The following is a 143,136-nucleotide window of genomic DNA, read 5'->3' as shown; positions in this document are numbered from 1 at the left end:
ATACTGAGTTTCTTTGAAAGAGTTACTTTAATTGTAAGAAATCTGTAGCACATAGCACACACAATGCTGTTACATGCTTAGCATCAACTTGCTGAAGAAATACAAGCAAGGATTTTTGGATAAACAAATGAAAAAAATAAGTTAACAGAGCAGGTTCAAATTTCTGAAGTTGAAAAAGAAAATGCAAAGTCACTGCAACATCTGATCTGCTCTTTATGTGCAGGCTGAAGAAATTAATATCTGCCTTTCAGTAAAAGTCTCAAATACTTGCAAATATATGCAGTCCCTCCCTGTGTATAATCTAACATAACAATACTTTTTCCGTTATATCAACAGTCATTAGCTTAACATGAAGAAAAAAAATGTAAACAATGTTACATTAAAGGTGTAGATATTTTAAGATATCTGCTTAGAGTTTCACAACCTGTGAGAGGAGTTTTTGATTTCAAAGTTCAAATGTCATAACACTTTTTCTGGCTGTTACCACAAAGAAATTAGCATATACTCTCTCTATAATCAAATATGAAAGTGCTTGTAGGGTTAAAATATTAACAAAAAATGTAAACTGTTATTGACAAAAATAAAGTACAAAGCCCTGCAACATCCACTTTTTCAGTGTAATCTCAATAAAGGAATTTACCCATCTGCCTAAATAAAAGCTTGCAGGACTCAACAAAATTAAATATGGTAAACAGTCTCAGATACTGGATTGTATGCAGTCCCTGTATAATCTCTCATAACTATACTTTTTCTGCTATATCAACAGTCATTAGCTTAACATGAAGAAAAAATATGTAAACAATTTTACATTAAAGCTGTAGATATTAAGATATCTGCATGGAGGTTCACAACCAGGAGTTTTTGATTTCAAAGTAGCTATCAAAAGAAAATATGGTCTCTATACCTTCAAACGTCATAACACTTTTTCTGGCTGTTACCACAAATAAATTAGCATATACTTTCTCTGTAATCAAAAATGAAAGTGCTTGTAGGGTTCTTAAAATATTAACAAAAAATGTAAACTGTCATTGACAAAAATAAAGTACAAAGCCCTGCAACGTCCACTTTTTCAGTGTAATCTCAATAAAAGGAATTTACCCATCTGCCTAAATAAATATAAGCTTGCAGGACTCAACAAAATTAAATATGGTAAACAGTCTCAGATACTGGGTTTTACATGTTGTTCCAGTTTGTATGTCAGTGCTTATTTTTTAATCTCAAGGTTTTTGTGGAGGAATACAAGCTGGTCCACATGCCCAGCTTTCAGGACGCTTCTCTGTGCATTCACAATATCTCCTGCGGAAGAGAAAACTCTCTCCGCAGAGACGCTTGTTCCAGGAATACACAGGAAACATTTTGCTACTCTGAATAGCTGAGGGTACTCCTGTTCGTGGTCCCTCCACCAACTCAGAGGATTTCCTGTGAGAGGCAAAGGGGTCTCATCTTTAAACCTCTTTATCTCAGCTGCAGCAGCATCAGCTGCTGATTTTGGTGCTGTATTACCACCAGCAGTGGCATATGTTGCACCAAGCAAGTCTGCCAATGCACATGAGGTCCTTGGTCTCTTTTGGGGTGGCTGAGGGGTGGAAGCAGGGCTGTCCTCAAATGGTGGGTGATCAACTTCCTCTGGGACATTCTCCCCTTGTTTGTCAGTGTCCTCTTGCAGCTGAAAAACATCAAATCCAACTAGTATTAATGTCACCGAAAGCCAAAATTCAAATCCTAGATTCATCCTATTCCATACTTATATTTAATACATAATTATCAAAGTGCAACTTAACCATATGTCATTAGTTCATTTACTCAGATTTGCACTTAGTTATAACTGCTGTGTATTTTTTCCAACTGTAATATATTAATTTATTTACTTACATTCTGTTGCTTCTTCATCACAGCGTTGGTCAGTCTGGAGTAGATCTCACTGGCCTCTGCTTCAGACAGGAAGGGAAGATCCTTAAACCTGGGATCAACAGCTGATGCCATGTGCAGCACCTCCCTCTCATTGTATCTCTTTCCCAGATCTTGTGCTATAGCAGCCTTGATGTCCTTTACAGTCTGTGTGTCATCAGGGTTTTCTTCTGCACCCATCACAAGCTTGGCATGAAGAGGAGCGATGAGGGACAGTGTTGGCATGCTCTCCTCAGACATAACCAGGGTGGCATCCTTCATGGCTTGAGTGCACTGAGCACTTCTTCTGCACACGTGATATCAGACTCGCTTAATGTGAAGATATCTTTTTCACTCCTCCTGACCTCTGCTGAAAGCAGAGCTGCGCAGATGGCTGGTTGCTGTTCTAAGAATCGTTCTATCATTTCATAAGAGCTGTTCCATCTTGTAATAACGTCTGTTATCAGCCTATGACTTGGCAGCTGGAGTAGGCGCTGTTTTTGCTTTAACTGTTCACTGGCTAGTGTGCTGCGCCTAAAAAAGGTTGTTACACGTCTGATCCTGCCGAGAAGTCGCGACACTGACTGTATTTTCAGTGCTCTCTGTGACGCCAGATTGAGGCTGTGTGCAAAGCACTGTATGTGCGTCAAGCCTGCGAGTCTCGCCGCGACAGTCATATTCGAGGCATTATCTGTAACAACAACGGGATCTTTTCCATCCAATCCCCATTCGGTCACAGCCTCATTCAGTAACGCTGCTATGTGTTCCCCCGTGTGACTGTCACTCATGGCTCGGGTTTGCAGTACATGTGACTTGAGGTTCCACTGGTCATCTATGTGATGTGCTGTAAGAGTTACATACGATTCAGTGGCCCTCGAAGTCCAAGCGTCGCATGTCATAGCGACTCTCTCCGCTGAGCTGAGCGAGTCCAGCACCGTCGCTTTGACTTCTCTGTACAACTTCGGGAGAGCGATGTCCGTGATGTGTTGTCGGGAAGGGATGGTGTAACGGGGCTCCAGTGTTGTCATCATATTACGGAATCCCTCATTCTCCACAACACTCAGAGGTCGCATGTCTTTACAAATAAAAGAAAGTACTGACTGTGTTATCTTGGTTGCGCGAGTTGAGGTCGCTGGTAGTTTCGAAAAGTTAACATCTTCAATGGTTCGTTGAGCAGGATCCACTCGTTTCACGTTAGCCTGTAATGCTACATTGTCATGGTGTCTCGCCACATGTGCTCGCAAATTTGTAGTATTGCCCGAGTACTTGACTTTGGCGTTGCAGAGTTTACAGACCGCATGGCTCTTGTCGTAGTCGTAACTGCCGTCCTTTGTTTTGAAACCAAAATATGCCCAAACATCAGCTTTAAAAGCTGCTGGAGCTGACCGTAGCCTCTCGTCCTCAGCCATCGCCGGTGAACTGTGCTAAGTTAGCGGTTAGCATGCAGTTTGCCACAGACTAGCACTCTCGCGGGATCTCGGGATCTCGCGGGATTTCATTGTTCCTTTGGCGCGGAGGACATACTGACTGCTGCCAACTAGTGGCCGGAGGTTTAATTGCAACACAAAAATTAACAAACGCCGTGAATATTTGCATGTTAATTGTTAATTAAAAAATCGATACAGTGCCGTTGAGTATCGATACGGTATCGTCAAATAAAATATCGCGATATTTGAGTGTATCGATATTTTCTTACACCCCTAACACAGACACATACACACACAGACACGCACACACGAGCGAGCTGCGAGGATGCATACAGGACAACAGGCACAGACACAAGCCAAATAGGGCATGAGTGATACACTGAACTATCTGCCAAACAGCATTAGATACAGTACGGGGCCGGGGAGGCTGCGGCTGCTGCTGTGGTCCGCTCAGACTCCACTTCACGTCCGACCGACCGGGGGAATCCACAGCAAAATGTTAAATATTGCCTTCATGACCTCAACCACTGAGCCGTGTCTGATCGTCGGCATCTGTGTAAACACACACACACACACACACACACACACACACACACACACATACACACATTTTGGTGATTTGGTGCCAGACGACCATGCATGACGCTGCTGGAGTGACAAAACAAACCAGAAAACCTTTTTGCAAGTGAAATCAAATAACTTGTTGCATCTTGGAACAAAAGATTCATGTTGTAATTTGTTAAACGTTGTGTTTCTAAAAGAGCAACACACACACGAACACACACACACACAGAGTCGTCTCCTTGTGCAGCAGCAGCTCTACCAAAAAAAAAAAAAAGCCTCATTGAAGTGACCCAGTAAGCAAGAGTGAGGTGAATTATAGATGGCGGTGCCTAATGGACTCTTAGCTTCTCTTCACCTTCCCCAACAAGCTCAGAGTGTCTTTATATAAGCAGCTAGTGGGAAACAGGCTGGTAAAATCATATTTTCTGTCAAAGTTAATCTTCTTTTTTGTCAGAGTTTAATGCCAGGTGTCTGAATTAGCTGAAAGCCAAATGATTAAAAAAAACACAGAGACTCTTTCCAATCCACGTGTCTGTAAATAGAGATAATAAACCTCCAACTGCAGACGGAGCGACTGTCGCCGCGCAGCAAAGGGAACAAATCAACTAGATTGACTTCATTCACTCATTCATTCATTCATTCATTCATCCATCCGGGTCATCCACCGACACTCTGGAGGGCCGTACAGGATGGAAATGAGGCTGATTGTATCACACCCCCACCTTCTCCTCCCTCTCCCATCTGACCACGGTGAACCCCCCCCCTCCTCCCCCTCCCCATCCATCCATGCTCCAGCAAAGCAGAGTAAAAAAACCCATTCCTGCAGCCCGAGGGGGTCCGTCGCTATGGTAACGTCCCGAGGCAGTGACCACATGTCAGAGGGAGTCTGGGGGCCATAAGTGGACCGGAGCGCTGGCATGAGGAGGAGGAGGAGGAGGAGGAGACGATTGTAGATGAGTGTCCTGCTGCTGGATACAAGTGACCTGAAACAACATGTTTCCTTTTGTTTGTCTCTGCTGCTCCGACATCCGACCTCTGCACAACCTGTTGCTCCCTCACTGACTCTGACTTGAAAAGGCTCACATGTGATCAAAGAGCGGAGCTTTAATTAATTTACTGATTATGTTATTGTGAAGCAAGGAAAAAAAAAAAACACAATATTTAAACTGTGACTGAGAGGTTACAGGTGACTTCCTTATTTAAAGAGGAACTATGCAGGATTTCTATCTTAACTACCGTATACTTTCCGGACTATAAGCCGCTACTTTTTTCGCCCACCCCGGTGTCCCAGCTCTGGTCTCTGCACACCACGACACAAACATGCTCCGTAACCCGTAATCTTAAGACTACACAAACACCGCCGTAACATCGTGTATGTTAGGTAACGTTATCCACCGCTCCATTATTTTATTGATGCACAAATGCACAAGGCCGAGAGGAGTGTAACCAAAACAGCGGAAAAGCGACTGGACTTGCACAGTTCCCTACTGTCTTTATCTCTTGTTACAACATGAAAACCAGCGGCTTATATTCAAGTGCCGCCTATATATGTATTTTCTTTTACAATTTAGCTGGTGCGTGACGTAGCAAGCCTACTAGCTAACAGTTAGCTACGTTAGCTAAACAGAGACACAAACGCGCCCTGTAACCAGTAATCTCTTGTTTATGATTAAACTTAACAAATATAGACATTGTAACATCATATATGATATCTAATGTTATGTACCGCTCTATTGATTGATTTATCGCCGGCTTCGTTGTAAACAAATGCACATGGCCGAAAGGAAGGTTAGCAATACAGCGGAAAAGCGACCAGACTTCCTGAGATGCATTTGTATCAGCTAAGGCTTAGCTGAACAAAACTGTGCTTCCCTATAGTTATACACATACACACACATACAATATTTTTCAATATGAAAAATGAAAATCAACTTAGAATGATTCAGAAAAATATAAATCTTAATGACTTGCGTTGTTATTTTCTAGTAAGAATTTGGCTCCACAGAAAAACAACAACTTGTGTGATTGTCACAATATAAGTGTCCAGAAACACAAACTTAATGAAATTGTAAAAGTGCCGAGAAATAAAAACAACAAAAGTCACAAAAACATTTTTTTCTTTTCTTTTTTTTTTTAAAGAATGCTTAAAAACCTTAACAATGATTAAAACATGAAACAGATCGGCTAAAACAGGAACATCTGGCACTAAAGTGCGATGTAATTAAAGATTCAAAGAGGCCCGAGGATAAACATGGAGAAAGTTTTGCTGATTAATTAATTGATCAGCTGAAGGATAATAATAAGCTAACTACAGTCTGATAAGTGATTAATCATTTCTGTTTCAATTTCTGGCTTTTTTCCTGGTTCTGGTTTCTCAAAATCAGCGAATTTGTTTCTCCTTTGTGTGATATATTATTCTAATAACATAATCTCTGGCTCTTGATACATATTTTTTTATTCTATAGACTAAAAACAATCAATCGGTTAATTTATAAAATACTTGTTTAGTACAGATTCTATCTCTACTCCACCAAACTCGGTGCACTCGTCATATCGATGTGTATCATGTGTGATGTGTTTATACTACTTTATAGAAGGAAACAGCTGCGAACAGAAAGGGGCAGAATAATGAGAGCGTCTGTCAGAGGTGAAGAGCAACTCGCACAGAAACAGACTGAAGGATGCCGAGAGAAGACGCCGAGAGAGTTCGATATCGAGTCGAGACAGGTTCATTGTTCACTTTAACCTCCCTGCTCCCAGAAATCAAGTCAGAAGAATAATTTAGCAGAAAGAGAGAGAGAGAGAGATGTTTTATTTCTTATTCTTCCTCTCATGATCCCAGACATATCAACAGGAGACAGTGAAGGTGACGGGATCTTTTAAAGAAACAGGTGGTGGATGATTTAAAAAAAAGAAAAGAAAAAAAAAAGAAGATTTATTATGCTACAACAACAATAAGAACCAGAGCTGACCTTCCTCGTCCTTGCCTCGTCTGCTGCTCTATAAGCTCGTCTTACAGCGGCTGCAGTGTGGACTGTTCCTGTAATGTACAATCACATATAAATCCTGACCACACTGATTTAACAACCGTCCCCCCCGACCACCACCACCCCCTCCCCCTTCCCCTTCCTCTTGAAAACCTGTCGCGTCCCAGATGCAGGGTCACTGCGAGTGGAAAAAGGAGATGATTTAGAGCGACCCGGGTGATGAGGGCACCCCTAAACGTCTGAGTCAAGATTTAAACGCCTGATCAACATGAAAAGAGCAAAAATGAAATGAGTCTAGTCTTTTCTTCCTCAGGTTTTATTTTGTTTTGTATTTATACTTTAAGGAAAAAGAGAAATTCATTATTGTTTGGTGTTTATTTATGTTTAAATCATATGTTTATTGATGTGTGTACTTTCTGATTCTAAAACACTGAAATGAACTCACTAAACTAAGGTTTGAAGGATGTTGTTGAGTTTTCCAGGAGATTCTACAAGTGGTGTTATATAAATATGCAACATGTTGTTTTTTAGGTTGGATGTGACTTGAAATCCACATCTAACTGATATTTATTGTGTGTGTAATAGAATAGAATAGAATAGAAGTAGTATATAAGTTACTAATGCAGCCAGTGTGCAATTAGTATTAGTGCTGTTGTTTTTGTTGTTACTGAGGCTGGTTAGCATGCAAACGTGATGGAAGTTTGTTGGTGAATAAATGAGTTAAGTTTGAACCTGAATCTGCAACATTTCTCTGAGCTGGACGCACAAACACCTACATAAAACTTCTTTAAGATGATTATCAGGTACTAAAATGTTTAGATTTGTCATTTTTATTCCTTATATTTGACTGGTAATTCAATATATTTAGGTTTTTTACTGTATGATGCACAAAATGAGCAATCACTTCACATTTCTGTGACATTGTAATGACTATTTTTGGACTCAAACATGATTATAAATTCTTATTAAACAATAATTATCAAAGAAAAAACAATATACTCAACATATACAAAGAGGATTATTGGGTGAAAAAGATCCCTGACATGCAAACATGACATTCCCTCTTCCGGTCATGATGACTTCACCGGCTCCAGTGTTACACAACAACAGCTGCACAACAGCACAGGACAGAGGACACACACACACACACACACACAGATCTGCACCATTTCCACTGATACAGTATCACGTGTGATGCGACAGAAACAGACGCGGTCGTCATTAATCTCATAGTTTTAATGTTGCAACGTGTTAATTAATCAAACAAGTGGCGCACGACACAAGTGGTTTCCTGTTTGTTGATGAATCAAACAGGTGAATCATCTCGGTGTCACACCAGTGCCGACACTAGGTCTTCATTTAACTCTATTATTATCAATAATAACTGTTGAAAGACACAATAATATATATAATGTAGCATAAAACTCATATAGACCGAACTAATGGATCAACACAAATGCAAAAAAACAAAACAACCCAGAGATATGTGGCCAATTTAGCCGGCACGGATCTAATTCTAGATTTCACCCTAATCAAAAAAGATGTAATTAATTAATCAGATAATTCACTGCCACGCATGGCAGGACACACATCTGTGCGGTGATAATGGGGAGAGAGAGAGAGAGCTGAGCCGAGCGGTGCAGTAGCACTAGTACATCCCTCCATCCCTCCCTCCTCTGGTAGCCGGCTCGTCAACACTGCTGGTATCCTCCTGTGCAGCTTTAAATATAAATATATATATATTAAAAAAAAAAAGGTCCAGCAGTGGCAGACGCTCAGCTTAAAGCTCCACATCCACTTCCACGGTGCAGTGTGAGTGTTGAGTGAGTGTGAGTGTCGAAGGGTAACAACATCAACAACAAAAAAGGCAGAAGATGTGAGGCTGTTTGAGGTAACGGAGCCGCCGACATGAGGGAGGCAGCGCCTGAACACGGCAAACATAAACTGTGCCACTTCATCTGAAAACAATGGGGGACAGGACACTGAGTGTGCTCTCATCCACATCTCCATTGTCTGCCCTCCTCTTTTACTCCTCCTCCGAGCATGGAGCATAAGCGGGGTGAAAGAGGGGAGGGAGGATGGAGGGAGAGAGAGAGAGAGAGAGAGAGAGGGAGGAGGAGGAGGTGGATGGAGGGAGAGAGAGGGTGGGGGGCAACAGTGGGGGCAGTGGGGGTCTGGCTGTGTTCTTTCTCCTCTGTCTGTGTGCGAATGCACAGACGGTTCAGTAGTAATTTGATGTGTGTCCCCGGGGACATTTGATGGATTAAAGCTAAGCAGCTCCATTTCGCAGCACCACCTGATCTTCCACTGCCTGTGCCCCATATAAAGGCCGGCGTGATTGCTGATCTCAGCTAGTCTGACAGTCTCTCTCTCTCTCTCTCTCTCTCTCTCCCTCCTCTCTCTCTGTCTGTCTCCATCTCTTCTCTTCCTCACTGGTCCCTTAAGCCTGCTGCATCACAGGAGCTATCCAGTGCTGAACAGGATCGCTTTTATTTTTTATTTTTTTATTTTTCCTCTCTCTGTGTGTGTGTGTGCTTGTGTGTGTGTGTGGAGGGGGGGGAAAGCTGGGGGGAGCCAGAGAGTATCACACAGCATTGCCGCCGTCAGCCTTGTTCTCCCACCGATTTCCATTTTCTTTCTTCTTATCTTATGTTTTTTTGGCCGTCGTCGTCTTCTTCTCCACATTAACCGCAAGGATTTATACCGCCACAGCCGAGGCTCTGCTGCGTGTCGCTGCTTCCTCAGAGGAGACTCTTTTCTTTTTTTCTTTTTTTTTTTAAACAAAAAAATCATTTTTTCCCCCCTCTCTCTCTCTCTCATGCGTTTTTCTCAGCGCTGTGTTTTTTTTATCCATTGAAACATGCCCCGCTCATTTTTGGTGAAGAAGATCAAGCTTGATGATTTCTCTTCGTCCAATGTGGCCACCTCCAACCACCACCACCACCACCACCACCACCTGGACGACTCCTTCACTTTTGCACGCTCCATCACAGACTCGGTGACCAGCCTTGGTGTTCGTCTCAGTGAGAATGGTGAGTTAACACAACACAACACAACATGCCTCCACTCGTCTCGTCCCGCTGAGATGTGCAGCTGTAGCTCTAGCGGCAGCAGCGGCGGCGGATCCTGAGCCTGGATGCTGCTGATTTCAGCATCCTCGGTACAGGACGGCAGCAGCAGCAGCAGCAGCAGCAGCATCGTCCTCTTTTGTTTTTGTGTCGGCTCACGGCTCAGATCCCCCCCCCCCCCCCTCTTCTCCTATAGTTAACATGCTGAGTGTAAATTAAATGTGTGATGCTACAAGCAGCCAGCTGATTTCATTTTTTTTTTTTTTTTTTTTGTATCAGTATCCTGAATAATCCTCTCCTCCTCCTCCTCCTCCCCCTCCCCCACCGCTGCTGTGCTCCCAGACTTTTGTTTTTTGACTCCAGTGAAGGACAGACACAATTCAGGTCACAGCCGCGGATTAGCTTATGTAAATAGGGAAACGCAACGTGTGTCTAATCGGGGAGGAGAAGAGCTCCAGTTGCATCCCTCTCTCTCTCTCTGTGTGTCTATGTGATGATTTCAACATGCACAGACCGACTGTATCTGTATCTGGTCGTCATGTGTGCTAAAAAATTCATGAATATGAGAGAGATGAGTATCAGATGATACGTTTGTCCTTAGCTGTTATTGTCCTTGAGTTCCCATCACGGTCCGATCCTCCCTCGCCCCCCTCTTCCCATCCAAATGGAGCATGCATGCACAGCGTCTCTCTCTCTCTCTCTCTCTCTCCCTCCCCCCATCCATCCATCGCTAACATCCACCACATCTTTCTCTTCCTTCCGGGCATTTGAAAACTAGCAGGGGTTAGAGTTTCAGCCATGCAGGCCCATCGTCGCCACTAGAGACATCTACACACTGACTGTACAGTATACGGCCACGGGGGGAGAGGAAGGGGGGAGGGAGGTAGGGAGGTGGGGGGGAGCTGGAGGGGAGGAGGAGGAGGAGGAGGAGGTGGAGGGGAAGGAGAAAGAAGGAGACAAAAATGCTTGGGGCAGCAACGAGGCCAATCACGTGACGAGAGGTTGTACAGTAAACATGGAGAGAACGGCACATAGCTGCACCGTGGTCAACAAATGGTGGTCAACAACACACACACACACACACACACACACACGGCGGGGGGGCGAGGGAACCGGCCACGCTAAGCTCCAGTCAGCAACCGACCGACTGAGCAAACCAGCGAGCGAGTGGCGGCGACCTTCACTTTCACGGTCTGCTTTAAAGCTCGCCGCTTCCATTTTGTGGCCACGTTTAGAGGCCGCGTGTGCGTCTTTGTTGTGATTTGTTGGGGAGATTTTGTCCCAGAGCGACGACGACGACGGTGGCGGAGCAGGAGGAGGAGGAGGAGGAGGAGGAGGAGGAGGAGGAGGAGGAGGAGGAGGAGGCTGCACCGTCCACAGCTAAACGTTGTTGTTGTGATGATGATGAGGATGAGGATGATGATGAAGCCCACCTGTTATTCAGCTGTGACAATAACAAGGTTGAGTTAAATTCAGGAGTTTAGCTGGATTTGTTTTGTGTGGTAAAAGAGAATCGCTAGTTTGTTTGTTTGTTTAAATCAAAACAAGCTGCTGGATAAAAGATTGAAATATGAAAATATATATGGAAAAAATAAATAAAACCATATATTTACCAGCCATGCATTGTAGCTTGTAATGAGATTTCCTGCTGCATGATTTTTATATTATTATCATCATCAAAAAAAATAGAAAAAATCCATTTTGTATTTTATTGTCACTCTCTATTGTTCATGGATCTATTGTTCAACACCATGAAAAATAAGCAGTATATTAAAAAGCAGAGTGGAACGATAAGAGAACACTACACTGATGTTAACAAAAAGAAAAAGAAAAAAAAAAAGCGTTTAATTTGAACAAAAGAATTGTCTTTTTCATGCCGAGTTGAATTAAGAAGAAGAAGAAGAGGAAAAACGTCAAAAAGGCAAAATAAAAGGCTCCTGAGCTGCAGGGCTTAAAATACCTCACATCAGCACTTCTGCCGAGCCAGCCAGGAGATTTTTTTTTTTTTTTTCTTTTCCCTCCTCCATTGTGGAGACATTTGACTTGAGTGTCTGTTGAACAACAAAGAGGGGTGGCTGAGAGGGTCCATTAATTACATGCTTGCTTTGCATTAGAGAAATGAGTCTATGAGCTGTAAAGGGCTGATACAGAGCGAGCGAGCGAGTCCTGAACGATGAGCTCCACGTCTGACCTTGTGGTAATTGAAACGTAGTAAACAACAACTCTTGCTTTACGTTAAATGCAATGCAATGGTCGGCGGAAGGAAAATTAAATAAATAAATAAATAAACGAATGGATCAGCAGAAATAAAAGGCTGCATGTGTGTTGCTGCTCTGTATAAAACAGGTGGATGTGGCTGCAGCCGCATGCAGATTTTAACTGTAAATATGAGACTAATGAGTCATATTTGTGCTTTTTTTTATTTTTTTTTATTCAGTGTTGCTCCTCTCTCTATCAGACAAACACCATCTGTGTGGCTGAAAACAGTGAACCCATGCAGCGCAGCATGATAATGTGTGCACAGGCCTGGTGTTTCCCTGTCCCCGGGTGTCACGGTCATGTCTTTGACAGAGTGGGTGTGTGAACAGGAACCCTTAGGGAGGATGGAGACGCTGTAGTAGGAGAGCACTTCAGCTGATTTCTTAATGGCCTGGTTCCTTGAAGCCACTTGAGCGCTTGTTGTGTGTAGCCGCCGCCGACTCGCCGCCGCTGTGGGCAGGTGACCCCCTCTTCACAAACACAACGTGCCATGTCTCATATTATCATCATCATCATCGTCGTCGTCATCGGCGATGCTCAATACACTATGATTATTGTGTGTCGTTGAGTCGCAGATACTTGATCTCCCTCCACTGTTTCTGGCTGCTGCACTATTTTACAGATGATAGACTATTGATCAGTTCAAAACTTTGAATTTCATTAAAAAGCAGTCAATACCTAATTTCCACTGCTTTGCTGCACACAGTGCTTAGGAATGGCCTTTTTTTCTGCTGTTATGCACTATTTCTCTCAGGGAAAAAAGGATTTTTTTCCCACCACATTTTATATTATTTGCTCTAATATGTTCAACCTGTGCAATATAATATCAACCCTGAAGATAAAATACATTTAGTATTTATTTGACTCCTGAGATTCACACACAGACATATATATATATAAATATATATATATATTGAGTAGTGTTTGGATGTGTTTAGCTGCCAGCAAGCCTTTTAGCTCCTCTGGCACCGAGCAGCTTCATAGCGAAAAGGAAAGACATGACTGATGCCAACGAAAATATATCTCTCTGAAATCATGTTCTGTACAGTTTGTGGTGAAAGGAGGAGGAAGGGAGGGGTGAGTTGGATTTAAACAGCTGTGTTGCCTCCTGCTTGAACCTGCTTGCATGAAATCATGAAATCCTGCAGGATGTAACAAGTTGATCCAGTCCAGACTCCAGCTCTGCATGGAGAAAGCTCTCGATTCAGCAACCTGTTTGATGGCTTTGGTTTGGAAAAAGTGCAAAAGTTTAAAAATAAAAGTGGAGAAATAATGTGTCTGTTCAGGTTTTTTTAGTGTTGAGTCCTAAGCGTTCATTAAGCAGATCCCCAGTGATGCAGCATAGATGAAGAAAAGCAGGTCTGATCAATGAGACTACTTTATTTAAGAGGGCCTTTAACATGCAACATCTCCTCACAGGGGAGACTTCTGTGATGAGCTATTATCCTGCACTCATCATCATCATCATCATCCTCCTCATCATCCTCATCCTCACTGTAAAATTGCAACCTTCCTGAACGCAGCTGAGCGCATCCTGTTTCCCTGCATCACTGCACTATTGTGTGCAAAAAAAAAAAAGAAAATTGCAATTAGCTCTGTGCTGCCACTCGCTCGCTTTCCCTTTCACCGTTTTTACGAAGGGCAATCATCCAACGTGATAATCATGTAATCAGCAGCAGCAGCAGCAGCGTGTCACTGTGTCCTTCTCCGTCACAACCCCTCGCCAACTGTGTGTCTCTCTTACCCAGGCTACATCCAGGATTACATCACGCCATCTGTATACCAGGGCGAGAAGAAGATGGAGCACAAGCTGGCCTCGCCGGTGTCGGACCCCCTGTACACGCAGCAGGTGAGCAGCGGCGGCGAGTACTGCGACCCCGACCTGAAGCACCCGGACAGCCCGCAGTCAGGCATGACGGCCAGCGGCTTCTACAGCGGCGAGTCGGAGGCGCTGGCCGAGGGTTACACCATGGATGCCTTCTTCATCTCTGACGGGCGATCGAGGCGGAAGGGAGGCGACGCCGAGAGTCGCGGAGGGGGCTCGAGGAGCAGCAGCGCCAACGCCGGCGGAGGTGCGGAGAAGGCGTCCGGCGGCGGCGGCGGTGGCGGCGGCGTGGCCCGTCACACCTGCAACGAGTGCGGCAAGACGTACGCCACCTCGTCCAACCTCAGCAGACACAAGCAGACGCACCGCAGCCTGGACAGCAAGATGGCGCGCAAGTGTCCCACCTGCAACAAAGTGTACGTGTCCATGCCGGCGCTGGCGATGCACATCCTCACCCACGACCTCAAGCACAAGTGCGACGTGTGCAGCAAGGCGTTCAGTCGGCCGTGGCTCCTTCAAGGTCACATGCGCTCGCACACGGGGGAGAAGCCCTTTGCCTGCGCCCACTGTGGCAAAGCCTTCGCTGACCGTTCAAACCTCCGCGCCCACATGCAAACACACTCTGCCTTCAAGCACTACAGATGCAAGCGCTGCAATAAGACCTTCGCTCTCAAGTCCTACCTGAACAAGCACTACGAGTCGGCTTGCTTCAAGGGATCTGGAGACGACGAAGACGACTCTGGATCAGAAAACTAACCCGCGAGGAAGAAGCAAAATAAACCCAAACCTCTCCCTCCTCCTCCTCTTCCTTCTCCCCCAATTAACGAACCCCTTGTTGTAGGTTCGCCACCAATAACCCTGCTCACTCTCTTCTTGCCCTCCATGCCTTTTTTCTTCCCTTTTTTTAGAAAGCAATATTTTCACTGAGATTACGTGAAGAAACTCTAATGATTATGGCAAAGACAATTTCAAAAAGATGCTGGATTTTTTCCCTGCACAGTAGCTAATCGTCCACAGAAACATACAATCAAACAACCTTCCCCCAAATAGAGACTGTAGATGATAGTTGTACACAATTAAGCAACATGTTGCTCGCATGGACGTGGGCACATGTGAACACAAACATTCACACTGACATGTATGCACACACAAACACACATGCAGAAACACTCACACACACAGATCCATGTACGTGCACGTACACATACACTTACACAATTATATATGAGGCCTGGCATGTGAATTTTTATCAATGACTATAATGATATTGATATCAATAGTAATAATATTTAGATTCCTGATATTTTATAGCAAATAGTAAAGGAAAATGAAAAAAAAAAACAAACATAAAAAAGGACTAACAGTGTTCTTTTGTTTTTTAGAGACAAAATGACCTCTTGTATTTTTATGCTGCTTTTTATTTGCTAAGAATTGAATTCTTTTGCAACTGCCAACATGAACTTTTTATGAAAATGTGAACTATGACAGTATTTGCAAAAAAAAAAAAGGGAGATCATTTTAAAAAGGTTAAAAAAAAAGACAAAAACCCCCTTTTTTCCACACCAATGTTTCAATTCAACGGATGTTATTTTTGTATTTGATTTTTCTAAATTTATTTTTTTGTGCTTATTATCCCTTTGTCGATCAAAAAAGCATCTTTGTAACTGTGGGTATTCAAAAAACAAAACAAACAAAAAAAAAAGGTAAAAAAAAACAACAAAAAAAACTAAACTGAAGCTAAAAATAAGCTATACAGAAATCAGAGGCCATAGGTCGTTCAGTTCAATCCTCCAAGAGCAGTGATTTTAATGAGGCCTGTTGAACAGGTTTATTATTGTTATTATCATTATTATTATTATTATTATAATAACACACACGACGTCTGATTCATGTAATTCTCGCCCTGAAGTTCAGACTGGGACAAAAACACTAAGAGCCAGACCAAATGATCTGTTTGTTGTTTAAGTGCCATGTGCAGTCGACTCGTCTCTATAGCAATGAAAACTCTCGTTGTTCTTCCTCCACCATGGTGGCTTTGCATAAACTCTGCTGCCTTTAATGGTGCATCGTCCAGTCTTAACAAGCAATCCCCCCCGCCCCACTTGCCCCGACCCAACTCCCAAGTGTTTGAGGTGCTCCCCCCACCCTCGCCATCCGACCCACCGCCAGTGTTACCTCAGAGTGACGGTATGGACACACCCTCAGTTACAAAGTGACAGTCAAATTATTCTGTTTGTCTGTTTTATATGTCGCTCAAAGCTCCGCCCACGGTTTTAAGATGCATACCATCTATTTATCATGTAAATACTTTATTTATCTTCCTATTTATTTATTTAATTATTTATTTATCAACCTTTTTATTTTATTTTTTTGTGTATTTATTGAACACTTGCTTATTTGATCATGTATTTATTTATTTATTGTTTATAATTTAAAAAATGAACATCCATTGACCTTGTAAGATGCTGCTGATCTTCAAAGAAAAATGTTTATATGCATGAAAACTGTAGAGAGTCCACGGGACTTAGTTTTTTAAAGAGGAACAATGTACAGTACCAGTGCTAGAAGAAGAAGAAGGAGAAGACGTCAAACTAATGAATGCAGAATAACCTTCTTTTTTTTTTTTTTGGTTTTGTTTCATTTTGGTTTTGTTTTTCGTGGCAATAACGTAACTGACACAGCAACTGACATGTATAACAATCACAGCTGTCCTGTTTTCAGTCAATTTAGGGCAATAAAAAGAAACAATGGAAAAATGAAACGCGAAAAATATTCTCCATTTTGCTGCCTCCTCAGCCTCCTGACGAAGAGTCGGGAGGCGTTCGACCCCCCCACGTCTCCCTTTTTTTTGTTTTTTTTTCTTCTTTTTTTTGTCTTAAAAGTCTCAGGCAATAAATAATAATAATTTCCCACAAATGGGTTGACGTAGAAGTCGCCATGAAAATGTAACAGGATTCACGTGTTAAAATTAGAAAAGCAGGATAATGTAGGTGTTAATGCAGCTACACCGAGGTAGAAAAAAAAAAGTGTAAAAGCAATAATGATAGTGATGCAGTAACTACGAGTTACAAGTGTTAATTTGACTGGGGAGGAGAAAAGAAAAAAAAAGCTCCTGATCTGTAATATTTTTTATCATCTGAGCTCCTTTTTTTGTTTTAAATAACAACCAGGTATTAAAATAAAATCTCTCCTGGCAGCTGACAGGCTGGACTGAACTGTCGGAAGGTCACATGTTATACAACAGGAAGGATTACGATACGATACTTCTCATTTAGGTCACTGACATAACGAAGTGTTTAAAACAGAGTCGAATTAAAAACAGAAACCTGCAGAGACGACACACACAGTACACGGACGTCTGTAGACATTTCTAACCAGCACTAATGGAAATGATCTTGACGCGAGAAAACGACTCTGCAGAGAAAGAGAAAGTTTTTCTGAGATAAAAACTAGCAAGCAAAAAAAAAAAACTGCAAAAAGCTGTCGTGAGCTTCCAAACAACTACCCCCCATCATTTGTCCCTGCCTTGCCTGCCTGCCCCTCCTCCATCCATCCGCCCCTCCCTCCCTCCCACCACCACCAGCCGTCCCCAACTGCCTCTAAACAGACGCACCGAGGATGAGATGTGCTGAAGTGGGATTGGCGGAGGGTGGCGGAGTGTGGGAGGATAACAGGTGTTTGCAGACAGACTGCAGATAGGGAGCGTAATTGAGTCGGCGAGCGACCTCCAAGGGGAAGGTCAAGCACCAGCAGGCAAATGCACTGTCAGCTATTTGCATATTCCAAATGGATGACACGATCGCAGTAATGCTGAGCTCGCCGACGCCGCCCCTTAAAAAAAAAAAAGAAAAAAGAAAAGACACAAAAAAACATAGAAAAGTGAGGAGAAAAGACAGGAAAGAGGCGTCTCTGCTGTGATTCTCTCTTCTTTTTTCCCCCCCTCTTTCCGCCACCATCATCCTGTCAATGGTCGTCTAAGTGCTACAGCTGAATCACTGCATGAGAGCATCCAAACCACCTGTCTCCTGATTAACTTGCAGAACACAGCGTTTGGCACGGCGCTGTATTATTGAACTAATGCAGAAATCATCACTTCCAATACAGTAGATCCTTTTTTAAATATACTATACGTTTTATATTTTACCGTTGGACGGAGATATAATGTATCTTACAGAACCCGTGGGGACTGGGCTTTAATAATAAGGCGGATATAAAAAAAAAAAAAAGGAGCGAGATCATTAAAAACAATTTGGAAATGGAAATGTGCTGCAGGCTTGTTGTCTATAAAACTGGCAGCGTTACAGATACAGATCGTCCTCGGAGAAAATCCTCGTTGCAAAAAAAAGGAAAAAACAAAAAAACAACGACAAGACAAAAAAAAAAAAAAAAAGGAAAAAAGGGAGAAAGGAGGCACAATTTGACTTTAAAACTTCTTGGACTTTAGATGTAGGGAAACATTGTTCCTCTTTGATAATTTTGTAAATATATTTGTAAATATATCACAGCAATAATATGACAATGCATGTAGACATTTAATTGCTCTCTTTTTTCTATTCATGTTAAATACAGGTACAAATTGCAGTCGTCTGGGTGGCCATTTGAATCAGGGAGTGTCTTGATTAAAAAAGCTATCTGTTGTAAGTTGCAAACAAACAAAAAAAAACTTCAAACTCTGTGTACTCTCAAAGATTTGATCATGTTCTGTATGATTTCTCTCTCTCTGTTCTTGGTTTCTTTTTTATTTTCTTTTTCCTTTCTTCTTTTTTTTTTCTTATTTATGTGCCCGGCTTGGCTGCGCAATGAAAAAGTGCCAAAAAGTATGATTTCCATGACAAAAGCCTTCAACATATGGTTGGCTGCTTGAAACCTTCCATATGGTCCTCAAAGAAAAAAAAAACTGATTAAGATTTTCCACTTTCTTTCTCACACTCTCTCTCTCTCTTTCTTACTCTCTCTCAGTCTTTCTCTCTCTCTCTTTCTCTCTATCTCTCTGTTCCAGCTGAGTATGAAGAAACTTAAGCCATGATTGCTGAGGGGTGTTTTGATTTATCTTGTTCTGCTACAATTAATAACGATGACAACAATAGCAATGATAACGTTAATAAAAACAATAGCACAAGGAAACCTACAAGTCCCACTCTGATTTCTTTATCATTAGTAAAAAAAATGTTGTTGTTGCTGTTATTTTTTTTGAGGGATGCACGATAACTCTTTTTTTCCACCGATATTAACAACCGATAACTTCCTGCTCCTCATAACCGATGCTGATGACATTTTTAATAGTTTATATCCACACATGAGGTTAGGAAAAGGCTATACATTTAACATAACTCTGCATCTGACATAACAAATAACAGTTGTGACAAAAATCTATATTTATTATTGTTTAAAATCAACTTTTGGAGGCAAACGGACTGAAAAATTAGCAAAATCAAGGCAACATTGGCCAGTTACAACATACTATATAATCAGATTAATCTGCATTTTGACCGATAAGCATCAGCCAATAGCGGGCCGATAATTACGACAGAGTAATAGGGCCACATTGACAAATAAAAAACCCACAAACTTCGAGAATAAAGTCGTAAATTTACGGCGTTATTCTTGTAATGTTATATGACCTTTTTCTCGTATGTATGACTTTATTCTTGTAAATTTACAACTTTATTCTCTTAAATTTATGACTTTATTCTCAAAGTGGCCCTAGTACTCAGTCGTATATAACAACACAGTTATGACAAAAATCTGTATTTATTATCGTTTAAAATGAACTTTTGGAGGCAAATGGACTCAAAATGAGCAAAATCAAGGCAACACTGGCAAATTATAACAGATTAATCTGCATTTTGACCGATAAGCATCAGCCAATAGTGGGCCGATAATAGTTATCATGCATCCCTAGTTTTTTTTCTTTTTAATCACACACTATACACAAACACACACACACTCACACGCTGCACATGTTTACGGACAAGCCAACCTGTTCATTCACTCTCTCTGTTTACAGCTTCTCTTCAGAATATGTATCTGATGAAATGAAATGCTGGGAGAGCTGGTGGTGTGTCTGCTGTGTGTGTATGTGTATATGTAAGTGTGTATATGTGTGTGTGTGTGTGTGTGTGGAGTATAGCCCTTAGTCAACATTAACACAGTGCGTAATTATAGTTATGAGTGTAATGTGCCGTCAGCTGTAGCCCTCCTCTGTCAATGTTTGAGGGATTTTATGAGTTTCACTGTCAGTTTACTAACTTTTAATTTCAGGAGGCACAAGAACGAACAAAAAACAACAACAAAACAAACAAAAATTCCAATATCCTTCTTTGTTTTCCACGGCGGCGGTGGCGGCGGCGGTGGGAACAGTCAGAGAGAACCTGACAACACCAATATCGCTCTGAATGAGAGTTCCTGAGACGGCGGCGGCGGCGTTATCAAAAGCAGAGGCATCTGTTCCACCACTATTAAGCTCCTTCCTGGTCATTAAATTTTAATGGAACATTGATTTCATGCTGGAACTACTCTTTCTGAGTGACTCAAAAAGCCAGAGAAAAATATGGAACAAAATAAAAATGAATCATGACAGCGGACAGGGATTATTATTCCGGGGCTTTTCTTGATTGGTTTCCAGGGAATATACAACACTTGAATTCAATCGCTTGTGTCCTTCAGTGTCCTCCAGCAGCAGCAGCAGCACGGCGGTATAATGAGACAGCAGAGCAGAGCAGAGCAGAGAAACAAGACACTGCTGCTGCTGCTGCTGCTGCTGCTGCTCGCTCCTCTCCTGATCTCCACTCATGATGCCAGTTACCGCGCTTAAGAGAAGCTAAACCAACAACTAAAATAAAAAAGTGTCATGTCTAGTTTTTCACACGCAGAGTCAAACGACAAGTCGACATCTCAAGTGTTGATTCTTGTTAGAGATCATGCACCGATCCAGTTTTTTCCGATCCAAGATCCGATACCGATACCTGCGGGCTGAGCGTATCGGCCGATACCCGATACCGATCCGATACTATAATGTTGAATGAATGAACCGTCGTATACCTTGCCATGTGAGTGAAGGCATCAGGCTTGACATAAACATTTAGCCTTGTTTAAAACAAGGTAATTAACACAGATATTTATGTACTTAAAGGGATAGTTCAACATTTTGGTAAAATGGCCCATTGCAATAATCCCTATAGTCATAGCAGTAGGTTTGTTACCTTTAATTGTCGGTGCAAGCTATTTTTAGAACGGCGGAGCAGAGCCGCGAGCTGCTCAGAGCTACGCTATGGAGGCTCATGGGATTTCTTGGTTTCCCTCATCAAACTCATCAAATACACAATCCAACAACTCCAAAACGCTCTGGTGGACAAGTTGTGACCTGCACATTCACCACGCTATGAGATAATAACAGAACGTTACCAGACAGAGTTGTTTTAGAGGGAAATACAGAGACTGCTTGATGAAAAACTGCCCCCGACATGTGTAGCAGCAAAAATAAATAACACTAGATCGCTGTAACTGTATTGCTGTGTACGTGATATTAATAAAAAAGAAATGGCTGGATTGGAAAGCTGGATCGGCCTCATTCCTCCGATATCCAATCCAGCTAATTAGTCAATATCGGAGCCGATATCCGATCTGAGTATCGGACCGGTGCATCTCTAATTCTTGTAGCAGAGCGGCAGCAGATCAGGAGTTTGCAGACGATGGCGGCAGCAGCAGCAGCAGCGCATCAACATTCATGTGCAGCACTCGCTCAAACTTTACCCGGGCAGATGTTGTCCCTTATCAGATTTTATGATGAAAGTAAATAACTGATTTCATTACATGCCAATGGACTGTAAAATGGGGACCCATGGAATCCAATTACATGACCCGTGGGTGTGCTGCTGCTGCTGCTGCTGCTGTGTGTGTGCATGTGTGTGTGTGTGTGTGTGTGTGTGTGTGTGTTTGTGTGTGTGTGCGTAACAGCAGTTGTGAGTGATCAGCACCAGGAGGCAGGTATAGGGAGATCATGGCCTTACATACATACAGACACATCCCTGCAACACTCGACAGCGTGACTCACAGCCATCCACCACACACACACACAGACACACACACACTGGGAGCGTATCAGGCACATTATTGAAAACAACCTTTAAAATTGAGCGAGCTACACTCACACTTCACAAGATATTGACCTGAGGATGCCGTCATCTTCAGAGGGGACCGTCTGAGAGGAAATATTGCTGCCTTGTGATGGGGGTGAGGGGTTATCACAGGGTTACTACAGATATCTGCCGCCGCAACAGCAGACGCCACCGAGCTATCAAACAACACAGGAAACCAAGAACAAACACTTGCAGCAAGTCCAGCTGCCTCCATACAGACACATCTCATCATTATCACGTTGTTTAGACAGAAAACTGTCATTACTCACATCCGGACAAATGATCTTCAGCCAAAAAAATAAGGAAAAAGTTATATTTCTAATATATTGTGCTGTCTGTTTTCCGCAACATCATCGTTTTGGGGCCGAAACAACAACAATTAGCAACAATTCTGACAAAAGCAATTAATTGTTTAATTAACACCTCAAAAAAAAGCTGCTTCTCTCCTTTGCACATTGTCTTTTTTTGTGTGTATTTTGCAACCGACAAATTAATTCATCACAAATGCACTCAACTGATGAGCTGATGATGAGGAAAACAGGGAAGTTGCAGCGTTTAAAAACAGTTAGACTTCCTGCTGTCACCATTTAACGAAATTTTTAGTTGCAACCGGTGTTTCTCTCAGTTTGTGTTTAAAAAAAAAAAAACAGGACATGTTGATTTCTTTATCACCTATGAGCAGCTATGAGTTACTGGTCCAGTGCTTCCTCATCCTCAGCTCAGCTCTGACCCTGCTCATACATCTGGCGCCATCTGTTGGCTGAACACCAGCCGTCAGCACGGGGACAGAACAACAACAATAAACGGGTCTTTGTTTGTTCGTTTGTTTGTTTGTTGATGTTGGACTGAAGGAAGAAGGGAGTTATTTTACTTTCCAAATGTGAAACATGGATCTCTATTCAAACAGTCAGAGAGAGAGAGAGAAGAGGTTGGTAAAACCCAAGTGGTTCAACCAGTCGAGGCCAAATAAATAAAAAAAGAAAGAAAAAACCATAACTGCCCCTTTAAGAGGTAACAGTTTGTCTTTTCACATTCTGCATCACAGGAGAGATGCTCATTAAAAGCGCCTCCATTCCTCACTGTTTCATCAAGTGAGACTGCCAAGCTCTTTAACTCAGTGTTCTTGATGTTTGTGCTGTTTGTGTAAAAACCCATCTGTTTCCTCGTCTCTCTGTTGGCAGAGGGTCCACCTCATCCGTATGCTTCTCTTTTTGAAGTCATGTCAAAATCGCATTTTTATACATCTAAGATATCCAACTTGTCATCAGCACTCAGGGAGAAGTCAAAGAGGGCGCTCCTTAAATAGCTGCTTCTTTTTTTTCTCCCCCCCCCACACTTCATATGCAATGCATGCAGAAAAACAAGGAATTATAGATATTTTATAATTTGTTTCAGAGATAAAATAAATAAAATCATTTTTTAAAGCCCCAGTGTGCAACTTATTTGGCTTTTTATTAGCAAAAATCAAATATTGCTTTCATAAATACGTATTTCACTGAAGTCGAATCACACCCGCATACAAATGAAAGCTTTCTCGTACCTTAGAATGAGTTGTTACAAGTCGTTACAAATACATAAGTGGGCGACATAGATATATATACGTAGATGCCGCATTCGGGCTTGTTTGGAATGTCTCATGGCCGCCATCTTGAGGAGGAGTTCCTCCTGACAAGCAGTCAACAGTCAGAGGGTTTGACAGCTGTGAATCTGGCAAAATGCCAAACTTTTGTGCCGCGTACGGATGTTCCCATGAAAGAAACGCCAAAACGAAGAGACATGGAAGAACTTTTCTCAAGTAATAAGTTGTTTTTATATTATATAACTGTTATGAACTTGTTGAATTTGATGTAGGTGAGTTATCTGACATAAATTAAACTAACGTAACGTATCATAGGGTGGATATGTGTTACATTTAGTGCATATACCGGTAGTTAATATATTAATAGTTTGTTATTTTGTTGCCTGTATGTGTAGGCTAGGCTTATCAGCTGTTTCCCCCGGCTGTGAGTTTGTGGTTGCCATGGTGATGAGGCCGGTGAGTGAGTGTAAACCACTGTAGGCTACCTATATAATTTGTGCTAGGCCATATTAAATCAGTTTTATGGCACTTACATTAACCCTAACTGCTAACGTGAGTTATGTACCAGAATTGTAGTATTTATATTAAAACAAACGGCTTGAAAATCGGTTGAAAATTCAGTAATAGACCTCTGCCTCTGTAGACTACAGTAAGTAAAAGTTAGACACCTCCTGCTCAAGATGGCGGCGGCGGCGACAATCCGTTCCAATGGGCAGCAGCGTCAGATGCGGCATCTACGTTTATATATCTATGAGTGGGCGACGCACCGAACCGAGGCGGCCATGTTGCATCGCCATTTTTTACGTTCAGTGGCAGCGTGACCGTAGGTAACCACGGAAACTCAGCGGAGCTGTCGGCTCGGGGAGAAAGTTTTCCAGGTAGCGCCTGTTAAAACTGTCACCACTGTGTAGTGTGAGGAAGGACGGAGGCACTGGTGTTGCATTCAGGTGCAGTCAGGCAGACGGCCGTCGGCAAACCAACCGGATGTCATTTTACTCCATGAGAGAAAAGACGGTAAAACATGGGTCAGGTAAACAATACGGCATCGATGCTTGTCATTAGACGCTTGTTTATCCTGTTACATGCAGCGTCTGTTCTCTGTCTGACGTCTGCCCGATTTCACGTGAATGCAACATCAAGAATACGTTCCGATATGCAACCGCACTGCTAGATGGGGGGAATTCCTACATATTATACCTTTAACACGTTGTTTAAACTTTGTATGCTGCCTCTGTTTCTGGGTTAAAGCTAATGAACTGAACTAAATGCAAATGGAAAAGAAGAGACCACCATTTAATCCACATCTACTCCAGAGCACCACTTGTTCCCTCTCAGGACGAGCAAATTCATTTCAAGGCAAAGGAAGATCATTAAACACAAATCTCGCTTTGGGCAGATGTACTAGAAGGAGATAGTGCAGAGCAGAAAATAATTTCATCAGTTTAAGCAGCCAGCGACCGACCGGCACCGGTGTTGAATAATCAACAACATCGTCACCCACCCAACCCCCCCATCGCCAACAAATCAGTCACACAACATCCACTGTTGCTAAACCGTGTCACACTTTCAGACACATTCATCGATCACAAAGCTACAGTTTGAAGACTGAAAACCGCTGTCAGAATAATTATCACTTTAAAAGCATGTCAACGTGTAAAAAGAAAAAAAAAAGAAGAAGAAGGAGAAGAAGAAGGTATAAATAAATATAGCTCACTTCCCCGTCGGAAAAAAAAAAAAGCTGGCAGGTAATTTTCTCCAGCTGCTCTAAGTGTGACAATCCCACGGGGACTGAAATCTAATATTAACAGCAAATCATTATGTGGGAACTGTTCTTCCGTGACCTGCCGCTGTACCTGTGTGACTAATTCAATCTAAGTAATTGAGATACGTTAGCAGGCAGCAATGCAGTCCTGCTGTGACAGCAGAGGAGGGTCACCCAGAGTGTAGTGGGACTCCAAACACACCGCACAATGATTTACACGTCTATATGCTTTTGACTGACAGCGGCGGCTCTGCTCCTTCTTCATGTGACGCCCGTTTCGTCGTTCGGTGCGTGATGATGAGGTAGCGTTTGATTGACAGCAAAGAAAAAGCGCCTCGACTTTGACATCGTATAAAAGCAGCGAATGCCCAGGGGGGGATATGTCACCATACATATTTACTATACTGTAGTTATTCATATAGAAACACCCAAGTCATGCAGCCAGCTGCGCTTTCCATGTCAGCGTATTACAGTCTAATTGGAGATTTTCAGTTGTTTTTTTTATATATATACACTCTGGTGTCAGCTAAATTGCTCTTGAATAAAAAAGAAGAAAAAAAAGAAAGAGGGGGTGGCGTTCAAAGCTATAAGCTGCTTTTAGAGGAACTGTAAACAGATTGTTGCTGTTACTGTGAAGCTATCACCTGACAGTCATAGGCAGAAGAAAAAAAGTTGATGATGTTCACTGTAGTGTTTAAATTACACAATGTATGTTGTTCAGTTTTTATCCTATAATGTGTTGATACCGCTGTAAATGATTACATTACTATATATAGATCTCCTTCATGTTGTAACTGATCCCTGTGTGACCAATTAATCAACATAAAAGACGGCGCCACACTAGTTCAAAGTATTTGTAATAATTCAATACAATGGCCTGCCGCTGCTGTCCAAGAAATCATTTTTAATTGTCTCATTAGAAGATGCTTTAGCGGCGGCTTGGAGAAAACAACAATGGTTCTGTTTCAGCTCTGCCGCCACAACATCTTTGAAGCTTTCCACTTACCTGTGCAAAGCTGTGAGCCCAGACGTCCCTTTTTTGTAACCACAGCAACCTGGCTGGCTCTTTGAAATCCCTGCAAAAATAGAATAAGTAGTCACACTTTGAAGGAGGAAGCCTGTATCACGCAACAGTCAACTGTACAAAAAAAAAAAAGCTGACTTTATTAAAATAAATAAAATTCTCACCAAAGGGCTCTGTGTGCTCGTATACCGACTCTTTTCAACTGCATGACTAATTGCTGGAGTGAATTTTAATGAGAAACAGTTTGGCCATGAAATGAATAAGTTATCTTTCAAAAAAAAGAGGGGGGGTAAAGTTTGTGTTTATTGCGAATACATGACACAAAATACTCAACGTGTTACCCCCTGGATGAAGAAGGCCTGTTTACACACGACCATGTTCTCTTTGACATAAAACTCGTAATGTTGTTTCATCAACCTGATACCTCATGGTTTTAAACAAGACTAGAGACCGTACATGGTTGGAGCAAGCTGCAGACTATTATCTGTTTGCTTCTCTAATACGCTCACATGCAGTACAGTAACCTACTTTAATACAGCTGAATTCCCAATGCAGATTTCCATATTATTTACATGTTTTTTTTGTTTCTGGTGTCAAACAGTGGAACAAGTAGGCTAAATAAAGTCATAGTAAATGAAACATGGACCATTTAGTCTACATGTTAACCACTAGACACTCCACAGTCATGACTTTAGGACCATAAACATCATCAGACCCAACATATAACTTAAAGACAAATACTTTAGACTCCATCCTTTCTGGCTTTTGTGTCATATTTTCAAACTCACTGTTTGTGTCTCTGGAGGTTTTTGGACCAGTAACAACTGTAGCTATATTTTCCAGTTGATAGCCTATTTGGCATAATGATATTTTTTTTCTTCTCTTGTTGTAGTTTGTTTATGCTTAAATTGCCAGTCCTCTATAATTCCCCTGCGACATGTTGTCTGCGCTTGTTGTCTTTATCTCATAACTTCTGATTTAAGCCAACCATTATTCCAGGTCTCAGGGGGTAGCTAGTTTTAAACGTGTTTTGGGAGGATGATTTTTTTTTTTAAAAAGGGGGAAAAAAGGATATTACACTAAGGCATACGTCGAGTTTGTGTCAATAAAAATGTAATAACCTACCTGAATATTCTCCTGTCCTGTTCCCCGGCCGATCCTCTTCAAAACAACAACATCCACCCTTTTACAGTCTATGCATCCACCTGATGAACTCTTTGCCCGCCATTTTTGGAGAGTTACGTACGGAAACACCGGTTGGACAAATAACTTAACCCGATTTGCGTCCTTTGCGTCGCCAAAGACCGCGCACAAAAACTGATTTAGTTTCGCCAGATTGTGCGACTTAAACTTCGAAGTTCTTGTCCACATGTAGTAGTTTTTTTAAGTATTATTTTTGTTTAACGTGAAAAGCGGAAGAAAGGGGATCTGGGAGGAAGAGGAATCCTAGGTCAAGGCCTCAACCATCACCATGGCTACGGCACCACAGGTGTTCATCACTTCACTCAGCAGGTGAAACATCGGACAGATTCAGCCACATAACACACACTGGAGCTGGAGCCGGGTAACACAGACCGACTGGGGAGATGCTGAGGATCGCTGAGCTTCAACCGACCGACCTGAACGGTAAGCAGCATCTTGTTTAGCTCGTCTGTTAACTCGTAGCCTAACGGTTGGTAGCTAACGGCGTTAGCAGCTATGCTTCGTTTAGCGCGCGAGTGACGTCACGTATGACGTCAGAAGCCTCGCTGGTTCAGGAAGTGGATCGGGGGAAAAGAGTGTCGCCAGTTTCTAAGCACAGTGGAAAGATAATTATCCATTTTTATGAATCATCCCAGTATTCATAAGCACAACTCTTATCTTTTGAGAACACCTTAACAGTTTTACATCTCATGTCCTATTCAGATTATTTAAAGCAGAAGTAAGCAATATTTTTGTGTTAATATAAGTTTTTTGTTAAACATTGACTGAAATCATACTGACTTAGACCTCTATTACCATTACCCACACATTAATCAAAAAAAAATTGATAGGCCTACATGAATGACTGATCCACACAAAATCAAAGTAAGGTATTTTCATTTACAGTATATTCTTGGCAGTTATAATTCTCATCTTGACAAGAGGCCATCACAAAGTTGAAATGACAGTGAAGGTTTTGACCAGCAGGGGGTTTGTGTGCACATGAAGCCTTGAGAAATGAACCTTTCTCTGAACCATTTGGATAAAAAGCTTCAAGGCTTCATGAGGCTTCATCTGGGCATCACTGACTATTTGAATCGTTTACATCGTTATCTTATATTTGCTTATGATGTTTGTTGTTGTTGATTCTGCCACCTCTGTTTCCACAAGTTGTTGGGATTGGTTCCTTGTTCCCTGTTGTGATGAACGTTTTTGATTGGTCCGCTGCAGTTGTGGCATTTACCGCTCATTCCCCTCATAATAGTATGTATATAGCCTACAAAACACCATATGGAGACCTTAACAAGGTTAAAAACTTGACTTCCATCGTCACACCTCATTAACATATATTATGCAAATTCTGCAAATGCAAATTTCTCAATTATCTCAGATAGTTTGTTGTTGTCTTCTGAACTGAGTTGGAGAGCTGTTGTCAAAACAAAAGGATATGAGGTGTGAAGCATTGTATTTCATAGGGATGTGACATTTGCTGACAATATCCGTGTTTAGGTACTGTAACTATTGTATATAAACTTGCCACCGCATGAAGAGTGTTTTCCTTTAATTGTGAAATGAAACTTGAGTGTTAAATAGCACTACATGGCTGCTTCAGGGCTTCAATTCCTTATCTGCAGTGACTAGTGAATGGGAGCAGATTGGAGGTTTGGACTTGGCTCAGGTAGCCGACGTGTAGAGTGATGACTCTCATTTAGCAGCTGGTGACTGCAGAGTAAAGGACTTACCAGCAGGGGGAAACATAACGCTTTAGTGAACAGGTGGTATTCAAATGCAATTTAAAGGGGCTTTAGTGTGTATGTGTGAGTGTGAGTGAATGTGTGTTATATATCCACAGCTTTGCCTTTAGAATATAATTTAGAGATAATTTTCTACAGTTACTTTCTTATGAATGAGAAAATGTGAATGTGAGGCAAATGTAAAATGTGGTTTGATGCCATTTACTTGTATAAATTAATGTTCAGTGGCAAATTTCAAAGCTTTTTTCCACAGCAGATTTTCATTACAAAGTAAAAAAAAAAATGCACAGATGTTGCGTTCAGAAAACAATGATTACAATCTATTTATAATAACAATAAATAGATGCATGAGTTCCTTGCTGAAGATGACGCAGAACACAAAACTTAACATGCAATAAATGGTCTAGGCCTACAGCTTTTAATATGGTAATTCATGCTACTAATTGAAACTTTAAGAACGTAAAGGCGCCCATTATTATTATTAATACTGACAGTTAACTGCAAATGCAGCAGGCTGACTCTTGTACTTTTTGTAAATACAGTATGCACATCGTCTATCATGAAGTGTGAGCATGTGGCAAACAACATACACATCAGCCCAGGAAACTGAATCTAAATCAGGTAAAATAAATAAATAAAGGGAATTCAGTCATCATTTTGTCATTAACACCTGTGCTTTCTGACAGCGAGACGTCAGAGCATCTGCCATGAATAAATAATTAAAATGCAACTTGTTTCATATTCAAGTTTATTTTAGCCTGAAATTAAATCAAAACATCCCTGTCGTCAGTTTTTTCTTTCTGTGTTAATATTAGAAATCAAATGATGCAGAGCTGATTTATGTGCAGCGTTAGAAGGAAGTGAATGTGCACTGTGCGATAAATCATTTCCTAAACGTGCTAATAATTGAATGGGACTGCACCAAATGTTGCAACCAAGTACAGTACAGTGTTTTTATTTTATACCTAAACTTTGTGAGGTGTCAGTGCTTCCTGTTGTCACACAGTCACCAGCATCTCTGAAGCATCTATACCACTTTTCTGTTCACGCTCAGCCGACTCTGCCTGTGATATTTCAGACAAGGGAACAGAGAGGAGCCTGTGTGGACCAGATGGTTTGCAGAAGGAGTCAGGTGTTATGGGAAGATGTTGTTCAGTCTTGCTGAGTTTGCACCTACTTCCTGTCATCAGTCTTTCTTCCTCGTCATCTAAAAAAGAGATGGAGAGAAGAAGAAGGAAAAAAACCTTCCAGATTTTGTTTTGCCAAAGAAAGAGGAGAAATTTGGAGCACGTTCAAACTTCTGTCGTGTGAAAACTTCCCTTGAAGTGCCGCTAGATAAAGAAACCCCTGATTAATGGCTTAACTCCTGATGCATTTAAGGGAACAAACACAGGAAGTAACGTAGAAAGGCGCCGTTTGCTTTCCTTAAAATACAAAATAATGGTTCTGTTGTGACATTAATGTTCGGTAAATGCGTAAGTCGTATTACACAACGCCCTGTTTGTTGTTGGTAGCGACCTTGAGACTCACCCCGGCTTCCCAAATCAAGTCGGACAACAGTTCCCCTGCCTCTGTTTTCAAAAGGAAGGAACTGTAGGTTTGCAGAATGATATAGGTAAACTATACACATCGCAGGTCATTGCACACACAGACGGGGAGGCCTTTTCCGACGTCAGAGCCTGCACAAAGCTGCTTGATGGTCTCCCTTTGTGGCCATCGAGGAAATGAAGGGGAGACCTGGGGGGGCAGCTTTTACCGACCGGCCCTAAAGGACTCTAAATTTCTCCCCTGAATCGTCGCGTGTGAGAAGATTTCCTGTAGCTCGCTCACTGTCTGGAAGTAACCATATCCTCAAAGGGTTTCTGACACGCAACACCGGTATGAAAAAATATATTGCACCTGTTGCTTCGGGGAGCCGTTTCCATGGGTGGTTCAGTTCAGCTTTATCTTTGAGGATTTAAACAGATCAGGGGGGGATTTAAGGGGCTAAGAAGAGGAAGTGTTTGTGGTCATTTTCACAAAACCGACGGGGGTCATGTGAATGCTGATTTTCTTTTTTCTTTCTTTCTTTCTTTCTTTTTTGCCGTCTGCCATTTGGTTGCTCAGAGATGACCTCACAAATTAACCAATGACTAATCCATGTTTCATAGGGTTTTGTGGTTTTGGTCGTCTAACGTCTGCATAGTTTCTCTCCTGCAGCATCATAGATAGATAGATAGATAGATAGATAGATAGATAGATAGATAGATAGATAGATACTTTATTGATCCCATTGCTGGAAAATTACAGTTTGAAAGAAATACAGAATAACATGAAGAGTGGGAAGGAGAAAAAGCAAATCCCGGACTATGCTCCAATAAAAAGACTGCAACACAACATCAAACTAAGAAAAACCACTTCTTTTGAAAATGCAGAACAACACACAATCACAATGTTTAATGACTGAAGAATAAAGTAAAATATTAACCTGATTGATATTGAAATTGTTTTTCATGTGCAGAGAGTCACCGGGGTTCAGACGACTTAGAAAGTTTTTACTTTTTATTGTTATTTTAAGGGCTCCCATGAGGCTTTTGGGGCTCTAAGCAGCATCAGTAGGTGCAGGATGTGTAAAGGCTGTGATCAATAGATTTGTAAAAATTAAGAGGCATGGCTGGCTAACTCTCAAAGCACAAGGGCATGAATTTTAAAGCACTGATTAAAGACTATCTAACTTTTTATTAGTTGTGTCTTTTGTAGGACTTTTAAGTCATTATCAAATTTATTTTAAAATCCCTATGATGACGGATTATGCTATTTTAACATCCCAATCAGTTTTTAAATAGGTATTTCCTACAAATGTGTCACATGGTCCTGAAACATGTCTGTATTGTATAGTACTGTGCAAACTAAGAAGATTAGATTACTAGACTCTGGAGGATATTAAAAAAAATGTTTAATTTTCTACAAGCTTGCCGAGATAAGAGATAAACATTGATAGACAGAGCTTTTTTCCCCCTCCTCTCTGTCTTCTTATAGCTGCTGCTGCATTGGTCTGTAAAAGGATCCAATGCCAGAAAATAAAGCTACCAAAACATAAGCTGATTCTGGCTCTCCTGTAGAGTCTGTCTACATTTTAAAATAACGTTGAAAAATGATCTCTGGTTAGCCAGCTCACCCCATTTGTTCCACTTGGGGAGGCATTACAAACCAAATCCTCTTGAAAGACTTTAGTTTTAGCTGTTCGAGCCGATCAGGACTTCTCACAGCTTCCTATCCGGAATTCCCTCAGACCGCTGGTGGCTGCAGGCGTGTAATTTGTGCCAGATTTGCAACGCCGTATCCACCCTCTGACCTCACCGCACAGGCACATTGTGCATAAACCCCGCGTGTCTATGTGGCTTTGTCAGAGTTTATACATGAGGCATAGTAGCAATAGGTTGTATTTCACACAGCCTTCAAGCTCAGAGCGGCTCTATTTGCCTAAACACTCGTCTAGTTTCCCCGGCACAGTGACATTTGTGTGGTTATGCCCTGTCAATCAGAGCCAACATGTGCAGCTTGACGGATATAAAAAAGGAGCAGTTGGCATTTTTATTTTTTTACATTTTTTTCTAAAGGCATTGTTGTCTGTGCTGTGCTGGCTGGTGTAACTTATTATCTTGTCCTTCGCATCAGCCTTGTCCTCCAACAGCAACTGCATGCGCCGACTTCAGAGGGAGATTCATGTTGGCAGTATTTATTCAGAAATGTGAAGTATGTGTATCTTTTAAAAAGTCTACCTCGTAGTATGTGAAGTACAGGTTGGAAAAAATACAAAAAAAAAAAAAACCTTTGGCACAGGAAGAAAAGAAAGACTGACGATGAATAAAAAATCTTCTTGGCTTCCCAGAGGGAGACAAATGTTTTGTAGGCAGTGAACAGGACGTGTCTGTCCTGTATAAGTGAGCTGATTGATTCCCCTTCAAGTTAACATGTGTGTCTACCAGCGCTGCTTCTGTAGTCTTGGAAAGGGACCCAGCATGGAAAATAAGTCACTGCCAGGTGCTGTGTGTCCCTGTGTAACAACAAAGATCTGGTTAAAACACACACAAAGACAGGCAGATATGCATTCAGTATGTTAACTGTACATGACACTTGCAAAAAATATAACAAATTATGGTTTTAATCCATCTATAACTGGACAACTTAGTGCATGTAAACGAAAACTGGACTTCTTAGCATCTGACTAAAATGCCCAGATAATGCAATTAGAAACAGATTTTCTTGCATATTCGCCTCAATCTGACTGAAACTGGACAATGCATGTGCGCATCGCTCCAGGTCCAGGTCAGTAGTAGCGAGGGATAGCATGCATCTCATTTGTACTATAGGTAAAGTGGACAGTTTGAATAAATGAATAAAACTGTCAGATTCTCCATGTTCTCGCTGTTAGAAATCCCGGTCTGACCCATTCATCCAGTTTACTAGGTGATGTGATTGTTCAACTGGAAAAGGGTCCATATTAAAGAGGAACTATAGGATTTAAGCTACTTTTTTTTTTTACCTTAATTAACCAGTTTAAGAGTACTATTGCTGGTTTAATCAATGACTTGTAACTTGTTCCAGGGAGAATGGAGGCTCTCTGCCTTCCACCCCAACGTCTCTCGGCTGAAAACCAACCTTGTAAGATCAGAGGCTCCGACCCGGTGTCCCAGCTCCGTGATTGAAACGTGCCCCGTAACCCGTAATCTCTTGTTTATGACAGATAAGACTACACAAATATACACATTGTAACACGTATATGATATATACGTTATCCACCGCTCCATGGATTGATTTCTCACCAGTATCGTTGAAAACAAATGCAAATGGGCGGACCGCTGAAACGATGCATATAGCCACTTATGCTGCGTTCAAAACAACTCGGAAGTCAGAAAAAAACGAGCTCCGAGTTGTAAAAAATTAATTGAACAGTGTTGAACTCGGAAATTACAGGTCGGAAACTCGGGTATCATTTCAGAGCTCCGACTTTCCGACTTGATGTCGCGACAACATCAAAACATGGCAGCCCTCGTCTTAAACGGTTACAATTTAAAATATTCTAAGTTATTTGTTGAGGTTTTAATGCATATTTTTTGTGTATTATTCAGTATATGAAATACATTTATATTAAGCTGTGATTGTTGTATTGTGTGAAATTGAGTTCCTTGTATGTAACAGAAATAACATTTAACGGTTAGGCGGACATGTTTCCGTCAACTGTTTGATTTTCCCCATTGCATGTAAACTGGGACAAAACAGAATTAAGATGAGACGACCAATTAACTTCTTAGTGATGATGAATATGTAAATGAGTGATTGTCCTGGAGTCCGTGTCAACTTCTGTTTCCCTTTTACCTTAATCCCAACCGCCTATCAGTGTAACACCGACCATAAGCTACATAAATACTGAAGAAACAGCATTCAGAGAGGACACAGACCTCACAAAGCCCATAGTAAGACTAAAACCAACAGTGACTTAGTCCGCTCTCTGATTTTGCCAGCCTCGTTGTGGCTCTCAGCTCTGAGCCGGTTTGTTGTGGATTGAGGATAAAAATCTATAAAACAGGGTCGCAAATTAGTGTTTTTTTACTTTTAAAAGCTTTGAACAATTTCCCTAAAACACCTGAACGTTGTTGATTTCAGTGAACATTACTCCGCAGACACCGTGTAGTGTAAATGATAGGGGCTGTTTTTCAGCTGCATATTTAGTGCTATCGTGAGTAATTAAGCAGCATGCATATGGGATCCACTTAAAATAAACCATTACAGTGCTGACTGTAATACATGTAATGGTGTTTGGTGTTTTTATAAAAGTGTTTTTTTTTTACAAAAGGCTCTACAGCACAGAGGAATAAAAGATACCTGTGGATAAAATACACAATATTTCATAGTTGGATCTATTTATTGTTAGAAAGTAAAATCTAGAAAAGCACCAGACTTGTTCTTTAAAGGGATGTAAGAGACACCATTAGCCAACTCTGTATGCAAATGTGTCAGCAGCAGCAGAGGAGACTGGAGCAGAGCTGGAGAGAGAGTCAGTCGCCATTACTCTTTGTTATTGTGCATTTAAGACCAAGAGCTCATTAGTGAGTGAAACAGTCGCTCTTCAGCAGGACTGAAGGAAAGTAGATGAGGAGTAAAGCTGCAACTGCACAACAGAATTTTAATGTGGTCAGATAACTTGATAATACTCCACCCCAGCTCAGCCACACCTGTGTGAAATTACTTGAAAACAAAACATAAAACATCCCTCAAACTTTAAATATACTGTAAGTGTAAATAGTGAGATGTTTCATTGTTGAGCTCATATAGGGCTTGATATTACAATCCCAGGATTAATCGGCACGTTATTGATATCGAGTGGAGGAGACAAAGACTTCATCGGGGTCGTCGGGTGGGCATCCTCCTTCACTGGTGTTTCGTTGATAGGCCCACGAGAGCTTAAAGGTCCAGTGTGTAATATTTGGCGAGGTAAGGTTTATTGGCAAAATCTGAATATACTACCCATGAATATATTTATCTTGGTGTATAATTGCCATAAAATAAAATCTGTTTGGTTTTCGTAGCCTTTATTTAGTGTTGCCATCTTTGAACGGCAGCCCAAATGGAAAATCCAGCCAGTCAGAGAGCACGGAAGGAAAGGAGTAAGAAACAGCAGACATTGTAAAATTGTTTAGATCTTCACCCCATCGCTCCTGAAATACTCGTCGTCCCAGTCGTGCTAAACAAGCTTTGTTGTCCTCGGAGGCCACCATCACTTGGCCGATGGGAGGGGTGAGTGCGAGTGAGTGAGCGCTGCAAACTAGAATCTGAACGCTAGATGTCACGCCCTTGCATTTCACACACTGGACCTTTAACAGGGACACCTGGCCAGGGCCCAGGTGAGCTTCCCTCCTCTTCGTCACCTTGCAGCCCAATTGACCTATGGCTAAGCCCCGCCCCCTCCACTCACTCGGACAAACAGTCAACGTTCGGTGACAGGCGCTATGGCAGCTGTCACAGTAGGAGACATTTCACAGGAGGCAATTGACGATTTTTGGAGACAGAAAGATTAAATATCACCTCGAAGTCACCAAAACTTAACTTAACTTTACTGCTATGGCTGCCGTTTGCCGTGAAACGCCGATAGCGACGGGCTAACTTCTGTTAGCCTGTCTATGGAGTTTTGCATTATACGTTAGCATTAAGCTAGCGGACTTTATGCTTAGTTGTGATACTGGCTAACATCTAAACATCTCTCACAATATGTTGCCTCAAATACGTTGTTGACTTAACTTAGAACAGATGTAGACATCCTTGTTAAGTTTACCCACGTTTAGTTGGTATTGTGGTCTACCTCATAACTTTATCCAGAGCAGACACTTCTCTCGGTTGAGATTTGGCTTAGGAAAAGGTAAAAAAAAATACACCCCGTCGCCCAGCCACTCGGGATACCTAGTGTCAGAGTTGCATGTACCCCATGCACACCGTTTGACCATTTTAAACTTAAAATGTCAAGAAAAAACATATAAAAACGAATGAAAACTGACTAACTGCAATGCATTTCAATGGACGTGGAAGCAGAGAATGTCCGAGTGTATGGGCTAGCTATGCGCACTGTGATTGGCTCATTGTGTTTGGGGGCGTGGCTTAGCCATAGGTCAATTGGGATCCTTCCTCCTCTTCAGCCAAATCCAGTTGCTGCTTCGCTCTGCAGCTTCTGATCGCGACCTGACGGCTTGTTGGACGGCCTGTCCTCGACTTCCCATCCGCCTCAGAAACCTGCCCACCTCTACAGGGAGCTTCATCCACTGCTGCCTGCTGCTCGGAAGTTCATTGTGGTTCATCCTCTGGACACTAGAAACCCCATTGTGCCAATCCATCCAGTTACTCTTGTACGAAAAAAAAAAGTCAGGCAAAAAAAAATCCGGCACAAGAAAAAAAAAAGAAAAGGAAAAAAATCAGGCAAAAAAGAAGAAAAAAAACACAAAAAAATCAGGCAAAAAAACCCAAAAAAAAGTCAGGCAAAAAAAAAAAAATCTGGCAAAAAACAAAAAAAAATCTGGCAAAGGAAAAAAGAAAAAAAAAGTCAAGCAAAAAAAAAAAAAATCAGGCACAAGAAAAACGCCAGGCGGAACAACCAACCAACCACAACCAACTTAGTACAGCGGCTGACAGAGTGTGAACGTCTTTGGAGTGTGAAGGTGATTTTCTGAAGTGGAGATATGTCACTAGATAATCAGATGGTGGCGCTGGAGGAAAAAGAAAAGGCAGAAGAACACCAAAGTCATAAAGATTCATCCTCTGGGTGTCATGAATATCTATCTTTACCAACATTGACGGCCAGAGACGTCGATGCTACAGGGAATGTCAGGGCATCACCAAGACCTTTTGGTTTCATTCTGTGGAGACAATAAATATGTTTCACAACAATCTGTTTCTATAAAAGCCAAGTTTTACCACAGTTTTATCCAAAGTGACTTACAACACTAGAGATCTGTGAAGCCCAACACACAGATCAAACCTCGACACTATAGATAAATACAGTAGATCCACAAAACACTGTTTTATATTTCATTAAATAAGTCGTTTAATGCCTCAGTTTATATAGACTGTAGTTCAACACACTGTCTCTGTGTCTTACTCACACACTGTGGGTGAGTCTGAGCTCTGTTAAATGTAATTAACCATACAGTAACAGATACAGTGACAAAGAGTGTGTGGGACTTTTGTGACACATGGCTTTGTAATTTGTTGGCCGTCAGTTCTTGGGGTTGAAGGGGGGGGGGGGGGGGTTTGTTATTACTGGATCATTAGATTTCATAACAAATGAAAATGAGTTGGTGTTTCTGTCGTAGCTCGTAGTGTTTTTTAATTAAAATGTATGAAGACGAATCTCCGGGGAGACTCGTCGTCTTATTTCAGCTAATTGAAATATTCACACAGCCTTTGGCACGGCAGATTCCTGGGTTTGGTTCGTGTCCTTTGGAGGACCTCCGTGCTCCTCCGGCAGACAGTTTGGGTGTCTGATGTCTGACTGTTGATGCAGCTGAGGAACAGCGAAGTGGTTGGAGACTTGTGGCTTTAAAGGGACTAAATCACCCATTTGCCACCGGCCGCTTTGTTTTCTTGAACTCGGGGCAACGAGCAAATGAATCCCTGCCATTCCAGGATCATCTGGTCAGTGTTTATTTACTCACACTTAACTTTCCCCCTGCTCGCCTGAGCTGTGATCCTCAGTCTGAGCCAAAAGCAGCATTTAATATAGAGGGGATGTGACAGTGGGATTATACAACCTTGGATTAACTCGTGGTATACAGTGATTGCAAGGTCAAACATCCTGAAAGAGATATGCAAATTAAAGAACTTCTTACATTTGACTTGGACATTTCCATTGGAAATCTGAGAGCCGGCAAGTCAAACAGAGATTTACATGCCCGTCCAGGTTGCTCTAAATGGCTGCACAATTACATTTAAATGTTCAGCGAATTGAAGTTTCTTTACAGACAAATAATTAAGGCCGTTGTGGTTTGGATTCTTGCATCAGTGTGAGTTTACTAGGCAACAAAAACAAACCTCAGCGGGTGGCAGCGCCATAAACATGTCAGACTAGCACACGACAGTAAAACTGTGAAATAAGTGGAGAGCAAACTTTACTCTCTCTAAATGCCTTTTTAAAAGACTCTGTGTAGTCTAGTCTGTATCACACCTGAATAATTCAAGTTTATAATAAAGCTCATGAAGCAGAAGCTCTCGTTTTAAACAAGAGAGTTCCTTACACTAATAAGTACACAGTCAAGTGCAGTTACTTGGATTTATGGTGTTTTTGCTACTTGTCACAACATTGCAGTGTTAGATATTATCAAATTAGCAGATATTATCCATAAAGACTTTTCTGTTTGACAACTACACTCATTGATTTTACTACACTTGCTGCTGTAACATTACAAAGTTCCCTAATAAAGTCTTATCTTAAAAAGTTAGTTCAACCATAGGCACAGCAACAAAACAACATACAAGTGCATAAAAGTGAAGTAATATAATGATATTCCATACAGAGAGGTGTTGTTCTGTAAAATTAGTGCTTTTACAGTATTTTGATATGCGAACATGCAAATAAAATGAATGAATGGCTTTAATTCACAATGTCACATTTCCACTTTTATTTTGGTAAAGGATGAGTACACTTCACTGATTACAGCTATAGCTCACTGTTTTACTGTGTCCTGTTGTAATACGGGGTGTAAAATTACTTCTACTTCTCAATTTTGATGAAATAAAACCTGTCATGAACTAAATGGCTATAAATAAATAAAATACTCCATTGTTTCTAACATTCCTGGCTCTGGACCCACTCATGCATCACTGTGACATTAATACAGGCTCTAATTATGGCGCATTTGTTAATTAATAACTCTGTGGTGAGCTGTTGTTTGTGTATAGTCTCCACATGCAGCATGTTGTGCAGCGAGCTGCTACTGTAACACACTGCGAGCTCCTCCCATGCAGCTATAAGAGCCCAGCTGACCAGGTAGTGAGGCCAGTGAAAGCTCACTGAGGAAAACACGGTCAGCGTGTCAAACACATCCTTCTCTCCGCAGGTGGTTTTTACGCAGCGCCTTTTGCGCCATATTGAGATGTAAGGGAAAGTCCCTGCGTTTGTTTTTTTGTTTGGGTGGGGGGGGATTGAATCCGAGGAGTTGGGGGGGTGGTGGTGGTGGTGGTGGACTGGTGAGTTAATGATGACTTTTGCCATGCTGCGGCCTGTGGCGACGCACTTAATCTACTCCGACTTCGCCCTCATGTCCGAGGATGACGACAACCGCAGCGAAAGCGACGGCAGCTCGGAGCAGAGTTACGGAGACTCCAGCGAGAGGCAGCGCAGGCGGATTTCGCGTAAACTGCTGCAGCTAAGAGGAGGAGGAGGAGGAGGAGAGGGAGAAGGAGACGGAGAGGGAGAGGGAGAGCCGGCCGTGGTGATGAAGCAGCGCAGCGCCGCTAACGCCCGGGAGAGAGGACGGACCCAGAGCGTCAACACCGCCTTCACGGCGCTGCGGACGCTCATCCCCACCGAGCCGGTGGACAGAAAACTCTCCAAGATCGAGACTCTGCGCCTGGCGTCGAGCTACATTTCCCATCTGGCCAACGTGCTCCTCATCGGGGACGGCTGCGTGGACGGACAGCCGTGCCTCGTGCAGGGGGAGCGCGAGGCGAAGCAGCCGCGGACCATCTGCACCTTCTGCCTGAGCAACCAGAGGAAAGGGGTAAATAAATACAACTTTAACTTTCACAAGCTTAAACTTCACCACGGCTCTGATCCAGATATGTTTTTTTTTATTATTATTATTTATTTATCATGTTTTACAAGAGCTTCATGTGATGCAGCGTCTGTTTATCTTTTAATCCTCATGTTCAAATCGCTTTAACTTGAAGTTCATGTGCGTAAAAGTGGTTTTTACGCACTGCACACGTCTGTAAATCCAGACAGTCACACAGATGGTTGGGGATTTTTTTTTCACTGTGTTTTCTGTTACATCACGTTTTGCACAACCTCCAGCTTCCTCCTGCATGTAGACATTACTCTGACCTTAAACTATGAGGGTTTTTTTTTTTTGCAGATTGCATTTACAGTAAGAATTAAATTGTCTTTATGAGTTATGGTGCAAGTAAAAATCTGTTAAACCTTCATGTGACTGAGATGTTTCTCTCTCTTTCTCTTTCCAGATAAAAGATGGAAGAGACTGTTTAAAAATGAGAGGACTGGGTCCACTGCGAATGAGACGCTGACCGAAGACCAGCAGCTGATCAGCAACATGAAAATAATCAATCAATCAATCAATCAATCAATCAATCAATCAATCAATCAAAAAGACTTTCTCAGGGAAGAGTCGAAGCTGGTGTTACACACTCAACACAAACACACACACACACACACACAAACATTTTGTGGATGTTCACATGCTGGATGAAACGATGGAAGAAAAAGAGAGAAAAGACTATTTATACTTGACTGAGAAATTTAAGCATAAGCCTTTCAAGGATGCAGGGCATTTGTTTGAAACTTATGAGTTTTTGTCCTTTTTTTTGTTTTGTTTTGTTTTTTTTTTGCAAAAAGTTTTAAATAAAATATATTTTATCAAAATAAAAGCCTTTTTTTTCCCTCCTCTCTTCGTTCTTGTTCATATAAATCAGATTTGTCATCAGGACAACACCTGTGATATAAAACACAGATGTCCAGTTGCTTCTCTTGTGGTGCTGCCTGGGAAATTAAGTACAAGCAGAGTGTATGGATGGAAAAACAAGAGAATATTTATTTGTCTCTTCAGACCTCCTCTGTTTCAGGTTGACTGGAATTTGAGAAAGGCCGCTCTCATTACAAAACAGGCAACAGAAAAAAAAAAAACCCTACACTGAAGTAAACGTCTTTGTTGGATAACGAAACCATCGGAGATCGTGCGGCTCCCTGGGCAAACGTAGATCCTCCTAATCACCAATTAATCGGGTTAAAATGTCACATATTTTGTCTTTATGGAAACATGTCACACCCTCACACACACACATTTCCATTGTTTCCAGTCGTGTTGCCAAGTCGTTGTTGATGAAGCCTGAAGGTTCAGGGTTTCTGGTGTCATTGCCTTGTATGTGTGTAAGTTCGTGTATATGTGTGTGTGTGTGTGTGTGTGTGTGTGTGTGTTTTCCTCAAAAATCTCACGATTGGTGTTTTTTTGAAGTCTGTTATCGATTAGTCACGGCGGCAAATAGTAGCCCACACTCTGCTGGGAGCCCCCGACACAGCTGTTGGTATGTCAGGGGGATAAATCACCGCTGTTGGCCCGGCAGACAGGGAGAAGAGACGACGGGGTGAGAGGTCAGAGGTCACGGTGGAGCACAGGAGCAAAGGAAAGCCTTTTGACTTGCTCACACCACCATCACCACCACCACTATCACTATACCACAGATGATTATTTAGCTATACAGGATGTTGTTGTATTTTCTAAACAACACGACGGTCGACTCAGACGCAACTCGCAACTGGAAAAAATATTTCATAACTGCTGAGAAATCAAAAGCTTCTCGACTTGAGTCTCTGTAGGTTTCTGTCTCCTTGTCTTCTGCAGTCTGAAACGGTCGCGGCGGTGATCGCTCTAACAGGCATATTGCCTCCTCGCCTCCTCGCTCGCAGACAGACAGCTGAGCCCCAGTTCCTGTCTGGCATCGCTTTGAGTTTGAGTTTGAGTCCGACCGCAAACTCAGTCCTCAACATGACAGAGGAGAGGAGAGGAGAGGAGGTTGTCCCCGGTGACGGAGCCGGCTGCATGGAAAGAGGATTTCAAGGCAGTAAAAAGGTGCATGCTGGGGGTCTATAGGCTCTCTCTCCCCTTCCTCCCCTTTCCTCCCTCTTCCTCCCTCTTCCTCCCCCACCTGCCCTGTCAGGCTAATTGGAATTTGCTGTGCTAAGTTCTCCATGCTCGAGGGGCCCGGGGCCTCCCCTCAAATGGCTCCCCGAGGCCCCCTCCAACCCCCCCCACCCCCCAGCCGGCAGGAAGATGTCACGGAGGCACAGGAAGGGAAAACAACGCCCAGCCGACCTCTCGGAGGAACTCTCTGTGCGGCGGGCTTTGGGTCAGCGCCAGTCTTGACATCATCCGGCGCTGGGACCCAGATGTAGCTGCTGCGGCTCTCTGGTGGAGCGAGCGAAAGAACGAACGAACCGAACAGTGAGTTTTCAACAAAATCAGAAGAGAGAGTTTGTCTTCTTTCCCCCCCCTTACTCCCCTTCCCTTCCCTCCTCTCCTCCTCATCTTCTCCTCCTCGTCTTCCTTCTGCAAGATGAGCAGTAACAAATTGATGGCAGAGATCATCAGCAGTGAGGAGGAGGAGGAGGAGGTGGAGGGGGGTAAAGGCAGCAAATAATGTCAGTGCGGATCTGTTTAACATGTCTGACAGGCGAGGATCCACCTGGGGACCACTGCAGAGGTTTTACTGCTTCACTTTGGTGAGTTTTTCTTTTCCTCCTCTCTCTCTCTTCCGACCGCGCGGACACTCGCATCTCTTAATCCCAGCAGAGGAAGAGTTTCAAGCGGAGATGAAACGGAGAGCTCGACTTCAGGTTCACCTCCTCCTCGTCCTCCTCCTCCTCCTCCTGCTGCAGCCCGGCGCTGTGACCTGAAGATGAAAAATGACCTCGGTATATAGACTAGTGTATACTCTATTTGTTCTGTGGGAGACAAAAACAAGGAGAACAGCAGCAAAACACTTGTTAGTTTTTCTGTATTTCTGTATTTTCTGATATATCTCACTGTCATGTCTTTGATGGATGAAGCCTGAATTCACCTTTTGTAACTTTATATAAACAAACATGGAGCTAAGTAGCACAGAGACGTAGAGAGTCCTTCTTTCTTTCCTGCACAGTAAAACAAAAATTAAGGTCAATATCTGACCCTCTGACCACAAATCGATTGTTTTGACCCAGTGTCAGTGTTGTTTTTCGTTATTTACTGGAACTGAAGTTCAAGTTGTACCATAAAACTTTAGAAAACTATAGACATTGATAGATATAGGGAATATGTAAACATGGCAAGAGATATAGATATTATTATGCATCAAAAACACAATGACATATGTTTATTAAAGGTGTAAACTGAGCAGATAACACACAAAACATAACATTCACTCATTGCTCCTTGGTCTTTGATGTTTAAAATGACATTTTCACACATGTCAACAGATGTAAACTTGTACTAAAAGAGAAATTAGACATGATATTGAATAATATTTGGACTAAAAATGGGAAAAACTTTCGGTTTCTGTTGTTATGAACTTAAGTGACATTTGTTTTTGACGTCATCAGCTGTCGGTCGCTGCGTGTCAAGCTGAACTCGGTGCCCTGCATGTCGGTCTCTCAATCACAACACCGAGATGAGAGGAGGGGCAGATTGATGGGAAACCAGCCCAACATTTCCTTGGTGGAAACAATAAGGCAGCTCAGAGGAGAGGTTTTTCTCTTTTTTTTGTACATAATCAAACCAAAAATGGGCTGAAACTGGCAACGCTGGTCAAAATAGGATCCGTGTCGTGGGTGGTTTTTGTGCACAAGGGTCCTGGGTGAAATCAAAACAGTGTTGTTTTGGTGGTACGTTGACTTAAAGTGGGTCGATTTTGACTTAGTATCATTTAACAGATGAGATTATGCTGAAAATAAACCAGATAAAGCAAATGCAACATGTTTATGGGTGTTTCTTTTAGGAATACTGCAACAATAAAGTCTGAAACTGGTGAATAAAAATCCCTTAAAACGACATTTATTGCAGCATTCGTTGTCTTCCTGTTGCCTGTGGTCGATTCATCTTTTGTGTCTCTCTAACTCTGCAACCAATGCTCGCGTCGACTGACAAACAGTCGTCGTGTGATCTAAACACAAGCAGATTTTTTAGGAAGAATGAATTAATGAATCCCGTTGAGCCGTGTCTCTTTTGATATGAAACAAAACGAGCTCAGACTGACGGTTCAAACATGTTCCTGTCCTCGCCTCACCAAAAAAACTTAAAATAGATGATCCAGAAACAGGAAGGATGTAAAGCATTTTTTCAACATCATCTGGGAGCGCAGTCCTGATTCCCAGATGGGTGCTTATCCTCAGGATTTTGTAGTCTTGCCAGAGCGCTCTTGTTAGAGACAAACCTGCACATGGTAATATTTTAATAGCTCCTGCTCTCAGTCTGTTTCAGCTTGTTTCAAACAACTCGCTGGCTGGCTATGGGGAGAGATGGCCTCTCACTCCACCTGCATGTCAAAGATATTAATGATTCTGAGTCACTTTTGTGGCTCGAGACTCAGATACCTCGCTTCCGATGTAACTGAACATGACCGCTTTTCCGCAAAGAGGAGGAGGGAGGAGGAGGAGGAGGAGGAAGTCTGTCTGCCTGACCGTCAGCCGCCGAGCTTCTGTGGGGGGAAGAGAAGCCCCGTCTGAGGAGCTGATTGTGTCTCCTCAAACATTGCAAGAACAATTGTTTTCTATGTGCCAGAGACTTTGGCAGGGCCTTCAGACAGAGGGAGGATGATGGAGGGCTGTGCGGTGAATAGGAGCGGTGGGCGGCTGGGTGTGGGGGAGTCTGCCAGAGGAAATCCCAAGGAAGAAATTAGGGGGAACAATACAGATCGTCGTAACACAACCTCCCTCCCCCCGTTCTGCTGCTGCTGCAGGCACTCGGACAATCAGGGCCCTCGTACTCGTCGTCGTCGCAGCCTGCCAAAGAGGCAGAGGTGAGAATCCAGTGATAGCGACTTAAAGGGGCTTTTTTTTTTGCTTCCTTAAGTAAACAATTGAACAGGCAGCATGATCAACCCTTTAGCACAAAGACAGGAATCATGTCAGGCGCTTATAGTCAGATTGAAATAGTCCAAAACGAGATCAAAGAGTAGAAATCTTTCCTTTCTAGTGTATAAGTGAATAAGATGCACAGAAGACGGTTCAGATATAAGAAACCGGTCAAGTCCAGTCATGCTGTAAGTAAAAAAGTCTTCATTTTGTAGTGGAAGAAAAGCAACATACTAAGGTTACTTTCCATTACACCCAAATCTGAACCATCTTTTTTTATCAGAGACGTAGTTTAATTTTTATTCCCAGCCTCTTATTGGCTCCACTTCAGCTTGTGCCCATTCCTGTTGTTGTACAGTAGTTCTTCGTTATGGGCGAACTGGGCGTATAACAACCAAGAGTTTTTAATGTTTTCATTTGTTCCATTGTGTTTTTATTGTGTTTATGTTTAATGTTTTAATACTTCCCCGTTGCAAAAACAATTTCCTCTTGTGGGACAATAAAGGTGATGTATGAAGTGAACCGGGCATGCAAAGTATTTGATAGGAGACGTTGGTGTGGCTGCGTTTCGGCTCATCAAAGGCCCATATATCTGTCAAAGCCCAGTAAACATGCACATGTCTTCATGGGAAAGTGTTGGTGCGCCGGGGGGGCGGGTGAGTGGGGGGGAGAGACGGCGGAACCATTGGGACGTTTGATTTTCAGCGAGCAGAGCAAACAGTCAGAGGATTTCCTCAATCAGAGGGCCGAAGAGTGTGCGGTGAACAACCTCGCTGACAGAAACATGGAGACCTGCGCTCGCAGCTGGGCGTGCTAACAACCTCTGGGATTTACTGTGCTGTGCAACACCCTGTAGTCAAACACACACACACAAGCACTCACTCACACTTACACTCACAATTAATCCTTAGGAGAATCACAACGCTGATGAACTTCAGTTTTTTCAACTTTTAACACGTAGTTTGTACAAGTGTGAAACTCCCTGGTGCTTGATTATTAGGCTCAGCTCTCCTGTGTTGACCAACAACACACATACAGTACACACACACACACATGTCAGGACTGTGCAGTGTCAAGTTTTTTGTGTTTGTTATTTATTTTCGTGCTGAGATTACTCCCTTACAGAAATCTGAAACCTCTCACAGCTGCAGCGACTGGTGTCCAATATTTAGAATATGGAGCAGAAACAGAAAAAGAAAAAACCTAATTTGTGTTGTAACATTGGTGAACGTCGACAAAGTTGAGCTCGCTGTGCCAGCTGCTGCTGAATGAGGCATTGTTTAATGCAGATGGCGGAATCCAAAGACCTCACTCTTCCCTTTTCCATCAAGACAGGCAGCTATTAATAACCATATATCGACCTCCTTTGTCAACAAGAGCGACACATACAAATAATATGCTTGATGGGAGACAATGGGGAGTTCCCTGAGATGAAAACAACAGGATGAGCCAGGCTCATAACTCAGTGTGCGAGCGTGTGTGTGTGTGTGTGAGAGGGTGAGCATTGCATTGATGAGCTACACTAAATTCAAACGTCGTCCTCTCTGGTCAGTGATACAGATTTATAAAAGTGAAGTGTAACTTGTTGATTGTTTCATCTATTCGTTGTTTAATTAAACTAGATTAATGAAATATAGTTTTAATTACCAAACTTTATCACATCATCATTTGTTGCTTGTTTTATAGTATGAAATGTACAATACTTACACATTTCATATATCTACTTTTGTCACATTGTTTTATTGCTTAAGTTTCAATTCCTGGGCCTGGTGACCTTTATGGATGGAGTTTGGATGTTCTCCTTGTGCCTGTGTGGGATCTCACCAACACATGGACACCAGGTTGATTGGAGACCTTTTAAATTATCTATAGGTGTGAATGTGAGTGTGTGAGGTCTGTGTGTCAGAGCTGTGATGGACTGGAGACCTGTCCAGGTGAACCCTGCCCTTATATGTCAGCTGGGATTAGCTCCAGAAACCCCCAAGACTGCACTGGTAAGATGGTTGGATGGATGGATGGATGGATGGATGGATGGATGGATGGATGGATGGATGGATGGATGGATGGTTCATACATTTAATTATCCATTGCACCACAAATAAACAAAAAACAAATCACGTTTAAAGGTTGTGTTAAAGGGGAACTATGTACGTCTGGTCTCTTTTCCTTTGTGTTGCTAACCCTCTTCTCGGCCATGTGCATTTTCGTTAACAACGAAGCCGGTGAGAAATCAATGAATAGAGCAGTAGATAACATTATTTATCATATACCATGTTACCATGTGTATATTATTGTGTAGAACAAAACCTGGCTGAAACTTGTGCACACCGGCACGGACGGACAGGTGCGTAGGAGAAGACCAGGTGGTCGAGTAACATGAGAAAAAGCTCCCGCACACTGTCATCACTTGCAGAGGTTTTATTGAACAACGTTTCGGTCCTGAGACCTTCGTCAGGTTCTAAAAGTCTTTTAGAACCTGACGAAGGTCTCAGGACCGAAACGTTGTTCAATAAAACCTCTGCAAGTGATGACAGTGTGCGGGAGCTTTTTCTCACGTAGAACAAAACCTGAAACTTGCTTAAGCTTTTGTTAACCACAGACCTATTTTGAGGTATTTTACCAAAATCCCATTCAAAAAAAGTCCTAGAAGTGCTAACAGAGTTCAGGGTTTACTGGAAGACTCTATTGGTGTATCAACCCATTATAAACCCATTTTAAACCCATTATTAACCCAGTAGGCTATAAACCCATTATAAACCCAGTATAAACCCATTAAACCCAGTATAAACCCAGTATACTGGTTTAAAGGACAATTCCGGGCGAATTCAACTCTGGGGTGTATTTTCATATCATTTTAGGTCTAAAAGAATGAATCTGAAGATTTTCAGTTTAATTGCTCCTGTTTTGCGGTAGTTGTATCTGTCCCCGCGTCCCCACGGCAGCAATGAATGGGAGTGGATGTAAGTTCCGCTGTTTAGGCTGTTTCCAGCCCTCAAAGCCGCATTTTTTTTCCACAGACAGCGTCAGATGGCGACTCAAACATGCACCGAGAAGTTTATTTACTTCAAGCAAGCCGGCATGTTTGTAAAACTAGATCTAATTCAAAGTCTCCCGGAGTCTCGCGCGAGACCCAGTTGCCGTGCGCGGTGTGTTCACATGCAGTGGGAAAGCTACCGTTTGTGTCATAAACACAGGAATATCAACTCTTGACTTGCTTCAAGTAAAAAAAACTTCTCGGCGCATCTTTGAGTAGCCACCTGACGCTGTCTGTGGAAAAAAATGTACACTTCAAGCAAGTAAAGAGTTGATATTCCTGTGTTTATGACACAAGCGGTAGCTCCGACTGCGCCTGAATACACCAGCACTGCAACTTCGGGCTCGCGCGAGACTCCAGGAGACTTTGAATTAGATCTAGTTTTACAAACATGCCGGCTTGCTTGAAGTAAATAAACTTCTCGGTGCATGTTTGAGTAGCCATCTGACGCTGTCTGTGGAAAAAAATTGCGGCTTTGAGGGCTGGAAACAGCCTAAACAGCGGAACTTACATCCACTCCCATTCATTGCTGCCGTGGGGACGCGGGGACAGATGCAACTACCGCAAAACAGGAGCGATTAAACTGAAAATCTTCAGATTCATTCTTTTAGACCTAAAATGATATGAAAATACACCCCAGAGTTGAATTCGCCCGGAATTGTCCTTTAACACAACATCTCAAACACCTTTATACACAAACATTCACCAAGAACTGATCAGATTTAGTGGTAAAGTGTTTGAAGCTACTGATAATTAGTGTAACTGAATTGGCTTTTTATTAGCAAAAATCAAATATTGCTTTCATAAATACGTATTTCACTGAAGTTGAATCACACCCGCATACAAATGAAAGCTTTCTCGTACCTTAGAATGAGTTGTTACAAGTCGTTACAAATACATAAGTGAGCGACGCACCGAACCGAGGCGGCCATGTTGCATCGCCATTTTTTACGTTCAGTGGCAGCGTGACCGTAGGTAACCATGGAAACTCAGCGGAGCTGTCGGCTCGGGGAGAAAGTTTTCCAGGTAGCGCCTGTTAAAACTGTCACCACTGTGTAGTGTGAGGAAGGACGGAGGCTCTGGTGTTGCATTCAGGTGCAGTCAGGCAGACGGCCGTCGGCAAACCAACCGGATGTCATTTTACTCCACGAGAGGAAGATGGTAAAACGTGGGTCAGGTAAACAATACGACATCACCATGACAACATATTGTCACGCCTGTATTGTTTTGCCTCGTGCTGGCGGACCACTTGTTTACATAGACGCTTGTTTATCCTGTTACATGCAGCGTCTGTTGTCTGTCTGACGTCTGCCCGATTTCACGTGAATGCAACATCAAGAATACGTTCCGATATGCAACCGCACCGCTAGATGGGGGGAATTCCTACACATTAGACCTTTAACATTGACACAGGCGGTCATTGTGGTGTTTCCTGTAGCTCAAGCTCATCTGTCATTGTTCCTATTATCAATGGGTCAATGAAACACCATAGATATGTTTTCAAACTTCTGATTGGAAGTTTACACCTGAACACAAAGGAGAACTTATCTCCAGGAGGAAACATAACGTCCGTATTTCCCACACAGTAAACTTGACCCTGAATGCTCCACGCCCACCAAGTCAGCTAATCAATGATCATGAACCAATAATCCTCTGAAGTTGTTGGTATTTCCATGCAAAGTTACAAGCAACAATCCAAATCAAAAGACAGTCATTTTAATTGCATTATTGATTACACAACTTTTTTTACTTCGCTATTCATGACTCCCACTCATGTCAAAGTTCAAATCGCACAAATCATGTTTTTTTTCACACCACACTTTCATATTTTATACGAACAGGAAGGAGGCAGATAACAGATAGTTTTAGTTTCTGTTTAAAGTTTCAGAACAAACAGCTGTTGAACCATGAGAAGACGTTCACTGTCCTGACCTGACAAACAGTGTTTTGTACTTGTATCCTCACTTTTAAATGATGAGACCCAAACCAAAACTGTTTTTGTTGCGTTACTGAAACAGTGCACTGTCCCTGAACCCCGCACGGTGGCATTACTTCCTCAGAAATCTGAAATCTTTAACGTCTAGACACCTCAGCCCCTCAAATATGCCCCATGCACGCAGGAAGTTGTGGCTCCATTTCAAGAGAAGTGTAGAAGATGTTACACACGGTTTTCTTCATTAAGGTGAGTGAAATCTGTCTTTTTTTATGCCTCAATGTGAAATCAATGTTTCACTTTGTCTTCATGAGGGTTGTGAAACTCAGTTTGGGTTCAGTTGAGATGTGATTTACAGATTAAACCTTAAAAGATAAAGAACAGGAGTGATTGTTCAGCATAAGCCTCAGCCAGATGTTGATGATGATGATGATGATGATAATAAACTTGAACCTGTGTGTAACTGTGTGTATCTGGTCGTCTCAGCTGCTGCTGGTCAGTTACACAACCCCGAGTCTGATAACAGTAAAGAAAGAAGCAACATGCCATGAGGATGTTTCCCTGCCATGTAAAAGTGAAGAAAGAGACATTGGCGAGATGGATTTCTACTCGGTGACGTGGTACAAGGTCGGTTGGTTGTGTGTTTGAGGCTTTCAGGGATAAATGAAGCCGGTGATGTGGAGATCTAACACACTCTGGTTGTGTCTGTGTGTCTTTGTCCAGACCACGCCTGAAAGAGTTGGTCTCATCAGGAAAGTTAAAGATGGCAAAGTAGCTCTCTTTCCCAACTCTACGGCCAGAATTGGGGAGAAATTCAATCTGTTGCTTGACAGTGTGACAGCTAACGATTCAGGAACCTACGAATGTGACGTCAGCGCAAATATTGGGAGTAAGAACAGGAATTTCGCCTACGACCTGTTTGTTGGTGAGCTTTGCACTCCATCTCCACACACACACACACACAACAGTTCAGCAAGTGGAAGATGAAATTATCCCCAAAAGGCATAAAGTTACATATGACACATTCCCTTCACATTTTAAACAATATATATTTTTATTTTATTTTATTTCCATCTTTGACATTTTCAAAATGACAGAAAAGGAAAAGGGCCCCGCAGCAAAGGTTTGTCCACCCTGTATAGTTAGTAGCTACAGCAGTAGCCCCTCCTTTGGAAACTATCACAGTGTGTAAATTGTAAATATCTTGTCTGATACCTTGGTCAAAGGTATCTGAGAGCTCAAGTCTCCTGGGTTTCCCATTCTTTTGCAGGCTGCGGCTTTGTTTCCCTTTTTCACTCTAAAACTGTAGAAAACCAAAATAACACACTTGATATTGATTAAAGGTCCAGTGTGTAATAATTGGCAAGGTTTATTGGCAAAATCTGAATTATACTACCCATGAATATATTTGTATAAGTGTATAAACGCTATAAAAACCAAATTGGTTTGGTAAACAAGTTTTTTTGTCCTTGGAGGCCACCTCCACTTTGCCAACGGGGGCGGTGATTGCGAGCAAGCGAGTGAGCGCTGCAAACTAGAATCTGAACGATATCATGGTTTTCCCCACGTTTTACATACTGGACCTTTAAAATATTGTGTTTCATGTTGAACTTTATGGCTTTTGGGGTGCCCAAACTTTTCAATGACACAGTATACATATTCATTTCTATTGATCCATGTAGATTTACAGCCAAAGCAATATGGCAATGTTTTAAATTCATGGGACAAAGGCTCCAAACTTTCTCTTCTCACTTGTGTGAAATGTCACAGAGGAAAACCAACCACAGAGATTATTCATGACCTCAAATACTGACAATAATTTTCTTTCCACTGTGACACACACACACACACTTTATGAAGCGTGGACTAATCACAAATTGATGCAAGTCGACCGACAAATTGTCTTTTGGGGTTTTAGGGTTATGTATTTTTCTTGTGGGTGCTCTAATCCCTGATTGACGGATGTTAATTCTGTTACTTTGAGGATTGATAATTGACTATTAACAGAACGGACCAGCACTTTTACTGTTGACTGTGCTAAGACATTAACAACAGACATTATAGACAAAGTAGAAAACAGAAGTGGCACAAAAAACGAAGAAGAACCAAAAAACGACCACAGATAGATTTGTTAAAGCTCACCTCACTGCACACACCTGCCTCACAGCTGACTGCATTAATTCACCAACACATGTACCTAATAATAATAATAATAATACATTTGAATGACAGTATTAAACTCACTCAGTGTGCTCGCCAACACACTCACAGCTAAAACAACATGATATAACACAAACACACTCTACCATCCATTCCAAAATCTTGATTATTACATTTTATTCAACACTAATTTTGTTGCTATTCGATTGATTGTGTGAAGTATTAATGCATTGATTTCCACTAATTTTGTCTTTTATTTTTGTTTAAACACAGAGTGCGTGGCTGAACTGACAACGGTGAAAACTGTGCAAATAACGACAAACGCGTCCATCTGCAGCACACGAGTGGAGGAGCTGCCCGTCATGTGGAGCGCTATCTGCTTCGTGGCCGTGAGCATCGTGAAAATCACGTTATGTGTGATCAGCGTTTGGGTAAATGAACTTTATTTATCTGCTTTATCTGTTACACTACCCCACATAGCAGACAGGTCTGGGCCAGATCTGGCATCAAGCCGGCACTTCTGGCCCACTGTAAACCAGATCCGGGCCAGTACAGGGCCGTCATTCTTTGCGGTGTGTGGGCCAGATGTTAGTACATCATGGGGGCCAGAACTGGGCCAGACCCGTCTGCTATGTGGGACATGGATTAGTTGCAGAAAGAGCTCAAAAGCAAACAACACAGTCTGTAAAAGCATAAAAAATGAACTGATGTGAGTCCAGTTTTTTTATGAACAAACATTTTATGAACTCTCTGTGAAAATGACAACATCATTTTGCACAAAAAAAACCCCCAAAACATTTAATGACCTGACAACTTAATGATTGAGTTCAGCTCAGTTTGGAGAACTCTGGCTAAAATGAAGGAATGACTCTGATCAGGAAACAAACAGGAAACTCCTGTGTTGAAGGACAAGTGTGTAGGATGTAGTGCCATCTAGTGGTGAGGTGGCGGTCTACACCCTCCCCCTTCCCATTTGGCAAGTTGGACTTTGAAAAAAAGAAAAGAAAAATGCTCCTCAGAGCCTCCATATGTTGATATGTTGAGCTCATGCTGAGCTAACGAAGACACAATGACACTCCTTCCTTTTTTTTATGGACACAATGACACTTAGTTTGAGATGATTTGCCCAGACCAGCGGTTTCCAACCTTTGAAGTCTTTGTCGTCCACATCTGACCATTCAATATTTATCTATTTACATCATCTGAACCTTTGCAGACCAAGTTAGAATTTCTACCATAATGAAAGCGCCATGTTTTTTCGACTTCTTCATAAAACTGTGGATGGATTATCTGAGCACACACATGTAAACAAGCCTCACTACTGTGATCTGGATACTAATGGTTGTTTTGCATCTTTTCCTCATCTTCATCTCTTTGTGGACATCCAATATTTCTTCATAGTCATTTGATCGACTTATTAAAGAACCACTTCAGAAATATAATCAACCCCCCGGCCCGGAGGCATGAGGCCTGTTCACTGACCCCCCCCCACCAACAACAACATCCTCCATGTGCAGACTTTGTTGTTGTATCGTAACAACATCTCGCTCTGTCTTTGTTCCCGTCATAATTTCTGCAGCTGCCGGACGGCTCTGACACTTGAACGCAAACATGTGTTGTTTTGCAGCTTTTGTTCTGTTGAAACGACTGAGATGTTGTCATTTTTTTGCACCACACGTGTGAAATATGTTTAGGTTTTTGTTTAGTTTGACACTTTCAAATGGCAGAGAGTGGTGTTGAAACCACAGGTAACTACTGGCCTGCTGCAGACCGTGACCTTTTTTATTTCTTCCTCCTCCGCTCCTGCGCTTTCAGTCCAGAATGTCACAAGTACAGACGTCGGGTTTCACCAGGTCTGAGGGGGAAGTCTGCACAACAGTGTTTTTTTAAATACTGTATATGTGTAGGCTATATAATCAGAGTGGTGCTAAACGTTGCAGAAAAACAAGTCTCAACGATGATCAGAGATGTTTTTATTTAACTCTTCGTCTTTTTAACATGTCAAATGAAGATAAATTAAACTAAACTGAAAAAACAAATCAATGACAAAATAATTAAATGAATACAAAACATTTGAGGGACCTCAGGCCGGGATTTATTTGAACTTTTTTTTTATGGTCAAATGAAGACAAACAAACTGTTGCTACGACTGATGCAAATGTTTTTTTTTATTGATCACTTGAACATTTGATGTGATTTTTTAAAATCTTTTTTTTTTGCTTTGTGTTTGTGTTTTCGCAGCTGTTGTGAGTTTTTGCAGGACACATGATGCTTGAAGTTTTTTTTTCTGAATTTGTTGCACATTTTTTGCACACTTTCCTTGTGTGTTGTGTGTTGACCCTTCTGGGCCACCGTACACAAAAACAGACAGATCGGATTGAACACAGCTACAGTCTCTCTTAAACAAGCAACAAGCAACAAGCAACAAGCAACAAGCAACCTGAACCTGAACATTTTTTCTAACCAATTTAAACAACTTTATTAGTTATTGTTAAATCCAATAACAATATCTCGGCTCTAAATTCCACCTTTGCAGAGCTAATAATTATTATTTACAGATGACTGAGATTTACTGAGTCAACAGTTTAAAAGGAAAGTACATTACATGTGTTCAGAGGCGATATTATGATTTTAAAACTTACTAATTACATTCAGTGTGAAACCCCACCATTGTCTGAGTAATCCTGGAATTAGATTTCTGACTGTGGGCGAAGCTCTGAGGTACCATTTCCCCTCACAAACAACAGCCCGTCTGAACCTTTTAAGGGTTTCTGTTTCCTCTGTATGATGTGGGAGGTTTGACTTTTTCCAATTAACAGTTCTGTGAATTGATCTGTTCTGTGTTTTTTTTTCTCTGCAGGTTGTTCGTATCAGCTCTTCGAAACGACAACATCGTAGGTGGTGAAGCCGACCGAACGGCCCGACGTGCTCAGAGACTTCAGAATTCAAATTGGTGCTTGCACATGATTCAACTTTTGCATCTTTCTTTTTTTAATTTATTGTATTACTTGTTTTCAATCAAATCTTTATTGTCATATATACTGAAGACAGCTTTTCACTGGAATTTGAGTTTGTTTTAGTGGCGTCACTCAGTTTGAGGATGTAGAGCTTGTAGAGAGGAACAAACCACATGCAGTGATGAAGTGATACTTTCTACTACAGCATGAACTTTAACCTACAACCTGCAACAAGTCAACAGTGCTTATAGAAAGTCACCATACCCTGACAGAACATTAACGGTATTCAAGATTTAAGATTCAAGATATATTGTATATATTATTATAATAACGGACCGTTACGAGACAGAGTTGTTTTAGAGGGAAATTCATGCAAAACTGCTGATGCACTTTCCCGTCGGGGGCAGTTTTTCAGCAAGCAGTCTCTGCATTTACGCCGAAAACAACTCTGTCTCGTAACGTTCTGTTATTATCTCATAGCGTGGTGAATGTGCAGGTCACAACTTGTCCACCAGAGCGTTTTGGAGTTGTTGGATTGTGTATTTGATGAGTTTGATGAGGGAAACCAAGAAATCCCATGAGCCTCCGTAGCGTAGCTCTGAGCAGCTCACGGTTCTGCTCCGCCGTTCTAAAAATAGCTTGTACCGATAATTAAAGGTAACGAACCTACTGCTATGACTAGAGGGATTATGGCAATGGCAATTTGCCAAAATGTTGAACTATCCCTTTAAATCCAAAAGGAAACCTGTGGATGGACTAGAAGAGGCAAGTTTATCACCAGAATTTTATTCAACTCAAACAATTCTGTAAAGAAGAATGGGTAAATATTCCCCGACCTACAGTAGGTGTGCAATGTTAGTCACGTGTCCAAAGACACTGATGGATGTAATTAAAGCAAAAAGTGGATCTATGAAGGATTAAATCTGGGGACTTTATTCTAATTTGTTCATTTTTTATTAATTTTCAGAACTCTCACTATTGTCAGGGTAAATTTTGTTTTATTTTTAATGGATTTTGATTTCAGCCTGTATGACAAATAATCTTTCATTTGTTATTTCAAAGGGGTTTGATGATTCTCCATAAGAACTGTTTATGTATATGAATATGTATCCAGATACATGAAACACGCTTTTGACCTAAACTCTAAGTGTGTCACTCAGCTTGTGGTTTCCAGCCAGTCACTTTTATTTCCTGTCCTAAAACCAGGCAGAAAGAGTAATGGTACCCAGGATGTGGTGCAACACCAGTAAAGCAGCATTTCAATTTATTAATATTCATCATCAGCTCTATATTCACACTGTGGCTGCGTTGTCATTAAAACATCTAAAACAAGACTTTGGTTTTCACACCTTTTTGCACTTATGTTGCCTTACCGCCCTGAACCGACTCTGGTTCCTGTGTGTTGAAGAAATGAAACTGTGTGTTTGTGTGTGTGTGTGTGTGTGTGTGTGTGTGTGTGTGTGTGTGTGTGTGGGTGTGTACCGACCGCCACAGTTTGGAGGGTGTGAGGTAATCCAGCAGCTTTTATCCTGCAGACACCTGGTAACATCCATCAGAGAGCAGTTCTCATCCACCACTGAGTTCTCCCTCTGGTTTACAAAGTCAGACTAAAGCAGGAAACACTTCACATGCACCGCTGACTTCTGTAAATATTGATTAGAGATCACTGATTCAGGTTCAGACCGAGGAGAACGATGTGCACAGATCGCCACCTACTGGTCAATCACACAACAACACCACAAGTCACGGGTTATTTTAGTTTTAAGATCTGGATTCACATATAAATACAAAAAAATATATACTAGTTAATAACATAAGAGACTATGGATCTTTATTGATTATTATGAGTGTTTATTCCTTTGGCTCAGCTCTAATTACTGCAATGAGCTGATTGATTTGCCCCTTTCATTGTTAATTGTAGATCTCCACAAGCTATATTATTTCTGCAGCTGTGTAGACAGATCATGAATCTGAAAGATGTAATAAAGGAACAAGATGCAAAAAAGAATCTGATTTAGAAATGTATTTATTAAGTGTGTTTATAATATATGAAAATAACGTATAACAATATATATAATATATAATAATATAAGATAAACACCAAGGACATGAATTTAACTCTCAGATAGTTGCACAGGCACAGGAGGCACAAAATACAGGAAAAGATATATAGAAAATATTAGCACAAATATAAATATAAACATGTGTAAGTTATATTAGTAAAGGCCTCAGAGATTCAGACTCTGCAGGAGTAAAACAACGTGTTGCGTGCAAACTGGAGGAATGATTCTCATGATTCACAATACTTCTGTGGGTTGGTGGAAAGTCCACTGTGGGAAACAAGATATTGAAATTATTCCTGTGGCTTCAGGCCTTTGACTCGTCTTGAGGTTTTGAGAAAAAGAAAAGAAAAAAGAAAGAGTAAATTTAAATATTTACAGTTGTCTGCAAGACTTTAATTACAGTAGAGGATAAAGATGCAACATCTCGTTTTCAGGCATCCTCAAACACAAAACAAACATTTAACAACAGCAGATGAGATCAAAATCAATAAATACATGAATAATAGTGTCTCACATTTCAAACTACACTGATTACATCAGTCACAAATGTCAACAGGAGGAAAAAGAAAAGGGGAAAGAGGAATGAATCACATGAATAAACCAAATAAAATCCCAATAACGGGTCAGTTACTCATATTTAGTTGCTCCTGTTGATGCAACAAGATGTGCATTTACAAAACACAGGAGTCGCAATCACAACAATAAAATGAATCACACAACCTCAGAGTAAAAAGTTTCGACCACAGCAGTGACCTCGTTCACTGCAGAGGTTTTATTCACTTTCACTTCAAAAGTCGACACAAAACAACGTGTCACAATAACGTAAATTATGAAGACTCGCTCGAATATTGATCTAATATACTGTATAATACTGGAGCATCCATTAGGATTATTCTGTAGATTCACACTTTATCTGCAACTTTTTGACCTAATTTTACATCTGACTCATTGTGAACTAATCCAGTTCCACTGTACTTTGTGGGTCACTCACTTTCCCACAAATGATCTTAAGACTTTCCTGGAACTGAACTGAACTCACCCACATCTTAACGTTTTAACTCTGAACTGTGACCAAAGTATGACAGGCCTGTTAACATTCCCACAATGCACTGCTGTTTTTCCGAGCCTGGCAGTTTATCTAGACTGTTTAGTTTGGCTGCTTATTAGCATTTAGTTGCATATGATTTTATACTTTCATGGTTCTGCGATGACGACGACAACTGAACGTTTCTTTTCTTCAGTTTGTTGATTTCTCTGAAGTCATGTCGTCCTCACAAAGCAGGAACAGGAGAGGAACTGCTTTAAATTTAGCAGAAGTGTCGACTTGGACTCAAAGATGAGCTGGGGTGCTCAGTGGTCAAGAGATTAAAAGGATAGTTCAACATTTTTGGTGAATTCTCCTATCACCATAATCCCTATAGTCATAGCAGTAGGTTCATCACCTTTAATTATCGGTGCATGTTGTTTTGAGATCGGCGGGGCAGAGACGTGAGCTGCTCAGTGAACACAATAGAGGTGAACGGTACAGGTCCCCTGTCCCTCGTCAAACTCATCAAATACACAATCCAACAACTCCACAACGCTCTGGTGGACAAGTTGTGACCTGCACATTCACCACGCTATGAGATAATCATGTGTAATTATGTAACATTACGACACATGAAGCAAATACTCTGAACTACTTGCCCTTTTTAAATCCCTCCGCCCAGCAGCCGTGTCAGGAATGTAGTTCCGGCTGCATTTGCCTCAAAAACAACTCTGTCTCGTAATGTTACATGATTATTTCATAGCGTGGTGAATGTGCAGGTCACAACTTGTCCACGAAAGCGTTTTGGAGTTGTTGGATTGTGTATTTGATGAGTTTGGTGAGGGACAGGGGACCTGTACCGTTCACTGAGCAGCTCACGTCTCTGCCCCGCTGATCTCAAAACAACATGCACCGATAATTAGAGGTAATGAACCTGCTGCTATGACTATAGGGATTATGGCGATAGGAGAATCTGACAAAAATGTTGAACTATCCCTTTAAGAGCACATCCCATGTTGGCAATGCCCAATGCAGTGATTGGTCTCTTTCCTGTCTCTCTCTTTACTGTCGTGGCAAAACCTGGGTTAGGGTTAAAAAAAGAAAGATGAAATAACGGTAGCTTAAGGTTTAAGGTCAAAGGTCAAGGTCAACACACTCACATCATCTTTAACGCTGTCTCCACAAACTCTACTAACAGACAAACCGATCAGATTAGTGGTCAGAGGTCAAAGGTCAAGGAAGGAGTGACCTCACTAACTTTACAGCCGCTACACAAATCAAAATTTCACACAATTGGTTAATAATTGATCAGGTTCTGGAGAAACAGTGAAGTGATGTGAGACTCGTCAAACAACCAGGAGGTGGTTAAATCAGGCGTCATCGTATACGTCACCATGTATGTCACATCCTGTGAATATATGAAGAAGTTTAGAGCACCAAAATAAAAATACTAAATGTGTACATACACTGAAAATATCTATATTATTATTTTTGTCATATTGGGACCACATATGTTTACAATATATTGAATTAAATATACATATTTAATTAATGTATACAAGTTTATTGAAGCAGCACACATACAATATAAAAATAATCTACTGTATATACTTTTTTTTTAAATTTCCACATTAATTTGACCTTTATTTTCATTCACTGTTAAGAATATCAACAACATATTGACAAACTTTGATCACATTAAACATATAACAGCAATCAAATAATCAAACAGATATTTGTATGGACTCTGTATAGAATTTCCAATAGGATCCATAATTTTTCCAGATGTGTTCTTATTCTATATGAATTTAATTTAATTTATAAGTGTCATGCACCAATTAAGGCGTCCAGCCTAGTATAGGGGCTTACAAGACATATTTCATATTTAAACAACAAACAAAATCATCAGAGCACAGACAAAACAAAAACCACATGGAATTCACATAAATTATTAACTTTTTCTTATTGTCCAGGCACTTTTTTTTCTTTTTATGAAAGTAGCTATAGTAAAGACTTCTGAAGAACCATTCCAACTTTACCTCATCATCATCAGCCCAAAACAACTCAGGCTTCACATTTTGCATTTTCTGAAACAAAAACTGCCTGGCTTCATCATATAACGGACAATGAAATACAAAATGCAGTTCATCCTCGATTACATTTAGATTACATAATGTGCATATGTGGACAAATACACATAGTCAATATATAAACGCGCAGGGAGTGTGTGAACCGTACATGTCCACCTTCCACTGCTTCAGTCCTGACAGAAGTTGAACTATGTGACACCAACATACGAGGAGTTAACGTGTAGCGGAGTGTGTAGTTAATCTTCTGCTGCCCGGGCCCGAGGCTTCAAAGCGCGGCCCCGCGGCTCCGCGCTCAGACGCAGCTCGACCTTCCTCCGGAGATGAAGATGTCCGTCGTGTCCAAGAAGCTGTGGAGCGTCCACAAGCAGCTGGTGCTGCTGCTCACCCCGCTGCTCTTCCTGCCGATGCTCTTCACTCTGCCCGAGAAGGTCAGTGCTGCTTCTACTGCGCTTCTACTCTGCTTCTACTCTTCTACTCTGGTCCGAGTTCATGTAGCTACACGTCTTAACGTTTCCAGCATTTTCCAGGAATGATGAATGAGTTAATTCACACACAGGCCATAAAACTCCTCTGTCTGTTTTTATCTATTGAATCAGATGTTTATTGCTTGATTACATGATAAACTTTGGGTCAGACTCAGAGCTGAAATAATTAGTCAAATAATCAATAAAATACTAAGTTGTGACTATTTATTAGATTATGCATCAGCCATGTGAGTTGTTTTTAAGCACAAATAATAATAAAAACAAACCTAAATACTATATTGTCCAGTTCCAGCAGCTCCGATCAGAGCATCTGTTGTTAATCTTTGACTTTTATCACAGTGAAGTGAATGTGTTTTTAGTTTTGACCTGAACAACAGAACATGTAAAGACGTCACTTTAGGGGGGGGAGTGGTGGTGTGGTGTATTTACACTGTATTTCACATTTCACTGGACAAATAATCAGTTTAATTTGAGAAATAATCAGCAGATGAATAGATAATGGAAATAAGGTGTGAGCTGCAGCTGTAAAAACTCATAACACAGTTTTGTATTGTTTATTTTGTTCATTTAAAACAAGTCGGTCACATTTATTCTAGGATTTCTCTTTCTCCATACACACATACTCTGCTGTCACTTACATTACATCTAATCAATAATCTGTAATCACTGTCCGATCGTGTCTATCCTTTAGGAGGGGAAATGTCTGTACGTGGTCGTGCTCATGGCCATGTTTTGGTGCACAGAGGCTCTTCCTCTGGCCGTGACGGCCATGCTTCCCGTCTGCCTCTTCCCGACACTGGGAATCCTCCCGTCTAAGAAAGTCTGTCCTCAGTACTTCCTGGAAACCAACTTCCTCTTCCTCAGCGGCCTCATCATGGCGTCGTCGATCGAGGAGTGGGGCCTGCACCGCCGCATCGCCCTGAAGGTCCTGAGCATCGCCGGTGTCAAACCGGCCTGGTGAGAGACTGGAGACTTCATCCTCTAATCAAGAGTTTGTGTTAAAGGGATAGTTCGACATTTTGGCAAATTGGCCCATTGCCATAATCCCTATAGTTTTAGCATTAGGTTTGTTACCTTTAATTGTCGGTGCAAGCTATTTTTAGAACCGCGGAGCAGAGCAGCGAGCTGCTCAGAGCTACGCTACGGAGGCTAATGGGATTTCTTGGTTTTGCATATTTCAAACTCATCAAATACACAATCCAACAACTCCAAAACGCTCTGGTGGACAAGTTGTGACCTGCACATTCACCACGCTATGAGATAATAACAGAACGTTACCAGACAGAGTTGTTTTAGAGGTAAATGCAGAGACACTGCCCCCAACGGGAATGCACATCAGCGGTTTTGCATGAATTTGCCTCTAAAACAACTCTGTCTGGTAACGTTGTGTTATTATCTCATAGCGTGGTGAATGTGCAGGTCACAACTTGTCCACCAGAGCGTTTTGGAGTTGTTGGATTGTGTATTTGATGAGTTTGAAATATGCAAAACCAAGAAATCCCATTAGCCTCCGTAGCGTAGCTCTGAGCAGCTCACAGCTCTGCTCCGCCGTTCTAAAAATAGCTTGCACTGACAATTAAAGGTAACAAACCTACTGCTATGACTATAGGGATTATGGCAATGGGCCAATTTGCCAAAATGTTGAACTATCCACTTAAGTGTTACTGGTTTTAACTCTGGTTTATCTTCGCAGGCTCATACTGGGGATGATGCTGACGTCGTCCTTCCTGTCCATGTGGCTCAGCAACACGGCCACGACGGCCATGATGCTGCCCATCGCCAACGCCATCCTGGAGAGTCTGTTTGGAGACCTGGAGGTCCTGAAGCAGAAGACCAAGTACACCGGCGATCCCGAGGGCGACATCGTAAACGGTACAGAGTAACAGACCGGACCCTCCCTTTAATTAATATATTTGAATTAATGATGGATAGAAATGTGGATGCGGAACGATAAAGGAGAATTTTAGCATCATCCAACTCATTGTTTGCGAACTCTTAAAGGGATAGTTCACCCAAAATTGAAATTTCACTCATTATCTACTCACCCTCATGTCGACTAAGGGCTGGGAGAAGTTTCAGAGTCCTCCGTGGCTTCTCTGAGTTACAGGGGGTCTCGGACGTAGCACTGCATGTCCATATAACGGTTGCAAATGGATACCAACTGTCTACGTAACAAAAAGACACACCAAAAAACATCCAAATACCTCCATGCTGCTCGTATGTAATGTCCGTCTTGTATTGAAGCCCCGAAATGCGAAATTGTCCCGAAAAGAATTAAATAAGTGTATATTTCAAGCTTGTTGTTTCCCTTGTAGTGGGAAAAATTCAATTTTGGGTGAGCTATCCCTTTAAACTCTCTCATGGTGGAGCGTTTAGCAGCCGAAGACACCAGAGACATAACTTCAGATAAATAATAACTATATGTTGATTAAACATGTAATTAAACAACCAGTTAATATGTTTGTACCACAGCCTCCAACAGCTACAGGTTTAATGATGAAGAGTTATGAATCGACACTTTCTTCTTACACAGACGGTGAATTAGGTTTTTGTGTTGAGTTGTTTTAACCTCGTCTTTTAATATGTAAACTTAAGACGTGAACTTTGTGCAGTTTTTCCGACACGCTGAGTCCTCGGAGACAAAGTTAGTCAATATTCAAGTGGTGATTGATTAATGATGCTTTATTGACTCAGTCATGTATTACATTTTTTAGCTGAAGCACGGCCTCCTAAATGAGCTAAAACTGTTTTAGTATTAAAGCAGAAGTAAGTGATATATTTGTGTTAATATAAGTCTTAAATAGTTATATCTTCCGACAGCAATCACTTACATAGAGTGTTTGGACTGAAACACGGGTCTGTCAGTCACTCTGCTCTGCTCTGAGCCGAAGAGAAAACATTTATCGTATCCTACAGTTTTTATCCAATGAGGAGAGAGAACGGCATGCAGGGCTGTGTGTGCAGCCAAGGAACGCCGTGAATGTGGCGACGTAGGGACGAGGACTGTTATGGTGCGTTCAAGGAAACTCGTATTTTTCCGACCGTGAAGTGGTACCAGTTCGATCTGGTACGAGTTCACCGGTCGGAAGTTACGAGTGGCCGTTATAGTGACTTTCACCGGTAAAACAGGTCGGAAAAACACGAGTGGGTTGCCTGAAACGCTACAAAGTCGTAAGCTGTGACTTGAAGCTGTAATTTACCATTTCAAAAGCCTGCCTGGAACGCAGCATTAGCGAAAACGACCGGACCACTTACTTCTGCTTTAAGTTTAATTTTGTTTAAATCTTAAATTTCATGTGTTTTTTATTATTTCCCTTCAGGTCAGTCGTCTTTAAAGCTGCATTCGCTGCCCTGCGCCCCGTCGGAAAAACAAATACTGTCAACAGAAGGGTAAGAGGATTGTTCAACACAGCCCTTTTTTTTACATAGATCAATCAATTAATTTAAAGTCTCTAATGGTTTGATTTGAGCAGGTCGGAGGGGGCGGAGCCGAGCGACCCGAGGACGGCGGAGGAGATCCGGTCGGAGGCGCAGTATCAGCTGAAGGTGTGGAAAGGATTCCTGATCTGTATTCCTTACGCGGCGAGCATCGGAGGAACGGCGACGCTCACCGGCACCGCGCCCAACCTCATCCTGATCGGACAGCTGAAGAGGTGGATGTTACGTTTTATATCGATCGTCAATGAAAAATGAAAAATGAAAAATGAAACATGAAAAATGATTCTGGTTCTGTTCGAAACAACTTGTTTTTTTTGTTTTTTTTTCTTTAAAGCTACTTCCCAGACTGTGACGTCATCAACTTCGGCTCCTGGTTTGCGTTCGCCTTCCCGCTCATGCTTATCTTCCTGTTTCTGGGCTGGATATGGATTGCGTTTCTCTACGGCGGCCTCAACACACGGTAATGTGTTAGCTGAGAAATGTTCATACAGTTGTATTTTATTGACTTTTTTTCTGGATTTCTTTCTGCATCACTTTTAAAGCCCCAGTATGTAACTTATTTGGCTTTTTATTAGCAAAAATCAAATATTGATTTCATAAATACGTATTTCACTGAAGTCGAATCACACCCGCATACAAATGAAAGCTTTCTCGTACCTTAGAATGAGTTGTTACAAGTCGTTACAAATACAGAAGTGGGCGACGCACCGAACCGAGGCGGCCATGTTGCATCGCCATTTTTTACGTTCAGTGGCAGCGTGACCGTAGGTAACCATGGCAACTCAGCGGAGCTGTCGGTTCGGCCTGTTAAAACTGTCACCACTGTGTAGTGTGAGGAAGGACGGAGGCACTGGTGTTGCATTCAGGTGCAGTCAGGCAGACGGCCGTCGGCAAACCAACCGGATGTCATTTTACTCCATCAGAGAAAGACGGTAAAACGTGGGTCAGGTAAACAATACGACATCACCATGACAACATATTGTCACGCCTGTATTGTTTTGCCTCGTGCTGGCGGACCACTTGTTTACATAGACGCTTGTTTATCCTGTTACATGCAGCGTCTGTTGTCTGTCTGACGTCTGCCCTATTTCACGTGAATGCAACATCAAGAATACGTTCTGATATGCAACCGCACCGCTAGATGGGGGGAATTCCTACACATTATACCTTTAAATGTCACGTTGTTATTTCCTGCAGGTTGTGCATCAAGAGGAACGACCGGCGAGCGCAGGCCGAGGCGCGAGCCAAGGCCATGATCCTGGAGGATTACAGGAAACTAGGGCCCATAAAGTGAGGACTCGTGTATGTCTTCGAATCTCATGAAATAGGCGCCGAATAAGTGCGTTTTTTTGTTGTTGTTGTTTTGTTTTTTTTTACAACTGATCCGTTTTACTGACTTTTCTACTCTCGATACTCAAATTTCAGTTTTGCAGAGGGAGCGATCTCCTTCTTCTTCATCCTGTTCGCTGTTCTGCTCTTCACACGAGACCCCAAGTTCGTCACAGGCTGGTCTGTGTTTTTTAAAATAGGGTAAGAAAGACACACTGCAAAAACTCAAATATCTTACCAAGAATATTTGTCTTATTTCTAGTCAAAATGTATTTTCTAGTCAAAACAAATCTCATTATACTTAAAATAAGAAACATCACATAAATAGTAGCTTGTTTTTAGACAGTTTTTACTTCTTTCAAGCATATTTTCACTTGAAATAAGTAGAAAAATCTGATAGTGGAGCAAGTTTTTCTTCCTTATTACAAGCACAAAAAACCCTGCTTTCTACTTATTTCAAGTGAATATTTGTTTGAAACAAGTGAAAGTTATCTAAAAACAAGTTCATTTTTAGGTGATGAGTCTAATTTTAAGTGGAAAGAGATTAGTTTTGACTAGAAATGGGACATTTTAACAGTGCACACACACAAACACACACATACACAGGATATAGTTGTAGTTGCAGCTGTTGTATTAGTTGTATTTTACTGTTAATGATGTCCTCTTGTCGTCCTGCAGCTACGTCTCAGACGCCGTCACTGGTGTCATCATCGTGTCCATCTTGTTCTTCTTCCCGTCGCAGAAACCGTCTCTGAGCTGGTGGTTCGACCCTCAAGGTCAGTGAAGCTCCTCAACAACACAGGTCACAGATTAAATCAAAACGGACATGAAGAAATCTTGATTTAATGACTGCACTGCAAAAACTCAAATATCTTACCAAGAATATTTCTCTTATTTCTAGTCAAAATGTCATTTCTAGTCAAAACAAATCTCATTATACTTAAAATAAGACCCATCACATTAAAAAGTAGCTTGTTTTTAGACACTTTTTCCTTCTTTCAAGTCTATTTTCACTTGAAATAAGTAGAAAAATCTAGTGGAGCAAGTTTTTCTTCCTTATTACAAGCACAAAAAAACTTGCTTTCACTGGCAGATTTTTCTACTTATTTCAGGTGAGAAAAGTGAAAATGATCTAAAAACAAGTTCATTTTTAGGTGATGAAAGCGGAAAGAGATTAGTTTTGACTAGACATGAGACATTTTGACAAGAAATAAGACAAATATTCTTGGAAAGATTTTGAGTTTTTGCATTGTGGTATCAGATACGATGATGAGATAAACACAAATTATGACACAGAGATAACAGAGGTGAAGATGAGCAGTTTGCAGCTGGTGAGGAGTCAGATATGAAGATTGAAAAACAAATATTTGATATTTGCGAAAGATTCAGAGACGTTCAGACTGTGACTGAAGTGAAAAATAAGCTGAGGAATGTTAATAATGTAGATTAGAGAGTCTGGAAGTGAAACTGTAGTTTCTCTGTTTCTGATTAGAATAAGCTCCCGAAGCTTTGTTGTCACACTTTAGGGGTTTTGTTTTTGTGTGTGTGCGTGTGTGTGTTTGAGCATGCGCAGAAACTGTATGCACATGCCTTGTGTATGCTGGAGACATGTGTGTGGTGCGATTGTGTATATTATGTTCAGCTGGTCAAATAAACCACTGGAAACAAGCGAGAAAAAAAAGAAGAAAAAAAGCAAATCCTGGGGCTCGTTTGTTCTTTTCAATCTGGGTCAAAACTTTACAGCAGAACGGCAGAGTGGAAACCTGCTTCATGTGTTGTTGTTTTTTGTCTTTAAACCGCAGATTTCTGTGTATTTTTATATATTTCTGTTGTATGTTTTTGTTTTGAGTGTTTAAAAATGAATCGAGCTACTGATTAAGCTGTAAAATGCCTCAAAGGAAGTACGCAAGACGTGTGGCTTTTGAGCGACCAGTTAATAAGTTCATTCGACCACAGCAGCAGAAACGTTGACTAAATGTTACATGGATGAACTGTAATAAATAACTTTTATTGTTTGTTCTCTCATTCCTTTGTGTTGTTTCTTTCCCATCAGGCTCCAACACTCCTTACGTTCCTCTGCTGTCGTGGAAGAAAGCTCAGGACTCGGTTCCCTGGAACATCATCCTGCTGCTCGGAGGCGGCTTCGCCATGGCCAAAGGCTGCGAGGTACAGAAAACATGAACACGTTATGAAATACGAGTCTTCATCATGTTTCTCTACAGTATGTGTGTGTTTCTTCATGAGAGATGAGAAGTAGCAGGGCTAGATAATAATATCACCATAATACAAATGTCTTTCAATGCACATTTTTTAATGCATGCTCATGCTGTGTGTTGACCTTTTGACCTTCTGTGTTGCTGGAGATGAACCAGGTGCAGCATGAAGCTAAATCAAGTCTGCTAACAGTTTCCACTCTGTTCTGTTATTATCAGATCAAACCACATAAACTTTATTAATCCCCAGAGGGAAATTGAATAGTCATAGCAGCCACAACAGAAAAAAACAGTGCAAAAATATAAAAAAATAGAAATAGAAAGAGAAATAGGACACACTATATGAGCACATTTTTTGCCAAATGCAGTGAAGCCTTTGAAAGTTTCTGGACAATATTACAAGTTACATTTGCATTAAGCAGCATATTTGTCCATTATTAGACACTTAAAATATAAAGAAATATTCCTTTAAGGTACATTAAGAACAGATAAAAACTAAAACAGTTAATTAATTTGCAGTTAATTGTGATTAAAATAACCGAAGCTGCATAAGTGCTGTGCAGGTAGAGAGATAAAATAACTCAGAAAGCAGTACAACCTAATTTTACAAACATGTATGCATACATTTTTAGCTCAGCATAAAGATTTGAAACCTGACCTCATTCAGGGGGCAAAAAAAACAAAATCCCCCTGCTCTTCTCTGTTATTACATCCTCTGTTCAGTTGAAGTGTAGAAACAGCAACAGACTGTGGTTTCGGGGTTTTTTTGTGTGTTTTTTTTCTGTGTTGTGACTTCCTGTGTAAGATTTAACAACAATCTGATAAAACAACAACTTCTTACATTTTCTCAGAATAAACAAGTGAGATAATATTATTATTAGTGAGTCTTTGAGCAGCTGGTTGGTGGATTTATATTTTTAAATCTTTTGGACAGAGCATAGCTTTTCTCTTTTCTCTGTTTACAGTTTTTATATTTTAGAAGCAAACTGGCTGTGAATTAAACTCTAAATTATAACCCTTACATGTCTTTATCTCCGTGTTATGAACTGTTTCTCTTCTCTCTCCTGTTTCCTCTCTGCTCCTCTGCTCTGCTCTGTTTCACTCCGTTCCCCCCGCCTTTGCTTTATTATGTTGTGATTTGACCTTTGACCCCGTGACCCCGCTGTCTTGTGGCGTTTGGCAGGAGTCGGGCCTCGCCTCCTGGATCGGAGGTTACCTCCAACCTCTGGCCGAGGTCCCTCCCGCCGCAGCTGTGATGCTGATCACCGCCTTCCTCGCCTGTTTCACTGAGTTCGCCAGCAACACGGCCACCATCATCATATTTTTACCCGTCATTGCTGAACTGGTGAGACCGGCGTTTAACTTTATTATACTCTGTGAACAGCAGTATGGATTTAGGAAGAATCAAACCACCTCATTGGCTTTAATGGACTTTGTTGAACAAATAACAAAACAATATACAGAGGGGGTATTTTTTTAATTTACAGAAAGCATTTGATACGATAGATAGACCACACTAAGTTACAGAGGTTTGGCACATGATTGGTTATCCAGCTACTTACAAAACAGATATCAATGTCCATATTAATAAGACAAACTCAGAATTCCTGAATTCATTCATTCATTCATTTTAATTTAATTTATTTAACCGAGAAGCTGTTGAATCAGTGGAAACTCACAGACTGACCTGAGATCAGTTTGTCGCTGACCTCGTCCTCTGTGTCGGTCAAAGCCTTCGGAGACTTGTTAAACTCTTGCAATAGATGTTCTTTTGTTTGTCGCCTGTTGGACATTAACTGCTGCTGTCAGTAATTATTAACTGGCGCTTTTGTACTTTGTCATGTTTCCTGTACTGTTAAAAAAAGAAAGAAAACTCTGTTAAAGTAAAAAATACTACTACTAAACTGCCAAAAGAATCGTTTATAGGACTCACGAGAGCTCAGTTTTTTATTTAATGCTGAACAAACTATAAAACTGAACAAAAACCAACAAGAATTCAACTTAATTTTGATTTTATTTCAGTTGTAAATGCTTCCTACCAAAGAAATACACATAACTTCCTCTGAAAACCAGGCAGTAAGCACTATTTATTAAATAAAATACATCTTATCATCAGCCACAGTGTCCAGGATCAGTCGCACAGAGCTGATAGCATCTTCTTATAAAAAGTAAGATGAGGTTTTTTTAAGTCACAAACATCAGGATTAAAGATTCAGGACTTTTAATACAGGTTTTAATTAATAGTTGTGTTTATGGTCTAACGTACTCTCTGTGTTTGTTTGTGTGCAGGCGATCCACATCTCCGTGAACCCTCTGTACTTCATGATTCCTGCCACAGTCGGATGTTCGTACGCCTTCATGTTGCCGGTGTCGACGCCTCCGAACTCCATCGCCTTCGCCTCCGGACATCTGCTGGTCAAAGACATGGTACAGCTGCACTCAGCACCGCAGCATCATACATGAACACATAACACAACATGTCTTACTTGGCCCAAAACTCTGTAGCGTAGCCAGGTAGGGGGCGAGTGGGGCGGGCGCCCCAGGCCCAGGTTTACCATAGGCCCACTGACAAGGGGGTTCTTGAGGACCGATTGCTAGAACCACAGCAAATCTGTTTGCTTTGCTACTGTCAATTGAACCCGTCGCAGTACCCCTTGCAGCCCCCCTCTTCTTCGCTCTTTTCCTCCGCGCGCTGTTTGTGTTTGTGTGCACTGTGAAGGCCTTTACAGTCTATGGTGCAGGCTCATACAGCACCGCAAAGCACTCGCCCTGCTCATCAAGCTAGAGTTGTAACGGGCCTACCCGCGGTCGTTGAAGTGCGGACCCGACACGGACCGATACACTGATTATTGGGCCGAGCCCGGCAAAAAAAAGAAAAAAAAGGAGAATAAGCCAGATGCCAGCCCGGTGGCCCTGGCCTGACCGAGTCATTACGAACCCGGCTCGAACCAGCGCGTTGGGTTGGGCTGTTTATGCTCATTTAATTGACAGACACTATCATTTCGCTCTGTGCACGTCCTCACACATAGAGAGGGACTCATAGGAGCTCAGCTTCACGACTGAGACACGAATAGCGTATTTCCTCAAATAATAGGCATTATTCAATTAATAGCTGGGTCTCAGGGACGTTCAGTCAGGGGAGGCAGGTGAGGCAGTGCCTCACCTACTGTCAGGATTAATTAAATTATTTAGTTAGGCTAATCTAAGGTTTAATTATTTTTTTAATTTCAGATAACTTTACCACAGGTTTAAATGTGTCAGCATTTAGTGATTTTCTCTAATAAACGCGACTCAACTGAGTTTACCTCCGGTCAGAAACCACTGTACGGTGTGTGTGTGTGGCTGACGCTACGTTGCCTCATTGCGTAACTCTACTGAGTGTGAGCAGCACGTACGTTCACGTTGCTTTCGTGAATTGTAAACACACAGACGCCCCCTCGGTTTTAGCGTCCAGCAGTTTAGCGGCTAATTCAACAGCAGTGATGGATAACTGTACCAGAGAGGCTCAACAACTTTTTTTTAACTTCATTTGAGGAATAAACGGCAGCTTTTACCTGACGGGAGACCGACGCCTGAGCTACGGTAGCTAACAGTTAGCTGGTTTTACCTACTTTTCTCTCTCTCTCTCCCTCCCTCCCTCTCTTCTTTACACACGCACAGCCCAGGTTGTCTGTCATATCTGTTGTAAACCTTGTAATAACAGCTTGTTGAGTACAGTTAACATTATTGTTGCTTTGGTTTGAGTGTGGATTAGCCTAATTGTTAACGGTTTGTTGTGTAATGTGAGCGGTGGTTCAATATCGCGATCCTGTTATTGATGAGTTGGATTTTAATAACAGCTGATAAAGATGGCGTGGATTGTGATGAGAAGGTGTTGCACACATTTTAAGACTTATCTGTGCAAACCACTGTGCAAAACCTGTTTGTTGTGACTTTCTTGCGTGATGAGCTGATTTGCTGACTGTGAAGACTGAGGGGAGGGGACAGCATTGCACTGTCGGACTTGGGTTTCTGCTCCGTGTCCGGAGACGGACTGAAGAGCAGCTGTGAAAATGTTCTGATTGATTTCACGGGTCTATTGTCAGTCTCCTGTAGGCAGCTGATAGTCTGTGTATGAGTCTCGGCAAGAAGTTGAGCACTGTAGTTAAGCTATAGTTACAGTCTGTCATGTGCGCATTTACAGTGGGGGGGGGGGACTCTCTTCCTCCCGACTGCGTTCCTGTGATTAATCGTTCCAAATATACATTTTTATACCCACGGGACAGCGTTGGTCTGGAGCCCTGTGTATTAGACTACATTTGTATCGTGCATTCCTAATAGGCCCACTACACGGTCTCGCCCCATCTGCATGAACCAGTCAGCTACGCCACTGCCAAAACTGTTTATTATTATGAGTCCAAACTCAAGTGTTTTCTGTTTCCAGATGATACAACTTTATTACAATATAACACAGGTGCTGGATGTGGTTGAAAAAGAACTGGAAATAATGAAAAACATTGATTGTTATGAATAAATTATCACTGAATCTTGGGAAAAGCAAACTTAATGAGTTGTGAGGTGTCAGGATAGATGAGAATTTGACTGACAAAAAGTGAAAATATCTGTCACACAAATTTAATTAGATTCATTAGCATTTTTTATAACTCAATGATAGTTCCCCTAAAATAAAATAAACCAGTTTTCACTTTTCACTTATAGTAAAAATGAGTCAGTAGACGTCGATACAGATCCATCCAACTCATTATTCACACGTTTAAAGTGATTTAAACTCTCAAAACTCAGTAGATTTACAGTTTTTTGTAAATTTCACTCACACTCACAAGGAAACTTTTCCAACAAAATCCCAAAAAAGGTTTGGAAAAAGACAGAAAGACATTAGATACTGTAAACTAGTCAGGACTAAATCAATGGATCATTTATGTAAGAATGTCAACAAAGAAATCACAGAATATAAAACAAACATTATATTTAAAGGAACAATTAGAACCAGTTTGTTGCATAAATACAATAAAATGGTTCATAAAGTTTTGCTTTGTTCTGTTTTATTGAATTATTCGATCAGTTAATTGATGATTAATGAAGGAGGAGCAGATAGTATAAGATGTTTACTTCTTCGTTCTTTTTGACTACAGATGTTGTGTTTGCTTTTTAGTTGTTTTATTGTGAATTCATTGATAAAAAATAAACATGAATCCGTCCTCTCAGGTGAAGACCGGCATCGTCATGAACATCCTGGGCGTCCTCTCCGTCTCTCTGGCCATGAACACGTGGGGCGTCGCCATGTTCGACCTGAACTCGTATCCCGACTGGGCTCAGACCGCCAACAAGACGGCGGTCGCCACCGACGTTCGCTTCGTCGCCTCCGTCCAGTCGCTGAACGCCACGAGTTAAGATTCAAAACACTGAACAGGGACAAAAAGTTGTGTCTTGGGGGGAGTGGGAAGGAGAGGGTGGGGGCAATGTAAAGCTGTTACCTGCTGTGATGCATTCAATGAGTCTGTTGTTATATGTTCAATTGTCCTTTTAGGGCCGTGAGGTGTTTAAACGCACTCCAGGTTACAGGTTTGAAATAAAGCAGCAGCTGCTTCACTTCATACACTGTAAAAACTCAAAATCTTTTCAAGAATATTTGTCTTATTTCTTGTCAAAATGTCTAATTTCTAGTTAAAACTAATCTCTTTCCACTTAAAATAAGACTCATCACCTAAAAATTAACTTGTTTTTAGATCATTTTCACTTGTTTCAAACAAATTTTCACTTGAAATAAGTAGAAAAATCTGCCAGTGAAAGCAAGTTTTTTTGTGCTTGTAATAAGGAAGAAAAACTTGCTCCACTATCAGATTTTTCTACTTATTTCAAGTGAAAATTTGCTTGAAAGAAGTAAAAAAAAAGTGTCTAAAAACAAGCTACTTTTTATGTGATGAGTCTTATTTTAAGTATAATGAGATTTGTTTTGACTAGAAATATGACAAATATTCTTGGTAAGATATTTGAGTTTTTGCAGTGTATTGAACCTTTATAAAACTGGACAAACAATGTAACCTCAACAAGAACAACAAGAACAACAAAACAACAGCAACTTTAGATTTTAAGAGTTCTTCTTTTTTTTGTATTGATGCTACTAGGTCGACCTCTGCTGAAACAATGACAGAAACATCTTTTATTAAATATATATATTTTTGTGTAGAATCACTAAGAGATCATGTTACATGTTTGTGTTTTTAACACGGCTCGTGTTTATTGACCAAAGCCGCGACGCATAGAGAAAAATATTTTAAATTAAATCTTTTTCTACATTATTAGATCATGAATCCCGACTAATCAAAGTGTAAATTTGTTATGTTTTTCTAGGCAATGTGATTTTCATTCCTACAGTTCGACTGCTGTTACGAATAAAACGGTTTGAGTTTGTATTATGATCATTTAGTTTGATGTACATGGTGTGCGTGTCTGTGTGTGTGTGTTTACCTGTCATTACCAGAACATCTGGATCAGATAATTTGTGTTTTAGGTTTTAATGGAAAACCAACAGAAACGTTTAAACTCTGGTCGTCGTGTTTCTGCAGGTGACGGTTGTAAATCCCTCCCGGCGTTCACCTGCTGTTGTAAAGCGTCTGAAGTCACAAGGCTCAACAACAATAGTTAACTTGTGTGAGGTTGTGTGATTACTCAGTGTTTGCAGGGGTCAGTGCGGAAGGTCACGTGGCGTCTACATGCAAAACTATAAAATACCTGAGTGGCCAGAACAGGACGTACTGAAAAGTCAGCACAAGACGAACCACACGACATCTTCATGATTATGATTTTTTTTTCTTTAATTCTTGAATCTTATTTGTCTGTAGTGACACACTGGATATATAATTTAATTTAATCTAACGTACATGTAGTAACTCATCTGTAGCAAATGAGAAGTTAAAAGGTCGTAGACACAAGAAACAACGATGAGCTTGTTTGTAAAAATGAAACATAATGAAACAAAAAAAAAAAAAAGTGCCAAGAAATGAAAGAACAATTGAAGGGACGAAAACATGACGAGTAAGGAAATGGTGGGTTCAAATAAAGGAAGTGGAGATCAGCAAAAAAAACAAAAAACAGGAACATCTGGAAGTAAAGTGTGATGTAATTACAGATTTAAAGTGAAAAAAGTTTTATTCTGCAGGTTGATCAATGCTACAGGTGCATGAGGAGGAAAAGTGGATCTTCAGTATTTAGAGTATACGTACTGTATACAGACGGTATAACACACACAAATGTCAAATTACACATTGACACCAGGAACAAGTGAATAACATATTAACAAAGAAGCATCAGTCACAGTTTAACTCTGAGTCATTAATCCAGTGGTTCCCAACCTTTTCTGGCTCGTGATTGACCTCATTTTCACATCAAGATGCGCCAGCTCAGATATTTTTATACGCTGCATGTTACTTGAACTTGATTTAAATTTGAGAAAGTGAAAGTATAGAATACAGTTGTTTAGGATTGTGTGTGCTTTAATCATATTTTAATCATATTTTTTAATCATAATTTTTTAAAGAATAATAATTAGTTAAAAAAAATATTTTTTATCGGTAACTTTTCAATTATCAACTTACCAGTTACTGGATATTTCAGGAGACCCCATTTGAATTCCAGGCGTCCCCATATGGGGTCCCGACCCCAAGGTTAAATAAAAAACACTGCTCTATAATAAAAAACAAAAAAAACACTGATTAACCTAAACAAGAATTATAACTATATTCTATAAGAATAATAACGAATCCATTAAAACACTGTTAATTAACAGACATTTAACACGGTGGTAAGCTCGTTAAAGAGTGAGCTGATCATAGATAATAATGATTTGTACTAAATAATAAATTAATAAAACAACAAAAGGTATTTAACTCAAACAGATTATTCAAAATGTAGATTTTAAATCCCAGTTGTTTGGAGTTTAGATGTTTCCTGTCATTCACACATTAAAATGTTTTTTTTTATTTATACATTATGTGGACAAACAGCGGCGAACGTGTGTCTCCGGCTTCACACTGAGGGACAGAGGACGATGATGGACGGACGATGTAAGAACAGTTTGATTCATTTGTTTATTTACAATCTGACAGGGCGGTGCGTGGCGCAGTGGTTAAAGCAGAAGTAAGTGATATATTTGTGTTAATATAAGTCTTAAATAGTTATATCTTCCGACAGCAATCACTTACATAGAGTGTTTGGTCTGAAACACGGGTCTGTCAGTCCCTCTGCTCTGCTCTGAGCCGAAGAGAAAACATTTATCGTATCCTACAGTTTTTATCCAATGAGGAGAGAGAACGGCATGCAGGGCTGTGTGTGCAGCCAAGGAACGCCGTGAATGTGGTGACGTAGGGACGAGGACTGTTATGGTGCGTTCAAGGAAACTCGTATTTTTCCGACCGTGAAGTGGTACCAGTTTGATCTGGTACGAGTTCACCGGTCGGAAGTTACGAGTGGCCGTTATAGTGACTTTCACCGGTAAAACAGGTCGGAAAAACACGAGTGGGTTGCCTGGAACGCTACAAAGTCGTAAATTGTGACTTGAAGCTGTAATTTACGATTTCAAAAGCCTGCCTGGAACGCAGCATTAGCGAAAACGACCGGACCACTTGCTTCTGCTTTAAAAAGCGGCCGCCCCATGTAGAGGCTGCAGTCCTCAACGCAGGCGTCCCCGGTTCGAATCCCGCGTCGGGCAGACCTTTCCTGCATGTCATTCCCCCTCTCTCTGCCTCCACCTTTCCTGTCTATCTCACTATGTACTATCAAATAAAAAGCCAAATATATTATATATATATATATATATATATATATTTACAATCTGACATTCAAGTCTTGAGATTGGGCCTGTAGAAGTGGGTCCAGGACTGAGTCCAGGTCCCTCCACACCAGTGTTTTCCAACCTTGGGTTCGGGACCCCACGTGGGGTCGCCTGAAGTGTCTATAGTAATTGATAAAAGAAATTACTGATACTTTTTATTTTTAACTAATTATTATTCTTTTTAAAATTATGATTAAAAACACCACAGACAATCTTAAACAACTGTATTCTCCTACTTTCACTTTCTCGAATAGAAATCGAGTTTAAATAAAATGCTGCGTATAGAAATATCTCAGCTGGTGCATCTTGATTGACGGCTGAGATCACCAGAAATCTGTGATGTCAGAATGGGTTCACGAGCCAAAAAAGGTTGTGAACCAAACCGCTGCTCTGCACTCTGTCAATCTCAGTGTGTGAATCAAACACACACACGGGACACATGACATCAGTGACATCGCGGCGACTGTGGCGTTAGTTGGTGAGACCTCGTTGAGTCACATTGTGCATGTGAGTGTGTCACATCTCATCCGTCCATATGATTCTGCCTCACGTCGGTTCACATGGTGAGAAAAAAAAAAAGTGGCTTTTGCATTTTTCCCACGTGGGAACTTGAAGGCGACACACAAACACCAACATGACTGTGACTGTGACAGGAAGTTCCTCTTTTCACCTCCACAGTCCAACAGTTCACCGCCGCAATGAAGGTCATCGCTGCTCTCAGGTAAAATACTATCTATCTATCTATCTATCTATCTATCTATCTATCTATCTATCTATCTATCTATCTATCTATCTATCTATCTATCTATCTATCTATCTATCTTTTATTTTTTATTTTTTTTATTTAACCTTTATTTAACCAGGCGAAATCAATTAAGAACATGTTCTTATTTACATCTATCTAATACTATCTATCTATCTATCTATCTATCTATCTATCTATCTATCTATCTATCTATCTATCTATCTATCTATCTATCTATCTATCTATCTATCTATCTATCTATCTATCTTTTATTTTTTTATTTTTTTATTTAACCTTTATTTAACCAGGCGAAATCAATTAAGAACATGTTCTTATTTACATCTATCTAATACTATCTATCTATCTATCTATCTATCTATCTATCTATCTATCTATCTATCTATCTATCTATCTATCTATCTATCTATCTATCTATCTATCTATCTATCACCGTCTTGTTCTACTGTAAAAGTGGCTATAATTAGTATTTTTATGTGCACTGAATGTATAAAATGTGGAAAAGTGTGACAGTTTCCGCTCTTTGTTTTCTGTCCAGCTGCAATTTTGTGTTTTGATTTTCAATGTTTTCTTAGTTTGCTCAGATTCAGCTTCAGGAAGGATGTTGAAATATTACATCTTTGTTTATGTCCAGATAATCAGTTTGTGTTGGTTCAGTTGTTTTTGTTTGGCAGTTTCTAGTAGATTTTTATTACGTTCTACAATCTTTTTATTCTCCCGGTTTTACAGTGAGTCAGTTCATCCAGTTGTTTGTCATCCGGTTCTGTAAATGTGGAACAAATTATACAACAGTGTTGGAATATACTTCTTATAATCAAAGTATTTTACAGTTTTTTTGACTCATGTTTCATTACTGTAATGGAAACTGTCACTGATATCTATATCACAGACATGTATTTATGACGTACTGTAGTTTGAAGGGATCATTCATACACAATTTAGAGTCAAGTGTGATGGTTTTTGACCTGGGAACTGAACCAGGAACCTTCTTGTTGTGAGTCGGTGTTCACAGCTGTACACGATGAGTCATACACAAGTGATTTCTTTTTTTGTTTTTGTTTTGTAACAGATTTGTAGAGAACTGTTTTCCACTCCTTTACACACACACGTCCTGAGAGATTTTGATCTGTTGTGACTTGTTGTATTATTGTATAATATTTAGTCAGTTTCCAGTCTCTCTTTTTTTGGTAACCCTTTAGTTTACAGGCCGTTAATTAAGTGATAATGTCAAGAAATGACAATTAATTACGTGATAATGTCAAGAAGTATCCTAGAAATAACGGTCAATTTAATAATAATGTCATGTTTTTCATAAAGGCAAAAGATTACACATGCTTTTCAAGCTTTGAACTTCAAGATTCAAGATTCAAGAAGACTCTATTGTCATTGTACAGCTGCACAATGAAACTCTGTTGGCAAACACTCAAACAGACAATCACTAAAACACCAATGACGCCATAAAATAACAAGCAAAAACTGCAATTGACCGTTATTTCTACGCAATCAATCATTATTTCTTGGCGATATTTCTTGACATTACTATGAAATTGGACGTTATTTCTAGACTATTTCTAGACATTATGATGCAATTAATTGTTATTTCTTGGCTATGTCTTGACATTATTAGTAATTAGCGACCTGTTTTTATTTTAAAGCAGAAGTAAGCGGAATGTTTGTGTTAGTAATATAAGTCTTAAATAGTTATATCTTCCGACAGCAATCACTTACATAGAGTGTTTGGTCTGAAACACGGGTCTGTCAGTCACTCTGCTCTGCTGTAAGCCGAGGAGAAAACTTTCCTTGTATCCTACAACCTTTATCCAATGAGGAGAGAGAACGGCATAAAGGAGCAGTCCTCTCTGTGTGTGCAGCCAAGGGATGCGCGTGAATGTGGTGACGTAGGGACGAGGGCGGGGACTGCTAACTCCATCGGCTGACAGGAAGTTAGCCAAAACGACCGGATCGCTTACTTCTCCTTTAAAGCAGAAGTAAGTGGTCCGGTCGTTTTCGCTAATGCTGCGTTCCAGGCAGGCTTTTGAAATCGTAAATTACAGCTTCAAGTCACAACTTACGACTTTGTAGCGTTCCAGGCAACCCACTCGTGTTTTTCCGACCTGTTTTACCGGTGAAAGTCACTATAACGGCCACTCGTAACTTCCGACCGGTGAACTCGTACCAGATCGAACTGGTACGACTTCACGGTCGGAAAAATACGAGTTTCCTTGAACGCACCATAACAGTCCTCGTCCCTACGTCGCCACATTCACGGCGTCCCTTGGCTGCACACACAGCCCTGCATGCCGTTCTCTCTCCTCATTGGATAAAAACTGTAGGATACGATAAATGTTTTCTCCTGGGCTCAGAGCAGAGCAGAGGGACTGACAGACCCGTGTTTCAGACCAAACACTCTATGTAAGTGATTGCTGTCGGAAGATATAACTATTTAAGACTTATATTAACACAAATATATCACTTACTTCTGCTTTAAGTATTTTTTTTTGGGGGGGGGGGGGGCTTTTAGGCCTTTAATTGACAGGACATGTAGGAGTAGCAAGCAGCCATTTAGGGAATTGAACCAGGGCCGCTGTAGTGAGGATAATAGCCTCTACATATGTAATGCCTGCTCTGCACCGAGCTAAACAACGCCCCAGTTCCCAGTCTTTATCTAAACTAAACTAACATCACCAGCTACGAAGTGTATTTATCAAAATGTCAAACTCTCCTTTAAGTTGTTAAAGTTAAAGTTGTGGTTTCCGTCCTCAGGAGCCGAGCCTCGTGTTGGAGACAGACGCTCGGATCCGTCCTGTTTAATCTCTGGGACGTTTACTCCGCTCCTTCGCCCTCCTCTGGCCGGGACGTCCTCGCCCTCCTGTCCCTCTGTCTGTCTCTCTCCGTCGTCACCGGCCTCCTCCTCCACCACTGGCTCCTCCGGACCCTGAGGTACGACCCCGAGGTCTCCGTGCCGACCGCCGTCCTCTACGCTCTGACCGTGTCGGCGGTCTCGTCGCTGTGCCACCCGCTGCGCTGCGTGCTCACCATGACGCTGCCGACCGTCTGCACCCGACAGGGCCGCACGCTGCTGGTCTCGGCCTCGGTCATGATCCTGGTGGTGAACGTCGTCCCCAACGTGGCGGCGAACGTCGGGGCGGTGGCGCGAGTCCTCAAGTGCACGGCCGAGGGCTTCGCCGGGACCCTGCTGAGCTCGTCGGAGCCTTGGAACAGAGTGAAGCGAGACCTGGTCGAAGAGACGATCAAGGTGAAGCGGGAGGACCTGAGCTTCGTGACCAACCTGAGGAAGCTCGATCAGTTCACGTACGTCAACGTCTCCGGGGTCAAACGCCGGTTCAAGATGATGATCGGACAGATGGAGGGGAACTTCTCGCACGCCGGGAACCTGCTCAGAGACGGGAAGCTGCTGGCCAACAGGATCCTCGCCGCCCTGTTCGTCGCCCTGCTGGTCTTCGAAGCGGCTCGTTACCTGAAGTCCTACCTGACCTCGGTTCAGTTTGACAACCGCCACGTCTCCATGGAGATCCCGCAGAAACCGACGCCCGCCGATCAGAAGAAAACTGCTAAAAGGAAACTCGCTCCCACCACCACCAGGTGTAAAGTCACGAGTGAGGAGTGCGCCTCGTGCTTCGTGTCGCTGGTCGTTGTGACTTTATACTTCATTGCGATCACTGCAATAGTGACTTTAGATCACGTCGTGTATCACATAGTGGAGGTGGTTGTGCCCTGGCTGCTGGATTTTCCACCCACGTCTGCAGCCATAAGTGTCAGTTACAAGGTAACACAGCTCACGGTCTGTCTCACCACTGCAGCTCATTTGTCCCTTTAGGTAACCCCTTTAATTTACAGGCTGTTGATTACATGATGATGTCAAGAATTAAGCTGCGTTCACACCGGACCTTTTGTTTTTGTCGCTGTCGCTCGTGTCGCTCCAAAAAAAACGCTCTGTCACGCAGCTGCAGTCGCTCGTCAGTTTGGAGCGATACAACAGATCGCTCTGATGACGTCATTCAAGCGATTCTCTTCCCGTTTGTATTGGCCCAGCACGGCTGACATTGTACCTGCTGCCGCCGTTTACCTGTTGTGGAAGTCCCACAAGCGCCGTACAACATCAAGTCGGCTTTGCTCTGCTGGACTGGCAGAGTTGTATTGCGTTTCCATGATTTCAGTAGTTGTCATAGTTACACATAGATTACGGCAGCCAATCAGCGCGGAGCGGATCCCCAGCGATTTTTCTCTTGAGCGATTAAACACTCAATCGCTCGTTTGCATTGACTTAACATGTAAACTCGTCGCCAGCAAGAAAAACAAAAGGTCCGGTGTGAACGCAGCTTTAGCCAAATATAGAATTAGCCATATAGCCTAAAATAAAGGCCTTAAAGGAGAATTCCGATCATCTTTGACCCCTAAATCGTTGTCCTGATGGTCACCCAGTGTTGGGGGGAGCAAAAAACCGGAGTTACACCATGGCTACCCGGCGCTAGGGATAGCGACAACCTATGGGGGCAATTCTTAACCACAACAAACACTCAAAAAACAATCAAATATCTATGGTAGGCATATATGACTCGAATCCTTAAGCCTACCACACACATAAAGATAATCTGTCTGATTTTGCCCTGATTTTCCCCCTTCCGACCAAGGACAAAAATCGCCCGATTATTTTAGGCTCTCAAGATTATCTTTCTCCTGTGGTGTGTTCTCCCGCCAATCGGCTCGTAAAACAATGGTCACCGTTTGGACCAAAATGTGTGTATATTACAACGCAATTAATTGTTGTTTCTTGGCTATTTCTTGACATTATCACGTAATTAACGGCCTGTTAATTAAAGGGTTACTCACTTTTCAGTTTTTTTTTGTTTTTTTTTACATATGTTTGTTTTTGTTGTGTTTCTCCAGGTGAAGCTCTCCTTCCATGCCTGCTCTCTGTTATCTCAGCGCTGCGACACCCCGCTCACCGACTTCCACAGGGACTACAGGTGGACGTTCAGCCCCGAGCCGTCGCTCTGCGATGCGACGACGACTTCGGCTCCAGACCTGAGAGTCACGCTGCTGCTGGGATGTCTGTGGCTGTTGAGCTACTGCCTGGTGTTCGCCGAGGTCTACGCCAGGAGGCTGCGCAGGAACATCTCTGCCTCCTTCTTCAGGGAGCAGGAGGAGAGGAGGAGGGTTTACCTGATGAAGAGAATACAAGAGAAACAAAGGAAGAAAGAGCAACAAGAGACGGTTTCTGTTCAGGTCGCCTCGGGGTGAAACACTGAAGTGCATATCTAAATTTTTCTCTCATGTCTTTGGCCCTTCAAGCTGCCGCCACAGAAATCCTCCACAGGCAGGTTTTAATCCCCAGAGGATGAAGCTACATCTGTGGACGTCTCTCCTCAGAGTTTAACATCCAGTTGGTTTTTTAGTGAGACGTCTCCACAGATGTCGGACCAATCGTCCTGGGATTTGTCTTCAGACACTGAAAGGAGCCCAGAGACCGAGTCCTTCTCCTGAGCCGAGGTGCTGCAGCACCAGCAGGTCGACGTCTTCACTTGTCCAACCTGGAATCATGAAACACTGTTGAAAGAATCGGCACAAAGTAAAGAACAGAGATTTATTTTAGTGACTTTTGAAATTAACATCACAATCATCACTGAATATGATTTAAACACTTTAAACCCATCATCAGGTCAACATTCAATGTCTCACTAATTTACTTAAAGGGATAGTTGTTGGATTGTGTATTTGATGAGTTTGATGAGGGAAACAAGAAATCCCATGAGCCTCCATATAGCTCTGAGCAGCTCGCGGCTCTGCTCCGCTGTTCTAAAAATAACCCACTGCTAAAACTATACAGGGATGGCAATGGGCCAATTTGCCAAAATGTTGAAAATGTTTGACATTTATGTCCCTTTATCAAGAATTACGTTGACATGTACTGTATGTCACTACTTCCATCACATATAAACATCCTCTATGTACATATGTTTAAAAATATCTATATGATCTTTTTTTTATTTGGTATAAAATGTTGCAATGTTAATTACAGACATTAATTAAACAGCATATAAATAAAAAATCATATATATAAAATGCTTTTTTTTATATAACAATCTTGAGGATCAATGCATATTTTAGATTAACCAACATACATAACCATACATATTCCAATGGACTAGACGTGTTAACATATGACATTTCTAATAGTTTCATATTATTTTTTACATAAACATACAGTGGTGGCCAAAATTATTAGAACAACTGACTGATCTGAAAATACCTGGCATTTTTCTGCCTCCAAAATATGATTTAATTTCACAGTGATCATGAAACATGCAGATGGTTGCTGCATGTGTCAATATATTCCCTGAGAACTTCAACATAAAGTTATCGCATCCTGCCTTCTGCTACTCAAGCCAAAGGTTTTCCTTTGAATGTAAAATAGATCCATCCAGTTCATTTTCCAACTCGCCCCAAATTTGCACAATGGGGTCGAGGTCCAGACTTTGTAAATGATTTGACCTAAACTTTCTTATGATGGCTCTATTTATAGCGCATAATGATGATTAATGGCCAATTCAACAACTGAAATGCCAAGTGTTGCAATAATTTTGGCCACTGTATGTTATATATAGAAACTCTCTATATATACATTTATGACATAACTGCAGCGTGCCCCTCGATTGTTCCTCTTTCTCAGTTTGTATCATCGTTTTGTTTCGGTAAAGTGACGAGAGCTTCCTGTGTGCGTGAGTCGACATCGACACCTTTTCCTCTCTCAGCGTATCAACACTTCAACAAACTGCTCAGAGGCGCCCACACTTCAATGTGGTTTTTGAAAAGATGCAACACAAACAAAACATCTGTGCAGCTTTCATCGCCCCTCTGTTTGTGTTGCAGGGGCCCACTTTTTTTTTGTTTTTTTTCCACAGGAAAGGAAGTTGTGCTTTATTTTTTTTCTGTGTTTGTTCATGTTTGGTTTTATTTTACCCCCTCAGTTCCACTAGATGCCACTGTGGTGCTTCAGACAGACGAGGACAACACCTCCTCCTCCTCCTCCTCCTCCGGATCTGAGCAGCAACAGATTAGATCTTGCCAATTTCTTTTTTTCCAATATTGCACTGGCCTAGATAACATTAATAAATTAAACGAATACGTTTCATGCACACATGAAATAATTCACGGGGCTATTTCAGTGCCGCCTTTATGAAAACAAGACTCTCTTCCTTTTCCTGAAAAACTCTTTTGCATATCAGTTCACTCCTGCTTTAAATTCCCATGAGGCTTTGGGAGTTTATTTTAAGACGTCTTCCAAGAATAATAATAGAAAACCTCCTTATCATCTATTTTTACTCCTGACTTTTTATTATTGTCTCAAAATTCGGCAGCAACCTGTGTAAAAAAAGAAAAAGAAAAACGACCGTCCAGAAATGATAAATAATTCATATATTTTATTTTTCCCTCTCACATAAGTGTGTTGCTCGCTAAGAGTGTGTGACGGCTTTGGTCTTAAGCTCATTGGAAATGCACTCGACTGAAAGATGGATTATTGCTTCAAAATGTGAATAAATATGAACCCGAGGCCCAAATTTCAGCCCTTTGAGGTTGCAAAAAAACATATGCAACACAGTATTATACAGAATGTATTTGTTCAAGCTCTAGGATGTAAGATATTTAAAAAATGAACACACCATATTTGGCGCCTTTAGAAACTTCAAGATGTCAATTACAAAACTTAAAATACGTATTTGAAGATGTTTTGATGCGTCGTTGTTAGACACAGTATCTGACAGACTTGTTGGCATGCAGCCGTTCAGACAGACAATTACCTGGAGATGTCCTGCAGGATTTTTTTCTTTCTTTCTTTCTTTCTCTCGTTCTCTCTTTCCTCCTCCTCCTGTGAAGCTGTTATCTGTTCATTAGAGACACTCTGCTGGAGCCGCTGAAAACTATTCCCCCTCTATAAAAATGCAAGCATCTCCTGTGTATTAGCATTCACGTTGGACACTGCTGTGCACAGATAGAGGGCCAGAGGTCAGTCCCAGCTCTAAGTGGTTTGTTGGAATCTGTTTTGATAGCGTTTGGAGAAAAAAAACAGATTAGATTTTTTGATTTGTTTTGAAATATGGGTTTTAATCTGAGCCTAAATGTTTCTGTTGTTGTCCCTGTTGAGAGGAGGAGCACCGGCTTGTAACATCCATCCAGCATCCAGCACCGAGTCACAGACACAGACAGTCAGAGAGACTGCCGGGAGCTGAGCTGTGAAAGCTTTCCCAAATGTCACAGGAATAGTGAGAATCTTAATCTTCTGATGTGTGTTTCTATTTGTCCCTCAGGAGAAGTCGAGACAATCGGGAAGTCGAGAATCTGAAAATGTCAATTTGTCTCTTTTCCACGCAGGAGGATGATGAGTTAACTAAATTATGTCTGAAAAAAAAAAAAACACAGTTGGCTAAGGCTTGGTAATTAGTGCCATTTCAGTTCAATGGCCAGTCAGTGCAGTGTGGATGATGCGTTCAATTGCAGGCTGCACCTCCTCCTCCTCCGTTCTTTCAATAATTACAGGGTTTATGGTCACATGCATGGCCGCGGTGGTTGACATGACGCCCCGAGCCCTGGATGATGGGAGGAGGAGGAGGAGGAGGAGGAGGAGGAGGAATTGATTTTCAAGTTGGTGGCTGAACAAAAGCAGTGTGTTGCAGTAAAGTGGTGTGTGTGTGTGTGTGTTTGTGTGTGATGTGAGAGCGATGGATGGAGAGAGGGAGGGAGGGGTGCACTGGGAAAATAAAGAGAAAGAGAGAGAGCGAGAGAGAAAGAGACATATGTGGACGAGTGCAGCGGCTCTGGAGGAGGACGAGCAGCAGTCATCGGTGTTTCTTGGTTCACTGCACCTGAGAGTCAGAGTGAGCGCTGCCTCCTGGACGAGGATGGTGAGACGCACACTTCACCTCTCCTGATACATGATATTAATATATATAGATTAATTCTTCTGTGGTTTTATTTACTCCCACTTGACTCAACTGTGAATGTTTTATTTCTGCTTTATTTCAGAAAAGTGGAGGATAGCATTTTGTTTTTTGTTTTACTGAGAGGAGGTTCGTCTTTCTCTGGAGGAGAAGGTGAGTGTCTTTAAATTTGTACTTTTTACTTGTGAGTTTAAGTGGAAAAACTCAAAAATGATGGCTACATGATTACGATGATGATACTGTATGCTGAGGAGGGCAGTAGTTTATTCTTAATTATTCCTCCCAAAGTCAAGTAAACAAGAATACTGATGGATTTTTATGATTAAATATCATTTTTGTCTTCTCTCTTCACTTTGCTTCAGAACTAAAAGTTGAATAAAAGCCATTAATTACGATGCTGAGCTTTAATTTTACATCTCTTTAGTCTTCACTAGAGAGTATCTGGTGTATTCATAATCATATTAAGTTTACCATACAATTTTAAAATGTATATTTCTGCCTCAGATCTGTGTATATATATGTAATGTACCTATTGTGTCCTTATATAAATCACAATAATTAAATTTAAAAGTAATTAAACCTGCAATAACAAGATGAACCACTAGGGGGCAGTGGAATTATATCATCACCTTTTGTATAGGTGAACCTGTCTATAAATACTGCAGGTGCTAATTTATACATCCTCTAACTTATGTTGTGAGATTATCATTGATCTGGAGTCTTGTTTCTGATCACCTGATGAATCAAAGTCCAATACTCACTCACTTAAAAGCTGCAGCCGACTCATCCTGAGGGGAAACAAGAGCCTCTTTATCAGATAAACGCTCCGTGATGAACATCCACCACGACACAATGAGAGCAGCGAGAGAGAGAACAAACAGTGAAGTTGTGTCAGGGCACCTAAATGATAGATTGATGCTATAAAAATATTTATTATAGTCACTTTATGAACGATGTTGGATTATATCATCTTAAATTCTTTATAGTCTCGAACCTAGGACTTTATATTTTGGGATGTTGGAGAGGAGGGAGTTGCAGTTTTCTTGTTCGAATTAAAATACAGTCTTTCTGACACTCCCTTAAAGGGATACTTCACCCAAAATCGATAATTCACCAATTTTATATACGCACCGTCGTGCCATGGAGTCATCAAAACGCTTTAGGAGTTCCAGGGGCGGTCGGGCTGGCAATGGATTTTCATATAATGGCGGCGGACAGAGTTCACTTTTGAATCGTCCAAAACACACACTATGAAACATCCAGATTCCTCCATACTGCTCGTCTGTACTGACACAAGTGTCCTGAAGCCGCCACATGAAGAAGTTGTTGGGAAAAAAATGTATTTGATCTCTGTTTTTATCCTTGTTGTAGCAGTAGCTCCAAGTGGCTCTGGTGATGTTTGTGCATATGCGTGAATTTTGCTGTGAGATGTTCGTTCGTCGTTGTAAACCATTGGATGTGTGATGTAAACACGGAACAACATCTCGCAGGATATCTAGCGTATCTCGCGCGCAGCCACTGGGAGCTACTACTACAACAAGGCTAAAAACACAGATCACATTAGTTTTTTCTGAACAACTTTTTCATGTGGCGGCTTCAGGACACTTGGGTCAGTACAGACGAGCAGTATGGAGGTATCTGGATGTTTCATAGTGTGTGTTTTGGACGATTCAAAAATGAACTCTATTCGACGCCATTATATGAAAATCCGTTGCCAGCTGGACCCCCCCTGCAACTCCTAAAGCGTTTTGATGACGCAGAAAGTTCTCCAAACCCTTCCTTGGCATGACGATGAGTAGATGATTGGTGAATTATCGATTTGGGGTGAAGTATCCCTTTAAATTCTTTATAGTCTCGAACTCAGGACTTTATATTTTGGGATGTTGGAGAGGAGGGAGTTGCAGTTTTCTTGTTATAATTAAAATAAAAGTCTTTCTGACACTCCTTAATATTTGCATCTCTGTCTTTAGGACTCTTTATCTTGTGTCCGTGGAGATAAACCTCACGATGGAGAACAACAACACGACCGTTTTCCAAGACGTCACCAAGGTGTTGAACCTGACACAGATGCCCATGAAGCCTCTCGGGGAGCAGGTCATCACGATATTCCTGACGATGCTCATCTGCGGGGTCGGGATCGCTGGGAACATCATGGTGGTGCTGGTGGTGCTGCGAACCAAGCACATGGTGACGCCCACCAACTGCTACCTGGTCAGTCTGGCCGTCGCCGACCTCATCGTGCTGCTGGCCGCGGGGCTGCCCAACATCTCCGACGTCGTGGCCTTCTGGATTTACGGCTACACCGGATGTCTGTGCATCACCTACCTCCAGTACCTCGGCATCAACGTGTCGTCCTGCTCCATCACGGCCTTCACCATCGAGCGCTACATCGCCATCTGCCACTCCATAAAGGCGCAGTTCATCTGCACCGTGTCCCGGGCCAAGAGGATCATCGCCGGCGTCTGGATCTTCACCTCGCTCTACTGCATCATGTGGTTCTTCTTGGTGGACATCGACGAAACCGTCTACGCCAACGGGGTGGTGGTCACCTGCGGCTACCGGGTCTCCAGGAGCCTCTACATGCCCATCTACTTCCTGGACTTCACTCTGTTTTACGTGATCCCGCTCATCGTCGCCACCGTGCTCTACGGACTCATCGCCAGGATCCTGTTCATGAGTCCGCTGCCGTCGCATCTCAACGACAGAGCGGGAGGCGGCTCGGTCCATCACGGCCACTCCAGCAGCACCAACAAGGCCAGCAAGGGCGCAGTCTCTGCAAGGAAACAGGTAGATACTGGAGACATTCATTTTAGAAGTTTTTATCTGTAAGAGAAAAAAGGGATTTTATAAATTATTCCAAAGGTAGCTTTTGTACAGACAGTCATGATCCCCAGAGGCTGAATCCTTATGATCTTTCCTCTAGTGCTGTCATATGTTGACATTTGTCATTTTGAGTAAATGTCTCAACATAATCTTTGGTGAGTTTTCATCGAACAATATCAGATAAAAAGTTTAACAAGTAATACATTTCTTAACAACCTCAGTGGTAGCCTACTTGCTAATAGTGCAAATTGGCAAATTGAGTCGTAAAACTGTCATAAAACGTGAGCAACGTTCACGTTCATTGTAAACTGGTTCGATCAGTTCAACTGCTGAACTGGTGAACACAGTAGCCTACATTATAGATGTTAATATAGCTAAACTAAGCTAACTAGCTAAAGTTGTTTTTTTTGTATTTGTTCATCAGTTTTATTACTTTCCACACTGACAACCCAACATTTGCACACAGAGACTATGAACAATATTTTAAAACCAAAAAATGTTAAAAAAGGCTAAATGTTGCCTCATACTGTGGTTTAATGAAACTTTTAAGTTATTTTATAGTAACCTGCGGGCTGCGCCTATGATATAGTTTGGGAAGTAGAGAAGATAGAAGTTGCCATTTTAGCCTTGTGACAAATATTGAAAAAATGTTGTGATTGTGAGAGACCCATTGATGTTAGAAGGGACCCCATAATTTTCTTTTAATGTAGGCCTATTCATAAACACGGTTAAACTGATTCTGTGAGTTAAAAGCAGTTGGGAAGAGAATCTTCACCAACAGGTAGCGCGTGTAATTGTCATGGTTACCAGAGTTCTTTTCTTGTTGCTATGGTAGTTCCTGTGAGACGGAGAGTCGGAAAAGAGAAAGTAACATTGTAACGCAGTAGTTTTAGAGACGGAAACGAGCAAGTAACATTATCCACAAGTTTCCGAACATCATCAAAGGTCAAAACCGGAAGCCAGTTTTGCCGGTTTGGTAGAATTGTACGTTTATGTTTCCATGGTTTTCAGTCGTTGTCATAGTTGCGGTAAATGCATGGATCATAGACTGTAAAAAGAATGGACGTAGCACCCGTGACGTCACCCATTGGTTTGGGGGAGTCTGTTTTGTGCCGCTACTACGGGGGTTTGAACCGCGCCATGTTGGATTTGACTTGCCATATTTGGAGCGGTGCGGCCGTTAGCCGGCCGAGAGCCCGCCCACTGGCCTCGTAGCAGCGGTCTCCGGACCTGTCACTCAACGTTTCCGCGCCCTAATTGGCCAGAATTTTAAACCTAATAACAGTAAAACGGTAGAGTTTAAAAAAAATTCACCCCCCTTAGAGTGTGTGCGGGGGTAGAATCGGTTGAGACCAAAAAACGTAATGGTACCAGGCTTTTAACATGTTTATTGAGGATGTAAAGTTGGCTATTTTAACATGGGGGTCTATGGAGAATGCTCCCTTCTGGTACCAGCCCCCAGAGGAAGCCGAGGGGATTGCAGTTTTTTGAACCCGGAAGTGAGCTTCACTTCTCAGACCGACAACTGCCCCCTTGGCATGGATCTATTAACGCTGGCTTTTAACACGGATGTCAATTTTTGTGATATCCACTGTTAAAAGCTGGTGTGATGATCCATGCGTTTTGCAGATTTTCATTGAAAAAAAAAAAAAAAGAAATCCATGCATTTACCGCGACTACCGAAACCATGGAAACGTAAACATAAAATTCCACCGGAAGAGCAAAACCGGCAAAACAGGCTACGTTTTTGACGTTCGGAAAAAGGTGGATAGCGCAGCAGTTGTGAGACGGGAATAAAAGGACCAAACGTGAGGCCGAATCTGAGAGTCTGCCTGTTTGTGACTGCTGCAACATGATGCTAAATGTTGTCACCCAATTGTCTGTAGAAATGCTGTAGAGATCATTGGTCTCTCTCTACCACACCGAGTTGTTCCAGATTCATCACTGTTCATCACATAATTACATCACTCTCTTGTCCCCCATTTCCTTCCTCCTCCCGTCGACAGATAACGAAGATGCTGGCCGTGGTGGTCGTGCTCTTCGCCTTGCTCTGGATGCCTTACCGAACCCTGGTGGTGGTCAACTCCCTGGTGGACCCGCCGTACCACAACACCTGGTTCCTGCTCTTCTGCCGCATGTGCATCTACACCAACAGTGCCATCAACCCCATCGTCTACAACCTCATGTCCCAGAAGTTTCGCGTGGCCTTCAAAAAGCTCTGCAAGTGCAACTGGCGGCAAAAGGAGAAGGTGGCCGTCGAGTACAACGTCCCGATGTACTACGGCATGGTCAAGGATTCATCGCACGAGAGCAACGAGCCGGTCACGGAGCACGAGGACGTGAGCCATGGGCAAAACATGAAGCGGTTCAATGTGACAGATGATGAAACAAGCACTTTCAGCATCTCATAATAAAGACTCACGAGGACGTTTTAATGTTTTGAATTATTATTATTATTATATTATTATAGTTGTTTGAGTATTCACTGACACTGGAATCTGTAAATAATCTGCGTGTTTGCTGTGACATACAGTAGGTTTGTGTTTGTGGTGTAGTTGTGGTATTTTTTTACAGAGCCCCTAAAGGAACATGGGGGAGAAAAAAATCAAACGTTTCGGGTGCGCACCTGAAAGTTCTCTCGTGCGCACCTGAAAAAAGCCTATTGCATTTGCATGTATGAAAATGACAGTTCAGGAGTTAGTTTGTTTATATTTTGACCTGGGACTTCATTATAAGGACATTGTCGTTATGTTGTGTCTGAAAGACATTTAAAACAAATTTTGAAGTCATGTAGTCTGTTTTGGCGCAAGGGATACACCGCTTTGGATCGTGTTGTTAATTTCATTCAAGAGCTTACGACGGACGTCGATTCCGCTACCGTGCTCATGCAAAGCTTTCACGTGCACACCAGAAAGTTTCAGGTGCGAACTTAAACTTTCGCATGCACACCTGAAACGTTTAATTTTTTATTTTTTACCCATGCTACTTTAGGGGCTCCGTAATTTTTGCATCAGTACTGTAACTGTGAAATATTGTATTCTCAGTTTTACTGCACATTCATCAGACATCTGGATGTTTAATACAGATGTGAGATGTTTATTTGAAGGCCTAGCGTGGGTGTGTACAGACTGACAGTTCCCCTACTCGCCTGTCAGCTCGCCACCATTTTACACCATTATCACTGTTAATACTTCACACAGTTTGTTGATATTGTGTAATTCCCAGAATGGCTCCATCTAATTTCAGCATGTGTGGAGGTCTAATTAAAATGCCTGTGTGGGTGTGCAGGACCTTTAATGTGAAGTGTTTTGTTTTGAGAATGTTTTTTTATGCCTCCATGTTGGTGAGAGCCAGAAAAGCCAGAGGCATTCTGTTTTGCATCCGGCTATTTGTCCATCCCATCATTATGAACACAACTGTGCAGAAATTTGGTGTTGGAGTCAGAGATGAGCTGATTAGATTTTGATGTTCAAAGGTCACAAAATGTTTTTCGGCATAACTCCAGACTTCACAGAGCAATTTTGAGAATATTTCACACAAACCATTCAGTAAATTTGGTTCATATTTTTATATATACTGTACTGTGGATAAACAGGGATCTAACACAAAACTGCTTTTTGTTCCACTTCTAGTTCTTAATTTACCAGCTACCTCGTCTTTTATTTTAAGGATTTTGTCACTGCAACTTCTTCAAACGAAAAAGACTGACTGGATACTCACTCAGTCTGACAAACAGGAACTAATGAGAGAAACTCTGACAGCAAACAAATAATTTCCTATTCAAACCATCAGCTGAGTCGGAGAGGAAGTAAGTTGTCATTTCAGTTACTGGAGATCTGCAACAAATCTGACAGTATACGAGCATTACTGGAAAAAAAAAAAAAAAAAAGAACATTGTGATGCTAAATGTATTCTCCAGGTTTTCTGTCTCCCTCGTCTTGCTGCTGTCGTCTTGTTGTCAGCCACAATACTGCGTCTTTCCCTCCACAGCTCCAGCTCTGTTGTCATGTCACAATAAGTTGGTGTCAAATGTCTGGAACCAGCGTGAGACACATGTGTAAATCCATTTTATGTTTGATCCAGATGTTGTAAATACATTTTGTAAACAGGCTTTGCAGCTTTCCGTGGACTGTGAGATTAACAATTCCCTTTGCAAACATGGAACATGTATAGATTTTCTTTATTTATGACCGTTTTGTGTGTTGAATTTAAATAAATCTTCAGAGTTATTCATCATATCATATTTTCTTTAGAAAAATGTGACTTAACACTGATTTATATCATTATTTATTATCATTATTAGTAGCAGTAGTAATAGTAGTACTTCAAGGACACTCTTATCATTCTGTTTTGTTTTGATTCACTTTTTTCCTTGTTCCCTGTTGCAGGTTTAAACCTTAAAAACACAATCAAGACTACATGTGAGCATGCAAATAGCATAAATAACATAAATTACTAGTAAAGCATATGTCACGGAGAAAATGCAAAACTAAATCATAAAGTTGGACACCTGTAGAGTGAACCAACTCTCAGTAATCCCTCAGTGGTTTCTAATACAGGAACAATATTCTCAGTCACGGTGACAATATGTGACACAGCAGTCAAGTCCCTCTGGACGTTGAGCAGGCTCTATAGCTCTGATAAGCGGGACACGTGGGACACTGGGGAGTCTATGTGCTGGACCTGGGGGAATCAAGTGGTCAGTGTGGTCATTGCCAGCCAGTGGCCGTTGAAAAATGACTGTGCTGCCAGTCGGACTCCGACGTGTGTTGTCAGTGCCTGGACGCTATGCTGGACGTGGAAAGTTGCTACATAGCGTATAACTGGAGGAGAGTGGGTGAGTTGTTTTCGTCTCTTTTCAATAGAAATCAGGCTAAGCTAACAGATGTTTGATGCCTCGTATTATGGGCTGGGACCCTGTTTGTAGCCTACTCGTGATGACGTTTGGTGCTGTTCTGAGCTTTATTTGTGGCTATGAGTGGCTTTTTGATCCGTTGATAGTGGATAAATATATTTACTGCGCTGTTTGTTATGGTGCGGCCATTGCTAACGTTGCTACAACTGGAGAAGCTAGCGGTTACGGTTAGCAGACTTAATCTCTCGAGGGGGGGTCTGACCGTCTAACCATGGATCTATTATAAGATAATATAATATACATCCATGGGTCTAACTCGGTGTCATGGTGCGTTGGACCATGGGTTAAACTTACGCCGGAATATCCCTTTAATAAAATGAACTTCAAGTATACTACTTTTTGCTAAGGGGTAATACAGATGCAGTGCAGTGAGTGGCAACGGCAGCTTTACATCAACTTCATTGACTTCCAAAAGGCTTTTGACAGCATCCATCGCGATAGTCTCTGGAAGATCATGAGAAGTTATGGCATCCCCTCCCACATAGTCAATATTATCCATAGACTGTAAAAAGAATGGACGTAGCGTCCGTGACGTCACCCATTGGTTTTGGGGAGTCGTTTTTGTGACTCAAATATGGCGGCCTGAACAGCGCCATGTTGGATTGGCCGGCCGAGAACCCGCCCACTGGCCTCGAAGCAGCTGTCCACGGAGCTGCTTGGACCCGTCACTCAACGTTTCCGCGCCCTAATTGGCCCCTTGATATTATCCAACAATTCTATAACGGCTTCTCATGCACATTAGGAACTAACACCACCAGCTTTCTGGTAGAATCCGGTGTCCGCCAAGGATGTGTGATGTCAGCATTACTCTTCAATCTTGCTATAGATTAGGTCATGAGGAAAACAACAGAAGACAAGTCAAGAGGGATTCAGTGGACCCTCCACTCTAACATTGAAGACCTTGACTTTGCGGATGATCTAGCCCTTCTATCACATACGCACACGCATCTGCAGGAAAAGACAGACAGACTGCAACATTATGGTCAACAGGTTGGATTAATCATAAACATCAATAAAACTAAAATCATGGCTATCAACATTAATACACCAACACATACAAAAATGGAGGAGCAGATCTTGGAAAATACAGATCACTTCACTTACCTTGGAAGTATCATCCATCACGATGGAGGAACAAGCCAGGATATTAAAAACCGGATCAACAAAGCACGTACAGCCTTCATAAAACTTAAGCAAATCTGGAAATCAAGCCAATACAAAACAAAAACAAAACTAAGGATATACCAAAGCTGCGTACTGTCGACACTACTGTACGGTGCGGAATGCTGGAAGACCACAGAAAGTGACATACACCAACTATCCACTTTTCACACATCATGCCTGCGCAAAATCCTACATATATTCTGGCCCAAGACCATCTCAAACAATAAACTTCTCAACATTACCCAACAAGATCACATGTACAATATAATCACTAGGCGAAGATGGTCCTGGATTGGCCATGTCCTCAGGATGGACACCAACGCTATCCCAAGAGTCGCTCTACATTGGACCCCAGAAGGCAAAAGAAAGAAAGGGAGGCCTAAAATGACATGGCGTAGGACTATAGAGAAGGAACTACAACAGCACCACCAGAGCTGGGGAACCATCGAGAAGATGGCCAAAGACAGACAGAAGTGGAGGGACTTTGTTGCTGCCCTATGCGCCATCCAGCGTAATGGGGATAACTAGAACTAGACTAATACAGATAATCCATTGGTTTGAACTAACATATGACATAGTATAAAACAGATGCATTGTTGTGGGTGTGCTTCTTACGTAGCCTAGTGATTTCACCCAATGATACAGTGAAAAGAGCTATCAAATAATCCAGTCATATCGACACTGATGACTTGACTGCTCATAATAATAAAACCCTTTGAATTTCAGCCTTTTGTTCCCAAACTCACCAAGTTAGAAACACATGTACAGTAATGATCCTAGCAAAAAGAGAAAAAAGTACTTTTATGGCTCTGGTTTTAAAGGTGCTACGATTATCGACTTTTATCTTTGGATCTGTGATACTGTATTTTGCATCTAATGTGGCACAATCAAAGACAAAATAGCCTCAGATCATTTAGATATCTACTGAGACCTGAGAATTTAACTTAGTTCTGTTGAATGTGTGTCTGAATCTGAAAAAGCCACTAGCCTACGACGCAGTGAGCTTTATTTTTAAGTTCATGAATAAGTCATAGCACGAGTAACAGCCAGACAGATAGGTGACAACTAGTGCACAATGTTTTTAATACCTTTTGATGATGACAAAATGAAGAGCAGTTCGTCTGTGAGACTGAATAATTTATCCACTGCATCTGTCAAGAGCTCTTGTGTGCTCAGTAGCATCACATACAGAGTAATCAAAGGCCGGCCAGAGTGTGTTGTGTTGTTTAAGAAAGCCCATAATGCTGCACTGAAGAGACTGTTTATTATTTCTTGTCCATTAATGCTCCTGCGTTTGAATTAATGTCTTGGTTCTTGAAGCGTCTTCACTGAAACTACATAATGCTGAGAGCAGAATCTGTCGAGGCACAAAGCAGGAGATCGGTGTTAGCGCATCCATTACTTTATTCCAGTGCTCTCAAAGGAAAAGTTGATGCTAATCTGCTCTATGTGTTTTCCTGTAGGTAAATAATAATAATAAAAGTTAAAATACTTAAAGGGATAGTTCAACAATTTGGCAAATTGGCCCATTGCCATAATCCCTATAGTGTTAGGAGTAGGTTTGTTACCTTTAATTGTCAGTGAGAGCTATTTTTAGAACGGCGGAGCAGAGCCATGAGCTGCGATTTGTTTTAGAGGTAAATTCATGAAAAAACACTGATGTGCGTTCCCGTCGGGGGCAGTTTTTCAGCAATCAGTCTCTGCATTTACCTCTAAAATGTCTCACGAGACAGCAGGATCTTATACTGCACTATGGTGGAGGATGGTCATGGAAAAAATTGAAGAGAAGAAAATAATAATGTATTTCTATATGGTTATTTTTCATCACTGGTATTTTTTTTTAACAACGTGGCACAACTACTACTGTCCATGTGAGTTTATTCAGTTTATCCTCCATTTATTCCCCTGTTTTCATGGGAAGCATCATAAACCCCCCCCCCCCCCCCCCCCCCCCCCTCCACCCACTCAGGTTTAAATCCAGCGTCTCCAGAGCACGTTTGTCAGAGTGTGTATATATGGTGTAATATAAAGAGACGGCGAAACAGTACATCTTGTGTACGCTCTTGAATGTCAGTGTTAGACCTTTCATACACAGTCATTTAGGGTGAGAGCAGCAGGTTATTAGCATCACAGACCCCATTGATTGAGAAGCTTAGGAGAGGGGTTGCTATGGATACGGCCCAAGCTTTTATCCTGGGCTGTAGATTCAAGTGATGGTGGATGAGTGAGAGCAGCAGTAGCTATATGAACATGTATGAGTTCAGTGTTTGTTTTTGTCTGTCTTTGAACATGTTAATTGATTTTGGATAGAATAGAGAACGGCCTGTGTATGTTTGCAGCAACCATATAATACCAGATTCATTATATCCATGTTATGTAAGGGATTGGCTCCTTATGACTGATGAGTGGTGTATAGTTTTTTGAAGCAGTAAATTTGCTTCACTCTAAAAGATGATAGGATTTTTGGTGAAGCAGAAAAACTTTGACCTATTGCAGGAACATAATTTAATAGTTCTACATTTACTCAGCTACTCTCAGCTTAAAGGATATACAGTAGATTAAATAGTGCTGTCATATTGATTTCTTATAAGGCTACAGCTGGTAAATTAACACAAAGATACCAGATATAAACCCCATAAAAACAATCAACTGTCACAGTTGATTGTACAGTTTTTTTTTAGAAAGGACTAAAAACAAACAAGTTTGTCCTGTTTTTATTTTTATTCAATGCTAAAATAATACAACATAACTTTGTATTGTACTCTGAATATCAAATATTTTCATAAAACAGGAGATATTTTAAGTTTTAAGTTTTTCAAAGGTTTGTCAGGCAATCAGGTGGGCTTTCAATGATATGTGAACTTGACCCTTCAGTTCATCTGAAATACTCTGCATCACCAGATCACGTGACAATTGTGAAACTGTGAATGCCTCAATTTAATTTGAATTCTGGTACACTTCAGTAAACTTTTTTGTGTTTGTGAGTTGTAGTAAAGTACTTACTTACCAATAGCTTCAGTACAAATATTAAAGGGATAGTTCAACATTTTGTCAAATTGGCCCATTGCCATAATCATTATAGTCATAGCAGTAGGTTCGTTGAGGTAAATTCATGCAAAACTGCTGATGCGCGTTCCCGTCGGGGGCAGTTTTTCAGCAAGCAGTCTCTGTATTTCCCTCTCTAAAACAACTCTGTCTGGTAATGTTCTGTTATTATCTCATAGCATCGTGAATGTGCAGGTCACAACTTGTCCACCAGAGCGTTTTGGAGTTGTTGGATTGTGTATTTGATGGGTTTGATGAGGGAAACCAAGAAATCCCATGAGCCTCCGTAGCGTAGCTCTGAGCAGCTCGCGGCTCTGCTCCGCCGTTCTAAAAATAGCTTGCACCGACAATTAAAGGTAACGAACCTACTGCTAAGACTATAGCGATTATGGCAATGGGCCAATTTGACAAAATGTTGAATTATCCCTTTAAAACTGAGCACAGTCATCATGTCAGGAGACTTGTATTCATCTTTAGATGTAACATTGAAAGCCTCTGTGAATGAACGTCTCAGTGTATATGAGGAAATCTTTGGTCTTCACAGCCACAGCAAACATTTGGACATTGATCGGTGGTTATCAAGTCGTACTTTGAACTTCTCCGAAGCCTCAGTGCATGTTTGGTTTTCAGTCAATAATATAGAGTCTCAGATGTTTAATTTACAGACATTTTAGAGGAGGGAGCACTCAGACAAACCAAACTGTGTGAGGTGTAATGACCCTGTTTAAGAACCTAGTAAATTAAATAAAAAAAAACACACACAGGAATTGTAATGGAGCTGAAATGGTCTTTACTTGTTTCTGCAATTCAGTAGCTAATTGCATGTATGTATGCATGCATGTCGTATATCATGCGCCTGCATAATGTGAAGCAGAGGGATACGGGAACATCTCCATGAATAATCTCTGAAGTGAATGGATTGATAACGCTGGAAACACAGTGTCTGTGCATTAATCCTGTATATTAAGTAGAAGCCTGAACATCCATATGTCTGACTGAAAGTGTCTCATAGTATCACCTACAGAAAAAAATATCCATCAACTTTTAATTTTATCTAAGACATGTTGTTATTCATGCAGGATTTATTATCTGATCACCCGTATCTTTCTATTTGATGATGAGTTTAAGGCTTTACAAAGCATCAGGTTCTGTACGTTCGTTATAAAAGTCCTCACGGATCATTTTGGTGAATGGTCCAAAAAGAGAAGAAGATAAATATCATCATAAAATCCATAGTGTCAGTGTAACCTCCATTTAATCTGTCTGCAAACCACTCAGGTGGAAAACACATTTCATGTATAGAGGTTAAATGTTTCAGCTGTGATCAATACTCTCTGCTCTGCAATCAAAAATGTCATAAAGCGTCACACAGAGAGAGAGAGGTCTCATGAATCCACTCCAGCCTCTGATATTTCAGAGAGCAACGGGGCAATCAATAGTGTGTTGTAAATGTATGTTTTATAAATCCTTAGAGGGCAGGACTTTCCTCTGTTATACTCTCATATATACAGTACCAGCTATAGGAAGGACAACAACAACAACAACAACAATAGCAACATATGCAGGAGGGTGGAGTGTTTGGCCACAAAAAACAAGAATAATTCACAATAAATAATAAATATAATACATTATACAAGTCCATTATAGCACAGAAACAGTTATACTGTAGTTGATCTCCTCATGGCTTCAGTAGTTTTCACCCTTTATATTGTTCCTTTAGGTAAAATTATCAGCAGATAAATCTCAAATTAAATCAAATCCCACCAGGGGAAATTTGTCTTGGGCAAGGGAGTTTGACAGCTGCCATGTACATGTAAAACATCCATACACAGTACATAATATACAATAAAACAGCAACAAAGGCAAACAAATCCAAGAGAAGAGAAAGAAAGAAAGAAAGTGCGGGGTGCAATAAATAGAGTAAAATACTTATGATACAAGTTCAAATAAAAACATCCAAAAAAAAAAACTAAAAGAAAGAGCAAGGGATGTTGGTATAAGCCAGCAGGTGGACAGGCAAACCGGATATTGATATGATTGACTGGTTGACGGGTTGATGGGTTGATGGGCAGGGGATCCACAGCCAAATCTAAATTATTATGCAGGCAATCAAAGCAATCATTTTTTTCATGATTAATACTTTATTGGGATTTTTGAATATCACACATTACAAGTATACATGTGGCAAATGTTGGTTACGTAACAATTAATGTTGAGGCTTGTATACAAAAGTAAACAATAGTAAAGTGTTTGGACACTGGAAAAAACAGCGTAACAAAAATAAAACAGGACAATGAAACAAAAACAAACTGGACCAAAGTCGTGGACGATGGACCCTGCTGCTGCTGCTGCTGTCGTCGCCCCTAAAGTTGCTCCCTCAGCTAAAAATAAACCAAACAAGCTGCTCGTCTATTCTCACAAAGCACCGTTGTCAGTTTTTACCCGATCCCTGGACTTTTCAGCAGCGTGTCCTCCTTTGATCTTCTACAGCAGACAGTAGACAGACATATCGAGCTGATGAAAGGAACTACAGGCTGGTGATGTCGTTATTACACTTTGCACAAGAAGAACTTAATGCTGCCAGACAGCTCCATCTCACCGTCTATCCCAGCCTTTATTGCGCCTCAGTGTCCCTGCAGTTATATGAAGATCACTGCTGTCATTATTAATCTGCTCTCTCCCCCTTGACATTTGCTGTTGTTGTGTTCAGGCCATAAGTCTGGATGTGGGTTTATAAGCTGTTTGTGCTGCCGCAGACTGTGTCTGGAGACTTCCACTTTTATATCAGTGTGATGTCTATCAACAGTTCTGCTTAATTCAACCTGCAAAAAATGTGTTTTAGAAAAGTTATCCACAAAAGAAACAATCGTCATCTAACAAACAAACTGTCAACGAACAAGTCAGAGATTCTGTAATCGATCATTTCTGCCACTAGGTGTCGCATTAGACCACCTGCATCTCAGTCTGAAACAAAAGCGTCGTTGGCCACACCCAGGGGTGACATGTGAGGGTGAAAAGTTATTGTTGGCCCTCAAAAATATTGGACAATTAGGTCATTTTTTTCCAATAATCAAGAACCGTCCTCCTAGTCCCACCTGAAGCCGCCCCTGCGATGTTGTCAATGCTAACATCTACATGTTTTAAGCAGTTGTAATGTTCATCATATTCATTCTTCGTTTAGTGTAAGTAAGTAAAATTTTATTTATATAGCACTTCTCACAGAGAAGACTCAAAAAGTGCTTCACAGATACATAAAAAATACAAACATCATACCATTATTAGCCTATACATGTGTTAATGAGCCAACATTTACAAATTATCATGAAGCATAGCTGAAGTGGGTGGGAGGTGTAATTTGCAGATATTTTGTCACAATATGAATAAAGAATAAAACATGTATAAAGATGAAAGTTCGGATGATGCCAACCTCATGGAGGCGCTAGAGCACGAGTCGTCAACGTTTTTCAGGCCAAGGACCCCCAAACTGATAGAGAGATGAAGCAGGGACCCCCTACTTTAAATATTTATAAAATTGTGTATTATATTAAACGAGGCCTAGTAGCCTAACGTACCCTGGATTCAATACTCAGCTACTCAATTGATACACAGGTTTGTATATTCATGGTCGTGCCACTGCCATTTATAAATATACCTTGTTAACTGATACCATTGTCAATATCAACAATGTCTTTCAATTAAATGATAATCATGCATACAAGCTATTCAAATTGACATCTTTATTCTAAGCATAAATGTGGAAACAAAAACAAAACAAACAAAATTGTATAATCAACCAAAGGTTTCATGACCCCCCTGCAGCACCTCTGCGGACCCCCTAGGGGTCACAGACCCCCTGTTGAAGACCTCTGCACTAGAGGAACCAAAGCCTGTAGGATTCATCTTTCAGGGACACATGAATAAAACTAAAATCCATCCAACAGACCACTGCTGCCAAAAAACGTGAGGTAGTGAAGTAAATCTCTAGCTATGTGTCACAGACCATAAATATGTCATAAATGATAAATCCAGTGACAAATGTGTTGAATGAGATTCTTTAAAAGGGTCAGATCAGGATCCACAGTGATATTTATTTACTCCCTTTGACCTTAATGTTAAGTGCCACTGAGTGAAACGAAGCTGTGAGGCGATAACGCGGAGGCTCCAGAGGGATCATGGGTAGTGAGAGCTGAACTCTCGGCCTTGGACTTGGCAGCAGCAGCAGCAGCAGCAGCAGCAGCAGCCTCGTCCTGTCACTGAGGGCAGATGGTCTCTCTCTCTCTCTCTCCCTCTCTCTCTCTTTAGGACGGAGGCGTCAGCTGTTCACATGAGCACAGACGAGAGCGTCCGACTCCGAGTCTCACAGATTCCTGAACCAACTCTGTAACAGCTCGGTCCCTGCTGGGGTTACTGGAAACTATTGATGAAGACGCTTTCTGTCCTCGGGTAAAGCTCCCCTTCATCCCCGAGGAGATATGTCTCTCTCCAGGTAGGCCACATGAATATCACCTCTTCATTTCTCATGTTATTATACTTATACATGTTTGTTTAGAAGTTTTTGATCCGTTTAGATGAGAATATTCTCACTTTTTGCAGAATAAAGTTACTTAAATAACATTTCCATGTCAGAATTTAACAAAAACATATCACACCAATATCAATGGAGTTCATTCAGCAGATTTTCATTCTTCATTTTTTGTGTAAAAGTGTAGAAAGTGTTTTTGTGTGTCTCTACACTCACCTTTACAAAAGGACACAGTAGTTGACATGAGCAGACGGGAGGATCACTCACCTGCTAAAGCTCCTCTAAGTCCATTTACTGACCGTGTATCAGCCTGAAAGGCTTAAGGTCGTCACAGTGACTCACGCTGCCGCTGCAGTTTGTAAACATGATTCATGCCTTCACACTGTTCACTGAGATTTATGGACAATTTCATTGAAAAACAAAGTTCATATTGATTTTTTGTAAGTAATGGGTAATGGAAGAGCGTATGCACATTCACTTGGACTTGATAATTTAAAGTATTTCTTTTTCCCGCTATTTTTATTCGTCTGTTCTACAGTTTTATAAGGTAAATATTGTTTATTACTGCACTATGTTTAATGTGTAAACCTTAATTTCTTTACTTATTCAGGAAACTTTACTTTACCAGCCCTTACATCAAAATGATGTAAAAACATATGTTATTATGTTCCAATAATCAAATATGGATTACTCTGAAAAGGTCCATTTAGCATATTTTGCACATTTACTTTTGGTATTTTAAGTATATTGATGTTGATACAGTCGTACTTTTTCTTACTTTAAATTTTGAATGTATAACATAAAACAAAGTACTTCAACATGGTGTTACTACTACTACTTAAGTAAAAGATGAGTGCTTCTTCCATCACTGGTTGTTATTCTCTCTCTCAGACTTCACTTGAGAATATTTTCAAAGATATTTCAAGATATTTTCAAACAGTGTTGAGCTGTTTGCTTTTGTTAAGTCGTCCAGTAAACACGGTGCTGAACCTCGTTTCCCAGAACAATGAGCCTGGATGACGGTGGTTGGTGCGAAGCCACCGCAGGTCGTTTCCTTATCTGCATCCTGCTCCCGAACAAAAGGAGCTGCAGGAAAGAGAAACTCAGAGGGGAACCCCGGTTTCCTTCGCTGCTGCTGGTTCCCGAACAGATGTTTGCACGTGGGAGCGACCTTATAAACTCTCATCATAATATTCCTAATCATAAATAACTCATCGTATTGAATGTAATACACGGTTTCCTCCCCACTGGACGGTCATAAGACTCAATGATTAATATATGTCAGAGCGTTGAGTTTATGTTTGTTATGTTGTTGCCACAGAGCTGAAAACACTCTCGTCTTCTGTTTTGCAGGTGCACTGCAGGAAACTGTGTTGTACGAGTTTCCTCTTTCCCTGGATGCCTTACGCAGGACGCTGCAGTTTCCCCTCGTCAATGAACAAAGCTGATTTGCGTCCAGACGAGCAACAGCAGAGCAACAGAAGAGAAATAATAATAATCCTCCTCCACCATGGAAGCCACTTCAGTCTACTACGCTACAGAAAGGCCAGGAGCAGGAGGCGACTTAGTGGACATCTGCACGCTGGAGCTCAGTAGCATGAAGTATGAGCTCATCCCGACCATTGTCTGCTCCGTCTGCCTTTCATTCGGCCTCATCTACTGCTTCTTCGGTGCGTATCATCATCATCATCGTCTCACCATCTGGTCCTTTGACATCACTACTGCAACATCTCACTGCTGTTTTCACACACACACACACACACACACACACACACACTCAACATGTTTCATTAGCTCACCTGACGCCTTAAACCCCGTGTGGCAGGTGTCTGCAGGCTGCCAGGGGTTTAGGGTGGATAAGCAGCCCAAAGCTGGAGGAGATGAGGCAGATGGGAACAGGAAAACTGTGTCTGAGTGAGACAGAGGCAGAGAATATGAGGAGCCACCTGTTGCTTTGACTCTCTCCCTGACACTGGGCTGTTTATAAACAGCTTCTTTGGCCCGAAGCATAAGCGAACCAAGCACCTTCTTATTGCAAAAATCTTTAATTGTTGTTGTTGGACTTCACATTGTTGTTGCAGTTTATATAAAACCAAAAATATAAAAGCAGTTAATGCAATTAACACATTAATGCATTGTCTATTGGTTTAATTTGTGACTTTAAAGGGACATTGTGTAACTTCTCCTGTTGTCTATTCACGCAAATCGATTATTTCGTTCAAAAGTATGTTTTTCATTTCATTAACCGCCGTAACGCAGTGAGGAGGAATGGACTGTTACACTGATGCTGCATTCACCTGCAGTCGGGCAGACGGCCGTCGGTAACAAACCAGATGTCATTTTAGTCACAGAAGTCAAGAGAAAGCCGGTTAAAACGTGGGTCAGGTAAACAATACGACATCGCCATGACAACATATTGTGTCACGTGTATTGTTTTGCCTCGTGCTGACGGACCACTTGTTTACATAGAGGCTTGTTTATGCCGTTACGTGCAGTGGCTGTCGTCCATCTGCCGTCTGCCCAATTTCACGTGAATGCAACATGAAAAATACGATTGAGTTGCTTGCGATATACAACCGCAACGCTAGATGGGAGGAATTCCTACACAATGTACCTTTAATTAGGCCCCAAGCTGCACATTTGGCAGAATTTGGTAGCATTTCAGATTAAAAACCATCGATGGAGTAAAAAAAACAAGCCAGGTTAAGATGATGATTCATAATGAAAGATTAGAAAAATGAAATAAGATCATAGTAGGTGTGTAAATAATCAATAATTATTGATAAAATTTTGCTTAGGGCCCTGTGGAGGTTTGGGCCAGCCCTGGCATGTAGCAGCACGTTTTTAGAGCTGGAGGTTGAGTAATCAGCGATTTACCGAAGAAAAGGTCGAGTGTGTCGTGTGTCCTGTGAACCTGCTCTCCCTTAAAAAAAAAAAAACACCACATGTGACGTTATGTAAACAGTTCCCAGTAAAACTCACACAAATCAAGGTTTTCGTGGCCTGTGGGAAAGTTGGTGGATGTAAATGATTAATACATTTTGTGGAAAACATCAGTCTCAGTGGTGCAGGTGGAGAGAGGAGCTCTGCATTTAGATTTTTTAGTTTTAAGGGAATTATTGCATTAAAAAAAGCAAAAGCTATGACAGATGTCAGAGTTGGACACGAACACTGGAACAAGATTTACTTCTACAGTATATCTCAGTAGTTTCTGACTCTCAGTCTCATCCAAGCAGCTCAGACGATCCCAGTGAATCTGTGCCTGTTTCTTTCTTTCCTTTTTTCTTTTTTTTTTTTTATTACAGCAGATTCCTGATTCAAACAAAAACCAGGCTGAACTTTTGCCCTTTAGCTTCTGATTAGAATAAAAGTGTCATAATGGATTTGTTTTTTTGTTTCGTTTTTTAGCTCGCTGCCCTATCTCACTGTGTGTGTGTGTGTGTGTGTGTGTGTGTGTGTGTGTGTGTGTGTGTGTGTGTGTGTGTGTGTGTGTGTGTGTGTGTGTGTGTGTGTGTGTGTGTGTGTGTGTGTGTCATACATTGCTAGTATACATGCAGTACAGTTTGCCTCAGGCAGGGTTGTACAGTGCATACGGAAAGTATTCAGACCCCCTTCAAGTTTTCGCCATTTGTTTCTTTGGGTTCTTGGTTTCCTCTCTAACCGTGGCTCTTCTCCCCTGACTGTTCAGCTCTCGGAAGAAGAGTCCTGGTTGACCCAAACTTCCAAGGCCATTATGCTCTTAGAAACAATAAGTGCAGCAGTTTTTTTTGTGTCTTACCAAAACACAGTCTCTGCAGCTTTTGGGGCAGTTCCTTCGACCTCATGGATCTCGTTTTGTTCTGATATGCACTAGGAGCTGTGAGGTCTTATTTAGACAGGTGTGTGTCTTTCCAAATCATGTCCAAACTATTTAATGGCTGGTAAACACAGCTGGACTCAAATGAAGGTGTAGAACCAGCTCAAAGATGAATAAAAGAGACTGATGACACCTGGATGACCTACGCAAAGGGTCTGAATACTGATACTGGTATTTCAGTTTTTCTTTTATAATTCATTTCCAAAACTTCTATAATTCTGTGTTTGTGCTGTCATTTTGGGGTGGTGAGTGTAGATTTATGAAGAAAAAAAAACTTTTACATAAAACTGCAACATAACAAATGGTGAAAGATCAAAGGGGGTCTGAATACTTTCCCTATGTACTGTATTTAAGTAGCCTATTTTAAACTGCTTTTACCCATAGATGATATAAATAATATCAAGAATATGGTCAATATTTGGACTGATGTAGAGACTTCAAACTTCAAACTTCAACTTTATTGTCCCCAAAGGGAAATTTGCATTGCAGGCCGGCAGGCCCGGCGTCAGGGGATCAGTTAGGGGATGTAAAGATTTTGTGAGCCCCCATTCTCCCTCGAAAAAAGTTGAGTCATTTATTAAACCATCACAATTAGGCTACTCAAAAGCTGCTTCATTAAGGTAAAAAAAAAAAAGAGCAAAGTTGAGCTAAAAATCCTGCATAGTTCCTCTTTAAAGGGATAGTAGCATTTTTTTAAAGTGGGGTTGTATGATCTACAAATAGCCCCTAAGTACTTTAATTGCAGTAGCAGACTCTCTACATTCCTCTCGTTAGCAACGCCAGCCCATAGCCCTGCCCAGAGATTTACAACATACATTGTTGTGAATGGACCCAAAGAAATGGCCTATTTTCGTGGCCTAAAAGAGGTTTTACCTGAAAAAAAATACACAGTTCCATTGTTCACTATAATAAAAATTTTTCCAGCCCCTCAAAGTGCAGGAAAAACACAGTTTTTATTTGGAGTTAACCAACTGCTGATCGGTGGGCGCTAAACCTGGGCCGGAGGGATACGTGAGTTGGTTAGGTCCAAATAAAAACTGTGTTTTTCCTTCACACTGTATGTTGTAAATCTCTGGGCAGGTCTATGGGCTGGCGTTGCTAACGGGAGGAGTGCAGAGAGTCTTCTACTGCAATTAAAGTACTTAGGGGCTATTTGTAGATCATACAACCCCACTTTAAAAAAAATGCTACTATCCCTTTAACTTGAGGAACCCCCTATTTTTAAAGCGCCCCCTAGTGGCCCTCTGGTCAAACAGACCCAGCCACCACATGAGGGTTAAAAGTTGAGATTTTTCTTTTTCTTTGTGTTTGGACTTTTTTTTCCCTGTGAAGTGTTTGAGCCAGAGCAGCAGCTGTGTTGGATTTGTTTTGTGTTGAACCTTTTTTCTCTTCCCGTCTCGTCTCCTCCAGGATACCGCTGCTTCAAGATGGTGATGTTCTTCTCCGGCTTCCTGTCCGGCACGGCGGCCGTCCTGCTGCTGTACCACCACAAGGAGCCCGCGTTGGGCGTCCAGCTGGCGATGGAGACCAAGGCGGGCATCGGCCTGGGCGTGGGCGTGCTGTGCGGGCTGATGACGATGCTGGTGTCGGCGCTGGGCCTCCTGCTGAGCGGCCTGCAGCTGGGCGCCACGCTGGCCCTCGCCGTGCTGGTGGCGGTCGGACAGTTTCACAGCCTTTCCCCCGTGTGGCTGCCTCTCGGGACGGTGCTGGCCGCCGGCGCCGTCTCCGCCGTCTTCACGCTCCGGTGGCAGAAACTGTTCAGCATCTTGTACACGTGTGTGTTCGGGGCGACCGCGGTGACGCTGTGCGTGGATTACCTGCTGGCGAGCTCCGTGCTGCCGGGTCAGGTGTTCGATCTGTTCTGCCAAGTGGCGCCGCGGCCGCTGTGCTGGTTCAACTGGACGATCGCTGCGATCTGTCCCACGCTGAGTCTCATCGGTTTGTTGGTGCAGTGGAGGTTCACAGCCAGAGGCGTCTCGCACACAGAAGGTGAGTTTAAGCTCATTTTCACTTTAAAAGGGATGGTTAAACATTTTGGCAAATTCTGCATAATCCGTATCCACAAGTTTCCGAACGTCATCTATGGTCAAAACCGGAAGTCGGTTTTGCATTTCCGGTGGAATTGTACATTTACGTTTCGAAAGTTTTCAGTTGTTGTCATTCGGGAAATTCGGAAAAAGTCTCCATGTTAGTGAACGGGAGTCAAAGTTTTATTTCGTGATCTGATTGAATTGTGTCATGAGAAAGAAATATGACCTCTACCTGTTTAAAACATCATGTTTCATGCCGAGAAATCAGCAGTTTGTTGTAGTAAAGCTATTGTAAAATAAAATTCCGAAGAATCCGTAACCAGAAAGACTACAAGTCGCGTAGGTGACGTCACCACATGCCGCCCTTTCCCGTGTCAGTTGGTGACGTATTTTTTGTGGGACACCAGATCTGTAGTCCGTAGAGCGTCTTCACACAAAATACATTCTTCCGTTGCCGTTTTGCGATAAACTGCTGATTTCTCGGGATGAAACGTGATGTTTTAAACAGGTAGAGGTCATATTTTTTTCTCATGACACAATTCAATCGGATCACGAAATAAAACTTTGACTCCCGTTCACTAACATGGAAACTTTTTCCGAATTGAGATCCCATGGCGACGTTACTTCCTGCTTCCGCTTCGGCGCTCCATAGCGGGGCAGAGACCTGAGCTGCTCAGTGAACACAATGGAGGTGAACGGTACAGGTCCCCATCAAACTCATCAAATACACAATCCAACAACTCCAAAACGCTCTGGTGGACAAGTTGTGACCTGCACATTCACCACGTTATGAGATAATCATGTAACATTACAAGACAGAGTTGTTTTAGAGGCAAATGCAGCCAGAACTACATTCCAGACACGGCTGCTGGGCGGAGTGATTTGAAAAGCGCGAGTAGTTCAGAGTATTCATGTCATGTGTCGTAATGTTACGTGATTATAAATTATAATCTCATAGCGTGGTGAATGTGCAGGTCACAACTTGTCCACCAGAGCGTTTTGGAGTTGTTAGATTGTGTATTTGATGAGTTTGATGAGGGACAGGGGACCTGTACCGTTCACCTCCATTGTGTTCTCTGAGCAGCTCACGTCTCTGCCCCGCCGATCTCAAAACAACATGCACCGATAATTAAAAGTAATGAACCTACTGCTGTGTCTATAGGGATTATGGTGATAGGAGAATTTGCCAAAATGTCGAACACTCCCTTTAAACTACATCATCCTTCCTCTGTGATGTTGTTGGATCGACATGTGATCTCCTCCCTTCTCTCTCCCCAGCTGCAGATAAAAAACAGATGAAACATTACAAGAAGCAGAGAAACAGAGAGTCCAGGCGAAGACCTCAGTCACATCGTCGGCGCGGACCTCCACCTCTGAAACGCTACGCTGGAGACGTCCTGGCACCGGTCAGTGGCCCAGATTAAAACACGTCCTCCAGTTTCTTTCTGCTCCTCTGTTACTAAATGTGTTAAGAAGTGAATAAAGTTTAAGTACAAGTCTTTAAATTGCAGTAAAAAGACAAATTACATTAGTGCATTAGGATTATTGCACCCATGAAGGGCAGTGAGTGAGCTTAATTCCTTTCATACACAACCCAAGGGCAAATCAAAGTGCTTCACACAGCAGTGAAATGTAAAACATAATAAAAGAGGAAGTGATATAAAAAAGATATAAAAGGTAAAAGCAGAAGATAAGACTCACCGAGATGAAAACGTTTAAGGTTAAAGTTTAATGAATAAGAAAGTCGTCTTCACAGGCTGTGAAATTGAAGAACATTTTTTATCTTAAAGTTAAAATTGCTCCGAGTCGTGGTTTGTCTGACATGATGGGAGGTTATTCCAGGTTCGTGCAGCGTGTAAACAAAACGTTGCCTCACCATGTTTTGTTGTGACCCAGGGGACAGATGGTCGGTCAGTCAGTCGGCGTCCGTCAGGCGTCCTCAGGGTCCAGAGACCGAACCAAATGTTTTGCCTTTAAATGCCAACAACAACAACAACAACAAAAACAGTGAAAAATGTTCATTCCAGTTTCCAAGAGCTGAAAACGACGTCTTCAAATGTCTCATCGTAGTGTCTCACAGTCACGTTTCACCAGCAAATGTTTGGTTTAAACAGTTATCTTATCATCAAAAGAGCTAAAACCAAAAGGCAGCTACTATTTTAAATATATTATTTATTATTTATTTATTATTATTATATATATATTTATATATGTTGGTTTGGACTTTTAGATCTAGATTAGGAGTAGAATTAGGATATAGACTTTATTGTTCCTGTTTCACATGTAAATACACATTCAACAAGTTACAATGTTTAAGAACACACAGGTTTAAAGAGGATCTATGCAAGATTTTGACTTTAATTTAAAGGGATAGTTCAACATTTTGGCAAATTGGACCATTGCCATAATCCCTATAGTCATAGCAGTAGGTTAGTTACTTTTAATTGTCGGTGCAAGCTATTTTTAGAACGGTGGAGCAGAGCCGCAAGCTTCCATTATTATCTCTATTGGATTGTGTATTTGATGAGTTTGATGAGGGAAATCAAGAAATCCCATTAGCCTCCGTAGCGTAGCTCTGAGCAGCTTGCGGCTCTGCTCTGCTATTCTAAAAAATAGCTTGCACCGACAATTAAACCAACCTCTAAAACTATAGGGATTATGGCAATGGGCCAATTTGTCAAAAATATTGAACTATCCCTTTAACAGCTTCGGAGTAATTGTGATGTTTCAATGGCTCTCTGCCTCCCACCTAGTGTCTCTTGGCCCAAAAAAACAACCTTGCATGATCAATGTGTCCTAGATCTCATCTCGTTGGTTTTTTGGGCCAAGTGACACCAGGTGGAAGACAGAGAGCCTCCATTCTCCCCGTAACAAGTCATTTAACCATCACAATTACTCCAAAGCTGTTTAATTAAGGTGCAAATCTTGCATAGTTCCTTTTTAAAAACAAACAAACAACCCAGTAAAAACACTAGAGGTTATTGCATATTTCATAAACCTATAATAACCTAAGAGGTAGAGCTGCCAAATAAATGATCTGGTGGAAAAGTTCAGTATTTCCCTCTATATGTTAGTATAAAGTAAAAACAACACCTCAAAATGATGACATTACCTGAGTAAATGATGTGTATAATGATGATGTGAATGACAGTGTGTGGTCTCAGTCTCATCATCATTGTGTCTCCCTCCCCGTCTTCCTGGCAGAGTTACCTCCAGAGCCTTCAGGAGCGGCAGATGGGAACCGGCTCGTCCACCAGCAGCGTCAGCACGATCACACACACTCTGATCGACTTTGACTTTGAGACGGGCTCCATGGTGCCTCTGACTGCCGCCTCGCCCGCGTTCGCCGTCTGAAGGAAACACAACAACATCTTTTATAATAGTGAAGCTCACGCACCTAAAGGAATCTGTTACATCTGTGGCGAACTGATCCACATCCACAGAAACTATTCAACCAATTCAAACCTGTGTGTTGAGATGGTTTGGAGATCGTCTTCTGAATGATGAAGGAGATATAAGTCAACACCCACAGTCACCACACACACTGTTTGTTTGTTTTTTCTCACACACTTTCACATATCGACCTTATATTCTCCAAATACTGAGACTTTCTCTTGGAAGCGTTTGTTGCACACAATCATAAAGCTGAAGTGTCAGTGTGTGTCTAGATTAGTCTGGGTTGTAACTCATTTGAAATCTGTGTTATCGTGGCTGCAAGCTGTGAAGTTAAACCAGCACAAGCAATTCAACGAAGGATAAAAGCTGGACAATAAATTAATAAACCATTGATCTGAGAGTAGAAGCTCAACCGGATGGTATGTTTTTTTTCCGTCTAAATAGTGTCTTATATCTGTGGAAGAGTATTAGGGTCTGTAGTGTCACATTATGCAATAATGTATTTTTACCTCATGTAATAACTCATGTAATTTTTAATAATCTGCCACATTTTGTAATAAAATTCTCGAACGCAATATTTAATAAACTTTGGCGCATTTTGTAAGAAGTTGTTATATATTGCATCAGTTATTACAAAATGCGGGTGTTGCACTTTTTCTTATGAAGAAAATGTAATAATTTGGTGCATTATGCAACAACTTATTACAAAATGCGCCAAAGTTTATTGCAAATTGCTTTCAAGAATTTTATTACAGTACAAAATGTGACAGATTAATACAAAATTATTACATGTTATTACATCATGCGGTGAAAAAAGTCGAAATGTTGAGAATAAAGGCGAAATACAATATTGAGAATAAAGTTTTAGAAAGCCGTACATATGCTTTAGTGTTGGCTTTCAACTTTATTCTCAACATTTTGACTTTTTTCTTGAAGTGCATAATGGGAAAAAAAAATCAACTTTATTTTTTTTCTCCATGAGTGCCCCTAATACTCTTCCATATATACACATCAGTGTCTGTTAAACAGCCACAGTGGATAAAAACAGTAGGCTAATGAAGTCAGTAAAATGTAATGTCAGTCAACAGACACCACATACTGTACATTGAGGGAGAGTTTTATTTTATATTCATGTACATAAAAACATTATCTGCTTCACTGTGTATATATATATAAAAAACACATCCTGCCATAGAAACAAGTCACTGCCATGGAAACAGGTTTTTATATTTAACTACAAATCAGACGTGAGAGCGAGCGAAGGTGAAACTCTTCACCTGTGGAGTTTCTGTGGTTCAGGTGTTGTGTAACTGTTCAGGCTGCAGATGCTGGAGCAGAGACATGGAAATATAATATGTAAGCTATATACTTATTGATTATGACTCACGCTCACTGACCTGGCATCAAAGTTAATGCAAACATCTATAAGATAAGCAGGGGCGTTTCTAGACTCTCTGGAGGCCTCAGGCAGGCAGGAGCCCCCCACCCCCACCCCCCGGTTAATTAATCAAAACCATTCATGACGCAATTAAATAATCAATAATTTTTTATTTATGACTGTAACAAAAATAGCACTTTACCTCCTCTGTTGCTGTAACGCCTCTGAAGATACGATAAGATAATAAGGTCATGCATTCTCTGATTGGACCAGAGAAAACACAACTTCTTCTTCTTTTTCAGCTCTTGTGTGTGTTTTAACTAATGATTCATATTTAATCAAAAACATTTTTTGAACAAACAGAGTCAGAGGCTGCAGAGTTTAGTTTGGTTTAATAAGTTTATTTTGTATCAGGGACAATGCACAAAATAACATTAGTCTTGAAATGAGAAGAGATGCCTTGTACCGGATTTAGCTTAGCTACTAACTACTTTCCATCCGTAGTCGACAGTTACAGCTCTTTCTCACCAGTTTGTCCATTATCAGACGAGTTAGTCGAACTGGTTTCATTCTGGTGAAGTTTCCTTTTACAGTGAATCACGTACTTTTACTATTAGATTGTAAATTAATGAATTTTAATAGATTCAATATAAAAATGAAAATAAACAGCCCAGCACTCGATTCCTAATTACACATAATTACATTAAAGGTGATTTAGATGCGTTGTGGTGCTCATTGGGTTGAACCCGGGCCCGGTTCGATTCCCCCAATGACCCTAAACTGTCCTGTCAATTGCAATTAAGGCAACAAAAAAAACAAAAAAAAAACTTTAAAAACCTTAAGTTAATTGAGCAGATTAGATTAAGATAATTAATTAATCTTCTATCTGGACTACATTCCCGGTCCCGTGGCAGAGATTTTTGTTGGTTTAAACAATCGGCCTCACAGCACATGAAATTAAATATTATAATATTTTCTATCTGTTTTCCATCATTTCATCCATTCTGAACACTAGAAGCTCCATCCGTAAAAATAAAAACAAAGCAGCCTCAGTTGTTCATCTCATATCACTTTATAAAAACACCAACATCTCAATGTGACTAAAAAAGAAACATTAAAACTCTGCAAATATTTATTATCTAGTTAAATTCATGCTCATTGTGTCCTTTAATAAAACCAACAGTGCTCTGATTGTTCACACTGTCGAGTGTTTTCTCAGGCTCGTGTTGAGGACAGTGTGTGTGTGTGTGTGTGTGTTGAGTCCCCGGTGGCGCTCTCTGGTGGCTCAGTCGTCACACTGCATCCAGTGCGAGGCCGTGTCCAGGGGGAAGGCCTTCTCCGCGGCCTGGTGGTTCTGGTTCACGCGCCAGAACTTGGAGCCTTTGAACACGTAGACGTGACCGTTCGTCCACGTGAACGCGGCGTCCGTGTTGCCGGGGACGCCGTGGAAGAGGTGACTGACGGGTTTGGGATAAGAGCTGAAGTCTGTCGGACCGATCTCATCCCACTGCCAGTATCCAGATCCCTGAGAGAGAGGAGAGAGGGAGGTGAGTTATTCTCCAGGATTCAAGATTCAAGACATCTTTATTGTCCCTGAGGGGCATTTGTGGTGCAGCCAGCAGCAAAAAACACAATAGGAATACAAAACAATGAGATGAGACAACAGTTAAAAATGAGCAATCAAAAAAGTACAATACAATAAATAGTGAAAACAGAAGGAGTTAAGTGACCACAGTGCATGCAATCCACCTTTAAATGGCGATGAATCATTTGTTTTTTAAAGATGTTCAGAAATGGCCGTTTGTCCTGTTTGTCACGCTTCCTTCTACGAGTTTCCACGAGTTGCTGCACAAGTTTACCCGAGTAAGGAAAACGAATTTGATTGGTCGTTATCAAGCGGGCGGGATATTTAAAGTTTGGAGCGAGACCGAGCTCGGTGTGTGTGTGTGTGTCTCAGACGTTTGATTGACGGATGACGGATCCAATATCAGTGGCTGATGAATCGTGAGCAGCGTGACGCATAATTCGTGCACCAAAACTACCACACTTTCATCCCGGATTTACTCGAAAATAGAATTTTGCACAAAGTTTGGCCTAAATCGTCTGATAGATGAGTTATTACATTAATTTCATGACCCAGAATCAAATTCATCTTTCTTTTCTGTACACCTTTAAAAGCCCAGTGGCTGCTGAAACCCAGGACTTTTTGAATTACGATGCCAGGGGATGATGATGACCAGGGTCGGACAAGATCATCACATAATAACTTATCTGGAGCTCTTACTTTGAAAAACAGCAGTTTCTTGTTCTTGTTGAAGTACAGCGCTGAGTCGATGTTTGCAGGGAGGTTGGTCAAAGGTTTGGGGAAACCAGAGTCCAGTTTGAATCCTGTGTATCTCCACACTTTGTCGTCTGTGAAAACACATTCAGTAAAGAAAACATAATTGGTAACCCTTTCATTTACAGGCTGCTAAGTACATGATAATTATGCGATAATGTCAAGAAATAGCCAAGAAATGAAGGTTAATTTCATAGAAATGTCATGTTTTTCATTAAGGCAAAAGATTACACATGCTTTTCATGCTTTGAATTTTTTGAGAAAGGCAGAATTTTTCTCCACCAAGTCCTTGCAATTGTCAATTACAATCAATTATTTCCGGTTCTACTTCAACGCAATCAATTGTAATTTCTTGGCGATATTTCTCAACATTACTATGAAATTGATTGTTATTTCTAGGCTATTTCTAGACATTATCATGTACTTAGCGACCTGTACATTAAAGGATTAGTACATAATTATCTAACATTACATACTGATTGTGCAGATGTTGTGCATCTTGAATCTATTTAAAAGAAAAGTGAATCCACCTTTCAGGAAGTAGGACTTCCCCGTCCTCTGAGAGTGAACGGCTGCGTCGATGTTTCCCGGCAGCTCCTTCCACAGAGCGGAGATGTGAACGGGGGAGTTGTAGCCAGAGTCGGACACCGTCCACACGAACCGACCGCTGAAGACGTACGTCTTATGTAAAGGACCTTCAGGAGCACAGACGAAGAAGAAGAATATCTGTAGATGCTACGAAATGTATTGCTCTTTTTTTTACAGTTTATTTGGGCAATATTGCACCCCAAGACTAGCCTAGAAATCTAGACGCACCCTAGTGGCAGCAAATATATTTTCTCCGTAGGTGGGTCTAGAAACGAGCCATAGGAACCTTTTAAGTCTCGAACACCGTTTGTGTTCACCAATCACAGCGCTCTATCTGTTTATAGAGTCGCTGGGCGGGCTTAACGCCATGACGACATACATTTTAATTGGCTTGTCAGGCTAACGTCATCCTGCTCTTTGCTCTGGTTAATCGTAGCGCTACCCTATTGGTGCAGAGGCAGTTTGAAAGACAGCCTTCATCCCGCCCCCTGGATTGAGCCGAGGTCTACCGGTCGTTGCCAGACAAGACATGTTAATGATATAGTCTGGCTTGTCAGGTTACCCCAAGACAAATATCTTTTAAAAAATGCAATTAGCAGCCAGCAAGAAAGCTGTAACCTGAAAATGGATAGATATTGTGACTAATATTCAAAATATGGAAAGGATGACCTTCTTGCTAAGTCTACGGATGGATAAGTAATGCAATATGGGAAAAATGAGAGCATTACTGCATGAACTGACTGTTTTTCTGTATGTTGTTTATGTTCTTTCTATAAAAAATAAAGTACATAATATATATGTGTAGATGAGATGCACAGATCCCTTAGGGAGTTCATTTATCACAGACCATCCAGAGACTTAGTTTTTACCCAACATGACGGCGTCCAGCGAGGCCTTACAGGGATCCACACTTCCTCCTCCTCCTGGCGCTGACTGACCTGGATCTTTGGACGGGAGACCACTCGGTGGTTTTCCTGCACAGGGGACAACGCTGCACATTGCATTACTTCTACTTCAGAGAGCATGCATACTGTACATTACATTATTCATAGTGTGTGTGTGTGTGTGTGTGTGTGTGTGTGTGTGTGTGTGTGTGTGTGTGTGTGTGTGTGTGTGTGTGTGTGTGTGTAATAACTGCGATAACATCACCGTATAAAGCCTGGATCCCTCGGATGTCGTCCGGATGCAGCTTGAAGTCGGAGCGGTATCCGTTGTACACGGGCCCCATCAGGGCGCTGTAGTACTGCGAGTGGCCGAGGCCGAGGGCGTGGCCGATCTCATGGGCCGCCACGATCCGCAGGTTCGAGCCCTGGCTCTTCCCCTCGGTCCACTGCTCGTCTGCGTCGAAGTGCACGATGCCCGATTCAGGGGCGTCGGCGTGGGCCAGAACTCGACCTGAGGACGAAGCAGCAGCTCAAACAAACACTCCAGTCAACAAGGTCACTGCAAGGACGAGGTTTAACCTTCATCTTGTGTTTTAGCTTTCTGCTACCATCTCCTGTGTTAGGGTTAGGGTTCTAGCTAGTGCGGACTAGTGAGACTTGTTGCGTACGAACTGATGAAGCCCCTTGGATAAGAGGCGAAACGTCTCCCCAGACAAATACAAGTCCAGTTGCCTACGATTCAATTTGCCCAGAAAAGAACAATGACCTGGATGAATGAGAATATCCATAGATGTGTTAGGGTCGGTTTTGACCCGAGTCTTTAAATCAGCTGTAAAATACACTAAAAACAATTATTCATCATCCCATTTGTTTCTCATCTCTTGGTTGCGTTGTTAGGGTTCGATGTCCATGAAAAGGTTGATTTTGTGCTTATGACTTCAGTTTTAACTCTAATTTTTGTTCTTATCATTATAACCGGGTGGTGACCAACCCTAACAACACAAATGTCATAGGATTTTTGTTTTATTTTGCTTAAATAGAGTTTCTGACAAACTCAAAAAGCCTTGATGCAATAAATACATTAAGGTGGTATTTTTCTGCATTAAAAACCTAACCCTAGGTTAGGGAAGTTCAGAATCAGAAAAGGCTGCTGCTCCCACCTCGTCCATCGAAGGGAACGGGACACGTCTTGTCTTTCTTGTGGAAGGAGATTTTAATGTCTGCTCTTCCCTGCTGCAGCTCCTTGAATGTTAGCGGCGACACAGCGCTCCAGTACTTGAAGGCGGTCTGGATGGCCAAACGGGTCTTGCTCTGACCCAGGTCAGGGGTGTAATTAAAGATGCGGTAGGTCAGCATCTTCTTCCGCCAGTGACCTGTTCAACCAGGAAACACTGGACTCACTTTTTAGATGGAAACATTTACATTTTACACATTTTATGCACTTTATCAATAATCTAACCTAGTGATTTCTCCTGGTGGGCTGCGAAGGTACTGCAAGTGGGCCGTCAAATCATTTTTAAGAATAATATGAAATGTTAAATGTTGTAAATGTTTTATCTTAACCATTAAAATAAAAAGGTGCGTATTTTGCACACGGGAACTGCAAAGTCTCAGGTTTTGTTTTCAGTACTTTATTTAACATTACACAGCTATATTTTGTTGTTTTTTTCCTTAATAATAGCTGTGAACCAAGAGATCGATATCAGCTGTGTAATGTAAACTGTGGTAAAGAAAAAATATAAATAAATAAAGTGCTCTGAAAACGCATTATTTGGCCTCTGTATTGTTTAGGGGGTGGGAGGTGGGATGGCCTTGAGTTGGAGAAGGTTGGAAACCATTGGACTAACTAATGAAAGAAGAAGAGGAAGTCAGTCACTCACCCATGACTCTGTATTTTAGAGACTTGTTATTGAACGAGTCCTGGACGCCACAGCGAGGTTTGTTCATCATCATCATCGTGGCTGCGTCCAGGTTTCCTGAGACTTTCAGGTTTGTCACTTTCTGGAAGATTCTGACATTCACAGGAAAAGTTTATGACGCCTGCACCGACAATAAAGCTCAGAACAGACAGAAAACACGTTCATCTAAAGCAGAGAACAGAAGAGACATGAAGTCACCTGGCGGCCTCGGCTACGTCCTCAGGTGGAGGGTTTTGTCCGTTACCGTCCAGAGGGACGTGCAGGTAACCGTACGTCCTGAAATACGTCTGAGGAAAAGACGAGTCACTCACATCGTTCATGAACAGAAAGGAGCCATGGTGGTGTCATTGTTATTACTAATGCATTTCTGTGACCAGTGCTTTTTGATCAACATCAATGCAAAATCAGTAGATCGATCATGTCCTAAAGGTCAAATCTCAATGTGTAAAGTAACTTCATTGATGCTGGTGAAGAAATTAAAGACTCAACTTAAACACTTTCAATAATGAGTGTAAAAAAGTATTATTGAGTATTGATTATCAGAGGAACTGATTGGTAGTAGTGTGTCAGCCCCAAGTTCTCTAGGGATTTCTACTGTTGATGTGTGTGTGTGTGTGTGTGTGTGTGTGTGTGTGTGTGTGTGTGTGTCTGTCTGTCTGTCTGTCTGTTCTTGTGACCCGGCACCAAGTTGTCTTTGTTTTGTCTTTAGTTAGTTCTGGTTGTTTTTTAGTTTTTCATCAGCTTATTTAGTTTTTGCTTTGCTGCATCTTTCTGAACACTGAAATGTTAATTTGTTCACATTTAATCATTTATTTGAAAAAAAGATTCATGCTTGCATTCCTTGTTTGTTGTGGTTGTTGATCCAGGCTGTAACCTCAACGACCCTGAGAAGTTTTTTCTACTTGAACCGTCACAGTGAAACTAATGAGATTACAGTTTTTTGTAACTGTTAACTTAAAAACCTTAGTTTTCTGTTTTTTGTAATAAAAAAACTGTGGTAAATGTTCTGTTTTGCCCAATTACAAGATTATTTTTTTGTATAATTTTATGCCTTCATGTCTTCGTGCTCTATATTCTTTGGCTGCTGTAACAATGTACAAGTGATAACTTCTCTTATCTCTTAGTATATTAATCAAAATAAGTGCTACTTGTTAGCTTTAAACAATTAAAACAATGGACTGTCACTAGTTAAATATATTTCCCATTTAATTTAGTCTCACTATTTGAAAGATAAACGTTTTTAAAGTCATACAATCACAGATTTATATCTATAAAACTGTAAATTATGGGATGTTTGAGCCTTGTCTTCTTACCACTGCTGCTGTCAGTTCCTCTCTGCTCAGAGCAGAACATGAAGGTGTCGTCACCAAAACAAGAAACACCAGTAGCTCCAGTCTGTGTCCCATTTTATCCAGTTACAGAGAAACCTTTTCACCAGATAAATTAGATTTGACTAAACATTTGCAGCTCCTCTGTCGACGACTTCCATCCTCTCGTCTTTTAGTCCCTCGACTCAGAGCTGATGAGGCTGAAGTGTCTCTGTTTTAGAGATCCATGTTTTTATACCAGCGAGTGTCTGACTCTGTTGCCTCCAAAATCCAAACCACATAATAAACCTTTACAGGAATGTGTGGACGACAACCACCACCGCTACATATTTTACAGACATAGTGCCATCTCGATCACGCCTCCTCTTCACACCAACACATAATACCATTTGTCTCCGTGAGTGTTAAGAATAAAAGTTTGTTTACGTCAAAGGAAACAAATAAATGAGGGATCAGCTCTGTGGGAGCGATCAGCTGCCCACTGTCTGCTGAAGGTGACGGCTGATGTCACCGTGGTCAAAGAGTTCAACTCCACATGGATCAGAAAATATTGTTCCTGTTTCTCATTTGTGATTTATTTTTGGGTGAAACACGTTCCTCGTAAATTTAAAATTGTAGCGTTACTGACCTCATGGTTTCTGCGGCTCTGTGTAGGAAAACAACTAACCACACTGTTTAATTACATTGTTCTGAACACAGGAGCCCATTCAGGAGGAGAAACAATGACGCCCCCGTGCAAACCATGGCTTCACATCATCACCATCATCTTCTCCTTCGTCTTCTGAACAGAGACGGAGACGGAGAACGCCTCCTGATCTGATCTGAGCTCGTAAACACCGACGGACAGACAGGAAACACTTTACAACAGGGCTGTCACTCATCTAGTAGCTAATAATGAGATTTCCTGTTGCCCTGAGTTCTGCCTCACAGGTGCAGCAGCAGTAGCAGACACTTCATCCTCAATTGATAATTGCTCAGACTGAACAAAGACCAAGAACAAGACCTCAGGCTGCGTCCCAGCTCCAGACGACGCAATAATTATACGTTTTAGTGAAGTGAAGCAGACACAACACTGTAAAAAACCAAACAAACAAATGCACTGTATAAACATTTTGTTAGAATGAGTGTGCACGTGTTGAAATTAAAATTACTGAGTCTTGGTGCGGCTCTAAAAAGATTATTTTAGATATTATATTTAGAATTTAGATTTAGAAAAAACAAATCATGTTTAACGAGGTTGAGTATATCAACCACTGCTGTGATTAAAAATTGGGGTTATTTAAAAAAGAAAAGAAAAAAAATTGTGTTTTGTTAAAGGACAATTTCCGTTTTTTACAACCTGGACCTTATTTCTAGCATAAAATACGATCATTTTACTCACCCAGACAACTTTGGTGTCATTTGGAGTCGTTTTGACGAAATTAGCCCCAGTGCAGCGCGCGTATATCCGTATAATGCGAGAACACGGGGCACGCAATGCAGCCTCTAAATAACACATTATCCGTCGCAAAACTTGTTCATTTCGCCAATATTTAGTTATGATACACTAGTGCTATTCCCCTCCGAGTCCGGGGTGGCATGTTATCAACATCCGGGGTCTGTAGGTTGACCTACTGACCTCTGACCTGGATGATGTCATCTCCGACCGCTGCCCGGCGCGGCTAACTTGCTACCGCTAATGCTACGTTGCTTCGTTTCTGCGTGTTTCTGACTTGTCAGAACAAAATGAGCAGCTGGATGAAGTTCAGCTTCCACAGGCTTCCTCTCCTCAACCTGGACTCACTAAAGCTCCGGCTAGTTGAGATAAAAATGGACCCGAATGCCGAAGCAGAATGATTATTATCAGAATGAGCCGGGCAGCGGTCGGAGATGACATCATCCAGGTCAGAGGTCAGTAGGTCAACCTACAGACCCCGGATGTTGATAACATGCCACCACGGGCTCGGAGGGGAATAGCACTAGTGTATCATAACTAAATATTGGTGAAATTAACGAGTTTTGCAGCGGATAATGTGTTATTTAGAGGCTGCATTGCGTGCCCCGTGTTCTCGCATTATACGGATATACGCGCCGCTCCACTGGGGCTAATTTCGTCAAAACAACTCCAAATGACACCAAAGTTGTCTGGGTGAGTAAAATGATCGTATTTTATGCTAGAAATAAGGTCCAGGTTGTAAAAAAACGGAAATTATCCTTTAAACATGAGTATAAACTTGTTTTCTTTGCAATATTATTCAAGGTCTGAAAACACTGCATCTTTCTCTGTCATTTTCTGCAAATAAATGCTCTAAATCAGTGGTTCTCAAACTTTTTTTTTTTACATCGTGGACCCCGTAAATTGACACAAATTAGACAATGGATGAAATTTAGTCAATGTACTGTATATGTTCAAATTAGGGCTAATGGTGTGAATTTGGGGAAATATTGTGGAGAAATTTCTGGGAAAAGTGGTACAATTTCGCCAAAAATATTTAAACATTTCTAGAAAAAAATGGTAAAAATTCTCAAAAACAATTCTAGAAAAAAGTTGTAACATTTCTAAAAAAAAAAGTTTTTTAAAGTAAAAGACTTTCAAGAAAAAAGTGGTAAATTCCTCAAAAAAGTGGTAAAATTTCTCAAAAAAAAAAAAAAGGTTTTAAAAATTCTACAAAAGGTAGTGAAAGTTAAAAAAAAATTGGTAAACATTTCTAGAAAAGTGGTAAAAATTCTCCAATTTTTTTTGTTTGTTTTTAAAGCAGAAGTAAGCAATCCGGTCGTTTTGGCTAATGCTGCGTTCCAGGCAGGCTTTTGAAACCGTTAATTACAGCTTCATGTCACAACTTACGACTTTGTAGCGTTCCAGGCAACCCACTCGTGTTTTTCCGACCAGTTTTACCTGTGAAAGTCACTATAACGGCCACTCGTAACTTCCGACCCGTGAACTCGTACCAGATCGAACTGGTACAACTTCACAGCTCGGAAAAACACGAGTTACAGGCTGCCTTGAACGCACCATAACGTCTTGTCAGCCGATGGAGTTAGCAGCCCCCGCCCTCGTCATGGATCTATTGGTCCTCGTCCCTACGTCACCACATTCACGCGCATCCCTTGGCTGCACGCACAGCCCTTCATGCCGTTCTCTCTCCTCATTGGATAAAGGTTGTAGGATACGAGAAAAGTTTTCTCCTCGGCTCAGATCAGAGCAGAGTGACTGACAGACCCGTGTTCGGACCAAACACTCTATGTAAGTGATTGCTGTCGGAAGATATAACTATTTAAGACTTATATTAACACAAAAATTCCGCTTACTTCTGCTTTAATTCTACAGAAAGTGGTAAGATTTCTCAAAAACAATTCTAGAAAAAAGTGGTAAAATTTCTCCCTCAATTGGTAAAATTTAAGTGTAAACTGCAGAGGTCATTCATCTGCTTATGTAAATTATTTAAAAAAAATAAAGTAGCATAGTTAGCATAGTTAGGCCTGTAGTTTACACAATGATATAAATTAAAGTTTTAAGGGACACACACAGTGTCAAGTTTTAAAACATCAGGAAAGACTTGTCTCGCTAAACTAACCACAGACTCCCTCTGTGGAAAATGTGTTTTGGGCTGTAAATCATCATCTTCTCTCTCCCTCTCCTTTGTGAGCTTTAAACGTTATGAAGATGCAACACAAGAATGTCAAAGCGCCTCTTTCAGCGGTGAAGTGAGACAATAAATTTCACCTTCACTCTTAACAGCCATCCACAAAAATGTACGTTCACACTTCCTGGATCAATAATAATAAAATAAAAATCTCCCTAACATCTAAAAACACATCCAAGAGTTTACTTATGAGCTGAAAGCTGCACTTAAAAGTTAGTTATCAAGCGTCTCACTTACAAATTTATACGAAATGACCAATCGCTGAAGGGAATCAATTATCTAAGAATAAGAAACTAAGAAATACCTCAGTGAATAGTTAAATGGCCAATGGGAGTGTATATTCAACCGTATTTTAACAATAATCTACAAAATAATCCAAAATATATTGGGAATGAATCAAAAATAAATGTTCCTCAGCTTTCCAATTCATTAAGAGAGTGGGACCAAATAAATTCCACAAAATCTCAGCACTTAAGACTAAAATGTTGCTTGATAAATACCCCGATCACTGTAGTTTCTGAAACACTGCTCAGTACAGATCATACGGTGCATTTGTTTCCACCATGGATTAATAAAGAAACATATATTTACATCAGTGTGTGTGTGTGATAAGTTCAGTAATTAATACAAATGGGATTCGGTGCAACACTTTGGGTCATTGGTTGTTTTTAATCATCTCTCATTAACAATAAACTCTATGGCACAGAGGAAGAAGCTCTATCAGACTTTGGCTGCACAGACACTTTGTTGTTGTTGTTGTTGTTGTAGGACTGAGTTGTTTTTTTGTTTTGTTTTTTCTTCTTCATGATGTTTGTCGACAAGTAAAAAACACACATCAACATCACCGGCCTCGTCCTTTAAAAGTGTACAATTACTGTAGTTTCCAAAATAAACCAAGCAATGACTCCAAAATAAAAGTTGTTGTTTTTTTTTTTTCTACAAACTTCCTCCCAGACCCTTTCAAAATAACCCCCCCCCCAGTTATAATTCATGTAAATCCACTAGAAAGTAATATGAGATAAACATTATTTTATGCACCATGTAGCTTTAATTAATGTAACGACTGTATAGACTCGACATAAGTGTAACCACAGGAGGCCATCCAATCATTGACAAACTATATTCTTCTTTTTTTTGTTTGTTTTGTTTAAATTCATTTTCTGTATAAGTGAAACCCCGATGATGCTGCTGCTGCTGCTGCTGCTGCTGAAAGGTACAAAATGGAAAAAGACAGACGTGCACAAAACAATTCACAATGAGGTCTTTAAAAGATATTTATAAATGGATCAACGTCCTGCTCGATACGATGTGTGTATGTGTGTGTGTGTGTGTGAGAGAGTCAGGATGTTCTTCGTCGAGGGTGTGAGGATGATGATGCGGCGCCTGCTGCTGCTACGTTCACGTCCTGGGACTGAGTTCACCTCCATGAAGATTCAAACAGGTCGAGTACTGTAGGTTTTTTTTTTTTAATGGAAGCTACGACCACAGAGCTGCAAAGGTCCCTTCCCTGTGTTTCAGAGTGGAGTTTGTGTTTGTGTTCAGTCTGTCTGACTCTTCTGTCCTTGTTTGTTTTTTTTGTTTGTTTGTTTTTTTGTTTTTTTATTGCTTCAAGAATCTCGCTCCAGCTCCTCCAACTCCTCCTGTAACGCCTTCGCCCGCCCGAGCTTTTCCAACTGATCCTTCGTCGGCTCTTTTATTTCCCCTGAGTCCACTTTCTGCTGCAGATCCTCCACTTGTCGCAGCTTCTTTCTCACGTTTTTGATCTTCTTGGCCTTTTCCGCCGCCGCCGATGAGTCGTCGGGCGCTGCCGCTGCCGCTACCGCTGCTGCTGCAGGAGAGGCCGGTGCCGCCGCCGCCGCCGAGATCGACACGTTCTCCACGGCGTCGCTCACCGAGTCCACGTCGCCGTCTCCCTCTCCGTCCGGGCCCTGGTGCTGCTGCTGTTTCCTCTTCTCTTTGCGCTTCATGTTGCGTTTGGCCGCCTTCGAGAGGCCGGCGCCATCGCCGTCCGCACAGCCGGGGATCTTCTGCTGCTGCTGCTGCTGCTGCTGCTTCGAGGGAGCGGCTTCAGACGGACTCATACCAGGAGGCAGGTCCGGTTTACTCTTGAAAAACTTCACATACTTGTTTTCATAGCTACAAAACAACAAGAAAGAGACTGGAGTGAGAAAATATAAATGACAAATGCTCCACTTTACTCAAAGTCATTCAGATTCAGATTCAGTATAATAGTCATTTCCATGCATTTGAATACAAGGGAGATAATGAGTAGAATGAATAGGATACAAGGCAAGATTTACAAATCTTAGTTAAAGGGATAGTTCACCCAAAATTAAACACCCAGTTCACGGCTCCGCCTGTATCAGTGCAAATCGCGCGAGATTTGCACTGACACAGGAAGAGCAGTGAACTGAGACACTGGGAGCTTCCGCTACAAACAAGCTTAAAACATAGACTTATTTAATTTTTTTCGGAAAAGATTCTCATTTTCGGGGCTTCAATACAAGAGGGACATTACAGACGAGCACTATGGAGGTATTTGGATGTTTCTTGGTGTGTCTTTTTGGACGAAGAAAAGTGAGCCCCGTTTGCTACTGTCATATGGACATGCAGTGCTGCACGGAGTCCCGCTGTAACTCCGAGAAAGCACGGAGGACTCTGAAACTTCTCCCAACCCTTAGTCGACATGAGGGTGAGTAGATAATGAGTGAAATTTGAATTTTGGGTGAACTATCCCTTTAATAAAATTTCATAAATAAATAAATATATTGAGAATCTATGCTTCTAAAGTGCAAATAAAAATTGCAGTAAAAAGGCCTAAACTGCTTCACAGAGTCATTTCAGTGATTCACAATTATTCTTTTTTTTTTATCAATCTTCAGTCCAAACTCCAAATATATTCAGTTTATATCAAAGATGATGAAGAAAAGCATCAAAATCTCACGTTGAAGTCAGCTGGAAAAAATAGGCCTTTTACTAAAAAAAAAAAAAAGAATGACTAAAAGAAAAAAGTTTGATCATCAAAATAGTCACCACAGTTTATTTCCCCAACAGACTGATCGTTGCTGCTCTGATGATTTCACAGTAAGATCATAATTCATAATGTGCTGCAACACACTTACACTGGGACTTCCTCCTGGGGAACATAACCGTCCTTCACTCGTCTCGGCTTCCTCCATGTCCCATCAGGTCGCTGTGTCGCTGCAATGTATTTCCCTGAAGAACAGGGGCAACGTCAGAAAGGAGAACTGATATACTGGCATCAACAAAAAAACGGTCTTTTTCTAAACATTTTGGCCATTTGAATTCATTCACATGCACTGTTCCTGTCAGCTTAACTAACACAACTGATCAGCTGACATTACACTCAATGACTCAGTTCAGTTGCAATCTGGGCGTCGACGTCTCTGGTTATTAACGCAGCGAGAAGATATTTGTGGTCAGACTGAAACACACATTTCAGACTAAAGTAAAGCAAGAAGAAAATAACAACCAGGAAATGTGATCATGTGCAACTAAAAGACATCATCATAAGTATGGGAACATTTCTACCTGATACTATGTAAAAAAAATAATTGCTTAAAAGTTGAAGAACAAATGACAACTCACAAAAACACTGAACAAAACTTTAAATAAATGAGTCCACAGTGAACTCTCTCACTGTTTAGGTGAATTACTATTTCATGTCAATAAAATATTTTCTCCTATAGGAATTTTAGACATTTATTGGCTGAGTTTATTGCAACCCAGTGCACAATAAAATGTGTATTTATTCACTGCAGAACTTCTGCACAAGATTTAGACTTTGTGAACTTTTTACTACACACGAGATTGAAACTATAAAGTCAGTCAGGTGTTGTAGTAGTGACCTGATGGAGGGCTGCTATAGGTTTTATAAACCACCAGATGTCACTGTGAAGGCTGAGCTCAGATTCAACTCTCACAGTTTTGTCCCTATAATTTGTCAAGGTGTGTGTGTGTGTGTGTGTGTGTGTGTGTGTGTGTGTGTGTGTGACTACTCACACACATCCACTCTCACCCTGAATAAATTACACCCCACACCTAGAAACCTACAGCATGTTTTGGCAAAGGAGCAAAATAATTACTCTAGCTGGGAAATATATACAATTCACATGACCAAAGTGCTGTATAACATAAACATACAAATAAAAACATATAACAATAAAACTAAATAGGATACAGGAATGTACAGTAAAAACATGCAATAAAGCAATAAAACATAACTGAATAGATGAATAGATTAGATGTGAGACTTAAAATGCTCGTGCTGTACTTTATATTTACATAATTTGGGTGGATGATGTGTTGCTATGTTGATATTATGATGATAGGAAAGTGTGATACAGGATTTTTATCCACACCCACTCCTACTTTTACTGGACTAAACAACAAATCCCTGACTTATTTTCTACTTGACCATCATTTAATGTCATAAACCATATTATTACCAGCTAAAGTTACTGATTTGTTTTCCCCGACCCTATTTTGTTTTTTAAGGTTTAAAACTGCACGAAGACAGACAACCAACACAAACACAAACCGTTGTCAATAACAACATAATGTGTCTGTGAATGAAATATCGCGATAGTTTGTTTTAGTCCCTACAGCAGAGAAGCTAACGTTAGCAGTGGGCTAACGTGACCACCGTTGGCTCATTGTACATTAAAAAACAGCGTGGGCAGATTAAAACTCTTTTTACTATGAATTTACATGGACAACAAAAAGTAAATCTAATATCCTCAGCAATATACGTAGCTACGCGTATTAATCTTATTTTAGTAAGTCAGGACGCGCGGTAGCTACATGCTAAGCTACAGCCTAGTAGTGCACAGTAAACGGAAACATTAGCATCAGTTAGCTGCAGAACAGCGTCGTTAAACGTGTTTTTATCGCTGACAGTCACATAAAAAAGATAAACTCGGCCTCAGTTGTTGTTTCTGTGTTTAATGAAGATGATTTTTGTCTCAATTGGACAATGGACTGACACATGCAGCAGCCTTACCGGACTCATCTGTCACATACGGGGTTGCCATTTTGGTTGTAGCGTGCAGCTCCGCTCGCCTCCGGCGTCGGACGGTGTCCTCCTCAAACGCCCCCCGGCTCACTTAGACCCGACACAGTTAAAGCTGGAGCTCTTTAAACATTTAACTCAACGCATTCCTTCCCCTCCACGTTAAAGACAAGTCATGACAACGTCTGCATTTAGATAATAAAGTGACGACCGAGGCCCTGGGTGTTAAACATGGGCCAGTAAACTGTGTTTTTAACCGAGCGGTGCGGGTCAACAAACCGAGCGAACCCTTTTCTTCGACTGCGGAAGTGACGACGTGGATCGCCGGGTTGCCAGGTGTGGAGGGTTTAGTCCGCTTTTGGAGCACCGGTGGAACAGGTATTGAATTGGAAATAGTCAATTTACCAGTAAAGTTAATAGCCTTAACTGCAACTTTTACTTTTTACAGAAGTACCACTAACAATATGTACAATGTATATAGTATTAAAAAAATATCGAAGGGCTATTCTGCAATAAAAGCAACAGGAAAGTGTACTCCAAAATAAGAAAATATTTAGTGCAGAAAATATCCCTTTATTTAAAAGTATTAAAGCAGAAGTAAGCGATCCGGTCATTTTGGCTAACTTCTTGTCAGCAGATGGAGTTAGCAGTCCCCGCCCTCGTCATTGATCTATTGGTCTTCGTCCCTACGTCACCACATTCACGCGCATCCCTTGGCTGCACACACAGAGAGGACCGCCCCTTTATGCCGTTCCCTCTCCTCATTGGATAAAGGTTGTAGGATACAAGGAAAGTTTTCTCCTCGGCTCAGAGCAGAGCAGAGTGACTGACAGACCCGTGTTTCAGACCAAACACTCTATGTAAGTGATTGCTGTCGGAAGATATAACTATTTAAAGGGACAGTATGGGACTTTATTGGCTTTTTATTGACAAAAATCAAATATCGCTTTCATAAATACATATTTCACTGAAGTGGAATCGCGCCCGCATACAAACGAGCGCTTTCTCGTACCTTAGAATGAGATGTTACAAGTCGTTACAAACATACAGGGGGGGGTTCACCGAACCTTCTCTGCCATGTTGAATCGCCATGTTTTACGTTCAGTGTCACCGTGGCTGTAAGTAACCACAAACTCGGGCCGCCGGAGCTTCTTGGCTCGGGGAGAAAGTTTTCCAGACAGCGCCTGTTAAAACTGTCACCACCGTGTAGCTAGTGTGAGGAAGGACGGAGGCACTGGTGTTGCCTTCAGGTGCAGTCAGACACCTGAATGACGCCGTGAGTGACGCCGTCGGCAAACCGACTGGATGTTATTTTACTCGACGAGAGAAAGCCGGTAAAACGTGGGTCAGGTAAACAATACGACATCGCCATGACAACATATTGTCACGCCTGTATTGTTTTTCCTCGTGCTGGCGGACCGTTTGTTTACATAGAGGCTTGTTTATCCTGATACATGCAGCGTGTGTTGTTTTTCTGACTTCTGCCCGAGTTTACGTAAACGCAACAGCAAGAATACGTGCCGACATGCAACCGCACCGCTAGATGGGGGTAAATGTCACATATTGTCCCTTTAAGACTTATATTAACACAAACATTCCTCTTATTTCTGCTTTAACAATAGTTTGACGTACTGCTCACAGTGTCACACTGAGGATTTAAATGTAGTTAGAATATATATATATAATGTACAGATTTCAATGATATTAGTTTATTTATAATGATGATACAATGCTAAAGTGTTGGAACAGCCCTTTAAATATGTGCTTCCATTTAAACAAATATACTTTATAGAGCTACACTTGTGGGTGCCTCATAATTTTCTTCAATTTAACACAGACCAGTCTGAGATAATTGTCCCGGGAGCTGAGACACAGAAATCTGTAAACCTAGATTCTCTGTCCCACTTCTCCGGTCGGAGAATTTGGGAACGCAGTCAGTCGCTGAGCAGACAAACAAGGCCGCATTAATAAACATAAGTAAAACAGCTGTGTGCTGCCAAAAGAGAAAATTAAAATTCTCTTTATCTGTAATACTCAGTCAACACACACACACATTCCTTTTGTGAAAGTAAATTGGATGAATAGAGTTTTTTTGATTCATTTATTAGTTGATTGAGTGAAAGATCATTAACTAACAACTGTTTTGATCACTCAATTAAGTCTTTTTAAGTCGGAAATTCCCACAAATCTTTTGTTTCCAGCTTCTCTTTTTTTCGTCTGGATTTTGAACCTTTGCGCAAACAAAACAAGATAGTTGCAGACATCACCTTGAACATCACAAAGCTTTTGAAAAACCATCAATAACTGACATGTTTATATTGTATCAATGATGTCTCTGTGGTTTTGTATGCTATGTGATGTTTTTTTTTAACTTTATGTTTTCTACAACCCTTTTTCTATTATTATTTTGCGCTGCAGACATTATGACTCATTCAGAGGCTGAGCTAACGAGTGAAGATAAGATTTCAAAGAAGAGGGAAAAAAAGATTTAAAAAGGTCATAATCAAATAAAACTCATCAAAATGCATCAAATTTTCTTACGTGTTCTTACGAGGCAGAACTGTGTGTAATTCTTCTTTATTCAGCCTACTATCACTGTGTCACTGATTTGAAATAAGAAAACTTTTATTTTTTTCCTGTGAAGTAAGACACCAATTTAAAAACACATGTTACAGACCAAAAACATGCGTTCATGGCAGGACCATATATGTGTGAAATTGTGTGTATTATTTTCCATAAATATTTGTATGTGTGAAGTGTAACTAAGTAAAGACAATGACAACATCCTAATGGTAGCCCAGTGTTAAGAGCTCATATATTTTTTTAATTCCATAATGTAACAAATTGCAGTATACATAATAAATATGTCATGTGGCGCATCTTTTTTAATCGTATATGTAACAAATAAATAATTCAATAATAAATGCATTTATTCTGGGTCCAGGAAACAGACACAACTCAGTCCACAGATGATGTCTCAGATTTTAGGGGCAAAATGTCTGGAGCCCTGTACAATCTGCAGGACTGGGGTCAAAGGTCACTGTTACCTATGAGGTTGTTACAAAAGCCAACTCTGTTGTGATTCAGCAACAATTAAATGCACTTTGACCAGAGACAGAGAGAGAAAAAACGAATCCATATAGTTTAATTCACCCTGATGATGTCTCTCTCCAAGGGTGCAACTTATGTCATATCATTGAATTAGCAAGTGAATTGTTGTCTTAAAGGGATAGTTCAACATTTTTGCCAAAATCTCCAATTGCCATAAATCCCTATAGTCATAGCAGCAGGTTCATTACCTTTAATTATCGGTGCATGTTGTTTTGAGATCAGCGGGGCAGAGACGTGAGCTGCTCAGTGAACACAATGGAGGTGAATGGTACAGGTCCCCTGTCCCTCATCAAACTCATCAAATACACAATCCAACGACTCCAAAACGCTCTGGTGGACAAGTTGTGACCTGCACATTCACCACGCTATGAAATAATCATGTAACATTAGAGACAGAGTTGTTGTACCGTTCATCTCCATTTGTGTTCACCGAGCAGCTCGTGTCTCTGCCCTGCGGATCTCAAAACAACATGCACCAGTGATTAAAGGTAATCAACCTACTGCTGTGACTATAGGGATTATGGCAATAGGAGAATTTGCCAAAATGTGGAACTATCCCTTTAAGTTAGTTGGTTTGCTGGTGACTACAGAGGTAAAACTCGGAAATGACGCCACAGAAATGCACTGGTAGGATTTAGCTGATCTGAAAACTGATCTGCTTTTCTCTCTGAATCAAATTTGGTCTTTACATTGTATTAATGACAAGATGTGGTGCAATTTTCATAGCTGCATAAATCACAAATTGTGTCAGTAGTTCATCTGCCTGGTAAGAAATAGCTACACAGTGGCACGTTGTGTTATGATAGATGCCGTAAATTAATAATAAGCATGAGTCCTGTCAGAATAAACATGTTGATGCCACAACTGATTAACAACAAAATATAATAGCTACATTAAAATAATGATGTTAACGACTGAAACACCTTTTACTACTGTTAACACATATGGGAATGCCCAAATAAAGAGGTAAATTAGCATTTGGACACATATACACTGACGTTTCTGTGCTTTAAAAGAAATCCTTGTATGGACACAGAGCTCTTAACCCCCCCTCCATGTTTTAACCCAAAGTTACGCCCTTGTCTCTCTCTCTCTCTCTCTCTGTGCTGACTTGGACAGTTATTGAGAACGTATGAAAAGGGGGGATGTGTCAGTGCGACCTGGCAACCCGGTGGGAGCACTTGAAAGTATCTCCCTCAGCAGCAGCAGCGGCGACTTGGCATTAAAGACGGCTGGCGGTAGGAGCTGCGGTAAAAAAAGAAAAAAAGAAAAAAAAAAAGCCCGTTTCCAGAATCTACTGTGCAGTTTTCTTGCCAACACAACACGTAAGTACGTATTTAATCTTCTAACACATATGAACTTTAATGCTTTTTATTATTTGTGTTTAATTAGGGAGCTAAGTGGTTGGTTAGCCCCCTTAAAAACAAAACAGAGCATTGAATGATAATATATAAAAAATAATAATATATACAAAAACACAGGCAGTGTGTTAGCTGCGCGTTAGCTAGGGCTCAAATAAAAGGTGCGGTTATTTAAAATACATGTCTTGTTAATGCTGTGCTGTTATGGTTTAGTTATTTTAACATTTAAGGGGAAATAATCGCGTTGCAGCGCTGCTAATCCAATGCTAACGGGCTAACGGGCTAATGCTAAGGTAACCTCCGGACTTTAGCCCCCCACACAAAAAAATGTGAAATAAAAAAAGTAGAAACTCTATCATCCAGGTATAATATGTTTGGGGTTATAGATGAGATGAATAGATATTTATGTGATGATAAAGTGAAGTTAAACCCCTCAGCAGCAGCAGCAGCAGCAGCAGCAGCAGCAGCAGCAGCAGCAGCAGATGCAGACAGACACAGAGACAGACAGGGGTGAGTTAGCTAACATTACATGATCTCCAACAAAAAAAAAACTAAAGGTATTTATCTCCAGTCCAGTCCAACTTTATTTGTCGAGCACTTTTTAAAGCATCTACAGTGAAACCAAAGTGCTGCTGCACAGAATTATAAGTAAAATACATCAGGAATCAAAGATAAAAGACAAACAGCTCACATAAGGCATACAATTACATATAAAATACGAATACAATAAATTACATTTATATTTTTTGTCTGAGATTGGAGAAGGAAATCTGCTCTGTGTGCATAGATGAATAAATGTGCGTATAAATGTAAAAGTACAAGTTGTCTTATAGTTAAAAATCTGATGTGAGGCTGGTCTGACTGAGCTCTGCAGGAAGCAGCCAAGTTTACAGGGGCGTTGAATAAATATATCATCATCATCTTCATCATTATCATTATTCAGGATGGTACCAATGCTGCAGCAAGTGATGACAGAGATTATTATCTCATTATTTGTCTACAAAAGTGTTGTAGTTAAGACCACCTAACCCGAGACCGAGACCGAGACCAATGCAAGACCATTTTCAAGGCCATGTCTGTATTCACTGCCAGTCCTCATAATAATCATGCAGCTTGATATTTACATATACCTTAGCTAAAAAGAAAAGAAAAGAAGATAATGTCATATAAAATCTATGCCATATTTAATTGAGACAAGGTTTGGATTGAACAGAATAACACAGCAGCTGAAGTCTCCTCCCACTGTTGACTCTGGTGCAACCAAGTTTTTCAGATGGTTACACACAAGCAGATATCTTTTGCAGAACAATGTTGAGTATCTTAAAGTTATTTAATTGTATTGCATAAACCAAATAGACAGAGAGACATTTGCAGTTAAAAAAAACAACAAAAAAAGATATCACTGCAGCTGTGGCCTTGACTGGTCTTGAGGAAAAAGTCCTGAGTCTAGCTTGACCTTAAAACGTGGTCTCGAGGACTACAACACTAGTCTACAGGGTTGACTTTGCATTGTTTATTGAGGCTGAAGGAGAAAACGTGCATATAAATACAGAAACGCCCGCTCTCTGTGGTTGTGTGTGAGGAGATTAAGTAAGTTGGTGGTTCAGTGGTGCCAAAGTTAAAAAAAAAAAAAAAAGTTTCCTCTTGAATTGTATTTGACTGAATGAGTCTTGTTGTCACAGTGACAGGAGCTTGTCTATAGTTTCCTGTTAGACGTGTCACTCAAACTCGCGACCAACCTCTTCACCTGAAACCACAGAGTGAGAGTGTTATCTGTAAGAGTGCTGACTCTGCACTTTCAGCATCATCATCATCATCATCGTCATCGTCGTCGTCACGATCACTCAGCACAAGTTGAAGTGCACCTGCACCTCTCTTAAATGCTCAAGCAACCATCCCTCTTGATAAACACAATGCATCCTAGTGTTTGCAGTTTGCACGACCGATTTGCTGCAGTGTCACTTGTTGACTTGACCTGATCCTGTGTGTGCGTGTGTGACGTCCGTGTAAAAGGTGTGGTGGTGGTGCAACCAGGACGGTGGCATGCCAAGTCCTAATCAGGAGGGGTGTGGGTTTGCACAAGCAGTTTTTTAGGTTTAGGTTTAGGTTTCCCTTTCCCGAGAACCAGGACCAGAAAGGGAAACCTTTTTTTTTTTTCTTTTTTTTTTTTTAAAGGAGGGAAACAGCTGGGGCCATAAAAGTGGGTCCAGAATCCAGATCACCGAAGAAACGTCTGGTTCAAGCTTTTTTTTTTTTCTTTTTCTTTTTCTTTTTTTTTTTAAAGGCTACAGGGAGCATAATTAAAGCAGACTCGTATATGGCAGCAGTCAGCAGTGCAGTATTGATCATTCAGTCTGGTGATCCTGGCTTCCTCTCCAAGACAAACTGAGATCTTTACAGAGACTTGCAGGTTTTTTTTTGGGGGGGTTTTTTTTTAGTTTTTCCCATTACTGAATGCAGAATTCCTTTTTCGTTGTGTAAAGTAGGGCAAAAATATAAAATAATTATAATTTCCTGGCTCTACTTGAGAGCACAGAGACTGAGTAAGGGAAGCAGATAAAGTTTTACCACCAAACATTTGCCAAAAACAAACAGCTCCTCTCTGTAATATTAATGCGACTGTCAGGACAGTTGACGTCCTGTGGAGCCACTTTAATGTTTCATTTTTACAGCAACAAAAAAAGTATATAAAAAAACAAAAACAGTGTCCAGAAACTCATAATTATTATTATTGTCTATCTAATCTAAATTGCAGATAAAATCCTGACACAATTACACAAAGATCTGTGCATCATCGTGGCTGCAGGGAGGGAAAGTCACTCAAACTCGACATAATTGAGGAAGTTTCTTCTGTGTTAATACGTCAGCGGCTCGGAAGCTGCTCTGAATTCACACCGCGTATGATGCATGACAAAAAATATTCTGTGTTGCCTTCATAACATTATCACCCACAACTCCTGCAGAGGGCTGAGAGGAAAAAAAAAAGGAAATACTCTTCAAAGATGAGTTTCTCTGCAGCTCTACTAACTTTTTCCCCCCCTTGAAAAAAAAAAAAACTGGATTCAGCAGCGGCTTTTGCCAAGGACAATATTAACTGCAGATTTTCTTCGAGAACGCTCTGCCAGACAGACAATAATTTATTGAAATCTGTTTTTCATTCATATTTTATAGCCAAGGGAAATGGACTTCATTTGATTTGCATTCGTATTCTCAGATCTTCATAAAAGTGGACGTTTCGGTATCTGTACGTTTTTCGGGCAACATGTCATCTGCAGTTACTTGTACATATGTAAATCAGACTTCTTGTATCCTGTCCTGTCATGAAACCTCTTTATCTGTCCTGTCCTTTTTCTTGTGGCACAGCTGAGTCGTTTTCCTTCCTAATAACTTCTTCTCATCTTTCACAGATTTGGATGAAAACGGTGAAGAAACAAGAGGAAGAAACTTGAATCGTCGCCTACAAAAAAAACAAAAAAAAAAGGTGGAGGACGGATCTGAACCTTGTGAGCCCTTGTTGGCATCGCTAAGAAGTGAAACTCATCACACTTGGAGTCCTTATTTGAACACCTGCTTAAACATATTTGAGAGGAGATTTTTCTTTTCTTCTCCTTTCTTTTTTTTTTTTTCTTTTTTTTTTCTTTCACAGTCTTGGGAGTATAAAAGTGAGATAGAGTCTTTCCCGGATACATCTGTGTGTGTGAGTGTGTGACAACATGGCAAAGAAAAACAGCCAGAAGGGTACGTATTTGTTTTATAAAACTTTTATTTATTTAAAGAAGAATTGAAGTAAAATAAAATCTGCATTGAATGTTCTGTGTGCATTATAATTGTACAAAAGGAAAACTCAGCTCAGAATATACCGTAGTTAAAAATAGGTCCCAAACACAGAGGTCGACTTGACATTAACCCACTTTCATGCACAGGAAAAACAACTTTTACAAGGCTCCATTACTTTTTTCTTTTTTTTTTTTGTCTCATCCATAAATGGTCGTAGATTAAGTTTGGACTTTACCCCGACTCCTCACACTCAGCTGTTTCTTGAATGTGCCGGTTTTTGTTCTGCTGCCTCTGATCGAAGAAGAAAAACCCTGAGGTTGTTCATTTTTCTCCCATTCTTTTCTCTTTTTTTTTTGTTGGAAGAATGTGTTTTTGGAGGCCTTCGCTGGTTATTAGTCATTTAAATCAGATGCAGATTCCAGACTGTACAGGCGCAGATGTGATGGGGGTTTTTTGTTTTTTTTATTTCTTTGTGTTCTTCTCGCTAAAGAGTGCACACTGAAGCCGGCGTCTCTTCATCTCTTCATTCTCACTGGCGGTGGTGTTATTTTAGACAAATTATGCCTCCAGGAAACAAATCAAATCTGTTTTTCGTCGTATTAGAGAAGTGCATTAGAGGGACTGATTTGCTCGGTGAGATAAACAAGACTCTTCATGTGTCTGCTCTTTGTACCTGAACGATGAAGACAAAAAAAAAACAGCTTCACAGGAACACACACGCCGATTTTGTATAAACACGATTGGACGTCACAAACTTTTTCCCCAGGCAATCCCTGATGAAGACGTTGCCGGCGGTCGCTTTGTTTTGCAAATGATTCTCTACAATGGTTTTGCAAATGCAGTACGAGTCGAGGCCCGAGCAGAAAATGGAGCTCAGTGTTTTGTTTTCTTTTTTTTTTCTTTTTCCAGATACGTCCGGGGTGGTGTTTGACACTCGTTCGAAAATGGTCATGTCCCAGGGAGGAACAGCTGAGAGGATGAAGGAGAAGGTACGTGAAGTCTCCGCCTACTGCACATGATGATGATGATGATGATGATGATGGATGCAGAGAGGCTGCAGGATGTGAAGGGTTAACCTTCAACCAAAAAAACCCTCTACAACATTTTAGAAATATTCCGGGTTTCTTCTCCCACAGTGAAGACGTTTCCACTGCGTTGGAGGACATTAGTAATGTTAGTTGTGGGCTCTGCTCAACAGTTTCCCATCATTTTTTTTTGGCAGCAGAAAACCCGAACATGAGTAACACTCATCGCTCTGCTGGAGGAAGACATTAAAGGGATAGTTCAACATTTTGGCAAATTGGCCCATTGCCATAATCACTATTAGTCATAGCAGTAGGTTCGTTACCTTTAATTGTCGGTGCAAGCTATTTTTAGAACGGCGGAGCAGAGCCGTGAGCTGCTCAGAGCTACACTACGGAGTCTCATGGGATTTCTTGGTTTCCCTCAAATACACAATCCAACAACTCCAAAACGCTCTGGTGGACAAGTTGTGACCTGCACATTCACCACACTATAAAATAATAGTGAAACATTACGAAAGGGAGCCGTTTTTCGAGGTAAATGCAGAGACTGCTTGCTGAAAAACTGTCCCTGAACGCAACGCGCATCAGCGGTTTTGCATGAATTTACCTCTAAAACAACTCTGTCTGGTAACGTTGTGTTATTATCTCATAGCGTGGTGAATGTGCAGGTCACAACTTGTCCACCAGAGCGTTGTGGAGTTGTTGGATTGTGTATTTGATGAGTTTGATGAGGGAAACCAAGAAATCCCATGAGCCTCCGTAGCGTAGCTCTGAGCAGCTCACGGCTCTGCTCTGCCGTTCTAAAAATAACTTGCACCGACAATTAAAGGTAACGAACCTACTGCTATGACTATAGGGATTATGGCAATGGGCCAATTTGCCAAAATGTTGAACTATTCCTTTAAGGTCCAGAGTTGGCGTCGACTGGTGGTGGATTATTTCTGTCTTAATGGGAGTTAATGCATCAGTGTCTGTTTATGTTATCGACACGTTCAGCTGCTTCAGCACCTGAGATTCACTTGAATTTCCTTGAAATAAAGGACTTTGCTCGAGGCGTATTCCCAAGATGAAGTCTCATAACAGGAAGCCTCGACCTCTTTTAAAGCTGTTAATCTATAATAGAGCAACTTAAAGAAAATGGGACACTGCAGAGTTTTACTGTGCTGTTGTCATTATGTTTTCATGGCTGCTTGTTCAGATGTCGGTTTTTCATACTCGACATTGGAAGTCAGTGGCACATTTTGACTTTGTTTGTTTGCAGAACAATAAGCATTTATAATGAATGAAAGAAAGAAAGCATTTGGTATACTATTCAGACCATGAGTCCAGTCCTGTGTCCTAAAGCCAGATGTCATCATAAATATCACAAAAACATCTTTATTGTAAATATTCAGCCTGAACTCGTGCGTTGAGATTTTCAGATGATTTTAAAACCAGTTCTTCTAACTTTCTGTGTCTCCCTTCCCTTCCTTTGTCTTTTTTTTTGTTTCGTTTTGTTTTGTCTCTCTCTGTCCACAGATCAGCGCCGTCAGGGCGGTCGTCCCCAACAAAAGTAACAATGAGATTGTACTGGTGCTGCAGCATTTTGAGAACTGCGTCGACAAAGCCGTTCAAGCTTTCCTGGAAGGTACGATGACGTCGGTCGGTCGGTGCCTTGAGCCTCGACACTTGAAAATTAATTGACCCTCCAAAGCTTCCTTATAAATAGTTACACAAGGCACAGTGAGAAGAACAGCCACCTGTTTTATTACCTACGCTCGTATATGACGCCTTCTTCAACAAACACTCCACATTTACTTGCACTCACTTCCTTACTTGTTGTTTGCAGGTCAGTTAATCAGTTTAGTTTTTAAAGTTTAGGTTTAAGTTTTGTTTCTGCACGGTGCCTACAACGCTGCTGCTGCTACTGTTGCTTTCATTTCAGGGAACAAATACCTTGCAATGCATTCCACGCTTTGCATCCGCAGGTCGAGCGTCACACGCATGCCTTCAGTTTGACAGGTTTAATTATAGAACAAAAAAATCTGCCTCCGTACGTCAGGCTGCCTTTGTTCCTCTTTTAGCGCTCTAAACAACACCTCGGGGCATTCTGATATGGAGATGGGGTATTAGTACACGCCTGTCGGATGTCACCGTGCTGCCTTTGTCGTCACTCTTGTTTGCTTTTCGCCTCAGGCAGCGCAGTCGAGATCCTCAAGGAGTGGAATGTCACCGGCAAAAAGAAGGTGAGGAACCACAAAAGACTGAGTTGGTGTTTTTATCTCGTACTTGTTGGGACATAATGGAAGCTAATTGATTAATTCTTGAAGATTAAAGTTGTCGTCCATTCATTGCAAACTACTGTTGATTCTCCAATAGACGCCCGGGCTTTTATTTGCTTCACCTGCCGAACTGATCCGGTTTGTTACGTTACAACCACAAACTTAAATGTATTTTATTGGTATTTTATGTGATGCACCAACACAAAAGTAGAATAAATAAAAAGTGCTTATGTATTCAGGCTTTTATTGTAAAGGGACAACGAGGAGTTTCGGAAAGCGGAAGTGTTTTCACACTACATTTCCCGTGAGCCTCCGCGTGCACGGTGAAACTCTTGGACCAGCACAAGACGGACAAAAGCGAAAACATTTGCCAAGAATGTTTTCATTAATCAAGAACAAATGTCGGAAGTTCGAAGACGATCAGATACCGTCGTAGTTCCGACCATAAACAGCGATCCGGCGGCGTTATTCCCATGACCCGCCGGGCAGCGTCTGCGAAACCAGGAAACTATAAATGCTGGGTGAGTCGACCACTAAATAATAAGATCAAAATAACGATAAAGACAAAACAATATATTTATTGAAAATGGACCCATTAACAAATGTGGGTAACGTAGATTTATCCACATGAATATGAGACTCTTTTATAACCAAAAGCAAACTCCTCGGGGGGAATCTTTAATTTCTATTCTGGGCAAATTGAATTGTAGGCAACTGGACTTGTTTCGCCTCTTATCCACGGGGCTTCATCAGTTCGTACGCAACAAGTCTCACTAGCTAGACAAAGACAGTGGAGAAAATTTTATTTTGAACAAATCTTATGCTCAGCAAAGATGGAAGATCCTTTTAAATTGTTCTGTTGTTACTGATTAAAAGAGTAAGAATAGAAGGAAAGAGCCGGATCAGGAGCACAGATTCCTCAAAAACATTTACAAATAACTGTAAGTCAAGTGTTCGGGCCAGGAATTAACACTTGTGAGTCGGGACTTCAGCACCGGGTTGGATCTTGATTTTCAGGCCCGTTGAGAACTGCAGCACGAATGAAGCAGCTTAGAAACTGCTGAAATGAACGATCGTGGGCTTTGAGAGGTTTACAAGAACTTGTAGGGAACAGAAACGGACTGAGACCGGCTTTTATTTCCTCAAACGTCTGTTGGAGAATGAATGGTATGTTTTGGTTAACAACCGTTGGTATGTGTTGGTACAAATGATGACACAATGATGAGTGACTCTGATGTTTTTCCGTGTGCAGCCCAAGAAGAAAAAGAAGCCCAAGCCTCAGCCAGAGGCGTCAGCCGAGCCCGCTCCGCCCGAGGCCACGTCGCCGGAGGAGGAGGAGGAGGAGAGGGGCAAGGACGAGATGAACGGTTTCCACGCCAACGGGTCGGTAATGGATGGAGAGTCGCTGGATTCGCTGAGTGAACAGTTGGACTCTGCCTCCCTGGATGCAGCCGAGCTGGACTCTGAACCCGCTACATCCGAAACTACCGGTAATAATAACAGGAGTGTGATGAGAGATGAAGAGCTGAGGGATTTTTAGGAAGGAAGGGTTTGTTTTTTGTCCTTTTTATAAGGATTTTTTAAGAAAATTAGAGACACAATCAGTATCTTCTGAAAGTCTAATGACATTATATTTAAGTTCTCATGCAAAAACCATTAGGATGACATTATAGTATTTAACCGACTGTCATATTATCCCCTCGCCTCCACATCTGCCACGTT

General features: G+C 41.3%; 10 protein-coding genes and 1 pseudogene across 10 annotated transcripts in view; 8 read left to right on the top strand and 3 right to left on the bottom strand.

The window, feature by feature from the left end:
* Window positions 1-1,860: 1,860 nt before the first annotated feature.
* On the bottom strand, window positions 1,861-2,960 carry LOC146985054 (E3 SUMO-protein ligase ZBED1-like; annotated as a pseudogene).
* A 6,042-nt stretch (window positions 2,961-9,002) lies between these two features.
* Window positions 9,003-15,764, top strand: scrt2 (scratch family zinc finger 2). The gene is made up of 2 exons (XM_085782782.1): window positions 9,003-9,897; window positions 13,941-15,764. Exons 1-2 carry the CDS (start codon window positions 9,726-9,728, stop codon window positions 14,771-14,773), a joined length of 1,005 nt encoding a protein of 334 aa, XP_085638908.1. The 5' UTR covers window positions 9,003-9,725; the 3' UTR covers window positions 14,774-15,764.
* A 24,393-nt stretch (window positions 15,765-40,157) lies between these two features.
* On the top strand, window positions 40,158-41,576 carry tcf15 (transcription factor 15). Its single transcript, XM_085783145.1, has 2 exons — window positions 40,158-40,702; window positions 41,163-41,576. The coding sequence occupies exons 1-2, from the start codon at window positions 40,178-40,180 to the stop codon at window positions 41,223-41,225; spliced, it is 588 nt and encodes a 195-aa protein (XP_085639271.1). The 5' UTR covers window positions 40,158-40,177; the 3' UTR covers window positions 41,226-41,576.
* A 9,655-nt stretch (window positions 41,577-51,231) lies between these two features.
* On the top strand, window positions 51,232-55,830 carry LOC146985051 (uncharacterized). The gene is made up of 4 exons (XM_085783144.1): window positions 51,232-51,353; window positions 51,450-51,651; window positions 53,160-53,317; window positions 55,747-55,830. The coding sequence occupies exons 1-4, from the start codon at window positions 51,324-51,326 to the stop codon at window positions 55,789-55,791; spliced, it is 435 nt and encodes a 144-aa protein (XP_085639270.1). The 5' UTR covers window positions 51,232-51,323; the 3' UTR covers window positions 55,792-55,830.
* A 5,471-nt stretch (window positions 55,831-61,301) lies between these two features.
* Window positions 61,302-74,088, top strand: slc13a3 (solute carrier family 13 member 3). Its single transcript, XM_085782781.1, has 13 exons — window positions 61,302-61,451; window positions 62,200-62,465; window positions 63,202-63,380; window positions 64,829-64,898; window positions 64,982-65,161; window positions 65,281-65,406; window positions 66,144-66,236; window positions 66,372-66,476; window positions 66,954-67,051; window positions 68,329-68,441; window positions 69,672-69,833; window positions 70,778-70,915; window positions 73,694-74,088. The coding sequence occupies exons 1-13, from the start codon at window positions 61,344-61,346 to the stop codon at window positions 73,877-73,879; spliced, it is 1,824 nt and encodes a 607-aa protein (XP_085638907.1). The 5' UTR covers window positions 61,302-61,343; the 3' UTR covers window positions 73,880-74,088.
* Window positions 74,089-75,516: 1,428 nt separating this feature from the next.
* Window positions 75,517-83,429, top strand: ocstamp (osteoclast stimulatory transmembrane protein). The gene is made up of 3 exons (XM_085783231.1): window positions 75,517-75,523; window positions 80,811-81,868; window positions 82,990-83,429. Exons 1-3 carry the CDS (start codon window positions 75,517-75,519, stop codon window positions 83,341-83,343), a joined length of 1,419 nt encoding a protein of 472 aa, XP_085639357.1. The 3' UTR covers window positions 83,344-83,429.
* Window positions 83,430-89,045: 5,616 nt separating this feature from the next.
* Window positions 89,046-92,272, top strand: LOC146985048 (thyrotropin-releasing hormone receptor-like). Its single transcript, XM_085783142.1, has 2 exons — window positions 89,046-89,825; window positions 91,868-92,272. The coding sequence occupies exons 1-2, from the start codon at window positions 89,046-89,048 to the stop codon at window positions 92,270-92,272; spliced, it is 1,185 nt and encodes a 394-aa protein (XP_085639268.1).
* Window positions 92,273-103,209: 10,937 nt separating this feature from the next.
* On the top strand, window positions 103,210-113,195 carry LOC146985047 (transmembrane protein 198-like). Its single transcript, XM_085782780.1, has 5 exons — window positions 103,210-103,471; window positions 104,861-105,177; window positions 108,774-109,352; window positions 110,672-110,799; window positions 112,598-113,195. The coding sequence occupies exons 2-5, from the start codon at window positions 105,018-105,020 to the stop codon at window positions 112,745-112,747; spliced, it is 1,017 nt and encodes a 338-aa protein (XP_085638906.1). The 5' UTR covers window positions 103,210-103,471; window positions 104,861-105,017; the 3' UTR covers window positions 112,748-113,195.
* A 2,146-nt stretch (window positions 113,196-115,341) lies between these two features.
* LOC146985046 (matrix metalloproteinase-19-like) lies at window positions 115,342-121,333 on the bottom strand. The gene is made up of 9 exons (XM_085783143.1): window positions 121,210-121,333; window positions 120,095-120,183; window positions 119,858-119,988; window positions 119,138-119,350; window positions 118,243-118,488; window positions 117,963-118,067; window positions 117,036-117,200; window positions 116,452-116,579; window positions 115,342-115,692 (listed from the first exon to the last, which is right to left on the bottom strand). Exons 1-9 carry the CDS (start codon window positions 121,300-121,302, stop codon window positions 115,453-115,455), a joined length of 1,410 nt encoding a protein of 469 aa, XP_085639269.1. The 5' UTR covers window positions 121,303-121,333; the 3' UTR covers window positions 115,342-115,452.
* A 5,022-nt stretch (window positions 121,334-126,355) lies between these two features.
* Window positions 126,356-130,159, bottom strand: pym1 (PYM homolog 1, exon junction complex associated factor). The gene is made up of 3 exons (XM_085782779.1): window positions 129,871-130,159; window positions 127,970-128,063; window positions 126,356-126,983 (listed from the first exon to the last, which is right to left on the bottom strand). The coding sequence occupies exons 1-3, from the start codon at window positions 129,899-129,901 to the stop codon at window positions 126,455-126,457; spliced, it is 654 nt and encodes a 217-aa protein (XP_085638905.1). The 5' UTR covers window positions 129,902-130,159; the 3' UTR covers window positions 126,356-126,454.
* A 4,021-nt stretch (window positions 130,160-134,180) lies between these two features.
* The window catches only part of spats2 (spermatogenesis associated serine rich 2), a 37,923-nt gene continuing 28,967 nt past the window's right edge, over window positions 134,181-143,136 (top strand). Inside the window, exons 1-6 of the mRNA XM_085782778.1 lie at window positions 134,181-134,315; window positions 137,759-138,089; window positions 139,038-139,117; window positions 140,672-140,780; window positions 141,329-141,378; window positions 142,667-142,904. Of these exons, the coding sequence (XP_085638904.1) occupies window positions 138,065-138,089; window positions 139,038-139,117; window positions 140,672-140,780; window positions 141,329-141,378; window positions 142,667-142,904 (502 nt within the window). The 5' untranslated portion in view covers window positions 134,181-134,315; window positions 137,759-138,064. The remainder of the gene's footprint in view (window positions 134,316-137,758; window positions 138,090-139,037; window positions 139,118-140,671; window positions 140,781-141,328; window positions 141,379-142,666; window positions 142,905-143,136) is intronic.

The sequence above is a fragment of the Trachurus japonicus genome, chromosome 7 (genome assembly GCF_045865225.1).
Source record: "Trachurus japonicus isolate A0001 chromosome 7, Traja_1.0".
Taxonomy (NCBI): domain Eukaryota; kingdom Metazoa; phylum Chordata; class Actinopteri; order Carangiformes; family Carangidae; genus Trachurus; species Trachurus japonicus.
This window is presented reverse-complemented; position numbering and strand designations above follow the sequence as displayed.

What these genes read in the sequence shown, in the direction of transcription:
- slc13a3 (XM_085782781.1), top strand. Translation starts at nt 61,344, where the DNA reads ATGAAGATGTCCGTCGTGTCCAAGAAGCTGTGGAGCGTCCACAAGCAG. An exon ending in CTGGTGGTTCGACCCTCAAG is followed by an intron (nt 67,052 to 68,328) that starts GTCAGTGAAGCT and finishes CTTTCCCATCAG; the next exon opens with GCTCCAACACTCCTTACGTT. An exon ending in CCATGGCCAAAGGCTGCGAG is followed by an intron (nt 68,442 to 69,671) that starts GTACAGAAAACA and finishes GGCGTTTGGCAG; the next exon opens with GAGTCGGGCCTCGCCTCCTG.
- tcf15 (XM_085783145.1), top strand. Translation starts at nt 40,178, where the DNA reads ATGATGACTTTTGCCATGCTGCGGCCTGTGGCGACGCACTTAATCTAC. An exon ending in TGAGCAACCAGAGGAAAGGG is followed by an intron (nt 40,703 to 41,162) that starts GTAAATAAATAC and finishes TTCTCTTTCCAG; the next exon opens with ATAAAAGATGGAAGAGACTG.
- ocstamp (XM_085783231.1), top strand. An exon ending in CCATAAGTGTCAGTTACAAG is followed by an intron (nt 81,869 to 82,989) that starts GTAACACAGCTC and finishes GTGTTTCTCCAG; the next exon opens with GTGAAGCTCTCCTTCCATGC.
- LOC146985048 (XM_085783142.1), top strand. Translation starts at nt 89,046, where the DNA reads ATGGAGAACAACAACACGACCGTTTTCCAAGACGTCACCAAGGTGTTG. An exon ending in CAGTCTCTGCAAGGAAACAG is followed by an intron (nt 89,826 to 91,867) that starts GTAGATACTGGA and finishes TCCCGTCGACAG; the next exon opens with ATAACGAAGATGCTGGCCGT.
- pym1 (XM_085782779.1), bottom strand. Translation starts at nt 129,901, where the DNA reads ATGGCAACCCCGTATGTGACAGATGAGTCCG. An exon ending in GTATGTGACAGATGAGTCCG is followed by an intron (nt 128,064 to 129,870) that starts GTAAGGCTGCTG and finishes CCTGTTCTTCAG; the next exon opens with GGAAATACATTGCAGCGACA. An exon ending in CCCCAGGAGGAAGTCCCAGT is followed by an intron (nt 126,984 to 127,969) that starts GTAAGTGTGTTG and finishes GTTGTTTTGTAG; the next exon opens with CTATGAAAACAAGTATGTGA.
- scrt2 (XM_085782782.1), top strand. Translation starts at nt 9,726, where the DNA reads ATGCCCCGCTCATTTTTGGTGAAGAAGATCAAGCTTGATGATTTCTCT. An exon ending in TGTTCGTCTCAGTGAGAATG is followed by an intron (nt 9,898 to 13,940) that starts GTGAGTTAACAC and finishes TCTCTTACCCAG; the next exon opens with GCTACATCCAGGATTACATC.
- LOC146985047 (XM_085782780.1), top strand. Translation starts at nt 105,018, where the DNA reads ATGGAAGCCACTTCAGTCTACTACGCTACAGAAAGGCCAGGAGCAGGA. An exon ending in AGGCGTCTCGCACACAGAAG is followed by an intron (nt 109,353 to 110,671) that starts GTGAGTTTAAGC and finishes CTCTCTCCCCAG; the next exon opens with CTGCAGATAAAAAACAGATG. An exon ending in CTGGAGACGTCCTGGCACCG is followed by an intron (nt 110,800 to 112,597) that starts GTCAGTGGCCCA and finishes TCTTCCTGGCAG; the next exon opens with AGTTACCTCCAGAGCCTTCA.
- LOC146985046 (XM_085783143.1), bottom strand. Translation starts at nt 121,302, where the DNA reads ATGGGACACAGACTGGAGCTACTGGTGTTTCTTGTTTTGGTGACGACA. An exon ending in GACGTAGCCGAGGCCGCCAG is followed by an intron (nt 119,989 to 120,094) that starts GTGACTTCATGT and finishes TGTGAATGTCAG; the next exon opens with AATCTTCCAGAAAGTGACAA. An exon ending in GAAGTCCTACTTCCTGAAAG is followed by an intron (nt 116,580 to 117,035) that starts GTGGATTCACTT and finishes GTGTTTTCACAG; the next exon opens with ACGACAAAGTGTGGAGATAC.
- LOC146985051 (XM_085783144.1), top strand. Translation starts at nt 51,324, where the DNA reads ATGGATTTCTACTCGGTGACGTGGTACAAG. An exon ending in CGCCTACGACCTGTTTGTTG is followed by an intron (nt 51,652 to 53,159) that starts GTGAGCTTTGCA and finishes GTTTAAACACAG; the next exon opens with AGTGCGTGGCTGAACTGACA. An exon ending in TATGTGTGATCAGCGTTTGG is followed by an intron (nt 53,318 to 55,746) that starts GTAAATGAACTT and finishes TTTTCTCTGCAG; the next exon opens with GTTGTTCGTATCAGCTCTTC.